The following is a 144,101-nucleotide window of genomic DNA, read 5'->3' on the forward strand; positions in this document are numbered from 1 at the left end:
CCTAATTTTAATGTTGGAAAGGCAAGGTGTGCCAGACAGATTACTGTGTATGTTTTTTTGTAACCTTTTGGCTCCCAGGTCAGTTCATGTAGGTCTCTAATTGGTTACTTAATGTTTCTCTCGGTGCCTGTTGCCAATCAGTGCTTTTTTGGCATTCTTCATCCAATCAGATTAATTAATTCAAAAACAGGAACAGAACTTGGACCGGACCGACCAGACTTAAAAATCCAGCAGCTGGCAAGTGAACGTGGGCGGACTTATGTTCAGGTAAAGTTTATTTTTGTATGGTGATCTATGACCTGTAGTGGTATACCCTGATGCCGGCCAATGCCTAGTTACAAATCTGTAAATGTTCTTCCTTTTGAAAGAACAAAATTGGCAGGGGTCTGTATTCTGAAAAGTTTACTCCTGCACGATCAAACTGAGCAGGCATTCCTCTCTTTGGTGCCAACCTCTGGAATATTTAAATGCCCTGATGAATTCATAGCCCCTGGGCCTGACTGCTCAAACTGAACACTGAGTGTGCGCTGACATGCACCGCATACACTAATGGGACTTCTGACAGTTCAGTGCATTCAGCCCTCAAAAAAGCAACATGCTGCGCTGTGACAGAGGGAACCAGACGGGTGTGAATGTTGTGTAAGCCGGCTGAAGATCTGGTGTGCAGGAGGCCAAAGGTCCGACTGCTGCAGCATCTAATGTGTCCATCAGCCAGACAGTTAAACTGTCAAACCGTCCCAGTGCAACGCAGGGAGCTGCATCCTGCTCATTTCCCTGCAAATTAAATAAGAGCAACAGCTGCAGTACGTTTCCCACACCTCACCCTGACTGGCCATCCATTTTCAGTGGTCTTACTGGCACGGTTCCTAAGAGCAGATAAATCTGCGACAGCTTTGAAAGCCCGGGCGCTGTCCGTGGTGCTGAATGGCAGGCAAAACACTTACCTAAAGCTCAACGTGAACTCACTCTAATATTTGAAGCTGAGGTCAGACACTGAGGCTCCCCAGAGGCCACAGCTGTCTTTGGCCCTGTGGGAGACTGCCCTGCTGTTGCATGAGGGATTGCGCGCTTTTCATTGATTATAGTTATTTGGGAAAATGTCAGCGGATTGGTGTAGCGCAATGATGTTGACCTTCGAAGCTATTCAACAGTATTACAGAACAATGCGATTCATAAGACAATATTGATCATCATTTGCTGCTGATATGGGAAAAGCGCTCCAGCACATTTCTCATGTCAGAATGCAACCCTTTCCAGGCGTGTGTTTCCAAAGTTTCTGGTTCCTTTTACCCAATTTTCATAGTACAAACCCAAAATGTTTCCCATTAATTTTAATTATCGATGGCTGGATGAATGGATGAACACCCTCCCCCCAAGCAGACTTCACTACCTATCATCTGTCCTTCAGGTGTCCTTTTATAAGGATGTGATTAGCTATCCCTCCTTTACTTCTCAGCTGATTGCAAGTGTTTACCCTTGGCCTAAAGTATTGACTCAAACTGCGTAATTTGATGCATTTTATGATTTCAAAAGGTATCATATTTTCAAAAGTCAAAACTATTTTCTTATTGCTAACATCAAAATCAGCCTAATGTGTTTAGATGTCTCCTTGTGACTGGGGATTATTTTCAAGATTGACAAGTTTTGAGTGCAACCCGAATAGGAATTTGAGTATTATAACCAAATATTTTGCTCACAAGCAAAAATGTAGTTGTAATGTTCTCACGACTTTATTTCTTAAAGATAGACTTGCTCACATTTTTGAAAAAGTCCAAATATGGTCAATATTCTGTTATCAGCTGCCTGATAACAGAGCACCACGTGCATCCAGACTTTCAGTTCTTAAGCAACTCACATATTTCTCACACTATCACATAACACGTCAAGTTTCTCAACAAGTGGCAAATAAATTCTCAGCAAGCAATAAAAACCTTGCAGAAACCACTTTTCATTTTTGTTGAATTATAAAAGTCTTAGCATCATTTCAAAAAATGTCAGTGCAGAATCATAACTATGACATCAGAGTGTTTTTCAGCAATTTTACTTTGAGCTTTTTCAAACAATTTGAAAAATTTGATTAGAATTGCTCTATGTTGTGTAAATTACTCCAGTGTGGCCTTAGGTCCCAACTCTGGTCTTTGGGGCTCCCTACATTAAATAAATAGGATCAACATCAACATGGCTTTTTTAAATATGAGGAAATCCTGTGGAGAAAATATGCAGGAAAACTTAAATCCCATCCCTGGACTTCATGATATCTCAGGTAAACTGCGGCCGCTGTTGATCCACGTTGCTGAAAACACTCCAAACACAAATGTTAGACGAGCTTCAGGAGATACCGCCTACTTAGACTACAGATACGCATTGAACAGCTCCCCATGCGCACGGTGAAGCAAGGCAAGCAGAGGAATTTCTGGGTGCAGAAAGGACCGCTCCCCCCTCCTCTCTCTCTCTCTCTCTCTCTCTCTCTCTCTCTCTCTCTCTCTCTCTCTCTCTCTCTCTCTCTCTCTCTCTCTCTCTCTCTCTCTCTCTCTCTGCATCCGATTTTCCTCTCAGCTCTCCACTGCTCGGTGATGAGAAAAGGGGGAGGTGAGGGGGGAGGAAGGTGGTCTTGCAGTCGACGAGAGAAAAGGAACATGAGTTTGCTGAGGAGTAGCTGCAACGAGAGGGGAAAACCTTTGGACAGGAGCCCTGCGGATTGGTAAAGAAGGGACGAATGACCCCTCTCCGCTTGGAGTCCGCCGCTTCAATTGTTTAACTTGTTGATGCAACGTTAGAGCACAGTTTTCCTTTTTTTTCCCTCCTCTCTTTTCCATCGTCTGGCTGCAGTGAGTAATAGATGGCTGGCGGGATTGCAAATATTCTCTTCCTAGGATTAGTATTTTATTGAACTCATCGCGGATGCAGATTGATGATGGAGCGTCTCTATGGTGGGTGTTTTACTTTTACTTGGATTTATTTCCAAAAAGAGAAGAAGAGAACAAAAAATCCTGGTTATTGTTGGAATGAAAATGTGGGGATCTAATTGATATTCTGCCGCAAAGAGTGGGAATTCTTAGCAGAACAGTTAGAAAAGACTGGCTAGGCTTAGTAGAACAGAATAAGTCATATTTGTCTATTTTTCATTTGTTACACTGAGGGTCTCTTGGTCTGCTCTTTCTCCTGCAGATGCAATCTGTCTCTGAGTCGTAGCCCAGTGACAAGCGGAGAAGGGTCGTTTCAAACACTACAGGTCAGCATGGCAGCAGGTGTAGCGGCATGGCTTCCCTTCGCCAGAGCGGCGGCCATCGGGTGGATGCCCGTGGCGAGCACCCCGATGCCCATCCCTCCCCAAGACAAGAGGAAAGCCCAGGACGGGCTCATCATCCTCAACGTGAGCGGCACCAAGTTCCAGACGTGGCGGACCACGCTGGAGAGGTACCCGGACACCTTGCTGGGGAGCACCGAGAGGGACTTCTTCTTTCACGAGGAGACCAGCGAGTACTTTTTCGACCGCGACCCCGACATCTTCAGGCACATCCTCAATTTTTACCGCACGGGCAAGCTGCACTACCCGCGCCAGGAGTGCATATCCGCGTACGACGAGGAGCTCGCCTTCTTCGGCATCATCCCCGAGATCATCGGGGACTGCTGCTACGAGGAGTACAAGGACCGGAGGCGCGAAAACGCGGAGCGTCTCCAGGATGACGAGGAGATGGACATGAGCAACGACGTCACGCCGGTGAATCTGACGTTCCGGGAGTACCTGTGGCGGGCTTTTGAAAACCCACACACCAGCACCCTGGCGCTGGTTTTCTACTATGTCACGGGGTTCTTCATCGCCATATCGGTGATGGCCAACGTGGTGGAGACGGTCCCGTGTGGGACTCTGCCCAACAGGTCCAAGGAGGTCTCCTGCGGGGAGCGCTACGCGCTGGCCTTCTTCTGCTTGGACACGGCGTGCGTCATGATATTCACGGTCGAGTATCTGCTCCGCCTGATCGCCGCACCCAGCCGCTGCAAGTTCATGAAAAGCGTGATGAGCGTCATCGACGTGGTGGCGATCATGCCGTACTACATCGGCCTGGTCATGACCGACAACGACCAGGTGAGCGGGGCGTTCGTCACGCTGAGGGTCTTCCGCGTCTTTCGGATTTTCAAGTTTTCGCGGCATTCTGCGGGGCTGCGCATCCTGGGCTACACCCTGAAGAGCTGCGCCTCCGAGCTGGGCTTCCTCCTCTTCTCCCTCACCATGGCCATCATTATATTCGCCACGGTCATGTTTTATGCAGAGAAAGGCTCCACGGCGACCAAGTTCACCAGCATCCCCGCAGCCTTTTGGTACACCATCGTCACCATGACAACACTGGGGTAGGTGGATGCACGAGTTCCTAAAAGCCCCACAGCTTTGCAGGATGCTTAAATGAAGCGTCCTTACATGCATTGGCAATTCTTGCAGGAATGCCACCTGTGGCCATGTCCTTCATTCTAATACCCAACACATAACTAAATGCAGGAGTGCTATCCTGTTCAGAATTGTTCATGCATATATCTATATATATAATTATGTATGGACAAATACATGCATTTTTAACATTATTTTGTTGAGAAAACACAGAATCCCTCAGTTTTCCACATAGAAATTTCACACATTAAAATATTTGTTTAATCAGTGTTTAATACATTTAGCCTAAGTTTTACCATCCTATAATTGCCGCTTGCAGTTCACCGGTACCAAGGTCTTAAATGTTTTGATTTTCAAAACTGCTAAAATATCCATACTCTTCCTGTAGCATAAAGTCCCTTTAAAAGGAGGCCAGAAAAAGTGCCAGAGTTACAGACCAGATTTCTTCTTAGCTCTAGGGAGCGTTGAGTAAATGCAAAACCCGCCCCTCCTCCAATTTTTGCTGCACACTGCCTGGTCAGCTGGCTGAGAGAATGCTACTACATTTGTACCTTGTTTAAAAGACAGAATAATCTGACAGGAAATGCTTTTTAAGTGAAAAACAGACACTAAAGGAGCACCAGCAATGTTACCAAGGTAACCCTCTCTTGTCTGTTCAGCAGCTTATTGCAGGATGGCTGCCTCTGCAGATACTGTTACTAATTAAACAGCTAAAACATTAGTTTGTTATATTTATTTTTCTATTAAGTGTAGAATTACCAAATTGGTATAATATTCTGCACAACAGAAAAAGTTTTTGCCTACATCAACATTAAAATAACAGTAAATGTTAATCTTAATAAATGTCATTGATAACATAATTAAAATCATACCTATTAATGTCTTATGTTATTTTCTGTAGCATTTGGAATAGTTGTTGCTTTCCTTTTTTAAATGAAAGCAATTAGATCATGTGATACTCTTTGGTTTGGATGTTTATGTAAAACCTCGGCATCATCAGCCAGCAGTGGTGAACAGACTTGCTTTATTACACCGTGCCCAACAGCTGAGGGTGCCAATTCAACAATGACAGGGAACGCAAATAACAGAAACAGAACACACAGGCAATGACTCCCTGGGCAAAAAGCCATATCACCCACGTTAAAACCCTTTCACTGCTTATGTATCGTTAAAATTTAATTAATTCTGCAAAAGGAATTTGTTTTTCAATGATGTCACAAAGTGATCATTGTGATTTTTTTTTTTGCTGTTTTTCATCTCATCGGTGGCGCAAGAGAAGGTTGGGGGGCTTGGGGAGGGCATTCTTCCCCTGGCCTTGGATGCATAAAAAAAGTTTATAAGCATGAATTTAATGGAGGAGAAAGGTTTCAATATCAACAAACTCCTAAAAGTCTAATATGACATTCTATTACATTTTTGTGTGGCAACCCAAGATTTTTAGTGCCCTCCCCCTATCAGCGTGCCAGTTTCAGCATTTTGGAGAGGCACCCCTGCTGATTTGAAATGCTGTCGCAGGTGTGCACTTATGGGGCATATTAAAAAGTCCTCGAGCGGTTCTCAGCCAATCAGAGTGCTGCTGACAAATCTGTCACACACCGCCAATGAGGCCGAACTCTTCATTGTGCTGAAGGTCAAGCATTGTCCCTGCCCATTTTCAAGGTTCTTCTGTGGATCGCTTGTAAAGTTTACAGCAATGAACGGTTCAGGGACTCGCTGAAAAAAAAAAAAAAAAAAGCGGCACTTGAAATAAAAAAAATGGACACCTCACAGCCTAAATGACAAATGAACAAAGCTGAATTTGCAGATCTAAGTGAGGATTAAACTCAATCCAAACTTCTTAGTTATAAAGCAAACTCAAAAACCCAACTCCTCTCCTCTCCTCTCCTCTCCTCTCCTCTCCTCTCCTCTCCTCTCCTCTCCTCTCCTCTCCTCTCCTCTCCTCTCCTCTCCTCTCCTCTCCTCTCCTCTCCTCTCCTCTCCTCTCCTCTCCTCTCCTCTCCTCTCCCTGCACCCTGCCTGTCATTCATCCTCCCTCTGCTCATTTTCCTTTCAGCGAGGTACAGTAAATATTTGAATGCTAATTTCATGCCCATGCACAACGTCAGCGGCTGCTTTGTGCTGATGTCGCATAAAATAATTAAACGCTGTTAAGACGATTACATCACATTAATTTGTATTGATGGGAGCACTCAAGTGCTCAGATTTTCGGTGCAGGAAATACATTAATACTACAGCTTTTGGCCTTTTACCACGATCATGCACCGCATGAGCGAGGTATGTTCTCTGAGATGCTAAAAACCTACACCAGTTGCTTTTTTTTCTTGTCTCTAAATCTACACGAAATCATGATCAGACCTTTGCAGATGTTGGAAATGTAGGCTATTGGTTGGCTTTTCACTCACTGCTGCAGAACTGCACCCCCTCCAATCCATCTCGCTCCTGCTGCTGCTGCTGCTGATGACACAGAAATGAGGTCCTGTTAAAATAATGTCTTCATCTTAAAGACCTCACACCACAAATCAAACATGCAAAACAAATCCCCAGCAGTTGTGTGCGTTAATCTTCACACGGTGCGCACGAGTGTTGTGAGATGTGAACAAACGCCTGAATGAGGACGCGTGCGGCAAAATTAGCTTTTATTTTTTTTTTGGTTTAATACAATTCCCTGCACCTTTTTCTTATTTTCTTGTCTTCACGCCTGCATTGATGCAGCTCCGCTCCTCTCAGTTCTGCAGGAAGCCTGTGTAGTTTTAATTAGTACTGCTATTATTCAAGGTGTTCTCTGTCTCACCACCTTCTTCCTATCTGCTCCTATTATGTGGGTGACACTGAGTTAGTGGATGTACCGTCCTTTTAATGGCACATACAAATCTTCCCCCTGCGCTCACTCAATACCAGTCGAACTACAACTCACCCTCCTAAATGACCAGTGAGCACATAATTAGTAATGAGCACGGTCTGCCATCTCCGGCTCAGTGTTGTGCCGGACATGCCCTCCATTTAGATTCAAAGCACAGATGAAAGATGAGTTGTGCGAGTGGGTACATTATTTATCTTATGGGGGAGCAGCGAAGATATTCACTGGGGTTCGGCTCTGAGTTCTCCTTTTGTGCTGCTCGAGATGGATTTGAAAAAGATGTTTTGTGTGCGAGAACAAAACTGAGATGTCCTTGGTAATGGGGACGTCTCTGTCACTCCATTGTGAGCCGTGACAGCTGGCTGACAGATCTGCAACATGAACTCGAGTCTTCCAGTGGTGCAGAATGCTGCATAGGGGACCACCGCTGGAGCAGGCTGTATAACCTTCGCTAAGAAATGAAGTAGGCCTTTTCTCTTGATCTATCGTTTCCTAAGGCATGCTTTTAGAAAACACATACAGCTGCATTCCAGCATATTTAAATATCATCAAATAGGTCTTTATTTCAGAAATTCAGTTATGAAAGTGAAACTCATATATAGATCCATGATGCACAGAGTGATGTGTAAGCATTAATTGCTGTATATTCAGACGAAAAGCCAAAATTCAGCTTCTCAGAAATGTACAATTAGAATACTTACAGAAGACCTGTAAAAATAACAAACTACTGAAAAGTAAATGCATGTGATATCAGTATTCATCCAGTACTTGGTCCTAGCTTCTTTTGCATTCATTACTGCATCAATGCAGTGTTGCATGGAGGCGATCAGCCTGTGGCTCTGCTGCGGTCTTAAGGAAACCCACGTTGCTTTAATAGCAGCTTCCAGCTCATCTTCATTGCTGGCCCCTGTCTCCTTTTCTCTTTCTTTTGACAGTGCGCCATATATTCTATTTGAGGTGTTCATCAGCAATAATCATACATTTAAAAGGCATTTGCACCTTTGGCATTGTGGCCATGTCCTGCTGAAAAATGAAAATAGTATCTCTGTAATGCTTGTCAGCAGAGTGGTGCAGGAAGATTGGGCAGCTCATCACCAGCAGATGACGTGACTCACTAGATCTTCACATACAATAGAAACTTTCAACTGGACCTCAAACCATTTCAATTTTATACTATTCCATTTGTCTGAAAAGGGCACTTTGAATGGGCTTTGCTTTATTGTTCTTTCTAGGCTGTGGTTATCAATGATGCTTGTGCTCATTTACCTTCCACTCAACTTTCTAATAATAATAATGATAATAATAATAATAATAATAATAATAATAATAATAATAATAATAATAATAATAATAATAATAATAATAATAATAATAATAATAATATTCAAGGCTATGCCCTTTTGTGTCTTACCCTTCTTCTGGAAGGTGATGCTGGACAACTATTCAATTCAATTACATTTTATTTATAAAGCACCAATTCATATTACACGTCATCTCAAGGCACTTTCCAAAGTCAAATTCAATCAAATCATACTGATTGGTCAAAAGGTTTCCAACATAAGGAAACCCGGCAGATTGCATCGAGTCTTGACAAGCAGCATTCACTCCTCCTGAAAGAGCGTAGAGTCACAGGGAGAGTCGTCTGCATTGGTGATGACTTTGCAGCAATCCCTCATACTGAGCATGCATGAAGCGACAGTGGAGAGGAAAACTCCCCTTTAACAAGGTGGAAAACCTCCAGCAGAACCAGGCTCAGTGTGAACGGTCATCTGCCTCGACTATCAAGTCTGCAGTCTTCCCAGTGTGTGTGTAGGTCGTAACGCAAAAGGATTTGGTTTAAATTGGTACCCAACTCACATTCTAATTTCCTAAGAAACTGAATTTTGTGTTTCCATTAGCTTTCTTTGATAATTATCAGCAACAGTATTTCACTGTGTGTCATGGATGTAAAATACAACCTTCCCTTTTTTAATTAAATTACAGAAATAAAGTAACTTTCTGGTGATGCGCTCGTTTATTGAGATGCACCTGCATCTAACAACCTGTAGAGCTGAATTGACTGTCTGTATATAAAAAAAAAATAGATTGAGAGAATGTGCTGCACCGTCCTCCAGGAAGCAAAGGAAATGAGGTGTTTTGGTGTTGTGTTTCAAAGTCCAGGATGCAGAAAAACATCTAACGAATAGCTATTTAGACTGATACGAATGACTTGGTCCTTTCATTTAGCTGCAAGTAAGCTTTCTAAAGACTATCAGAGGCGCCAGTGACTGAAACCTGCACTCGAAGGCAAAGCATCAGATTTTTTTCTGCCGACTCTTCATGCCAGCATGGTTATCATGATACATTTCCCACTATGTATATTTTCAATTTCCCTTTCCCCCCACCCCGTGGAAGCAGAGACAGTGGCGGGCATTCTCTCCCCCGCTGATGGCCCATTGATTGTGCTTAAGCAGACGTGCAGACATTGGGAGAAGAGAGCGGGGGGCTCCTGTTCTGAGGCGCTTGGCAGGCAGCCTGAATGAAAAGGGAAGGGTGCCTGGAGACCAGTGGAGAATCAATAGCTCTGTGCAGCTGCGTGTCATGCCTCTGTGTGTCTTCTGCTCTATGCCACCAAACACAGGACAAGACCCACTTATCCCACCCTATTTATCGAGCCTAATCTCTGCGGCCGCTTTTGGATACCCAACAAAGACGAATGTGCCTCTGTCGAAACGGATCTGCGCAGATTTTCAAGCAACGCTTGACTGGGTGCAGAATGGGAGATTTCTATCTGTGGTGTTTTGCTTTGCAGCTCCTTTGAAAAGCCGTGCTGAAGCATCATCATCGTGACGTGGTTCGATTCTGGCTGTTTGGATTCTAATCTAAAGATATCAGAGTTTATTAGGCTGGAATCAGATGTTGCGGTGTTTTCATGCTACTATTTTCTCTGGATAATCCACACGGTCAGGGTGAATTAGCTGCAGACGGAGTTTTCGGTGCTTCAGATCTTTTTAAGTGATTTAAGGTGTAATGGAGTGCACTGCTGAGAGCAGCTGTGAAAACGGTGGAAGTCAAGCGCAACCCACTAGGGAGGAGGACTGGGAGGACAGGGTTTATTCTGGAACATCGGCACACTCGTTCCTCTGGAACCACACAAACATCGCCGCTGATAGACACGAGAGGTCTCAGCTTCTGACAAGAACATGTTTGTTTCAAACACACACACACACACACACACACACACACACACACGCAGTTTATCTACTTCTCTCCTTTTCGCCTCTGCTTACTCTCGAAATCTGCTGTTATAGACATTGACAATTCCCAGATTTTTTTAAATGAAGTGTATTTTATAATTGTTAAAATCGCAGTTTACCTCATTTAAACAATGTGTGTTTCCGTTTATGTAAAAGCAGGGTATGGAATCTATCAATATTTCTGTAATTACTGTTGCTAAGCATTGCTGCTAAACTGCCACATCACCACTACTGGATCCACCATGTCTGTCAGAAGTTCACGTTTTCTCGCAATGGAAGTCAATATCATAATAATTTTGACCTTTTAATGATGAATTTGAACCGTTCTTTTGCCAATATAGGACAAAGATACAACAAAATGATTTAATGAATGTTAAAGATCTTGGTTTTCAGCTTTAAATTTCTTGTCGATTTTCTCTAACCCACTCATTTATATACATACATCAATACTGATATTTAGAAAAATGTCCCATTGAAAGTTGCAGAGACACCAATTTTTTTTTTTAGATATCAACACGTGTCTGGCATTATTCTGTCCGGATATTCGATGCTCTACTACTGACAATTTGTGGACCTTATTTGAATTGGTTAGTTTCCTGGCATGGACCCAAAAAAAGTAAATATATTCCATGGGGTTGACGTTGGGGTGATTACAGAAGCTTAAAACTGGCTTCCTTTATCTATACCAAAACTAGTTTTGATGTGTGTCTGGGCTATTGTCCTCTAGGAGCACCCAATTGTGCCTAGGCCTTTAACTACCTAGCTGTTGATTTGATACAAAGTTGATAGTTTTTTTTATTCCACCCATGTTGTGCAACGCAGCAAAACAGACCCTGAACATGACGAACCCACCATCATGCAACGCTGCCGGTACAGAGTTGTTAAGTGTGAATTCGTCACCCTGACTCCTTCAGATACTGTTTCTGTTATTGCGGCCAAATCTGTGTCTCCTCAAACAATAAAAACATTCTCCTGAAAGCATTTGACTCGTCCTAACAGTATTTGTTTTGGAGCAGTCACTTTTTTTATGTTGGCTGCCTTTCAACTGGCATCACTGTGGACAGGGACACTGATGCTCCAGCATCGTTCAGTGTATAACAAGCCTTATACACTTGAGCATTTGTGGTTTCTGGGCTGTTTTTTTTTTTTACCATCTGAGCCAATTCTCTTTCATCTGATGGTGGAGGATTGGGTTAGATGACTGCAACGTGGACACAGTTGGACCACAGCATGAGAAAGATCCCCAACACATATCCAAACTGGTTCTAGGGTCTGTTTTGCTGCCAGAGGTATTGGTGCATTGCAGAAAATGAAAGGAGCAATGAAGTAGCATTACCTCCCACTTCTTCAATTCCACCTCAAATCTGAGTTAGACGGTTGAAATTTAAACACCACTGGGTATTCCGACTTATGTAATGGCCTCATTCCCAGCCATATGGAGAACATTTGGAGTACTTTTAAAAGTCGAGTTTGTGCCAGCTGGCAAACCAAGCACTTTAATTGAGGCAGACCACTTGTGATAAGAAGTTAGGGTAAATATCTACCCAGAACCATGCGAGAAGCTTGCAGAAAATATGTTGTTTCTCTGCATCTTGCTCAAATATTCCTGGGGGTGGATGTATATATATATATATATATATATATATATATATATACCCTGTCTGGATTAGCGGAAACCCAAAGTAAACTCTCCACCTAAATGTCTTTAGATTCAATTAAAGGTGTTTATTTGGTAATCAACCCCGCCTCTCTCCCATTGGCAGCTGGAGATAGGCACCAGCACCTCTTGCGACCCCAACAGGGATAAGCACGTCTGAAAATGGATGGACGGATAGATGGATGTTTTGTAATCATTCCACCGTGGAAAAATAACAAATAGCAATTTGAGTAAATCATCAATTGGTATAAATTAATATGATTCTCATTTTGATGTTGAATGTATGTAAACTGCTAAGGGCAGCAGCATGATCCAGCTATGTTTGGATGATACACTGTCCACGTCACCAGATATCACACTACAACATGTAGAAAACAAGTTACTTATACGTACATTGTGGAAGTTAGCCAAAAATGAATTGTATTAGACCGTGGAAGAAGTCAGATTATTCACAGGGAAAACGTTCGAATTCCACTCAGACCTGACCATGAATCCCAATTTTCGGCTTGGCTTAGGGGCTACAGCGATAACCAGACACTAGCACACTGCCACAAAATGAGATTAGGCAGATGTCAGAATGAGATTATGATAGTATGACATCTTTGAAGGGACTTTTTTTTTTAGATATGGTTACATACAGTATTTTGCGGCAATCAGTATCTTATCTGCAGAACACAGCAAAGTGAACTGCCTCAGTTCACAAAATCAGTGTGAATTTCTTACAGGAGAGTTCAGATAACTGCTGGTCAGACTGGAGCCGTCTCCAAAGCAGATCTTTTTCATCTTATGAAACCGACATCTCTTTACATACATCGATTATCCGTTATTTCCTCACATGTTAGTAAGACAAATGTGTTACATATACTCTATCACAGTAAACTAAATGATAGAATATTAATGCGCTTTAAAAAAAAACAATAGTGTCACAGCAGTCAAATATTTTCTTAGTGAGTTTCTCACTGCTTTACTTTTCCATCTAATAGTTACTTTTCTATAGGATGCCTAGCAGGAACAAGCTAGAGCTTCAACCATTTGCCTTCACAAGTCACCTAAGTAGTAAGCACAGTCCAGCTGAGTCTAATGTCATCTCAGTATAAATCCAGCTGTTCCCATGAAGGCCACAGAGTTTTATTAGAGCAGCGGCCCTCAAACTGGGGTCCGGGAACCACGGGCTGGGGGTCTGTAAAATGCACAATGTGGGTCCTGAGTAGGCACTATTGAGGAGGCGTTGGGGTTAAGCTAAGTAACACAATGGACAAATATTTAACTCTGTCCACTTCTTCAAGTAAGGTAAAAGCCAAATCAGCTAAAATTAGGAAGCATGACAAGTTACATTGAGTTTGGCTTTAGCTAGAATGAGGATCAAGCACCAAATCTCAAATGCTAGGTGTAGTTATATATATTTTTAAAAACATACATAATTCCTAATGTATTTAACAGTACAAAAGAAAGAAAGTTTGAGAACCCCGGTGTTAGAGAACATTACTAAAGAAGTAGCATCATGAGGATCAAGTAGCACAGCAGAAAGGTCACGTTAAAAGTTTTTTTTTATTTTTATTTTTTTTTATTAGTTTATTTGTCAGGGACAATGCAGCGCACATTATTACATTCATAATTGTAATAGGCAGAGCCATAACAAAATGTGTAAATGTGTTGCATGAAAGGTTTCTAGCCTATAGGCTAATTTGCAACCCCAGTCCCCAGTCAGGCCTTTATAAAATACATTTTCCTAAAACGTAGCTCACATTGCACAATCATATATAAAATACATTATAAAAGACAACCATTAACATTTTACACAATCCTAACAACATTACACAAAACAACACCTCACATCAAACATAATCTTAATGACTCAATGTTCACATATTTGATTTTCTTTCAGCCAATGTTTCACCTTTCTATTAAATGTTTTCAGGTCAGTTTCTATTTTTATATTTTTATTTCCGTTGGTAAATCCTTCCAAAGACGGATCCCTATCACTGAGAAACTTGACTGTCCAAAAGTGGTTTTGCGCTCCTCTGCTATACAGTTGCCACCCGCTGCTCTCCTAGTGTTAACTCTCCGTGTATTTATTTTTGTCACAAAAGGACAGAGTACGGCTGGAGCTATATTATTTGTGCATTTAAAAATCATCTTAAGAAAAGAAAACTATCAAAATCTAAAACCTTATATTTCTGTACAATCAAACAGTGATGCCACCTATTTGGTTTCTGATCCATCATTTTCAATGCTTGTTTGTATAATGATAAAATAGGTTTAACTGTTGTCTGGGAGGCTTGACCCCATACAGTAACACAATAAGATAAATGAGAAAATATCATAGCATGCAAGAACAGCAAAGCTGCTTTAACAGGTATATGCTGCCTCATCATTCTAAAACAGTTTAGATTTATCCGGACAGTCTTACAGAGTTTATTAATGTGTTTATTAAATTTAAGTTGGGAATCCAGAATAATGCCTAAAAATCTAAATTCCTCAACTTCCTCTATCGCTTCTTGATCTAATTTAATGGTACATTTTGCTTTCCCTCTTATTGAGAAGCACATAGATACCGTCTTTTTGTGGAGAAGATTCAAGTAGGTTTAGGTATAAAACAATACACCCAGCTTTATACATCTCAAGAGGCTCTGTTTAAATCCTTCATCCAAAAATGGGAACAGGGTAACACAACTGCAACGCTACAGCTGTCCAGTCAAACTGACAGGAGGAGCTGGAGAGATTCACAGCTCAGGTGGAATCAGTTAAAAGAACAGCTTGTACTTGTGTACTCAACATATCGGACTGTTGTGCAAGAGTAAAAAGAACAAAGGCCTTATTAAAAGAACGCAATAAGTAATTCCCATTTAATTTTTACCACAAACTACGAGACTGAGAACACGTCAAGGAATTTGCTCTGGTAAGATAAGATACATTTTTTTGCCCTTCATACAAAACATCATGTTTGATGAAAAATCAACACACATTTCCACAAACGCATCAATACCATGGGGAAAATGGTGACAGTATAATGTTGTGGGGAGGCTAAAGCATGGACAGGGTAGCTGGTCAGAGCTAACGGAAAAATGGATAGAGCTAAAGAAAAACGTCAGTCCTGGAATAAAACCTGCTAGAGACTGCAAAAGATTGGTTAATTGGGTGGAGGATCACCTTCCTGCAGAACAACAAACCTAAACGGGTTAGTTGAAAGCTTATTCATGGGTCAGAATGGCCCAATCCAAGCCCAGAACTAAAGCCATTTGAGAATCTGTGGCTAGACTTAAATATTGCTGCTTATCTATCCAATCTGACTGAGTTGGAACTATTTTGCAAAGACAAATTGGGAAACCATTCATTATCTAGATTTGTAAATCAGGCAGAGACATGCCCTCAATGCCCTGCAGCTTTAATGCCAATGGAAGGTGGATCTGCAAGGTATTGACTCAGGGTTGCTGAATACAAATGTGCAACACATTTTCTTTTAAAAAAAATTAATTTGGAAAATGGTTTTCTTTGTATTTCACAAGTATGGGCCATTTTGTAGTGTTGAGTGACATGAAATCTGAATAAAATACATTCATGTTTTTTAAAAATGTGAAAAAGCTCAATGGACGCTGTAATGGCAGTGAAACAACTCACATGTGTTGAGTTGTGCTTCTACAAGGATACCCACAGAACAAATAAGATAACATTACTGTAAAAATATCAATTCTTACTCTAATTGTTTCACCATTAGGCACATTACCTCTTGGACATTCACCTGAAGGCAGTTTTACCTTAAAAAGCACACAAGTCTGCCTTTTTGCATGCCAAGCTATGGGCTTCTCTTTTTGACCTGTGGTATTCCTCCACTGTCTCTGACAAGTCATTAAAAACAGCTCAAACCTACAAGAATAGCATGAGAGAATTTCTTTTGTGGGTCCTTTAAAGCTGCATACGTTGAAATAGGATAGTTTGCCTTAGTCTTAGATGCTAAAATCACTAATAAGCAATGGAATCAAACCTTTGCAAGAAACAAGAGAGGTTCCTAATTGGGTTTTAATTCTGAACACCCCACATTTTTCTTCGACACCTTAAAAAACCCTCAGCTATTTATTTCCACTTCCATTTACTTTAAATTCAGAGACTTGGCACCAGATTTATCACACCTCCCACAGTGTATTACTGCTTGTAAAGGGAAAATAAAACAGTGCTGTTCCTACGCCACTTTTAATTAACATACAATTTTTACAGTGTAGAGACAACGTGAAAAGGAGCAATCAGTTTCTGTCGCACAGAGTAAGCGCATTGTCCCACGCTGCAACAAACATCCTTGCCCTGTTGTTCTCATCAGAAGCCGAATTTATCGGCAGGTCGTCAGCACTGCAGCCCCACCCACCGAATCCAGCTGGAAAGGCTTGACAAGTGGGGTCCCATAAACCTCTCAGGATAGGATTTATAAGGTAGAGGAAGCAAGGTTAACACACACAAGGGTCACTGTAGGGCCCATAAACCACCATGAGTATAACCATTATCATGCTTGCCAGTTTTGACACCTCAGCCTGGCGGCATTCAAAGCAAGCACACAATGCAAAGCCCTGACATGGTGGTTCGCCGCGGTGCAGAGCGTAGCTTTTTGAAGTCCCAACTCTTCACCACATGTCAAATCTAATTGAAACGTACAGGAACAATCTGGAGGGCCTTTCACTGTTTCTGGACCCAGGAGATAACAAATGCATTCTTGATTTAGTCCTCGTGCGACTGGATAAGTTAGCATGCCTCTGGCAGATGAAGCAGAGAATTTTCACTCTTTTTTTTTTTTTTTCCCCGTTCTTGCGCAGAGCACGACAGTCAGCGAGAACATTTGGTGCGTTTGATTATGGAGTGAGATGGGTGTTATTTTCATGTTCAGAGGAATACATTACACCAGTTGGCATTGTGTGTATTATGCACATTATGAAAATCAGCAAACCATTATGAGAGATGCGACAAACCGGCGTGGAAAAAAAAAAAACACAAGTGGTTAATGTGAGTTGTGTAGGCTGCCGTGCGCCTGTAGGCTCACACTCTCCAACCCAGCCCTCTTTCCCTTCGGAACCAGGTGCTTTATTGGGGAGGAGAGAGGGAATGCTAATGTGAGGCTGGTATAATGGTCCTGAAGTGACAGGTGACTTAATGAGAGGAACCAGGCACTGAAATGTGTTCTGTGCTCGCTCCTTTTCTGCCAATGCAAACGACTGCAAAATGGAGGAGTGAGAGCGAGGGGCGGAAAAAAGGAACCGTCCTCAGAGGAGATTAAGATCATTGTTAAAGACGGAATCAGGGAAAGACACGGATCTTATGTTTTTCTGCTAAATTGAAAAAAGAGAGCCCTGCCTTTCTTCTATCCACTTTGTTAGCAACAACAGTTTCACACTGGCAGCCGAGGAATCAAAAGGGTGTCATGGAGGTGTGAGCTGAATGATGATTGCATGTTACAGATCTCTTAAATACGTTTTATATGGGTTTTTTTTTTTTGCAGAATTTTTTAAAGATGCCAAACGACTGTCTTACTGAAAAATGAGAGCAAATGGGGGCATAGGGGTGGGTGATAGGGAATGGGTCTGAGGTAAATAAAAAGGGTAGTGATGTCATGTAACCCTTACATCTGACCCTTAAAATGTATTTAACCAACCCGAATCAAACATGCATTAAATGCTCGGCCTTTATTTAAAAAATCCATCATGGATTCTGTTTCCTGGCATTTGGACTACGTCAGCTCTGCTGTTTAGTCCTCCTGCATTCCCCCATTGTTAGGTTACGTAGACCAGATTTTAGATGGTAACGAAAAACACCAGCTACGAAACAGTTTCACAATTTTAACATGAAACATTTATAATATCTGAAAGTAATTGATGCAAGTGCAATTCAACGGCTACTTCTTGCCTTTCGTTCATGAAATTAGCTACAATTTCTTACCTCTTTTAACGCTTCAAACAGCTCAAACACGTCTCTGCGGGGTCTTAAATCTAAGTATTTCAATCCAAGGCCTTAAAGAGTCTTTGTTATCCAGATTCTTCATAGAACCTCTTACACCCCATTTGTAAAAGTTCTGTGACCTTGTTAATTTAGTTCTTTCATTGACTACTTAAAAAAAAGAAAATAAGCACACTGGTGTAGATGGACGCCTGATTAGGTGGATAGTGGAGAAACCTCCCTCCGTAAGCCAACAACAAAGCCCCTGATTAGATCACAAAAAAAGCAAGGTAGAAATAAGATTCTTTGCTTGATGTGCAAAGCTTTTAACCAACAGATCATGAAAGACAATCGGTCTTTGTAAGTATTAAACATATTTGGAAAGTGGCTATATGGTGATTTGAAAACATGTTTAGGAGTTTAAAGAACATGGTCACTGGGATGTGCAGTTTGATATTTGTGACAATCGACAAACTAAAAAATCGATAGAGGGACCGTAAAACTCACCATCCAACTCACTGTGGAGGTGTGAGAAGGAGACGATTTTATACCCCACAGTGGCAGAGTGGCCGATGTCAGATATTCTGGATGACTTCACAAAAAGGTCTGAGCCAATAGCAATACTGAGTCGAAATTCACTGCAAAACACTCGTTGAACCTAAGGAGGGCGCCAAAGAGCAGGTTTTGGACACAAAATCAGGATTTCAACAAAGGTGCAGCAAATTGTCAAAAATAATGACCAGGATTAAGAAACCCATGTATACAGTTTAGTAGCAAACAAAGTTGATTTAGATTTTGGGGTGAGCTACCCTTTAATAAAACTGCAAATGATCATGTTAAAAAAAAACCCAAAGGGTTAGGGTTAGCAGCTTAGCTAACTCTACGCAGGCGTACATGCAGAGAATATACAGGGATAGATCAGAACTGACACACTAATCAGGTGCTTATATTTCAACAGTTCAGAAAAGAGCCAGCCCTTAGTAGGATCTAAGCTTTAAGGCCTAAATCTGCTTCATAACGGCAGCAAATGCAATCAAAAGTATCGTCTGAAATGAGCTAAGCAGTGTAAACAATGTTTAACACACGTCTTGCATTATTAATGAAGTAGGTTTGACGGTTCAACAGAGCACATGCAGTTACACAGGCAGCAACCACAGAGGCTGCAGAAAGGAGAATAAAGGAGCTTTGAATCATAAAATCTATAATAACTTATAAAATATGCAATACCACACTAAATCGTGGCTCTGCGTTATATATATATATATATATATATATATATATATATATATATATATATATATATATATATATATATATATATATATATATATATATATATATATGTGTGTGTGTGTGTGTGTGTGTGTGATGGGCTGATATACAGATTGTCAGATAATGTCAGCTGGTATGTATTTTTGCAGTCAGTCAACTCTGAGCTGAAGAACAGATAATGGCCAGCTGGTAGGTTGATGTGAGGTTACTGTGTATGTGAACTGACTCTAAAAGCAGCCATGCATCACAGTGTACAGTCAGACTGATAAATAATCTATATATGGCAAGGACAAAATGGCTGTCCTGCTGTTTGATTCGATTTCTTTGACAAGCAGTCTTAAAGGCAGCCCAGGTAACACAGATATTTTACACACATGGGGGGATTTTCATTAATTGACTCTGTTATTATGCAAGGAAATGGTCTTGCGCGTTCTGCACACGGGCATCGTGGTGTGAGGATGTAAAATATGGCACCAGTGGTTTTTCCACCGCTCAGCATTTTTTTTTTTATCTTCTTCTTTGTGTTGCGAGCATTGCTGAAGATTAATGGAATTTTCCAGAACAAGATTAAAGTTACTCCAAATGAATGCAGCATCACTGCATTAGGGAATGAGGAGATATGTGAGAAAACACATCACCTCGATTTCATTGTTGTTAGAAAGCATTTGCTCTGCCTGGCTCCACTTTCATCCAATCTAGCAAGCTGGAAACCCTGACCCAGCTCTGAGTGAATGAATGAAAAGGGGAAATATTGCCTATTATGCGACTGTGTCCCGTCTTCAAAGCTGATGTGTTGTAAAAAGAAATCCGATGCAAAGTGTACGCCACAAGATCAGTGGATCAAACACTGTGTGAGTGATAAATCCAAGCCCAACAGCTATCGGCTCCTCCGGTGCGGCGTGCCCTTATTTACATACTCAGCATTAACATACAGATGAAAATGGCTCGTCTGGTCATGGAGATTGGTATGCAGACTCACATAATGCCTCATCATCACTTTGTTCAAATGCGCAAGAGTGTTTCTAAATGGATTCTCTTTATGTTTAGAGTCTGCTTAGCACTCAATCGAGTTATCGTGTCAGGATCAATAAATATGCGCTCTTCAAAGATATGTTTAAGTGACCAAGAGATGCACTCAGGGCATTCGGCATCATGAGTTTGGCTTTCCATCTGACACCCAATGAGAGCAGGGCTGTGATTCATCATTTCAAAGCTTTTATTACAAACGTGTTGATAGTTAAAGAGTAAACATAACACAGCAGGCTCTGTGAGCTGTGATTTATGAGCTAAATATCTTTCTGAATATATTTGCGGTATTTGGAAAATATTTTCCACTTCTCTGTGAAATGCATACATATTCATGTGCAATACATTTTTAAGGGTAGATTATCAAATATAATAAGGCGTATTGTGTGAATTCCACAACACACGCCCCACAGAAGTTGTTACAATTTATTTAAATACTAGGGCGAGATATAAACAGGGTTCCACCACATTTTTCAAGTTAGCAGAATTGTCAGGATGTTTTTGGGCTGTTTCAACTTATGAATACGAAGGTTTAGCATGAATCTAGCACCTGCTAAACACAGAGGTAGTAAGAAAGGAAATCAAGAAGCATGAAAGGAAGGAAGAACGGAAGTGAAAAAGGGGAAAAGGAGGAAAGATGGAAATAAAAGGAAGGAGAAAAAGAAGGAAAAGCAAAGAAAAAAGTAACACATGAAAAATTAACAAAAAAGGGAGGTAGGATGTAAAGGAACTAAAAGGAGAAGAGAGAAAAAAGCAACAAAGGGAGGACAGAAGACAGGACAAAGTGAGGCAATAGGGCTAGAGGGAGGAAGGAAGGAAGGAAGGAAGGAAGGAAGGAAGGAAGGAAGGAAGGAAGGAAGGAAGGAAGGAAGGAAGGAAGGAAGGAAGGAAGGAAGGAAGGAAGGAAGGAAGGAAGGAAGGAAGGAAGGTAAGAAAAACAAACCAGTTTTGAATGGACTAAAAGAAAAATAGATACATAGATAGATAGATAGATAGATAGATAGATAGATAGATAGATAGATAGATAGATAGATAGATAGATAGATAGATAGATAGATAGATAGATAGATAGATAGATAGATAGATAGATAGATAGATAGATAGATAGATAGATAGATAGATACAAGGTAATTATTAGAATATTTTCACATATGGTTGACAAACAGGTACACTTTTAAAATGAAAGATGCTGACAATCTGACAGAGACACAACCTTTTTTTCAGGACTGATTCTAAAATCATTCCACATCACTATTTTATTTGAACAGTTTCATACATAGACAAATCTGCATTTATTTGCCTCTAAACTATAATGTGTTACTTTGACTTGTGAGTTTAAAGAGAACATCACTCTTCCTATAAAAGGAACTGAAAACAACGATTTTCAAGCATATAATTGAATGTCTCTAACAGGAAAGTTACTTTATGAAAGAAGCTAAACAAAGCCATCATAGCACTAAGTGACTAAGTAGTACACAAAGTTGGTAAAAAGATAAGTAGAGCATCAGAGGCTTCCAGGGGTAAAAATAAAATATGTAAATAATTTAACACTTAAAGTATAATGTGTCTCAAAGTAAAACTACAATGAGTTTGGGGTATTCATAATTTAGAGTACACCATTTTCTTTAAATATTAAGAGAATATGGAGAAAATGAGAAACTTCACTACATACTGGAAAAAAGACAAGAAAAAAAATCAACAAACTTTGCTTTGGTATATACAAAGCCTTTTTTAGAGGAAGGTCATTTTTGGATCAGCAAACAATGCCCTGCCGTATTCAGTAACAGCACAATTCTTTAGGAATTTGACGTGCTAACCTAGCCTTACAACAGGCCAGACCTTCATGCCTCTGAAAATACGTATTTGCTGCTTTGTGACATGAAGAAAAGGATAAAGCTTCCACTGAACAAGTAAATGGAAGAAAATCTGTTGCCATGGCCATCAAGAGTCTCAACAAAGCAAATATTTATTTTTAAAAAATGCCTTGAAAACATCTTTTGTGGTTAATTTAAAAAAGAAGTGAGCTGAAGTCTTATTTCAAAGAAGAATGAAAATACACTCCCTTAGCCTCCTTGGTTCCTTAGAGACTGTGAAAGCTTATATTTGGCTAATATCCCAGTTTTTTTGAGGATTTATTTTGCCCGAAAATTAGTCTCAGTCTTCTGATAGGCCACTGATCAATAACACATCTTACATCACAGAAGGCTCTGTTAAACAAGAGGGTGGAGTGCTTTTTTCTAACAAATCCCGAAACTTTGACTTATCCAAACAAACCTTAACAAAATATAATTAACAAACCCCTTTGTTGCTTCAATTTAGTTGGACAAACAGTTTAGCTTTCTGATTATGTACTTTTTCTGTCTCTATAACCACAACCATGATCACATTTATTACCTCAGGAAGTGGAGGAACTCAACACCCCTTTTACAGAAGCAGCAGCATGGATGTGCTAAAAATACTGTGCTATCATTCAGAAAAAGAAAAAAAACAAAAACAAGTCAAAGTAAATCTGCAGAAACTAAACAGAGTGCTGGTCATACTGCTTTGAATTGATGGCAAATATAACCCCCCAGAAAATGACCTGTTAATCCAACATCTAGAAAAATATAGAATATAACAATTTCCATGTGAACAACAAGGTTTATTGGTGAAAAAAAGGCTTCCAGCTAGCATCTGCTGTATTTGGCAATAAAACAACTTTGTTGTAGTTTCTTGATCACCTTACCACGTCTTCACCTTGTAGCAATTTAATGGTGCATTAAAGGCTCTTTGTGTAACCAAAAAGAGACTGAATGTACGCCACTTTAATAGGTAGCTGGGACATGATTTCTTAAACATGACATTGAGTTTACTGTACTGCTTTGCCCTCCACAGTTACCAGATCCCAATCCAACCTTTGGTAGGTAGTGGAACAGGAAATTAGCATCATGACTGTGCATTCAAGAAATCTGCGGCAATCATATGATACTGTCATGCAAAATCTCTTATAATGACCAAAAAAAGGTTTTTCCAACGACTGATGTGCTGTCTCTGTTCAAAGGATAGTAAAATCTGCAAAAACCAAGGTTCCAACTCTAAGGAATCGTACGGATAGGAGGTATTTAATGCTGGGATTTGATGTGCTGAACTCTACACCAAACTTACCTGAACCCCCCATTTATGCTCTATCACATTTAAAGATAAATAGATTTCTAAGACTAAAGGTAGATGCTAGTTCTTTTCAGGTTAAGCTGGTGTGAGCACACCTACCATAGTCCTGCCATATTATTTTGAAAGACTCTGCAGTTTTTTTCTTATTAATATTCCATTGTGTAACTTTCACAACCCCTTTTTATTATAGCAGCAGCCTCTAAAGGTTTCCGTGGAGAAAAATAGGCCCTACCACTAACTTGTTGAAACTATTATGCTCCCAGTTTCACTGGACCATCAGCAACATAATTAGCAGCTCCGTATAGTTCCTGCGGTCAGTCACTTGTTGGTTTTGTTTCACGCTAATCAACACACAGGCCTCAAGCTGGGTCCGTTTTCATGTCGAGCCGTAACATTTATAATGCCTGCCATGCCCTAGTGAACATTACACTACCCCCACAATGGTACGTAATGAGTGCTGGATGATGGGGAAACAGTTCCTCTTTTATTTTTAGATGTCAGTTCATTACCCTGAACTGGCGATCATTAAACTGCTCTTTTCTGAGCTCCCTTGTCTGCCTTAGTACTTCAAAGGGCAGCTTTGCATCACAAATATACGTGCAAGAAGTTAATCTCGACCATGAGTTTAAGGTGCTTAAAAGGACTGTAATCAACATGAAGATTTTCTGTCACGTTTTTGGTTACATTTTAATCCACATATTTTTTTAAACATTTATTACACACAATTTAGTGATACGTCAAACCGACGGTTTGAGCTCTGTTTGTCTTAGTTTAATGTTAAGAAACTAGTTAAACTGCTGTTAATCTGCTCCTTATTACATAACTAATTTCTCTACATTAAAAACATTCATTTGAGAATGAATGGGCAAAGAATTAATAAATAATTAGAGCACCATTCACACTATTATACCCTTCCCGACTATGACTTTAATACAGTAAAAAGGTGATGTGTTATGTGTGATGTTTCCTAACGGAAATCAAGGAAACATTCTATAAGCTGCAGCTCAAACCTCCTTTTATAATGATCCAGCAATCATTATAACAGTAAAAATACAGAGATGTTCGTAAATCCATCTTCCTGTTACTGTGTCATAGCTTTGGTGATCTGTCCACACCAAATAAAGCAGCAAGCAAACTGTAAATATAATGTAACGACATACAGGGTTTCATTAGAATGTATAGATTGTTTAATTTCAGGTAAAGCTGCTTTGTAATCATTCTGAAATCTCCCTGACAGGCTCATTCAGGACGCTGCAATGTAAATGTGAATTAAGAGTGTTAAAGGGACAGTGTGTAACTAATTTGACTTTTAATTAGTAAAAATCAAGTGTTGCTTTTATTCTTTTATTCCTTTTATATTCTGGCAACGTCTAATAACATCATATCAAAAATGAAAGCCTTCTCATAACTTAGAATTAGTAGTTTATAAATACATAGGTGTCGGTGCACCCACTGGGAGGCGCCATGTTGCGTCGCTATTTCTGATTTCAGTAGTAGAAAGGGGCCAAGCTTAACAGCCATGCGCTTTTCCCCTATCTGTCTTCTATATGAGGATGTGTTGTCAGTGGAGGAGGAGTAGAAAATAGGCAAAGACGACCATAGATTATTTTATTTGCCATTTTCTGTTGAAATGCAGGACCATCCATACTCTTTGCCCAGCAAGAGGGAAGAGAAAGTAACCAAGAACAGAATAGAAGTAAGACGTAGAGAAATGAGAGTTTATATCGGCTATACCAGGAGGAGATAATTCATGAGGGAGTGGGGATTTAAAACGGATGCAGAGGTTGTAGGCTTTTTGTTGGACATGTAAGTTAATTCAGTGTAACAGTGAAGTGTATTTTGGTTTTATGTTTGAAACAGAGCAGTGTAGAGCAGCAACTACTCTGTCTTCCTGGCAGAGATGACTCGTTTGCTTGTCTCTCTCTCCTCTAGGGAGTATGGGTGTTCGAGGAGCGGCGGAGGGATATTTCAGCTGACGGTTCACTTTTCTGTAGCACAACAGCAGAAGCGGGTCTCTTTATAGTCGCTTATATCAGACCCCAAATAAGCGACTGCACCTTCAGAAACGAGCCAAAAAGAAAAAACCCTGCAATGCTTGAAATTTACAAGCGACTTTAGAAAAAAAAACAAGCGGACTTGGCAACAGTGCCAAAAACCATTTCACACAATGACCTAGCTGTTAGCTATTAGCAGTAACCTGGCACCAAATACATACAGGATACGTTAACATTGTCACATTTATGACTCTCCGCGGCTCCTGTAGTAATAACGCGCTTAACAGCGAGGTCATTTGTAATTCATTTAGCACACCACTAGATGATCCGCCAGTGTGAAAATGTTACATGCTGCGGCTTTATAACAAAAAAGAAATGGCTCAATAGTACTTACACTTTTTTGCTGAATTTAATAATTCACTTAGCATATTAATAGATTTGTTTGAGATTTTTATCATGTTGTCAACAACAGGAAAAATTCAATATGAGGAAAACATGATAAAACCATAAAAAGAAAAACAACCTCTAATTTGAGGACATTTATTCACTTAGAGGGTAAAAAAGAACAAAAGTAAAATGTTTTTGAAACATCTTATTAATTTCTAGTATAGACCTACATTTGGATATATTTTTAAATACCTTCAGATAATGCCTGCTTTCCTTGACACAGAGTACCAGCTCTCTTAGCCATTTTTCTAAATTAGAAACACAAGAGAACATGCTAAATGATTAAGATATGTATGTATGCCTGAACTTTACCATACCAACGTCTAACCACTAGTTACATGTTTAGGACTGGGGAAGGAGCTGGGTGCAGAGACGAGCATTATAAAGGACTCTGGATGACCTGGAAATATTGTATAAAGAGCCATTGTCAAAGATCCTGCTCTCTGTACGCTCCTGCTTGTGAAATGTTACAGGAGAAGACTAAATCCTGCCCTATTTAGGGTGAATGGAAATTGGTGTTATTATTTGCAGCATTGTTGATTTTGTTAAGCAATTTAACGTTTTTATTAATGTCAAAATAAGGATTGGACTGCAATAAACATGATATTTAGACGTTTTTGACAAATTTTTACAAGGGGTGCAATATGGGGTGGCGATACTATACAAACGTACAAAGAAGTGACTTCTTTACCATTTTCCCTGAAGTGGTGCCTGTGCCAGATTTGGAGAATGCTTTTTTGAGCTCAGCAGCAGAGCTGATTATGAAGGTTGCACCTCTGGAAAACCTCTTAGATTTTAAACATGTAAAATCGTCAATTTCACAATTTATTAATTTACAAACCAGTTGCCTCAGCAGGACCTGGTAGAACTGTACATAGACATAACGCACTGTGACTCTCTCCTCCCCGCAGTCACACACTGCTGCGGGATCCCATTCTTCAAGCAGCGTTTGTTGCAAGTCGGCCAACGTGTTTGTGTTTCTCACTCTGGGATGAACAGCGCAACAAACTTTATCCCACAAGTGTTCAGTGGGGTCAAGGTCAGGGCTGTGGGCAGGTTATCCCATTCTGGAATCCATCCAAATTCTGGAGGCAGTTTCAAAGAAACCACACTCTGTTGGGGACACTAATTAACATCTTGGAGGAAAGAGTGTAGCTCCTACATGTGAAAGGATGGGACTGCCACTGGCTGCAGAATCTCACCTTGATATCTTCTTTGCAATTTCCTTCAATGTTGGCAAGCCCTGTTTTTTTCCAGAGAGTGAGATGCCGCCCCACACCATTAAGGCTGATTTATACTTGACACATGCAAATTACATTCATCAACAACACATCCACACGGCGTCCGTGCTTCCCAAGTCTTCCGCACTGCGCACCTAGGAGATTTTCTAACTACTCAGAGAGTACTGTTTGGAGAAACATGGCGGATTGAGCAAACGCTTCTAATGGTAGAGATTCACCATTATGATTCGACCCATAAAGAGCACCATGATCAGCAGATTGTGAACAATTCTTGGAAAAAAAAATTGTTGTCACTCTTGAAAGTCACGATGAGACATTAAAAACATTAGAAACAACTGTGTTTTCTACCGCTACATCAGTGTAGGGTGGTATGCTCTTTAAAATTTCCTTAAATCGTTAAAAGGCACAGAAATAATTGGTGATGACAATAAAATGTTACGTGACTCACCAATAACGTCGATGAAATGAAGGAAGTCATTACGCGTCTTAAATTAAATAAATCCCCAGGCTCAGAATTTTATAAGATGTTGATAGGCGAACTCACTCCATTTTTACATTGTTTGTTTATTGAGTTTCAGTAATGAAAACTTCCTCCATCACCATGTCAGTTTAGATTACTTTAATTCCAAAACTGCAGACAGATGCTCTAACTTTAAATAATCGGTGCCCCATCTCTTTACTTAACAATGATTACAAAATTGTTGCTATATATCTGTCGAAAAAACTTAAAAAAGTTTTGAATTGTATTATAGTGGAATCTCTGAATGGCTTCTTGACTGGAAGGTATATTATTGATAATATAAGGTTGGTTATTGATATCTTAGACTATCCCTATTTAGTAGCAGATAACAGTTTTATTCTCTTCTTAGATTTTCAAAAGGCATTTGACTCCATTGAACATGAATTCATTTTCAAAGCCTTTAAGTTGTTTGGATTTGGAGGAAACTTTAAAAAATTAATCTGCACTGTTTATGCTCATTGGAATAGCTCAGTAAAATTACCTAATGAAACCACTAAAAGATTTCAAAATTAATGGTGAATTCGTCAGCGATGTCCTGCATCACCTTTTTTATTTCTTCTTCCTATGCAAGTTTTAGCTACCTTCATTAAGAATAGTGATCTCAAGGGCCTTTCAGCTGCAGGGAAAACCATTTTATTGAGTCAGCTAGCTGATGATACAACTTTGTTTTTACAAGACCAGTCTCAAATTGACGTTGCACTTAAACTTATAAATGCTTTCTCAGTAGCCTCCAGCCTAACACTGAACTTATCTAAGTGTGAACTTCTTCCAGTAAAATTTTTTTAATGAACACTCTTTGTAAGGTATTCCTGTGAAGTCTGTAGTGAAATATCTTGGGATTACTATAATTAAAGATCAAACTGCAAGAACACACAAACGTTTTCAACCTATTGTTGCAATTTTTCAACGAAGAATTAATTTATGGTTACAAAGAGATCTGACTATAAGTGGTCGAGTTGTGCTGGCCAAAACTTTCCAATCTTGTCTATGCAAGCTCAGCCCTCGATGTCCCAAACACCCTCTGCACAAAGGTTGATTGTTTGATGTTTGATTTTACTTGGAAAAAAGGTCCCCATATTAGAAAGAATGTAATGATTAATAAGCTCAATTGAGGTGGTTTCATTTTTCAAGATTTTTATACCTTACATTGTACCTTCAAAATGTGGCACTGTATCTCTAAACATTTATTTTAATCCTTGGGAGGCCTAGACTTTTTGTTAAGATGTAACTACAAAATTGAAAACCTCCTATAAACTTATCCAACTTCCATGAATAACTACTTTTATGCTGTGGGAAAAGCCGCATGGAGTAAAAATGCAGCACAAGTGTCGGTGCGTCTTATTTCTGCACTAAACGTACATGTGTCAAGCATAAACCAAGCATTACACTGCCTCCACCAAAAGCTGTTGTTATTAGCAGAGAGGAGTTGGCCTGTTTTTCATGAGCACAACCCACATACTTACCTCACAAATGTATTTTCCTTACAGATTGGACACCTTTTAAGGAGAAATAAACAGACTTTCCATCAGTACAATCGGTGTAATTTACTGTCATAAAGCACCATTACAACAAAGCAAAGAAAACAAATATACATTTTCTTCCTTTTTTTTTTTTTTAGAAAAAAAAATGTTTAATGTATTTAAATAGCTAGAATTTACGCCCCTCTATCTCTCTGTTTTATTTTTTTACTGCTGTGTGCACCGATTATGTCTCTCTGGCGCATGGGGCAGCATGGCAAACACAATCTCTTGAAACACTGCCAGCTTTTGTACTGTGAATATCACTTCCCTTGACATTTGTCTCTTTATCAAAAACAGCCCTCAGCCAACGCAGCAACATCTGTGATCAGCTGAGATTTGGAGATTACAGCGAACAGCAATCATCAGTCTGCTGTGTGAACAAAGCAGACATACAAAAAATAAAGAAATAAATTCAAGAGACTCTTGTAACGTTTCTCTCCAACGCTTCACCCAGGCAGTAATAGATCATCGCTGCAAATGAAGTTCCCTCTGTAACGGTCATTTAATTGCCATCTTGCAACTTCAGAGTGTTGAAATCAATACAAACTTTTACGTCGCAGAGGCAAACACAGCACATGGCTTGTCATCAATTTCATGGGGAACGATAATGTCAGCTTCATTAACTAAAACTTTGTTTACAGCAATTCATTTTACCTGAACACAAGCAGACTCATAAATATTGATTCAGCCCTTTTGTAAACTTAAACACTAAATTAAGTTTTCTAATATTTATTTATTTGTTGTTATTGTGCCAGTTTATACAACTAAGAGGCCTCTCTGGATTATTACAGGACCCTTTTGACCCTATTTTTAACACAATTCATTGTGTTAAAAGTAATAGACAGGCTTCCAAAACTGTAAAAGTTTGGACTCTGAATTTAGCCACCCATACACGCCCCTGTTAACCCACTTACATTGTTGAGTCTTTGCCACAGGCTCCATATATCATTAGTTTTCTGTATGTGGTGTGAGTGATAAGAGGCCGTGTCCCATTTCAGTTTAGGTATAAAGAGCTTCCTCATGTCTGCCTTGCAGGGAGGTCCTGCTGAGATGAGGGATGTCAGCCTGTCACCCTGACGCATGGCAGCTGTTTCCTGCCTGGTCCAACTTCTATAAATAGGAAAATATATCACCTAATGTAGGCCATTTGGTCAAACTGAAACTAAACAGGACATCTGCTCTGGGCTTTATCTCTCTCTTTTACCCCAAACTGAATCCTTGTCTACTGATGTCATAAGGAGTCTTAACTTATTCCTTTACCCCCTCTCAATGCCTTCTAATACAGATTGATTGACACTTTAATTGATGCTATATAGATCATTATAGTGACTGATCATATGTAGAGTCATTGTTTTATTTCAAGCAAACTTTAAGATTGGATGGCATTAAATTGGCCTCTGGTAATAAGGTAAAAAATCTTGGTGTTATTTTTGACCAAGACGTGTCATTTAAATCCCATATCAAACAGGTTTCCATGGTTTCCTCTTTTCACCTCTGGAATATCGCCAAAATTGGAAATATTCTGTCCAGGAGTGACACTGAAAAACTAGTCCATGCATTTGTTACTTCAAGGCTGGACTATTGTAATTCTTTACCATCAGGAAGTCCACAAAATGCAGTTCAAAGCCTTCAGCTGATCCAAAATGCTGCAGCAAGAGTTCTGATGAAAATCAGCAAGAGGGATCATATTTCTCCAATTTCACCTTCCCTTCATTTGCTTCCTGTTAAATCAAGAATATAATTTTAAACTATTCTTCTCACATATAAAGCTATTAATAACCAAACTCCATCATATATCAGAGCTCTGATTACCCCGTATGTTCCTAACAGAGCACTTCACTCTCAGACTGCAGGTCTGCTGGTGGTTCCTAGAGTCTCTAAAAGTAGAATGGGAGGCAGATCCTTTAGCTATCAGGCTCCTCTCCTGTGGAACCAACTCCCAGTTTTGGTCTGTGAGGCAGACACCCTGTCTACTTTTAAGACTAATCTTAAAACTTTCCTTTTTGCCCTGAACTATCTCTGTGGTTTTGCTGCTATAGGCTTAGGCTGCTGGAGGAAATCAGGGTCAATTTACTCACTCTGCTTAGTTCTCCTACTGTTCTTGGATTTGCATTTGAATTTCCAACTTTTACCTTTTTGTTCTCTATAATTTTTTTCTCCATATTAGGTACACCTGGTCTGGTGTTCTGTTTGCTGTGACACCATCATGGAGGGCAGATAATCTGACATTACCATATAACATGGAAATGATTCCTGGATCAATGTGTGCTTCTGTTCTTTTTGTGTCTCTGCTCAGTCTTCTCTAACCCCCAGTCGATCGAGGCAGATGGCCGTACACAGTGAAATTTGGTTCTGCTGGAGGTTTTCCTCCCTGTTAAAGGGAAGTTTTCCTCTCCACTGTCGCTTCATGCATGCTCAGTATGAGGGATTGCTGCAAAGCCATCGACAATGCAGACGACTGTCCACTGTGGCTCTACGCTCTTTCAGGAGGAGTGAATGCTGCTTGTCAAGACGCAATGCAATCTGCTGGGATTCCTTATGTAGGAAACTTTTTGACCAATCTGTATGATTTGATTGAATTTGACATTGTAAAGTACCTTTAGATGACATGTATTGTGAATTGGCGCTATATAAGTAAAATTTAATTAAAAAGTAGCAATACCGAAATAAAGTTGGGTATCTTTAAAAATCTCATTCAATCCAGTGACTCAATCTAACAAATATATGTAATGGATAATGCTGATGAACCAGATATTCAGCCAAACACAGAGTTACAATTTAAAAGGTTTATTGAAGGGGATGGGTAATGACAGCTGAGGCAGGCAAGCAGAACCAGACTTGACAGATGAGTAATGGCTGAAGGTGCAGGCAGGCAGGGATGAGCAGGAGACCAGAAGATGCAGGTAGTGACAGACCAGAACAGGTGATGTGGACCGGGGAACCACCAGAACGGGCAGAGCGAGTTGCTGGAACTCACGGGGAAACAGGCAGACTTGTACAGCACGCAGACACAGGCAACCTTTATCAGAAGAGTCAAGCTGGCTGAGCACATAGGAACTGGTAGAGGCAGAACACAGAAGATGAGAAGAGACGTTCTAGCAGGGACAAGTTGGCTGAGACAGGTATATATGGACAGGGAAACAGGTGAGCATAGTTGGAAGAAATCACTGGTAGCAGGTGGAGCTGATCTGAAAATTATTTTTCCTCTTTTTAAAAGCCACATTTAAATGCACTCAAAAAAAACCTCTTTGGATGAACATTAAAAAAAAAGCATTCCTCCGTGTTGAACACTTAATGTGTGGTTCCAACAAATAATTATGTAGATAACAGCCTCGCGAGAAAAACCATATCTCTCTACAATTACACTGTCGCGCTGCGCTAAAGGATCCTGTCTGTCTCGCAATGCGCGATTAATTCGAAAAGCACTGCGAATTATTCTCGCACCTTCCGCAACAGGTTGCTGTCGTAAAAATGGACAAGACATGGCTACGACAGACTTCCCTATCTCCTCCCCTTATAAAGCCGCGATCTAATCCTGTTTACATGAAATTAAGTTTGCGCACATGTTGCTATGACAGAAAGTCCAGGATGAGTTTCGAAGAACCAAACGATCCAAGATCAGGACAAATCGTTAACAATCAAATCCAGCTAACCGAGTTAGCGACGTACGAAGAACGGGCCCCAGAATAGTCCAAAACAAAACAAACAAAAACCTAAATCATGACAATATAACTCATAACATAGAGATTAATTAGGTACAGATAGTTATATTTCAAGTGTTATTTAATTTGGTAGTTATGGCTTGATGAAACGACAACAAAAACTCTAAAACAGCATTAATCACACACACACACACCAGCTTCTCTCTTTCAAACTTAAAATGTGTTATGTTAAAGTCTTTAAATATATATATTTTTTATCCTGGAACATAAATGCTGTAAAAACATTCTAATTTTAACCAAATTAAATCCCTAAAAAACAGTGCTGACTGGAGTGTTACTCCCACACCCTCCACAAACAAATGAAATTGAAAGTCTGTGCTTCATTTAGATAATGTTGCAGGGTTTACTCATTTTATTCATGTACTGGAATGTAAGCACTCTACAACCATTTTATACTGATCAGGTGCAACAGGGTTAAATGTGTTTGCAAACCCAAATGCAGACGGATTCTCTCATATAATTTAAATTTAAGTGATCTCGTGAATTGCAGAGGAGTTTAAACTTGGAAATGACTGAAACAAGCAAGCTCCCACCACAAAGCAGCACCATTGGTTCACCTGAACTTAAAGAAGTATTACGTCTCTAACAGGAGTTATTTCAGGGGTAGATTTCTGCCCATCTGATTTGATGGGTTTCTGGTTTCTGCAGGACACACAAGGGGGGATAAAAGTACTAGAAAAGTACCCTGGTTCTGGGAAAAGGTTCCTGCAAACTTTTATTCATGGGATAAATGTTCTGTTTTTATGTGATTACAGTAGGGTCTTTGTGATAAAACTCATGCTAGATGTTTTTTTATATAAATAATAGAAGAATATACAGCTAGAAGAAGACACACTTTAGCCCCCTTCATTGCATCTGTGCAAAATAAACCCCAACCCCTCTTGGCACCTCTGAGGCTCAGCTCCTCATCAGTACACATCACTTCTCAAGTTATGCACCATTGTTGTGCATCAACGTCCGGTGTGAAGATACACCGGTGGAGTTGGGATTGAAGTTGATTGCCTGCTGGGTTGTTTCAGCGGCAGATCAATTTCAGCTTTCAAATTCTATATTTGTATGCATTGCAACACATGACGCTGATGTGAAATAGAGACACACAAGGTCCAGCCGGATGACATGTGTTCTTCTTTTAACATGAGGCATTAGCTATCGCCAAAGAAGGGACCTAGTGAAGGAAATACCAAAAGCAAACAAATAAATATATAAAAGGAGAAAAAGCCAAAACAAACAAAATATTTATTGTGGGTTATTTTTTTTGATAACATTGATATGGAGTTTTAAAATCTTTGCAGACAGCTGCAGCTTATAAATAATGCATGCTAGCATCCAAAAGGACAAGGAACTGGGTGACAGTGGTGTTAATAGTGTTGCTGTGAATTACATCACATTATGGTATACCAACTCCAACTCCCAGTTTGTCATGATGATGAACACATTTCAAAATTCCAGTTACACAGTTAAAGTGACCTTTACGTAACGCAGGAAAGTAGCTCCTACATGCATTATTCAGTTACATTTACATTTTTAATCTCTGAGTGTGATGTACGTTTCTTCCGATTAAGTAGATGCCAAAGGTTCAAAAGTTTAAATGTGCCTTTTAAATGTTTTTGAGTCCCCAAGCAAACATTAATAACTGAATAAAAACGTATTACTAAAACATTAGTAAAACTAATGCAATGCAAACTTTAACACACACTAATTGGAGATTAAAAACTGATATTGGTGCCTTGCCTTGTAAAGTTTCTTGTAAAATATCAATAGAAATGCAGCTATATGCTGCTCTCAAAATTTTTTGCATTATGCTGTTGCTTAAAATGTGATTTCCTTGATAAGGACTGGCAATAAAAAAACAGCTATGTTTCAGTTTTGATGCATTATAAACACTGAAATTTACCCAATTTATTTATGACAGTTAAACAATGATTCGATATCTCTACTGAATTAATAAACAACCTTTATTATTGGTTAAAAGTAGTCTTCTGTTTTAACACATTAAAGAGACAAAATGTTCTGCTGGTTCTTTGGGGTAGTAGATTTAAGTGCAAGGGAAAATAAAAATAATTGCTCATGTCTAACCTGAAACAAAGACCTGTCAATTTTTTTTTAAAAATTGGGTAATTTGATAAAATATTTCACTACAGCAACATGGAGAACTACGGGATAATTTGTTGTATTTTATTTTTTAATTTCTTTAATAAAAAAATATGTATGGGTTTTCAATTTGATGCATTTAACAAATAGGGGAAAATATAAATTTTTGTTTGTGAGTTTTATCTGCCAAATATAGAGCTGACCAAGGGGAAATTGGCTGATTATAACTTCTGGTGCATTTCGACTTAAAATTATTACCACCACCACCACTACTACTACTACTACTAATAATAATAATAATGAAAAGCTCTAACGAACATAAATATTCTATTATTTTTTATTGTTTATATTTATAATTTTATCGTGGGTGTTCTCAGTTCCACACATGGCCATCTATATAATTTCAATCTATAAAAAAGGAAAATCAAAATTATTTTTAAAATTCTTAATAAACCTTATCAAGTTTATCAGAGCATTTAGGGACTTTAATTGCTAAATCAAGACTTCCTATTCCTAACATGACACAACAACTCTTTTCTCTCAGGAACTATTAAAAATGGAAAATACAAGAAACCATGGGATTCGATTTAACTAGCTGTATGTAGAGCATAGTCTTGACGATAGTGCTCTTGCCTTTTATAGAGTACATTTTCACTTTGCTTCATATTTTTCATAGACATATTTTGAGTTCACACTCTACCTGTCAAAGCATCTTAAATTTTGAAGTAGAAATGATCGAACATTCTTGATTCCTTACAAACCAGCGAAATTGCCATTTAATTTAGCAAAGTGTTGGAAGCTGCAAATCAGATACCACAACTCATCAGCCAGCAATACTTTTCATAAGGTGCTTAAACTTTGCAAAGGAGGGCACCCTATGAGGATGGCCTGGGCATGCAAATAAAGCAAAAGAAACTTGTTTGAAACTGACAGATGACTTCCTGTTTGCCTGAGTGCTCGTGCATCCCTTAGGCTGGTCAGGGAGCCGTATCAAAAACTGCCACTGAGCCATTGGCAATTAATTTGAAGCTTTTTTCCAGATTTCTGCCATCAGTTCAAGTAATAGTAGATGGAGCTGTATAGCACATTTTTCAAATTTTATTTTAACCCTAATACATTTTCCTGGGTGTATTAGGTGACCAAAAACCAAGGCGGGTCTAAGTAAGGTTTAAAAGTTGAAAGACAAAAGACATAAAATAAATATTCCTCTCTTCCGACTTTGTGTTCCGGATTGAATTATTATTTAATATAATGTAAAACAGAATGGATCATTGACACCAAATCATTTTGAGGATTTCTTTGTGGCATGGCTCGTTCCAGGTGTCCCACACACCGAGTGTCCCACACACTCGACTGCTTAAGACTCACATTTCTGCCAGAGGATTTTCCCTTCTTTCTCAGGAATCATTGGGAAAACCATAAACAGTAGATGATTTTTTGTATTTTATCCCCCTCAGCCAATTGTCTGTAATCCTAGTGAAGAAGCTTAAGAGTTGGCCTAATCTTTACACGGTGGACAATGAAAAATGGAATTCGCCTCACACTGACTTCGACCAACAGGCAAAGAAACACAAGTGAGTTTGGTGGATAAAAAGCTATCCAGACAAGTGGCATTAATAAACTAGACACCGCAATCAATTTCAGTCGAAGCTTGGTCCCACATTCTTTTCGGATGTAGACTCAGTTTTAAATCCAGGGAAGTACTCAGACACCCCTGATTCATCTGCTTGTTTCCCTGCTGCCTTATCAGGCAGAGATGTTTTCTGTCCTCTGGAACAGGGCCACGGGATCATCTTTGGGTATTTAATGTAAGATCTGCCCGCTCTCTAATGTGACATTCAATTACCTCAAAGCATCAGACCGGTGGAGCACTGAAAAAAAAACAACAACAGCCTTGCGTGAAATTTACTAAAGTAAATTTCTCCATAATTCTGTATACACATGTTGGTGGCAGAGAACAAGGTACGCCGCCGTTGTTCCAACTCCCATCGTCTTCTGCAAGAAACGGCATCCATCAAAGTTAATGGGCTGTAATCATCACCACAAATACTGTGTCATACGTTCCACTGCTCACTCTGGAGTATTCAACTCCTAGTCAATGAGATGTAAAGAGTGACAAGCCTGAGGAACACAGTTTCCCATCTCATTAACAGCAAGGAGGGAGAATTTGAAGAGAATCCAAAAAGTTGAGGATTTTTTTTTTGGAGGGGGTCACCAATTATCTTTGGGGACCACAGGGAGGAAACATATTAGATGCACATGTGACGTCCAGTGTATATTTGCTTCACCGTGTTTCGGGCCAGCCTTTATTGTTGTCACCCTGTGAAATAATTCTTATTAAAGCATAGCACTGTCTAACGACAGATCTGCTGTGTGGAGGATGGATTCATTCCACAAGCAGCCAATTCTGCCAGCTTCAAATCACATCTCACAGCATCCTGTGTGTCTGCTTATCTCCAGGCTGTACACTGCTGCTGCTGCTGCTGCTGCCGGACTTCTGATTAGACATTACACAGGTGGAAACACACACGCGCGCACCCACATAGTCCAGTATCTATGGTGTCAGAGGACATTACACTGGCTTTTTCCTACGGCTTTGAGCTAACCGGTAGTTATAAATGATAGGGCCTTGCAAAGGTATTCATAACCCTTGATTTTCTTTTACGCGTTTTGACACGTTACTACCACTAACGTTGATCTATTTAATTTGGGTTTGTTTTTTTGTGACCAACACAAATGAAGAATTTAAGTCAATACTTTGCAGATCAACCTTTTGCTGCAGTGTATAGCTACACATGACTGAATGAAGACTATGTGTGAACCTCAATTTCTAAGTCAAAAGCCAAACATTCTCAAACTGATTCAGGTCTTGACTTTGGCTGCACCGTTTTAATAAATTTGTTTTCTTTGCTCTCTCTTTAGTTATAGCTCTGGGGGTATGTTCAGGGGTCGTAACCGTATTTCACCACATTATTGGTCAGTTTAAGGCAATGTGCCATACTAGTTTTCTGTCACACGGTGCATTGTGAACGTATTTCAGAAAGATCCAAATGTATCTTGTCTGACCAGAGGACCTTCTTCCACATGTTTGCTATGCCGCTTACATGACTTGTGGCAAGCTACAAGCAGGACTTCTTTTGTCTTTCTTCTCTTTTGACACTCCTCCCTACTGGCCGATTTGTAGAGCGCACCTCTGACAGTTGTTCTGTCAACAGATTCTCCCTCCTGAGCTGTAAACTCATCAGCACTTCCAGAGTTACCACGCACCTCTGGGCCTCTCCTTGCTCGGCCTGTCAGTTTACATGGATGGCCATATCTTGGTAGGTTTCAGTTGTGCCGAGCTCTGTCCATTTTTGGAGGATGGATTGATTAGTGCTCCCTCACATTTTCAAAACTTGGGATATAGTTCTATTATAACCTAACAATGCCTTAAGCTTCTGCACGACTTTGTGCCTGACCTCTGTGATGTGTTCCTAGGTATGGAGGATGTTAGTTTCCAAACAATTTCTAACAAGCCTCTTAGGCCTTCATAGAACATCTGTAATAATGCTGATAACATATGACACACCGGGGGACTTTTTACTTATCAAGTTGCTTATTAGGGCAATGAATGGCGCCAGATTTATTTAGGTGTATCAGATTAAAAGCAGCTAACATCATATGCACGTTAGATTTTACAGATTATTTGTAAAACTGTAAAATGTTTCAGTTTCCCTTCCTTTTCCATTTATAAGAAAGAAAGAAATCTTTATTTGTTATTGCAATTGTACATTCTAGTGAAATGTGTCTACTGTATTTCATCTATCCCTAAGGGAGCAATGGGCCGTTTACAGCTGCTCGGGGAGCAGTCTAGTGTTGAAAGTCTTGCTCAGGGACTCATAGCGGCAGTCTTGGAGATCGAATCAGGTACTTGCAGCCTTCTTAGAATGCAAGTCTGCTGCTCTAACGACTAGACCACCACTCCCTCCTATGTGGTATATAAGGATAGCTTTTCAATTAAAATCCTAATGTAATACATTAAAGTTTCTGTGTACAAAGTGGCAAAATAGGGAAAACGGTAAAAGAATCATTTGAATACTTTTACAATGCCTTTAACCTTAATGATACCCAACCTTAATTGACAGTCATGTCCCCATATAGACTATGCATCCTGCACCTGTCATAACACTGCTGCTGCTTAATTTGGTTTTGGAGAAAAATAATCCAATTAGGATCTTTGCCTAAAAGACAATGCCAAAGACTCAATTTTTCTACAGAGAACTTAAATGCTACAAAAAGTCTTGCAAAGGACAAAAAATTAGATTTTTTTCAGCTTCACCACCACAGTAAATGACAATATTGATATAGATCTACGTCTCACTTTGTATTTTATTTAGCACTTTTTAACCTTTATCTTTGTTGAACAAAGAGCTTTACAGTGTCTCTTATCGACCCATTCAAGCAAAGAATCTTCCAACTGCATGACGGCCACTCTAGCTCTGAGCCAGAGCTATTCCTAAGTAGTGCAGCTGTGCAGAAGCTAGCTGGCTAGCAATTAATTTGTCATGAATGGAGATTAAAGGTAATTACGCAGCCTACGTGATGGGTACTGAGCTAAATGTGGAGCTAAATTATGTCTTGATCACATAAATATCATGGTGGGCCGAAGGTGCTTTGTTTAATCGCACTGATTCCCACACGCCTGCTATATTAACTTAGCTGCACATGTTTCCTCAGGTTTCATCTCAAGCATCTCTTTGTTAGTGGTGATATTTTTTCCGTGACGTTAGAGCCTTTTTTTGAGTTCTAGAGGGAAATTGTATCGAGTTTTCATCAAATGTATTCTTGTCTACCTGTCTTGCTAGTAACAAGCATGGCAGATTGGGGTTGTATGGATCAATATGCATTGATTTCATTACAGTGCAGATGAGAGATTTAAACAAAAGAACCAAAACACTACACTTGAAACTTAGATCCACACCACCCACAAGAAATCTAGTGTTTATGTAGGCGGGTTTTTTTTGCGTGTGTTAACGATCCCTCATAGTGTTGCACTCAGATTTGTTTGTCTTTATCATCTAGAAATATGCCTAAAGAAAGCCTTTCTGCATGTAGGTTAAGGAAAAGAACACTCTAAAGTCTCAGATGTTTACTGAAAGTTATGGATACTTGAGATGGGATCAGATCCAGAGCAAGAAATGAATAAATGATTGCCGTAAAGGAAATGGATTTTTATGTCACTGTGCTGAGCTTGCCATGAGTGGAAAAAGACCTGTATTTTATTGTACTCCTATGCTATGGCCATGTCAAACTCAAATGTTGCCATTTCCACCTACCTCTTGCTTTTACACGTCTTTGGATATATATATATATATATATATATATATATATATATATATATATATATATATATATATATATATATATATATATATATATATATATATATATAAACAAAGCTGCTTAACGCTCATATCACATTTTTTAACTGTTTATTGTCAAAAGTAGCCTCAATTTGGGAATTTATTGAAGTACTGTCAGTGGTTTAAGTGGGAGTGGAAAAGTTTTGTTTGCTAAAAAGTAAAGTGCATAATGTCCAAAACTATGAAGGTAAAACTTTGCAAAGGCAAAACATGACGAGCATCAGTGTCAGAGAGGCCATATTTAATATTACAAGTTCTCATGTTTGGGCTTAGTTTCTACTTCACGGTTATATGGACTCTATGGCAACATTTATAACAAAACATAACAAAGCAAGTTTCTTAAAACAAAGATGGATGGTAGCTTGATGCAAATAGTTATGACATTGCCAAAGCATACATTAGTTTATTGATCTAACACCCTTTTTTACCCTTTAGCATGACATCAACAGTGAAAGTGACTTTCTATCTAATGAGACCTTCTCTGTTTGCCATGCTCAGACCACTCCAAACAACTTTCTGTGACTACTCATTGAATATTATTACTTTCAAAGAAAAGCATACGATTAACTGGACCCACACTGAATTATGTTACAAACGGACTAGTGTCAGCCTAGCACTTCACCAAACTGTAAAGCATAAAAACATCTCTATCAGAAGCGAGACGTGGCTGTAGACTGTATGTATTGAGACATCTTTAGAAGCAAATTATACATTTTTGTCTAGATGTTGTGTTGATCAAACATTTTAGTAGCTTTCTGAACTTAGCTAAACCTTTTGTTGGAGCAGTGTATTAGGACTGTCCAACAGAAACTGAACTTGGACTTGGTATCAGCAAAAACACTTATCTTATGGAACTGACTGCAGTCATCAGAGTAGCCCGATATTAAATGAAAACAAACTCACAGTTCACTTTATCAATGCAGATGCACCTCACTTTTTCCAGATTGGACCAACCTTTTGCCTTCAGAAGTGCCTTAATTCTGCGTAGCCCAGATTCAACAAGGTGCCATTAATCAGATAGTTTAGTCCACTGACGTGATATCGTCACACAGTTCCTCCATATTTGTTAGCTGCAAATCTCCCTCTCGACCAAATCCCAAAAGTGCTTTATCGGATTGGGATATGGCGTCTGTGGAGGCCAGTGGAGTTCAGTGAACTTCCTGTCATCTTTCATAAACCAGTTTGAAATGATTTGGTCTTCTTTACTTGATGGAAGTAGCTATTAGAAGTTGTGTTCGGTGTGGTCATAAACGGGTGGACATGGTAAACAACTCTCAGGTAGGGTGTAGAATTTCAATGATTATCAATTGGTACTAAGGGGCCCATTGCTCCACATGATTACCCCCACACCATTACACTACCACCCCGATTCAATTAAAATTTAGCATCCTCAGACAAGATTCAACAGTCTTTGGGTTTGGAAGCGGCTTTCTGCATACCTTGGTTTTATGAGCTGCTTTTGCCCTTCTATCAGCTTAGTCCATTCAGCCCATTTTCCTCTGACCTTTCAGCATTGAAAATGCAGTTTTGTCCTCACATCCTCATTCTTGATATTTTCTCTTTATCCAAACATTCTCTGTAGACCCAAGCGATGGTTGCAAGTGATAATCTCTGCAGATCAGCAGTTTCTGGGACATTCAGGCCAGCCAACAACTGCCAAGTCACATTCAAAGTCTCCTAAATCTCCCTTTTCCCCATTTTGATGTTTATTTTGCACATCAGTTAGTTGGCTTCACCACATCTAGATGGCTTGATGCGTCTAGTGGCTGCCATGTGATTGACTGATTAGCTATTTATTTTAAGCAATTTAACACATGTACCTAGAAAAGTAGCTGTTGCATGTAAAATCCCTCAAAACGATTTGTACCTCAGTGTTAAATAACAATTTGTGACAATTCTACTTGTAACTAGTACACCAAATATAAATCCTTATAATACTACAGTGCAAACAATCCCAACAGCACTGAAATTACCCGAGTCCACACGAGCAGACATGTGCAGGGATTATTCTGGTACGGATCCAGTACGGCTGTCCCTGAAGTATTTCTGTGTGTGATTGGATATTTAGCTCTATCATCCCCACAAGACAATTTGTGGACCTCAACAGATGGAGAAGTCCAATTAGAAATTGCAAAGATGGGAGACGAATGTTCCAACTCCGTGTTCCTCCTTAAGGACACACAGCAGATCTTAGAGTACATGTTCAAAATAAAAGGAAAATTGAAGTCATTTCTTAATGTAGTGTACTCAAAAAAATGCGGCACCAAATTCGATAAATTCCGCTCACTCCTCATCTACATTATGTATAAATATTTTCCTTCTGTTGTCTGAGTCTTCAAGGGCAAGACATCCTACGAAGCAAATGCCTTGCCATCAGCCAGGGCAAAAAAAAAAGGGAGAAGAAATGGAAAAAGTGCTTAAATATAGCAACCCCGTGGGATAGTGGAAGGAGGGCTGCACTGTGGTGTCATTAAAATGAATAACCTTCATTCAGTCACTATTGTTGATGGCACATTCAAATGTGCAGCCAGTTATGGGGATAGGTAGTGGGCCCTAAACGTGCCTGTCCTCAAACCTTTAACATTGCTATTCATCAGCAGTGGCAAAGATGTGGGAGTATTAAACAATGGCAGTTGTGTCATATGCATGTCGACCCTAGTTCAGTTTAATCCAGGCTTCAGCGTCTCCTGGTGTGAAAGAAAACAGTAATAATACCTCCGATGGCTGATAGATTGTGGTCATGTAAGACCAATTTTCACAGGGAAAATGACCTTTAGGTTGCTTTGATGCAGTTGTTCTGGCCTTAAGTTATTATTTTTCATGTCGCTTTTCTCGTTGTTTGTTATCGGAAGCCTTGGGGAGTAAGAGCGGGGAAATAACGACGTCTCCATACTCGAGAAGTGACGCGTTGCAGGTGGGGTGGCTGCGGCGGCGGGCGGACGTGGCTGCAGCTCTGCCCCTGGGGCCAGTCAACAGCTGTTAAAGGAGATACAGCTCTCTCCCATTACCTCTTCTCAGATTTTCCCTGGCTCTCGATACTGGCTGTCATCTGGGATCGCTTCTGTTGCCTCTCTGGCTGCTGTCCACGCTGTCTGCATGAGCGCCGAGTACATTTTTACACGTTGCCATTCCTTCTGTCCCATTCCAAGCACAGATACTCTCCCCCAGTTTTACTCTGACGTTCTAATATGTGTAATCTGATATTTTAATGCCGGCTTCGCACGCTCCATGTTGCAGTTGAAAAAAGGGAATTTATAGGTGTGAATACATTTTTGAGTTGAATTCTGTTTCTCGTTATTAAGTGCTTTGCAATTTTATTCACTCAACTTGCCTGCTTTTACATTTTGCCACATTATAACCACAAAATTAAATTTATTTTAATTTTACTCAGTAAAACCTTGCCCCTGTCTGAAGTCTTTTACTCCCTTAAATCAACTCCAATGTTCCTGCCACTGAAAAAATTCCCATCGCAATAGCATGACGCTATTATGTTTTCTAGTAGGGTTGTTATGTTTAGAGTGTGTGTGGGGGGGATTTTCCTCCACATACAGCTGGCCATAAAGGCCAGTTTATAATAATAATAATAATAATGATAATAATAATAATAAATACAGGACAAGGAAATAACAATAAGAACAACAAATAAACTCAGTGAAATGTTCAAAAACAGATGTCAGGTTATGATGAAAGCCAAGGAGTAGAAATGTTGTTGTTTTTTTTGCTCGTATAATGTGAAATAAACAATAAAACATTATAAGAGCAAAAAATAAACACACATTTCTACTCCTTGGCTTTAAGCACCACCTGAAACTTTCTGTTTTCATTTTTTCTTAAATTTGACTCTGTTTTTAATGTTTTACTGAGTTTATTTGCTGTTCTCATTGTTGTTTCCTTGTCCTTTGTTTGTGATGCTCTTAATTTTACATGTGCAGCACTTTGTTGCAGCTGCGGTTGTTTTAAAGTGCTCTATAAATAATAAATTAGTTGTAGAAATAGTAAGAATTGGTGTAGTGAATAATATGATTAGACAGAATATGATAGATTAAAGATGTGAGTTTTGAGATGAGATTAATTGAGGACAGAGAATCACAGTCCCGAATGTATTGTGGTATTCCAAAGACGAGGGGCCGTACAGGAGAATGCTATGGACACCATGGCTGACGAGTGGACAGAGGGTATAACCAGAAGGAGGGGGAGTGAGGAAGAGCAAAGGGTTATGGAGGGTGTGTAACAGTAAAAAAGATGAGTGAGGTCATGACATGCCAAGTTACTGGGGCTTTAGAAGTGAAGAGAATCTTGTAATCGACGCAATATTTGACGGGTAACCAGTGAAGCTTTTTAGGGTTAGGAGTGATCAGTTTGGTGGAGGGGGTTCTACTTCTGGTGATGATCCGAGCGACTGTGTTTTGGACAAGCGGACGTTTATGAGTCATTTTGGGAGGAAGACCTGAAAGAAAGAAGGAATCTAATCGAGAAGTGACAAGTGCATTGACGAAGATGGCTGTGCTGGTGGTTTGATGTTTCAAAGGTGGAAATATGCAGAATGAGTAATGCTGCTGACATGAGATTCAATAGGATAAAGAGCTGTCAGGTCTAGCCTCAAGCTAACCTGTAGCATATAATCTTAAGAAGAAAAAGTTTGGAGTTTATATTGAGTGTGGAGCCATTTCCTTCTCCTTTAATAATAGAAATTTTTGGGTAGATGGAAAAAGAAATCCCACTTTCAACAAAGTGCAAATTGCTTAGATCAGGATAGGATAATAGTTTGGGCATTTCATCTCACCAGAAAATTGTCAAGTTGGTAAATGCAACAATAACGAACAGTTGTTGCTCTTGCATAACATCGATATCGTGCATCTTTTTCTTGTCTGGAACATATTCACAGCATTCAGGATTTCTTTTTGTATTCAAGCACTGGCAGTTTTGCCTTTTGTGCTTGGAATCCAAGAACCTGATTTTGTACATGACAAAAAGCAAAAGCAAAAGTGGTAGGTAGGAAGGGAGGGGGGCAATCATGATGGGGGAAAAAACAACAACTGCTAAGAAAAGCTGAATGGGCTTGTAGGCTTCGTTCTGATGGGTCACCGCTTTGATGAAACTATAACTGTTGCAGAGATGGATCACAAAAACTCCTTTAGATTTCTCACTGGCCTCCGGCTTCTCCTTGTCTGGGTAAATGCAGTGAAAATATCACATCATTACCCACGTTGGTCATTTTAGTCCACTGAAGTGAAAATATGCTTTTGTCTCTTTGTGAATCGTGGCTCACAATGACCTTTCCTCAGATTTATCAGTATGCGCCCCAGTTTGAAATGGTGTATAAAAATAACTCCGCTTTGAATGTTAAGGAAGCAAAGAAGAGTCAGGTCTCATTCCCATCCTGTTTCATAAAGGAAGATCCCACGTTTTCTGTTCTGAAGGATTTAAAGGAAATAAGGACTGAAGTTCCTTCTATAAACATTTAGGATCAACACAAACCTTTCTACAGCATAAACTGTAATATGTTAACATCAACATAGGCAAGGCAAGGCAAATTTATTTGTATAGCACATTTCAGTACAAAGACAATGCAAAGTGCTTTACATGATTAAAATATAGGAAAATAAAAACAGAATAAAAGAAAGTTGGAATAAAATGTAGAAACAAATTAAATCTACTCATGAGGAAACCTGTCCAAACAAAGAAAAAGCTTAAAAACTCTTTTTAATCGGTTCATTTGCAATAGAACAAAAATGATTATATTACATATTACAAAAAAAGCGAAAAAACAGAATAACACAATCCTGAGTGATAAAAATATGGACCTATTTTGAAAATACACATAGAAAATGATCAGAAAGTGGTCTTTCTGTGCAGTAACGTATCTATTCAAATACATTTCGTTTATATAGCGCCAATTAATAACACCTGCTATCTCTTAAAAGACAATTAAATGAAATCATACAGACTGACTGGGTAAAACGTTTTCTATCCTAAGAAACCGAGCAGATTGAGTCGAGTCATTAAATTGCAGCATTCACTGATCCTGAAAGAGCGCCAAAAAAAAAAAAAATCCAGTATTCAGACTGACTCTTTATTTGTTTTGGTGAGCTGGTATATTTGAGCTCAAAATGGTTAGGTTTGTCTCTATTCATATTTAAATTCTGGTATGCCTTTGTACGAAACTTACTAAAATATTATGGTACTTCCATCTGCCTACAGCTTTGTGATGTATGATCACAGCATCCAGGGCATTGCAATGCTTTCTAGTGGAAAGCATTCCATAATGTTTGTTTCCACTAAATCTGCACAATGGAAAAAGCTATCTAAACTATACATAAATAGATAAGTACTTGATCAAATAACTCCCAGTGTTGCAGTAACCCTACCAAATCATGTAACGACCAAAGTATTCAGTTTTAGCTTTATCAGACCAGAAGACATTTCTACAAAAAGTAAGGTGTTTCTGCCTACGGATATTGGCTTTTTGTGGTGCTTTTGGAGCAATGGCTTCTTCCTTTCTGAGTGACCTTTGAGCTCATGTCAGTACAGGACTATTTATATCGGACAACGACGTTCTCTTACCAGCGTTGGCTAGCGTCTTCATAAGGTCTTTTGCTTTTGCTCTAGAGTTGATTTGAACATTTTGTACAGAAACACATTAGTCTCGTAGTTACACTGTGTCCCCAGTTCACTTCCTTATACCTTATCTATTTCTTTTCATTTTCAGATTATCTCACATGAGGAATACATTGTACTAAAATGTCTTTATTGAAAGCAAAGTGGAATCGAAGTCAAATTCTTTGTTGTATGAAATAACTTGCAGATAATGCCATATTGTGATTCTGAAGCAGTGTGTTGGAAGTGTTACCTTGAAATACATCCGCTTAAATGTTAAGGATTAAAAACCTTATCATGACACCGACATCTGGCCTTTCTCAAATTCTTTTAGAGTACTCTTACAGTATGTAAACTTCTGAATTTGAAGTAAGTAATAAAAGAGCTTTGTGGGTAATCCTAACAGACCTGAAAGAAAAAAAGTTTAGTCTGACGTAATGTCAGACATTGAGGAAAAATAGCTATGCATCTTTTTTATACAGTTTGTATTGAAAGCGTGTAAACATCTGTTTTTCACTGTAAAAAAAGACATTGAAACACATGTCAAATGTGTAGCAGTTTTTAATCATGGTATTCAAAGCAATACTAGATATGTTTACATGCATAAAATTTCACGATCGGATTAAAATGTATTCGGATTAAATAATCGGATTGTACCGTTATAATGTGCGTGCATATGCACCTGGCTGTATTCAGAATAGAACCATTCTGACATGCACAGTTATCTAATTCCCCTAAGAAAACACAGAAGAAGTACTTCTGTCTTTGCTAAACGTCAAAAAATAGCAAACAAAATAGTATTATACGAGTTCGTTTGTCTTCCGAGCACCCAGGATGGACTTGCTTGATGTTCTAATTACGGTTGAAAGGCTACTGAGTAAGCAACAATTTTGAGCTCTTTCATTTTTTTGAATAGAAAGGTTTATCAGGAACCCCGACAGTTTTGCTTCTCGTCGTATTTCTGCCGCTCACCAATGCGCACATGCCCACTCGGGTCAGTTTGCCACATTCGGAATAACTTGAGCCTGACAAGCATCTGTACATACGTTGATCGGATTATCAATCGGCATAAACCACCCCTCTCATTCAAATTTCAATTTCATTCCGATTGAGCTTAATCTGATCATCATAGTCCGACTGGCTTGTTTACATGACACTTTTTTATTCCAATGGCTTTTGTCCATGTAAACGTAGCTAGTGTTGCTATTTTAAGGGGCCAGGGATATACCTTATTACCAAACTATTGCTGTATTAGAGCCCAACAGGGCTGAGTGATTTAGTATCTAAGACCAAATCAGAAAACAGGCGGAAACAAAACAAACGAAAACACCAATGTGACGTGTTGTCCTGTGCTCCACATGACAGCTCTAATTGAGAGAAATGTCTGCATCTCAGACTCAACAGACTTTTCTCTTGTGAATACAGTTTCATCAAAATACTGTGAGGCTGTCTCTGGAATATAATAAGTCACATAGAAAAAAAAAAAAATGCTTGAAAGTTTCGCAAACTGGCTCCACTGTTTTATGTCCTTCTTTTCTTTTTTTTTCTTTTTTTTTTACAGTTTCTATATAAAACTGTAGACTTTTTGTCTTTGTCTTCTGCAGTAGGAAATTAAGGCATCATATAGCTGTGAAGGTCAAGACATCATCTTCAGAACAGCTAAATGGTGATGGGCATTTTCAATTATTTTCTGACATTTGGGTTTAATTGTTTGAACAGTTGATGAATGAAGGGGTTATTGCGCTTTGTGTTTGATCGTCCTTTTTTTTTTCAGGTTCGGCTGAAGAAAAATAAATGATCACATTTTTCTGATTTACAAGCGTATAAATAAATAAATAAATAAATTTAAAAAACTTGAAAGCCTCTTTCCTTAATCCCTCACTGACTGGAAAATTCCTGCTGCTTTCAAAACTCTTATGCCCAGTCTTTATCTGGAAAGTTTGAAGTCTCCGAGCCTGAGCGTAGATAACCCGGATGACAACACGGTGACATAATCTGGAATTGTACTTTCTAAAAGCTCCTCAAGAGCCACCGCAGACATTGTGTAACTGTCTTTGTGAGTTACTTGTAAGGAAGTGCTTCGCTTCATGAGGAAACTTCTCTTCATCCATAAAGCCAGTGGAGTGAGAACAATAATTAAACTCAGGCCTAAATGACTAACAGCCATATGAAAAATAGTGGCATGTTTTAAAACCTTGTAAATTTGTTTTTATGGTACGTGAAATATTGCACAAACTGCGACCTGTAAATCTGGTCAGGCTGTAACCCGCTGTAAAAAAAGGGCTGATTTCTAGATATTGCACATCGTGAATGCACACACTGCAAACTCTGAGTTAAGGGGCCATTTGGTTGAGGAAGCTGATATCCAGCGGCTGCTCCGTGTGGAATCGCACATCAAAGTTAATCTTGCACCGTCTGCTCTGGCGCTGCAGAGCACTAATCTGCTGTCAGTATGATGAGGCTCCTGGACCAGTTCCCCTTTCCAGCACAGAGCCACTAATCCCAAAGACCTTTCCTACTTTTTTTCCCTCTTTTTCCAGACAACAGCAGTCGCAGGTCTGACCTTGAACGCTCGTTTGGTCAAGAATAGCTAACAACAAGCTTAGCTTTTTTCATTTTATGTTGCTTCTTTTTGATTTAGCTGAAACCCCTAGAACCACTTCCATAATGTTTGAATCTGTTCAATGTTCACTCCTGCGGTTTAAAACAAGGATTGTCAGTAGATAGATATACAGATGAAGCATGATCTTTGTACACTGATCAGACATAACATTATGACAGTGAATATCTTTTCATCATGCTCCCTAGAAGTTATTGGCATATAATAGGAAGCAATCAAAAACTTTGTCCTCAAACTTGATCTGTTAGAAGCAGGAAAAATAGGCAAGTGTAAGGACTTGAGTTGGTGTGGTAAGGACCAGGCTGTGCTTCTTCAGATAACTGAGTCAAATCAGCTCCAAAACAACAGCCTTTTGTTGAATGTACCCAGTCTGCAATGGTCAGTAACTATTAAAAGTGGTCCCAGGAAGAACCAGTGGTAATGGACTCATGGGAGGCCATGCTCACGGACGCACATGCGAAGAGAAGGATGCCCAGTGTTGTCCGATCCAATACTCTAGCTACTGTAGCTCAGAACTGCATGCTGGATCTGACAGAAAGATGTCTTAATACAAAGTTATTTGTGCCAGGGGTTGCACAGATGCATCAAAATCAAGGAACCTTTATTGATCGCTGTCCACTGCCAGCAATCGTGGCCTGAGATTGAGAACTGGACCACAGAGCAATGGAAGAGGCTGCGTGGTTCTAATAAATTCTGTTTTATTAACAAAACATGGATGGGTGAGTGCATGATGTTGCTTTTGTGGGGAAAACATAGCATCAAGATGCGCTAAGGAAAGAAAGCAAGCTCGAAGAGGCAGCGCAGCATTTTTGACAAAGTTCTGCTGGAGAACCTTAAATTATGTTCTTCATGGAGATGTAACCTTAACATCTTCCAAGTATGTAAGCATTGTAGCCTACCATTTATGGAAGCAGTATACCCTGACGGCAATGGCGTTCAGCAGGAGAATATGCCCGAATGCGCAACCCCCACTCTGGAGAAGTGGCTCCAAAAAACACCTGGAGATACATTAGATATCTCAGTCCAGCGAAGCGCAATCTTTGGAACAGCTATATATATATATATATATATATATATATATATATATATATATATATATATATATATATATATATATATATATATATATATATATATATATATATATATATATATATATATATAGATGGATGGATAGATAGTCAGTCAATATCTTTACTTCAGACTTTGTTCGTTCGATCAACCAATGTCTGAAGTATATATCGTGGGAAAATAAATGGTGAGAGTACATCCCCCTGTGGTATTCCTTTGGTTCAACCTCAGACATAAAAGTCTTCTGTATCATTAACTGTGGTTTAAATTCTAACTCAACATGTAATGACTACTTAACTGTGACTTTAGCTGTAATGCTTATTACATATTTTCTTGTAGTTAATAAATTCTATAAATTTTAGCTTTCACCTTTAACCATGCTGCAGGCTTTAAGGCAGAAAAAGTACTGCAAGTGATGTAACATCAAAGCTTACTGTGTTCAAGTAAATGCCACCGCTCTTTCATCTGCATACCGATTAACCTACAGTGAATACATAATGAGCTCATTTGCATAATCGCTTGAGCGTTCTGATGATTTTAATTTATTCTCATTTTATGTTTTCTTAATCCATAGCTGTGGCAACCTCGCCGTACCTCCAGCCACTGTTTAATGTGGCTTTACCCTCCCCCTTCAACCACAAACAAGAGTAATTTTACTATCATCAGGTCTGAAATGTATTTTTAGACCTGAGTTGATGTGCGAAACAATAGCCAACACCTATATGGTTAAGTCCACTCATCCTGGTTTCAAATACTTCTGCTTGACAACTCATTTCAAACTAATTACTCTCACATTAGCGTGTTCTCAAGGTAACATGTTGTTTAATGGGTGCATACAGGGGCTTGTAAAACTTCCAACAATACAGAACAGCAATTCATCCTGTAATTAAAATAAAGCACCACAAGGAATTGCTTGCAATTATGCAGACAAGGAGCTGAAGTAAAGGTGACTTGGCATATAATAGCAAGGTAATAGGTTTGGTTTTTTTTTTTATTATTTTTGCATAGGACAGCAGTTGTTTCCCAAGTGTCAGCGGGTGTAGCCTGAGAGACTGGAGAGCAGCAGAAGAGAAGAAAAATGTCAAAGCAGGGCTGTGCTAGCGCTGCATGATAATAGAAAAAGAGATGTAGGGGAAAAAAAGGTGGTGGTGGTGGTGGTGTGGTGTTGTGGGGGTGCAAAGCGTTTCATCTCCAGCTCATAGTTAGAGGCAGGCAGGTCCGGGCAGACGAAGGGTGAGTCAAAGTCAAGAATGGAAGTGCGCCGGAGAGGAAAGGCTTTTTATCAATCCTGACTCTTAAGAAGATCTCTCAAATGAGGGAGGGTGCGCATGCTAATGTCAAAGCCGTGTTGATAACTAGCCGCCTAGTTTTTTTTTTTTTTTTTCGGAGGTTAGGGTTAAGCTGGGATTTGAAAGGGTTGAGGGAATACATGTTTGATACGTAAGCGAGAGCTGAGGTGCCTTTGCCAAAACTATACGTGAAGGATTACTCTGTGGGGTTTATCTGTGTCTGTGTGGCTAAAGGAGAATAATTTCACTGGTCTTTATTGGGTCTGTTAGGATAATAAGACTCCACAGTGAACATTAAGCTTGAAGATCAAAGCCTCATTGGCAGCACTGCGCAATAAAGTCGTCATTTACGTCTCATTTCTTATGCACTACCATTGGAAGGCGCGTGCTTCGTAGCTGTTTCTTTGAAGCTCTCATGGGCCTACCTTCAACCCTGGAGACTGACTGGATTGCTAAAGGTGAATATGAACAAACATAAAAGAAAATTCAGCATGAAAAATAAGTACTGAACATATTTTTTTCTCAATAAATATATTTATAATAAAGCTATGCACAGGTTATTTCTTTACCAAATTTTGGTTACCAAACTACTATACAGATAAATTGACACAATCTACTTGTTAAATTAAATGATGTGTAATAAAGTGGGATAACAGAGAAAGTAAATATTTGATAATACATTTATTATAAAAATACATTATTTCCTTTAAAATAAGTATTTTGGCAAGACATCTCTTGTATGGAAAAACACACGCATTGGTCCTGTGTGATTTAACCCCAAACAAACTTCCAAACCAACTTTCTTGAAATTCTGAAGGTCCCCAGTGTCTCTTCTATGCGCTCTGATCCTTAGTTATTTCCAGATCTTTTCATTTAGATTCAAGTCAGATGATTCTATAAGGTTTATTTAATTTCTATGAGAAAATTGTAAACTTCCTTGGGTGTGTGTTTGGAAAACCTAGTGTGGTTGTGAAGTCAACCTTGTTGCACCTTTATGTCATTGCACACATAGTGTGTACAATGACATCTAATGAGTGAGGTTTCTGTCTTTTCTGACCGGTGTACACTCTCCTAGTATTTCATTGGTGCCAGACTCCTAGTATTTAATGTTCTGCCAGACATTTTAAACAAGTTTCAACATGCCTTTTCTTCATTAGTGGAGTATTGTGCAATGTGCATAGAAGCCATTGCTGTTACTCATCATGACAGTATTCCTTAGCAATACCTAGGTCATAAGCAACTTTTTTTTATAGGTCATTTATTATAATTAGACCTTCTGAGCAGCAATAAAGACCATGATTGTTTTTGAAATGCTGACAGATTTGATTGCTTTTGGCTTTTCTAGAATTGTGCCACTCGGTTGCAGCATGTTGGAGTAGTTCTGTTACTGTTATTTCAATCTATTCTTTTAAAACCTTTAATTCCACCTTTTGTGGACAAAATAAAAATGTTTTTTTTTTGGGTGATTATTCGCTCTGGTATTGGATGCTGTACAACTGGATGAATAAAATAAATATAATAACAACAACAAAAAGAAGCAATATAAATTCCACCTAGTGGTGGAATTTATATTCGTTGAGCAGTGAGCACTGTCTGTAGACCTTAACAAGATGTGTGACAAGCCACGACTCTCTGCCTGATGACTGATAATTTCTGTACAAATATTGTCCCCTCCCATCCACCCCTAGACTCCCTTTGTGAATGTAACATTGTGGCAATACACATTTTGCAGATCTTGTTAACTTATGGTAAATTTAATAATGGCTAAACACAAGTGTGTCATGTACTACACAGATACTTGTTATATTAAATAAAGAAGGATTGTGAAGAACATTACAGACGACACCCAAGCATCCTCTTCATCAGACTGCCACACAAAGCAGTTTCTTCAGTCAGAGGCTTCTTCAGGCCCGTTGTAAGACAGTCCACTAGAGAAGATCCTTCCCGCCTGCTGCCATTACCATCTACAACATATTTAAAGAAACCTGCATAATATGAGCAACAGCAACATTTAATAAAGTATTTTTGAGTTTGAACTTTTTATGCCATTTGGTGTCTTCCTTTCTTCATATGTTCAACTTTATTTGCTCCTTTTCTGATTTTTTTGATAGATTTCTTTGCATCTATGGATTGAAGAGGCTATTAGGGAAGTCACATGTAAATATACTTCTAGTTTGAGTAAAAAAAAAATCAATTGAAGAAAAACGTGTTCGGTACTTGTTTTTTTAATAAGCCTGCAGCATATTTATTTTTATGCAGTTCAAAATCCAGTCAGAGCAAAACTGACACTGATCTGTCTCAGGTTTGTCTATCTCTGCAGCTATTGTTAACACTTGAACAATCAGGTTTTTCCTGCTGCATTCTGTACAACAGGCAGTGTGGCTCTTTGGCTCCCATCTATCTTTTGTCTCCCATCTCCCCATTATGATTTGTTGGTCTGCCTGCCTCTCCTCCTCCCTCTTATCACCTGCAGTGAAAATGTAGCGGGCTAATCCCAGTGCCGGTGGGATTCCCCTCTCTATAATGATGTATATCTGAGGGATAGCATCAGAGCATCCTATCAGCCCACACACTCTTAATCCCATCAGTCTTTGGTGTCCAGACCCGAGAGAGCCAGAGTCTCGGATGTTGTTCACCCGGCCTGCAGCTAGAGATGCAGCGCGGAGCAACGGGAGTGATGCATTGTGCTTCAGGATCATGCTGGAGATCATGATCGTTTATTGTGCTTTAGATTCTGGCAACCTTGTGGTATATCTCCCAGCCTAACCGCAGTGCAACATGCTGTAGCTCTGCTGCTGCACTCAAACATTCTTGCAGGGTATTTTTCTCCTAGTGATGCTGCCAGTCTGTTCAGCATTACTTATATCCATGTGCACTCTTTGACAGTCAGCTCACAGTGGAGATGGTAAATACAGAATGTGTTTAATATTTCAATACGCTGCTGATATTACAACACAGATTTATCACATTCGTTATGAAAGAATATCATACAATGCAGATATTTTACACAACAGACCACTTTATCTGTGTTGGTTTCTGTAACAATAGTCGATTTGTGTAAAGTACTTGGCAACCCTCTTCCATGTTAGTTCATCCATGATATGCCAGAGAAGCAGCTAAAGGTAGTGAATATTTGTAAAGTTGAACGACATGATGTACGGTTTTCAAACGTTTTTACAACGTAAAAATCTAAAAACAAAAAATGTGACAGGCATTTTCACCTCTGACTCATTGCTTTGTGGAACAACTATTGCCCCAGATAATGCTGCAAGTCAGACAACAAGACATGAAGATAGACCGAAAAGTAAAATTTTGACCACAGCACCTTCTTCCACATGTTTACATGTGTCCTCTATATAGCTTGTAGCAAACCTTAAATGAGACTTCTCAAAGATTTGTGTCTGCCAACAAATTCCTCTAGCTGAAATGTGGATCTCTGCAGCTTCTCCAGAGTAACCGTGGCGCTCTTGGCTACTTCACAGATTAATGCCTTGCATGCTTGTCAGTTTAGGTAGATGGCTATGAGGCGTCCAGTGGGCATTCTGGACTAATGCCAGAGTCACCTCTGCTGACTCCCTACTACGTGAAGAGGCAGCGGCTCTACTGTTACAACATGACAAAATAAAAAGAATACTTTTTCAAGGCTCTGTACATTTGTCTTTTTTACTCAATGGTCAGATTCACCACATCTTGACATAAAGTGTGTTGTTGTTTTTTTTTTGGGGGGGGGGGGGGGTGGCATGGGGGGTGTTTTTCTCAAACTAAATATTTTACGAATGCTCTTAATATGACAAAACCAGCATCACAACCTCTCCGGTAGCACTCCATAAATCTTGCAGTCCTCACAAATACATCTGAAGAAAAACATTTATATCATCTTGTCACTCATGTTTGTATGCCTCTGTGGCACACCGCCAGTATAATCTATTTCCCTCAAACTCTGAATTCATTCTTCATAGCATGATGGAGTTCAAAGGGAAAATTACATTTTTCTACATCTATTATTTAACTGTCAGCAAGGATGTATATTGTGCTCTTTCAGCTTTGTGGAGTAGGTACAGAGAATCGGATTGTTGCGCAGCAATGCACCATTTGCTCCTTGTCATGACACGTAGAGCCTGTCCTTTTTTGTCAGGGTAATGTCTAGAGGAGTCTGTAGCAAAAAAAATGTTAAGAGCATGTCCACTCTGGCACCTTTTGATCTTGTGCAGTAGCTAGACATGGCGTCACCGTGGGGCTACAGTATGTAATACTTCCCGGACTTTCAGCTATCTTGTTATCCGTGCACACTTTTAACGCCTGTCTCTGCCATTATCAACTTTGGGCACGGTCAGCGACACTTTTTAGAGTTTCAGAATAATTGACAGGTTTTGGTCTCGCAGGTTTGGAGTTCTCGTCTGTGCTGCTGAAGCCACTGAGCTGTGAAACTGGGCTAGAGAATTACCTCAGGAAGCACGATAGGGAGGCTTGTGCAATCAGATGGCAAGTGAAGGTCAGACAAAAAATTATGCATTCATGGAAATATCAATGACGGACGGAGGACACTTGATACAGATAGCATTTACCCGCTCTCAACTTTCTGAATTTAAAAAGCCACCCTGAGTGTTAAAGTCCCAGAGATTCATTAAATATTTTTTAACAAAAAATATGTTGTTGTAGTTTGGATATACATTTGATCTAACCAGTGGAACAAATAGTCTGAATTATTGGTGTAAAGCTGAACACAAACCATGGATCCTATTTTCACACAAAAAACAGCCCTAAAAAAGAGAAACAGGAGTAATAAAAACTTTGTCTATTGTATCAAGTTAAGCATGGTGCCTTGAAAAATGATTCATACATTTTGAATAATTTTTCACGTGGCAAGCAGGAACTTCAATGCATTTTTTTTTAGGATTTTACTAACATCAATTAGCACATAATTTCAAAGTGGAAGAAAAATGCTATATGATTTTCATATATTTGTTCCAAATGAAAATCGGAAAAGTGTGGCATTCAGCGATGTCCAATTCCCTTTAATCTGATATTCCTACATGAAATCTAGTGCTACTGATTACATATAGAATTGACCTCATCAGTAAAGAGAGTCCACCAAGCTGTATGAATATAGCTGTTCTGTGATGGCCTCATAGTTTTGTTAGAGACATTAGTGACCAAACAGTCCCCTAAAGACCGAGAAACACAGCAAATAGGTCTGGGATAAAGTTGCATTGCCATTTAAAGCATGTCTATGCTATGAAACAATTTATCAATCTCAGAAAATCTAACTTGAAAAGTTCAGTCCCCCCTCTTTGAATGTTTCAAAAGAGTATCTTACAACTGCACACCTACCAAGACATGGCCATTCACTAAAACTGACAGGGCGAGCAAGGAAAGCTATAGAGAAGCAGCCAAAGGGCCCATTGAAACTGTGGAAGAGCTGCAGAGATCCATAGTCCTCTGTGGAAGAACGACAAGAAGAACGCCATTGTTAAAAGAAAGCCTTGAGAAATTCCATTTTGAGTTCCCCACAAGCCGAGACACATCAAACGTGGAAGAAGATGGTCAAAGCCAAAGCAATTTGTTGGCAGGCCTCTCTGGTTTCATCGCCAAAATATCTAGCATCAGCTTTCCCTCTGATGTACTCTTCCCTGATCCTATCCATCCTCATCACTCCAAAAGAGAATCTCATCATCTTCATCTTTGTTACCTCCAGCTCTGCCTCCTGTCTCTTCCTCAGAGCCACTGTCTTTAAACCATACAGCATTGCTGGTCTCATCACCGTCTTGTATACCTTTCCTTTCACTCTCCCTGATATCTCTTATCATACAACAAGTCTAACATTTTTCACACTTGTTGCACCTGTCAGTACATTTCCATCTCGATCATTAATCGCCCAAACCTGCTGAACATCCTTCACATCTCTCTGTCTTTCAGTCACACCAACCTGTGTAAATTCTTCTCCCCCTCCTTACTGTCCAACCCATCATACAAGTCACTCTGAGTCCTTTGTTTGGCCTTAGCCAACTCTACCTTCCTTTTACACCGCATCTCCCTGTACTCCTAGTGACCCTCTTCAGTCCTCACAGTGTCCTAGTCTTTTTCCAAACACATTCCTTTACGTTCTCATTTCACCACCAAGTCTCCTTGTCAATTTTCCTTTGCAAAAGACATACCAATTACTCTCCTACCTGTCTCCCTGATAGCATTAGCTGTAGTTGTCCAGTTATCTGGAAGAACCTCCTGGCCACCCAGAGCCTGTCTCAACCCCTCCCTGAAAGACTCACAAGTTTCTTCCTTTTTCAGCTTCCTCTATTTTGTACTCTCCGTTACCTTTCTTCTCTTGATCTTTCTCACCATCATAGTCATTCTACACACCAGCATCATGTGCTGTCTCGCGAAACTCACCAATCATTACCTTTCAGTCATTGAGTTCCTTCATGTCTACACGAGATGTCATCCACAAGTTACCATGTGTTCCTGCCTCTTCTGGAAGAAAGTATTTACCACAGCCATTTCTATCCTCTTTGCAAAGTCTATCACCACCTTTACCTATGTATTCATGCGCCGGACACCAAACTTGCCTATTACTTCCTAATCACCTCTGTTCCCAGCTCCAACGTCTCCATTGAAATCTGCATCAGTCATCACTCTCTCACCTCTGAGCATATTCTGCATCACTGCATCTAACTCCCTCCATAATTTCTCCTCCTCTAACACACACCTTACATGTGGGGCATAACCACTAAACGGCATTGAACATCACACCTTCAATTTCTAGCTTCAGGCTCATCCCCCTATCTGACACTGTTTTCCTCATATTCTCTTCCCATCCACATCATAGTAGAACACCTTGAATCATGCTCCTGAATTTCTAGCTTTGCTGCCTTTCTACCTGACCTCCTGAAAACACTTTTACATCAAATCAACCAACTCTCCAGCTTTTCCTATCTTGTTCCCAACATTCAAAGTCCCTACTCTCAGTCTTAGACTCTCACCTGTCCTCTTCTCTGCCTGCCTGTGGACATGTCTTCCACCTCTTCTTCTTTGCTGACCAATAGGAGCCCAGTTCTGGCACCCTGTTGGTCACCAGCTCCAGTGGTGGTCTTTGTTAACGCAGGCCACAACTGTTCCAATATGGAGATCATGTTATTGATCAGTGCTGTGAATTTGGCAAAAGTTTTATGACAGATGCCTTTCCTGACACAACCTTTTGCATTTATTTGGGCTTGGAACTTGGTATTACAAAGTCAAAGACAGGACCTAAGTCTACTTGACAATCTGTGGCAAAAGTCTTTGCAACTGTTGTACCCAAGGACGCTCTATCCAACCTGACTTTGAGTTATTTTACAGAGTAAAATAAGGAAAAATGGTTCTACAGAGCATTGACCAATGGGGGCTGAATGCAAATGCATGCCTCATTTTACATTTTTGTATATTTTTTTGTTTAGTTCCATTTCAAAATTTGGCACTGCTCTGTGTCTTTCATACAGATATGAATAAAATACACTGAAGTGCGTATTGGGACATGTGGAAATGAATAGGAGAATCTTAATAGAATTTTCCTTGCAGGGCGCTGTACACCATACCTGGACTGGAGTCTTGGTAACTTTTGCTATTTACATGCAAGCAAATGCAGAACTGAATAAAGTCTATCAGTGTAAAAATAAAAAAAATAGATCAATATTAAACACACACCATATTTGCCAATACTTTTAATGCTGGTGTTGATCTGTTAACACTGGAACTGCCAAGAAATCAATTTGCCTCGCTGGACATTTTGAACCCCATAGAAGTGCTTGAAATCAAACCTAATATGGCTTATCCCACTTCACATTATTCCTGATTCTGGAATAATTAGCAAATGAAGAAGTACCACTATTTTTCATTCAGGTATGCAAAGCGAATGAGGTCAGCAATCAATAGCATAACAATACGGTTTAAGCAGTTTTCAAAAATGATTGAAAAGCATCCTTGTAATAATGTTTAGGTCTGGGTTTTCTTGTTTCCTATCCATTTCATTCACGTGGATTGGTTCTCTCCTTCTTTTTCTCAAGCTCTGTGTAATCTAGCTCATTCAGTTCACCTGTAGCAGTTATTTATATATGTTTGCCACTCACCAGTGTTCCCTGTTACTACTGTCAGTGTTGCTTCCTGGTACACCTCTGTTGTTTAGTTGCTCTGCCTTACAACCTGTTGCTCCTCAGGCCTTGTAAATTCCTGCTTTCATAACTAAACTCATCAGCATCACACCATGGCTCAGTCTCGTCGCTGCTGCACTTCGGGTCCACAACCTCAGCAGTTTATGACAATTCCAGCACAGCAGAGACCAGAAGTGACCTGTTTGCTGGTTGCAGTATTATATATCACTGCCCTGCAGATAGCTGCACAATGACTAAATCCTCAGCTCAACACAAAGTAGTCCTGAAATGTGATAAGCAAATAAAAGAGTACGGCATTCGTTCAGAATATAAACCCACAAATGTAGCACATGGTCTGATGTGCACACTCCCCATAAATCCAACTCTGTATTGAACTGGAGGAGTGTGCCACTGCATGTCTTAGCTTTTATGAAAAGGCTTTTTCAGGAGATAGAAAACTTATAAAAAGTCACGACTCTTCAGTTTTATCTGTTTACAATTTGTGTTTTTTGGCTTCAGCTGAATCGCTAGAAATGTGGCGCAGAGGCGTAAGCCATGGTATTACCACCTAAATGCAGTAATAAAATATTAACTGAAAATACTTTTTTTTATTTTTTTGTCTTGTTAAAGCAACGCTCTGTAGTTTCTTCTTGGTATTTCTGCATTTAGCTATTTTAAAGTAAAATTAATTTACCGCAAAGATTTTTTACTGATTTTTTTTCACTTCTGCTTTTTCCTGGTCAACTATTGTTCTGCTTATAAAACGTCTCCCTCTGGACGCTCTGAGGGGTAGTGGAATCGCAGCACTTCTTGTGATGTATTTACTTTTGCCTATAATATGGCTCTAGGTCTTCTTTGGTGCATAAATTGATCCTTTTGGCTTTCCATTGATCCACCACCGGCTATCCACTGCTTACCAGCAAATCAAATCTTCTTCACACAACCTAGCAGACTTCACACGTGTCATCACTGCTTGTGAATTCTGCATTGCTTTGGTGTGGAGTGCTTTACTTATTTTTTTAACGTATTTTATGTCATGGCTCCTCAAGATAAGGTAACAAAAACAAGTGTGCACATCCTCTTCTGAACAAAACCAACGATTGCCTGTGACTAGTGTACTTTTTGTCTGATTACACACTCATGATGACGGTTCAGTATGAGTACATTCTAAAGACACATTTTCTACTTCCAGTGAACTAGAACAGATGGTAAATCAGCTTGACTGAGGCGGTGAGTAAAATTAATTTGAGATTCAGATGATTGCAGTCCCCTGCATAATATTTTACCATGAAACAACATGCTTAGAAAGTACATTAGATATGCCAGTGGGCTTCGTTCATCTTTATTGTAATCGGCTGATTAATCGATATAGTTCATGTAATAATTAAACTAGTTTCATCCCATTGCTTCTCATTAAAATGTCAAAGTGGTGTAGATCAAAATGTGCGTTGATGAGCAGGAGATTCAATGTCTTTAGCATGAGGGGTTTAATAAAACAGTCCAGCAGCTTCAGTCTCTTCATCACATAATTTTAATAGATTCATATGCTTTTTTTATTTTTGATGTCTTTGACCTTCAGCAAAGTATTGTGAAGACTTTTCTACAGGAAGCTTGAGGTGTTAAAAAGTTGCTTTTAGGAATAAAGTGTAAAGTACAGGAGGCTGGAAAATCATGTGCCTCTACCGGCCCCTGCCCTCACAGTCGCTGTGGGGAGGGAGGGTGGGTGTATCGGGTGGAGGTGTTCGTTGGGGTACCAGAGCAAGGGCTCCAGCATTCATTGGACAAGACGCTCTCCAGACTGATCCCAAGTCCATCAAAATACCAGTTAAAAAATCCCTCATTTGTCGTCAAATGAGCCATGATGTATTTGAACATGCATTCAAATGCCATGGTCATGGTTTAGTGAAACTAAGAGAAAAGTAATTGAGAATAACCAGCAGTAACAGCATGTACAGAACTGGAAAAATAAATTCTAACATTAGAATTTCCAAAGTGCTTAAATTGAAGGCAGATGGACTTAATCTCTTGTTTCTCGAAGATGTTTCGCCTCTCATAAAAATGGCTTCTTCAGTTCTGAACATGGGGTAGAAGTCTCAGGATTCTAGTTTGTAGTCAGAACAATCATACTAATAGGGCCATAAAGTTAATAAATGGAGCTGTTAAGGTCAGAAAGTGGCTCTACCCTTCATTCAGCTCAAAGTTTGTCACTTGGCAATCCAAACACGCATAACCTGTGAGCTATTTCTGGCCACATCTCAAGGTTGACCAAAACAAGTCATTGTAATGACTGAGCATCCACACCAAAGCATTAGAATGCATTAGAATTAATTTGCCACTTTTGTGATCTGTAATAGAAACACAGTTTTAAGTCTGGGCAGCCCTCATGCTAGAGTTAACCAGAGTTAACCGGATATTTTCAAAAAAGGAAAACACGAACAACACATTGTGTGACTGATAGAGGAGAACACGTTCACAGTAATTATACAATGGTGCTCTCCTACCTGCATTGTATGCTGTTGTAAAAGACTAATTACATACTTGGTTTTTAATTCCTTTATAGATGTTTTTCTTAGGTGGATCGAAACATCTAATTGCACCCATGGCTCAAAAATAATTCTGATTTTCCTTTGATAAACAAAATCTAAATTCCCTCCAACTAAACAGGTTTTTAAACTTAGCCTTTAGTACCTGAAACACCATAGTGGTATTGATAATTAGAATCTTTACATGAGAGGCTATCTGATGTTACTATACAGTTTAATTATTTTCACACATATTCCACATTCATTTTAGTACACAAACACATTGGTGAAAGGAAAACAAACACAAACAAGTGTGACTGTGTGTTACCAAGATGTGGTTTAGTAGTTCCAAAAGAATGTATAGAGATTTTAATTTGTGTATTATATTTTTGATATTGTTGTTATTGTGTATTGCGGTATTCTTCCACTGTTTAAAGGATGAATCATAACTTTATTGAGTCATGGATGTAATGAGGTGCTGCAGTTGTTCCAGCCATTAACTGAAAGTCCACAACATAAAAACAAAGTATGGCATGAAATCACAAAAGTATAAGAATTATGTTTTATTGTATAATTTGTCTTTTACAACAGTGTACAGTTGTATAATATTTGCACAAGTGTTGCACCAATATTTGTCCTCATCCGACAAGATATGGGCCATGGAAGTTTTTAGCCAGGTTCGAATGTTATTTGGAAAAAAAGGTTTCTGTTTTACTGCACCACTATTTAACATTTGTCTCAGCCGTATTAGTGCTCGTGTTTGCTCATTGGCAGTGTCGCCGACCACCCTATATATTTCAGGAGAAACCTTCAATTTCTGTAATGTCACTGTTGCCCCATATTTTCTCACTCAAATTACTCTCTTACAAACATCACTGCTGATAGACACCAGATCTCAGCTTCTGACAAGAACATGTTTGTTTCAAACACACACATCCTTGTTTGAAATACTTACTCTATGTAAGTATGTATGCTCACTGTATTGCTTTATGATGGACTTCCTTTCTATGGCCTAACCCTGGCCATCATCATAATAATCAGCATCTTTATTGTCATTGCAACACATATACATTCCAATTAAATTTGTTCTCTGCATTTAACCCATCCCCTTGGAGAGCAGTGGGCTGCCACTCTGCAACGTCCAGGGTGCAATCTGGGGTTAAGGGTGTTGCTCAGGGACCCAGAGTGGCAGTGGGTGGGAGTTGAACCCAGAACCTCTGCCATGCTATTCTTATCTTAGTTGAATAAACAAAATGTACAATGTTGCCTTTTGCTAATTTATTAAGTAATTGTTTCCTTTGAACAATGAAGTTACTTGTATGTTTCAAATTACTGAAACTAAAGAAAAGTGCACCTAGCGAGAGATCTATACTCAATTAACTAAAATGTGCATAAATACATTACTTTCACAATTTAGATAAAGTATCTCAATGGTTGAAAAACTAAAAAAAGTTGGATATGATACAAGCATAATGAAGCTGAAGCGCAAGTTCAATTGAAGAAACTCATCGCCTGCCTCCATTCAGAGTCCGATCCGCCTCTGATGTGAGCCAATCAGCTACGAACCGCACCTCCATGAAGCCAATCAGCATCCCGCGCTCATCTTAAAAGCAACTTCAAATCCACGTCTCAGCCTGCTAACCAGCAAGCGCAAACGGATTGCATGTCGGATTTCGAATCAGATGTTTGATTCAACCCACCCCCAACCCCTTCTCCACCATCGTAGCTGAGTTTATCTAGCTTCCAAGACATTCCTCCATCCTCAAACCATCAGAGTGTTTTCTCCCTTCAGTCTTCAGCACTCCCTATCACCCCGTTATTGGTCCGGCAGAAGACCACCATGTTGGGCCCGGTTCTGCCAGAGGTTTCTTCCCAAAGGGGAGTTTTTCCTCTCCACAGTCGCTTCAAGCTTGCTCATCATGGACAGTTCATGCAAACCTGTGTTTATCAAGTTGGACATCTATCTTAAACAGATCATCATATGGACTGAACAAACTTCTTCTATCTCCACTCCACCACCAGTTTCAGACCTGGGGGGGAACATCCCTGTTCTCATACATCTACTTATGCATATTAAAGTATAATTCAGCATTAATGTTCCTGCCGAGGTCTGAGCGCCAAAGACTTAAAATATTGTGTCAATAAAATCCTTCTAATTGCCATTTCTTTCTCTGTGAGTTTTTCAGATTGAATTAGTATTTGTCCATTTGTAAGAAAATATCCACAAACTAATTAAGGTTTACTACCAGAGCCAATATATTCATCGAACATTAAACACATTCTTGGATAATGAGTCCAGGAACCTTATATATTGCTATGTAGGAACAAGAGTGCATATATGTTCTCTGGATTGAGGGTGTTAACCAGGGCTTTGAACCGATTTTTTTTTCCCAATCGGTTCGTTCCGAACAGAAACGGAATTATAACGTTTCCGGTTATGAGTTCCACCAATAAATTGACGTTCCCGAACCCGTTAGAACAAAAAAATACTGTCCCCTGAACGGTTAATTTCGTTCCTTTCGTTTGACAAATATAGCTATTGATATTGTGTTTGGAATGAGCGTTTTACTTAACGATGGATCGTAATTTACCTCTTATTTAAGATGTGTAGCTCTAGTGGAGACACCGCTCTCTCTCCATTCAGTCAGCAAATGTGTGATGTGATGTCACACAAGAAGTGAACCTCAGCCGTCATGGTAACATGCGCTAACCTGACTCCGCCAGCTGTACGTCGCTCCGCCTAGCTTCACTCACATACATCTGGGACACCTCCATAGCCTTTATTGAAGGCTGGGCCTTATCAAAAATCCTTGCATATGATTGGATAAGCCACTTGTCTGTCATCTTTATCGACGTGCTATTTCAACCAATCACACCGAAGCCAACCCGTGATACGGGGAAAAGCGACGCGGTTTTATTGACAGTGAGCAGGTCGGAGTCGATCCCGGGCCGACCGCGTTGAGGACTAAAGGCCTCCTAACATGGTTCGCGCTAACCGACAAGATGTCCGCTGCGAACGCGCCCTGGAAAACAAAACTTGCAAACTCCGGTTGGGAGAAGGGCGAAAGAAGGGCGAAGTAGATTGGACAACACGGAAGAAATGGCAGCATCAATGTTAACGCTTGCTTCCTCGACGAGCCGCCATTGCTATCAAAACAGTCTCATGTCATGGTCGCTTCTCCACTACGTCACATCTATGAAACTCCAGCCCTGCGTCCTGATTGGCCAGACAATAAAATTGGTTGGAGAAATCACTTTCTATGGCCGATGTCCCAGATGTATGTGAGTGAAGCTAGGTGGGGCGACATACAGCTGGCGGAGTCATGTTAAACGTGCGCAGGAAAATAATTACTTTATTTTTTTTAGTTAATTAGGCAACGAAAACTTTGAGGAATGAAATAAAACCAGTATTAACCAGTTACCATTATTTTTAAATAAGTGTTCCAGTTCCAGAACATAAAAAATAATAACGTTTCCGGTTTCGTTTCTGTTCCCTGTAAAATACAAAAAGTTCCCGGTTTTCGTTTTCGTTCCTTGAACCGGTTCAAAGCCCTGGTGTTAACACCGTAGCATTCAACTGTCATGGTGTTTGGTAATATTTGCGACTTTCCAGACAGCTCTGTGAGTTTAATACATACGTTCCATGCTTCTGACTTTGCATTGCAAATCCAACTTTTCCAGGTTGAGTTCGCCACTAGCGGTTGCTCCCTCCATTGCTGTTTTTTGAACACGGACAGAAAACATAGAGCGGAAGCGCACCCAATGGCGGCGGCGGTCCTATATTTTTTATTTTCTATTTTATTTTATTTTTTGGCATCGATCCTGGTTTATCTTACCTCCTATTGGTTAGCTCCCGCTCACGTCTGCTCCCCTTGATGTGTAATCCTGTACCGTCAGAGAGAGAGAGAGAGAGAGAGAGAGAGATAGATCTGTATAATGTGTGTATATATATATATATATATATATATATATATATATATATATATATATATATATATATATATATATAATGTATATAATGTATATATATACATATATATATATATATATATATATAATGTATATATATACATATATATATATATATATATATATATATCTATATATCTATACTATCTATCTATCTATCTATCTATCTATCTATCTATCTATCTATCTATATAGTTGATTATTAAGTAAACAATTCTTTTAATGATGTTGTCATAAAGACACAAATACCTTATTGTAAACTGTGGCTTAGTCTAAAGGATGAAAATTAGCAAATGTAAAGACATTTTTTTTTACATTTCTTCACCTTAAAAACATTTTTCTTTACTTGAAGTCATAAGACTGTGTACACGTTTGAGTGTGACTGTAAATGCCACTGCGTACGTACATATTTAAAATAAAGCTGCATTCGTGCTGAACTGTAAGACCCATTCTGAATATTTTTTACTCTAAATGCGTGTAACATCACAGCTCTATTGCACAAATATCTCAATTTCACCACTTCACTTCCCGTTTTATGAACTTCAGCTGAAATACATTTTCTTCCACAGACTGGTGTTCCTGTCCAATTACAATGTGAAATTTCCTCCCAGCCTTTGGAAATGTTGCACTTAGAGTTTTACGGTTATGTTACTCGAAATGTTTTTTCATCTCACCTCCTGCACCTGTGAACGTTAGCCATTCCTTTCCTACTGCACTAATGCACTTTGCAGTCTCCTCTGCTGAAGGTGAGTGGGTTACACAGGAAAATCCAGGAGGTGGAAGCTGGAAGTATGACAGAGGTGCCACAGGATGATTGGATTTTAATGCTCCTGACAAAACCCTCTCAGCTGAAAGATCAGCCACAATCCTTTTGTCAGCATTGCTAAGCTGCCGCAATGATCACAACTGGAATGTGAGTTGGTGGGATGGCAGGACTTACTTTAACCCTCAGTGCTTTAATCGGCAACAGGAGTCAGTAGGACTTAGTATTTTCTTTGCAATCACCAACAGCTTGTGTGCAGCAGACTCAGCCTGCTGCACAAAAAATCAGAGAAGGATAAAAGTTAAAATTACCTTATTTTTTTTTTTTTAGTTTAATTTTAGAAAGGGGGCACCTACAGTGACTTGAAGCAAATGAATAAACAAATAGCACAAGTGTAAAACCATCCAGATTTTTCTTCCTGCACTGCCCACAAACCAGATGGCAGTCAGATTTCAGACGCAGGGTTCTGGAAGACAATCAAGGAACAAGATTGCTTTTTTAGGAAGGGGGATTGGTTTAAGTAGATGTCAAATTACCGGCCCTTACACACACAACAGACACACACACACACACACACACACACACACACACGCTCTCACACACACACACAAAGAAACAGGTGCATGTTCTCGTGACTGCCTGTGTGTGTGTGTTCCTGGGCGTGTCTGTGTTTTTAGGTGGCAGCAGCGCTCGCTGTGAGGCGATGAGGTCATGTGAGGAAATCTGTCTCAGGGCCTCTCTGATGGAGGTCAGCCGCACAAATGCTGCCACCCAGGTTGATACAGGGACTCATGAATGTTTGATTGGTCTATTACCCCGCCTAGGAGGGGTACATTCATCCGTCCGCTTATAGACTTCAAATATTCCTTTTAGTCTGATATTTCTCCCTCAAAGCCCCACAGTTTTTTCCCGTTCACATGGTGCCTGGTCTCCATCCGCAGTGTTGTCATCTCGCTGCAGGACCATTGTTGAGAGAAACCGCTGTTTTTTTCCCCCACAACGGCAGGAGTACACCACCGTTTCAGGTGGGTGGAAGTGGGGAATTGATACTCAGTCATTCCGACATTCCTCTTCCTCCGCTGCAGTAAGGATAAAAATCTGGCCATCCATCTCTGCGTCTCAGCCATGTCAGCTCGCGGTGGTGAACGTGGCTACCTGGCAGTCAGAGAAAACAAGAACAAAGCAGGAACATCACTTTAATCTGTCGCCACTGTTAATTCCTGCCTCTGCCTTCCAAGAAGCAGCTTGGTGTGTCTCAGCCTCCCCCTCGTGAACAATCCATCACGGTTAGTGCTTCTCTCCTGAGTGCACTTGCTCCCCACCCCACCCACCCCCTGCTCATAGCTATGCTTTGCCATCACAAGTTGACGCAGGAACACATTGCATTCATTCCTTGGCATAGTTTGATCTTCTATGATTAAATAAAGCATATACAAGCCATAAGCATGGGCATATATGAGATCCAGTGTGATAACCAGCGAAAATGCAACTTCTTGATATCCAAATTTTTTACATAGATTTACAACATGATCATATTTATTTTACATTAAAGGAAAAGCAAAACATTGTTGCTGCTAAAACAATATAACTAGGGGTGTCCCGATACCACTTTTTTCCAGGAGGAGTATGAGTACTTCCGTTTAGATACTTACCGATTCCAAGTACCAATACTAAGTATTCAATAAATCGGTACTTACTCTTGGTGTATTAGCACCAATAGGCCACCTGGTACAGAGTGCCGTCTACCCTTTGAGTTGCAATGTATCTCAGCCCAGGAGGAAAATTAAGCACGAAATTGGTATTGGTTCATAGTATTGGGGTGCTTTTACAAGCATGAGTACTTGATGCTGGTATCAGGCCTGATACAAGTATCGGTAACGGGACACCACTAAATATGACTGAAATATTATTAGGGGTACTTTAATGTTAACCTGGAGAATACATACAAATAAATATTGTGTATTTGTCTCCATACATATCGCTGTTTTTCCTTTTTTCACACCTAAATGTTTGAGATAAAAATGTTATCAAACAAAAAATGTATGAATCAACAAAAATCCTGCGTAAATACAACATCTAGTTCTCATGTTGATTTCATGAGAAAATCAAAAAAGTGCTACAGAGGCCTGATGATTGTGAGTCGTCTAAAGCAGCACCATACAAATTTTGATCCAAGTATAAGCTTAATTTGAGATATAGTAAATTACTTTTCTGGTCAATAAACAGCTCCACGTGTATGGATGCTCAGTGCTAATCTGGAAAGCCGCCAGTAGAGCCCTATTTCAAAGGCAGGACTAACAGGGTCAGTGGAAACAGGTTATAACCAATCTGATAATTACTGTTCAAGCAACATACTCCATTTTAGCTTTTAGAGCAACCAGTTGTTGAGTTTTTAAAGATCTATCCAGCTCCATCAAGACATAATAAAGGGCATCATTAAAACATTGCTCCATTGTGGCCACCATCTTGACGGTTATGGTTACAGAAAAGCGCTGCTGCATTATGGGTTAAGAGTGACGCATCCCGCCACCTGCGCACTGATTGGTCCGGTAAGTTTCAGACCGGAGAGTCTGAACCTGTCCAGACTGACAAGCTGTGTATCGAATACACACAGCCTACGTCAGTCTGTCTGGTCAGGCTAGCGCGGTGCAGGCTGCTCTTCTCAAAATCTCGCCTATGTAACACGAGAGGTGCGAAACCAGCTCTGAATGGATCATGTGACCAAGAGGTCATGTGACCCAGAGCTCTGCTTCACAGCAGTGTGACCTCTCCTTAAACACAAGTGCTAACCTTACATGCTTCTCCTTTTCTCATCCTCGAGTCGTGGCCATGGTTATTATTACAAAAAATAAATAAATATGGTTCACAAACCTGCATGTCAGCTCTTCTCCTCTGTTGAAGTTCCTGCAGCCTTTCATAATCAGATGATTGAGCCTGCTGTATGCCCCACCCTTCTCTTCCGCAGCTCCTGGAGCTCCCTCTCCCCCTGGCTCTGCCTCATCCTCTCCATCCCCGTTTCAGTGAGAGACTCTGAGCATAATCTAGAGGGGCGAATGTGACCTTGTCTTTACAAGTAAATCGTAAATGGCTTGTACTAGTGTAGCGCTTTAACTAGTCCAACGACCCCAATCGAACGAATGACTACAATCAGTCAGTCACCCATTCACACACACATTCACACCCTGACGGTGGTGAGCTATGTTAGCAGCCACAGCTGCCCTGGGGCAGACTGACAGAAGCAAGGCTGCCATACATCGCCGCCACCGGGCCCTACGACCACCATCAGAAGGCAATTTGTGTTTAGTGTCTTGCCCAAGACTTAATGCTACACTGCCAGAAAGAACACATAAATATTGAAGTTAGCCCGCATTCTTCTGTTTTTTAATAACCTGCTTACTTCAGAAGACATTATGCCTCTAAACAAAAAAGACCTGTGCAGTCACAGCGGCAGATGCTTTTCTTCTTCTCTCATGCACGTGCACAACACTGGTGTAATTTCAACTTAACGCCATAGGGGGAAGACGGCTGCAGAAATCCTGGAACTGTGCTCCTTTAAGTCTTTAACGTCCCTTTTTTCAACAAGATAGAGAAATATGTGTCCCTTCAGCATAAATTGCAGCACCGACTACCAACCAAAGTGCATTTTTTGATATATTGCTATTGCTGTTGGATTTCTATTTTGTTTTAATTTCCCTAGAGTTGAAATCATTTCAAATTTTATCTACTGTAAATCCACCATTCTGAACTGATCTGAAGGGGGTAAAAAATCAGTTATCAAGTTTTTATGAGGAAATAAACATGTATCTGAAACAGTATTTCTCCCATTTTTTACACTACCAGGTCTGGGATATAGTCGCACACCCCAAATAAATCCAACTCGCTTGTACTCGACGAGGGGAAGGGGGGGGGGGGGGGGGGGGAGGGGGTTGAGAATTACTTTTTGTGCTTTTTCTAAAAACAAAACCAAGAAAACATCCCCATACTCGTTTTAGTATTGAGGAATAGAATAACACAGAATAGAACAAAATAAAACAGAATAGATGCTAACAACGGCATCCATAAAAAGGAAGGTAACAACAAACATGTTTTCTAACAGTATTTTTTAGGCAGTTTTCTTTGAAAACATATTTTTTTTTGTTTCTAAGGGACCCAGCACGCAGTGTAGAGGCCATGAAAGGTTATCAGCTTGACATAACTTGATACCGATAACTGGCCCATACCAGCAAGCGGTTACGGTTCATGTAGCAGAAGGCCAACCTTCAAAACAAAATCCAGAATCAGTAATTTGACACCTGCTATCAGGCTGCATCTGTGATTGCATAAGAAAACTATTCCCCTTGTAATGGTCTGTAAAACTAATGACATCTGTGTAAAATTAGTCAACTTAAAGCCAAACCGTAGTGCACGAAGCCTCGTCAAGCATGATATTAAAATGTCCACTTTTACATCTTTCTTCTTTTTTTTTTTCGCTGAAGTCCAGGCGGCTGGGTCCAACGTGATGGAAACCCAAAAGCCTAATGACTCAGGCAGACGGCTGTGGGCATTAGACAACTTCATTTATGAAATAGTCAACCTCCCGTGTAGCGATACATTCACATTACGCCGCCTCAGTTGAGAGACGCGCCACTGTCACAGACACTGAGCAGTGCTGATGTCCTTTCCTACCTGCATTTATCTTCCTCTCGGGAGGTAATGGTCTTCTCAGGTCATTTGCACATTAAGGTCTCGATCATTCATCTCACCCACCTGCAATCGTGCAAACTGCTGGTTGTCTGGAGGATGGCTTTGGAAACAAGGAAAGCATACACCGCCTGAATCATTCATGTGCATTGGATGCGAATCTCAGTGTTGCCTGTGGCCTAGCATGTCAGCAGAGGGCTATTGGTAGAAAAAGCAATACATGTCTGAATGCTTTCTGCACAGGATTTCTTGCTTTGGGTCTGATTTGCTCATTTTCTAAAAACAACTATGTTAACCAGTGTGGTAAGAACATGTTCTTAGGCGGAATCCTATTTCTTCTTGTTATGCCTACACCTATTCCCAAGTTTTAAGTATTCTCGTGGCCCTTCATTTTACCTGAATTCAAGACAAATGTTAGAGTTAGAGGTGTCAGCAATTGGTTTTGTGATGGGAGAGGAGTGTGAAGTTTGCAGAGTGGTCTAGCTAGCGCTTCAATTGTTTGTTTTTTTACCACATTTCAAGCAAACCTGTATGAGCTTTAACAACAAATGCACTTACAAAAACAAATACTTTCACCCTTAAAAGTAATTTTCTGTTGTAAAAATCAATGTGAATTCTTGTTACAGGTATACACTGTTCTATGCTGAATGATCCATCAATCACTGTTGATCAAAACAGACAAATGTAGCTTCTGTTGGTTCTTATTTGTTTTAAAGATCAAATACTGAAAAATCTTCTTTAATGTGATCTTTAATTGCACCAAAACTTAAAATGCAACTTTTTTTGGTCAAAAGACTCATACGCACATGCTTTTTGACACACTTAGCTTCTAATATGTTTTTTCAATCAGATGAAGGTTACAGACATATGACAAAAACAAAAAAACAATCAGAAAAGATTAGAAGCAGCAGGTCAGACTTAAAGATAATTGGCAATTGTTATTGGCTTATAAAAGCATTAGTGGTGCATTTAGAATTAAGTTTGCCATCATTGCTGATTTTGTTTAACAAGCAGAAGAAAAATAATGTATGCAAGGTTCAGAACAAGTTACATCACATTTTTGGGCATATTGTTTGTTTTGGTAAAAGGAAATCTATGTTTAACCCTACAATGAATTCAGCGCTATGGGATAAGGGAAACAGTAAGATTATCTTTAAAGGCATTGATGGATGGCAATTTTTTTTTCATATTTTCCTTTCAAACTCACCAATAGGCTTGTATATTGTCAGATGTTGATCCATTGCTTTTAGTCGCACAGATGCAACATGGTTTGTTGGAGTACATGCTCTATAATTATCTAGCTTTCTATCGTGGAGTAGGTTATTTTCTTACATCTACTCATAGTCGACTGCCAAGAGAATGGGTTATGCGACCCAAATGAATAATATCTACTCAGAGTCACTGAGTCACTCAGAGTCATTTCGGTTTTATTATGGATCATAATCTGGCAATTTCTATGGAGTTACTAGCCTCGAACAAATATCAGAACCACAAAAAGTTTAAATATTGTGCTGTGAAAGTATTTACCTCCTTATCAAACAAATTTTATAATCAAACCAAATTATCCTGACTAAATATTTAAAGCCTATTTAAAAAAAATATTTAGTTTATTTAGACAAACCAACCTGGCCTCATGTGAAACATCAAGTAAATCTGATTAACATGTTTTTGGATAGCAGAGTTTAATCACATAAATAGAACCTGTCTGACGACATGAAGTAGGTTGAGAATTAAAACTAGATGAGAAACAAATCCATTAACACTTATCAGTCTGGAAAGGGTTAAAAAGCAATTATTAGGGCACATTATGGCAAACCACAGTGAGAGTCACTATCCACAAATGGGAAAAAAAAATGGATCCTTCCCTGCTGTGGCCGACCTACCAAATTTACTCCAAGAACAGATACACAACAGATCCAGGAGGTCATAGAAGAACCCAGAACAACGTCTAAGGACCTGCCATCCTCACTTGCCTCAGCTATGGTCCGAGTTCATGTTTCAACAATAGGAATTATAACAATTTGTGTTCTAACATAGAAACCATTGTTGAAACCAAAAGGAACACAAAGGCCAATCTCATGTTTGCCAGAAAAAATCTTGATAATCCCAACGATTTTGGAAGAATATGTGGTGGACTGATGAAACACATTTTCAAAAGTCCTGATGCATCTCCATAATCTAGGTAACAAAAAACAGTTGAGTAGGTCCTTTACTTCAGTTTGAGGAGTTACAGGTACACTCAGCCTTAAAAGCAGTACCTTCGCAAAGTGGCTCATCAACATATTCGCAGAAACAGACACAGATACACTTATGTTCTAAACATGAGATCTCAGTGGCCTTTAAACCTCAAAACACATTAGGGCAAAGACTGGTTTATCCCAAAGATCCGGTCCCCTGGCACAATCAATGCAATGTAATGTAGTGTATGCTGTTAAGTACCAGGAGGACTGTGACCAGTTATACATCGGGGAAACAAAGCACCCACTGCCCAAAAGGATGGCTCAGCACAGAAGAGCAACATCGTCAAGCCAAGATTGTGCAGTTTATACTCATCTGCAGGCCAGCAGTCACTCTTACCGGAATAAAGATGCTCTCATCTCGGATAGGGAAGGAACGTTGTTTTGAGAGAGGTGTAGAGACAGGCATTTTCGTGAAGATCGTTAAACATGGGTGGCGCCCTCTGGCTCCAGTTGTCCCCCGCTTACAACGCTGTTATTACAAGCATGACTCAGCCCTCTGGGAACAATAAGTGACCATCAGAGTACGTACGATTGGTCGGTAGCCTAATGGTCCTCTTTTGCATGTCAGCAACCAGTGTTGATTGTCACACTTGAACTTGTTGATCCACTGTGCAACGAGACTGCATATAAGGCTGAGTTTACCTACAACTCTATAGACTGACAAAGTCTCTGGAAGAAGAGACGAAACGTTTCAACAAAGAAGTACCCGTCCGGACTTACTCAATTTTGAAAGGTGTACTGCATGTTGCTCATATATATATATATATATATATATATATATATATATATATATATATATATATATATATATATATATATATATATATTTTTTTTTTTTTTTTTTTTTTTTTTTTTTTTTTTCATAAAATATAATGTAGTGTTGGTATAGATGGGCTGCCTTGGATTAGGGTTAGCTTCAGGAATTGATAAACTTGCTGTAATTGATGGAACCATAATTCTGTACACTGTCTGAAAATCCTGAAGGAAAGCATGTGGTCATCGTTTCATGACATTAAACTCGAGCACACTTAGATTATGCAGCAGGGCAATAAACCAAAAGCACCCTGGAAAATCCACTTCTGAATGGCTCCAGAAAGGAGAAAAAAAAAAGAAAACTAACTAAAGGTTTTGGAGCTGCCTAGTTAAAGTCCTGGGCTTAAATCCAATTGAGATGCTGTGGTATGACCCTAAACAGGCCATTCATTCTCAAGTACCCTCCAATATGGCTGAATTAAAGCAATTCTGAAAAGAAAAGTGGTCCAAAATTCCTCCACAGCACTGACAAAATGTATTCCCCTTTTATTACAAATGCATCATGGCGCTTGTTGGTGACATGATGGGTAGCACAGCTAGTTATTAGGTTTAGGTGGGCAATTACTCTTTCACTTAGGGTCAGATTGGTTTGGAAAGCTTTCTTTTCATTGTATGTCAAAGAAGTAGAAGAAAAATGGAGAAATCTGTGAAGGGGGGAAAAGTGCAGCACTATAAGCAAAGAGGTGGGATTGAACCTAGGTATACTGATGTTAAAGAAGGAAGGTCAGATTGAGCATGAGTTTGATGATAAGCATAAACACATCAGATTTTTCAACAGGACAGAACCATTAATTCGATGAGATGACTCAATCTGTCTCATTACATAAAGCCTGTTTGTGCAGATTATCAGATCAAGGTTTTAGAAATATTCCAAAGACCTTTTTTTTGTCTCTATGCTTGCTTTCACTGCATATCTACATTCCATGATTCACAACCCGTTTTACTACGGAATAAAGAGCAAAACACTACAGTAGCTGCTGCTGAGGAGCACAATCTTAACCCGATCTCCCCAGGACTCAGCATTATCCCCGTCTGCTTTCCTATTTGCTTGGGTTCGATGTGAAACTGCTCCCCGTATTTCTCACAAGCTGTTTTGCCAGCAGAGGTCACGGAGGATGTGTAGTGCATTTAGTCACGACGTGAACGCATTAGCCGCTCCCACCAGGTGTGTAATTACATATGAAACTGGGTTTTCAAAGCAAGGTGGCATGGAAAGAAAGTAGGGCAAGACGAGTAGTCTTAAGAGAAGTCCTATTTATTCCTCACCTTCTTCAAATGTGTGACTTCTTATTTGAAGTTGTAAAATAATCCAAGGTCAGTGTACCTATTTCAGGACTCTTAAAAACAACAAACATGTGACAGCTACAGGGTTGTGAATCCCAAAGTATTCACATTCCCCGAATTTAACAACATTTTGAGAGGTTACAACAACAAACCTCAAAGTATTTCACTGGGATTTAAACCAGATCAGCAGAGATTAGTTATGAGTTACACATAGTTTTTAAAATCATTTGCAAACAAAAGTCTAAAAAGTGGTTTGCACCTGTGTTCATCCCCTTTTACACTAAAACTGCTACATAATATCCACTAAAAAACTAACATTACACATCGGCACTGTGAAACGTGGTGGCGGCAGTACCATGCTAAGGGGATACTTTTCTTCAGCAGAGTCAGGAAAACTGGTAAGAGTTGATGTGATTATATGGAAAGCTAAGTAGAAGCCGTTAGAAGCTGCAAGTAACTTGAGACTGAGATGGCGTTTATCTTTCAACAGGACAGCCAGAGCTACAAGGGAATGGTTTAGATCACCGTCAAGCTCAAAGTGGTCATGGGCCACAAAAATTTTACTTTTTAAGATAAAAAAAAAACATTGCTTTGTTGTGGACTGTTTTGTATTTTTAGCTCCTCAGCAATACATATTTAATAATTTAATGAAAGTCACAAATCAATCAAATTTTTGTTGATCATTATTGATCAAAAGCTTAAAGAGGGCGTTGTGTTTTAGCATTATTAAGACAGACACATCTTTTCCCTACACACACACACACACACACACACACACACACACACACACACACACACACACACACATATATATATATATATATATATATATATATATATATATATATATATATATATATATATTTATTTATAGATAGATAGATAGATAGATAGATAGATAGATAGATAGATAGATAGATAGATAGATAGATAGATATATATGTGTGTGTGTGTGTGTGTGTGTGTGTGTGTGTGTGTGTGTGTGTGTGTGTGTGTGTGTGTGTGTGTGTGTGTGTGTGTGTGTGTGTGTGTGTGTGTGTGTGTGTGTGTGTGTGTAGCTGCAGGGTGCATTTTAATATCATCCTAACAAATAACAGGTGTCCATCTGCAAACACCACCTGTGCTGGCGGTCCACATTTGGCCCATTCTTGAGTTACGGTCGGGTGCATCACACAATTTAATTTAAAGGGCAACAACAAATGGCCCCTCAGTTACACTTTGGACATCCCTGGTTTAGATCAAGGTTTAGATGTGTTAGAAAGCCTACCCCCCCCCCCCCCCCGTCAAAGTCTAGACCAAAATCAAATTGAAGATTAGTGACAAGACTTGAAAAGTGATGTTCATAGATGCTCTCCGTCTAATCTGACCAGCTGGAGCTTTTTGTCAAGAAGAATGGGTAAAATTATGGCCGTGCAGAAATACCATCATATAACATTGAAGTTTGTGTTTTTAAATTCAGTGTTCAAAAACATCAGGAGGCATAGTACGTCTTTGAAGCACCATACGTGGTTTTGATTAGTAAAATATCATAGTATAGATAACAATATCTCTTTGCTGTTTTTCTGTTGAGTCTGTTTACAGCAATCTGTGCTTTTTCTGCCTTTCAGGTACGGTGACATGGTGCCAAAGACGATCGTGGGGAAGGTGTTTGGGTCCATATGCTCTCTGAGTGGGGTGCTGGTCATCGCCTTGCCTGTCCCTGTCATAGTGTCAAACTTCAGCCGCATCTACCACCAAAGCCAGCGGGCGGAGAAGCGACGAGCCCAGAGGGTACTGACCAACCCCAACCCCCCACCGCTCTCCTTCCTCTACCGTCTTTTTTTTAGTGTTTATTTTGCTTCTCTCTGCCCCTTTTCCTCTGTCCCTGTCTTATCCACCGGCAACAGAATGACAGGGCAAACACTATCTTCCAAAAATATTAATCTTTTATTGTGCTTGTGTGGATGTGCGTATCGGGATGGGCTGAACTCGCTTGAGTGTATTTCAGCTGGAGTCAGAAACACAGAAGGGAGTGACAAAGACTGAACAAATAATCTATCTGCAGATTATCGTGTCAGCAGTTTTTTGAAAGGAAAAAAAAAAAAAACAGATCTGTATGTTATTCTTTTTTTTTTTCACCAAAAGTGTTTGCCAAAGCAGAGTTTTTCCTAATAGTAGATTTAAGCACAACTTCTTCCTGCCCAATACTGTTGCTGTCAGCCAGAGACAGAGCCAATTAGTGTGACAGACAGACAAACCGTCAGGGGGCTAAAACAGAGGTCTGTTTGTTCAAACAGAAAACTCGCCTCGCTAGAATCCGTGCTGCCAAGCTTCGGGGCACTAACGCCTATATGCGCTACAAACAAAACGGGCTCCTGATCGACGCGCTGGAGGAGGTAACGGCGCCAAGCAGCAGCAGCATGGGGGCTGACCGACCTGGGTCCTCGCTGACGCTTGCATGCCTCTTTTGCTCGAGGAGGGAGTCGGGTGTGGGGCGGGTGGGGCATGCCACCAAACACACACGCAACTTGGAGGTTGGGGGAGCTTCTCATGCAGTAATGTAGGGGCCGGTGTCATCCCAGTGCTTCCGTGTGATCGTCCTCTCTCTTGCATCACACCTTTGGGCTGCAGCATTGACATGCTTCGTGAACGCTATCTCTCTCTGTCCCATACAGCAAGGGGGGTTTGGGTGGGGGGGGGGTGGCCGACTCTTCTGGTGGATCGCAGCCATTACAGTCGCACTGACTCATAAACAAGCTCTGCATGTTTTGTCCAACAGGGTTTGGAGGGGAAGGAGGGAACCCCAAAAAAGGTTGCTTATCGGAGAATGTGTCGGGCCTCGGAAGCTGTATGCTCAGCCTGCATCTCCTCTAAACTCTGTGTTTGATCTGTGTGTCTGATTTCTTGAGCATCCAGGTTTTAGCGCAGACTAATGCAACACGCCGTCCATCCCAGAGCCGCGCAAAGCTTCATCAACTGCGTGTGTGTGTGTGTGTTTTATAAGTGTGTGGTGTTGTTGTAGTGTGAAATTTGCTTTGGTTTTTTTTTTCGTTTTTCTGGTGTAGTCTGTTTGATCTGTGTCGAGGTGCGTCACTGCTGTTGCTCTAAAAGGATTTTACCTAAAAATTCGATAGTCCTTTTGTACCAGATAAATTATCTTACATGTCAGCTGCAGATGCACCGACCTGAGATGTTTGGCCATTTTTTTTGGATTTGAATCTGTCAATCCTGACTTTTGCCAATTCTGCTTTCTTTTAAGGACTACAATTAAGCTTCATATTATTTATACCCCTGAAAGATTTCAATTTAGAATTATTGTCAACCTGTCAACTTTGTGTCCGAAAATGAGAAAGCTATCTTTCAAAGATAATGAAGCAATGTAACAATAGTGTCAATTTTGTAAAACAAAATTATCTGCTGTTTTGTGTTTACATTTTATTAAAAATGAAATGTGAAAATTTACTGATAGCCCTCAACTAATTAATGAAAAAAATCCAAACACTTCTGATAATTGCTGTACTGGTAATTAGATCATTTATCTATTTAGGCCTCATTGTCATCCTCCTAATCTTCAGCTCCCTCCACAGATTCTCAATCACATTCAAGCCGGGACTCTTGCTGGGCCATTTCAAAACATTAATACTTCTTAAATTAATTACATTATTACTTTAAATCAAAATCTGGCAGGGGTGTAAATAATGTCCAGGTTAGCATTATTAATAGAGCCCTTAAAAAATATGTTTCTAGTCTTCCTGCCATGGGCAATCGTTAATTAGTTCTATTACAAGCAAATGCAACAGTGCACTGTGTGTGTTAGAAAGCAGTCAATGTAGAAAAAAAAGGTTTTATTATTCAAAAATAAAGACAAGGTGATAACAGTGTTGACATTTCAAACTGTCTTTAGTATCTTATGTTAGCAATTAGACTAATAAGTGCTGTCAACACTAGTTACTGTGAGGCTTTGGTTGGCGTTAGATCATCACAGTATGAAAACCTTAAGTAAAAATAACATGGTATGTATGGTGTCGCTTGAAACAGAACATTAATAACAATCTTATTGCTTTCACAGTCACACTTATCTATTTCCAAATAGAAAAGTAACCGCCACTTCAGCTTGCACAGCATTGCCTTCATAACACTGAAAGGTGCCTTTCTTTTTTTTTGTGGTGCTGGTGGGGGTGGGGGGGGCATCACCGCTACCATACAGCTGGAGAAAACTCAGTTAACTCAGCTCCTTTTTGCTTGCATCTCAATAAGAGGGCTTTGAACTGCAGGAATTGTATGACGCAAAATGCTTGCGGTTTTGAAACTTATTCAAAACTTTGGTCTGCTTTGGTGCTGGTAGTCGGCCCATAACTGATAATCGATAATGATAATCACTGGAATTTCAAACTTACAAATGGAAAGGAAGCAAAATGACAAGACCCGCGGCAGTACAGCTCCCATTTGTAGCAGCCTGACCGAACAGCCAACGTATCTGCTTAAAAATATATAGCTTCCTTTAAAGAAAAGATATCTAAGTCAGAGGACGCACAAAAGCATTCATCTTGTCAAGTTGCATATTTGTGCTTCCCATGACTTAACACTTCACTTATACTGGAAATAGCTACCTGTGTGTCATCTACACTCCTTACACAACAAACAGCGTTTTAGGCACAACCAAGCAAAACGTATTATCAGTGATTAGAAAGCAAGTTTCTAACTCCCAGGTATCTGGTCAGTGATAAAAAGGCCGGAAATCATCCGGTTTCAGTTACTAGCCGATCTCTCCGTGCATCTCTGCAGTCAGCTTCAGTTTCCATGCATCTAATGCAGCAGATTGTCTGCCAAGCTACAGATCAGCATTTTAACTTCCTTTTTTTTTTATCACCGCGTCACTTCAACTGGTTGTTTATTTTAGAGTCTGAGCCTGCTCATCTACACTCCAGCTTCTTTTTCTTCTTCTTCTTGTTTTTGTCTGTTTTAACTTTGTGTTTTCCAAGGCCTCGAAGGAAGCAGGAAAGGCCCTGGTTGCAAAGGCCGCCAGCCCTCCATTTGAGAGCCAGCATCATCATTTGCTGCACTGCTTGGAAAAGACCACGGTAAAAGTTATTTTCTTAATTTAAGATATTAATAGTCCATGTTTGCATTTTCTGTTTTTTGCACAAGAAATGTACAGTGGCAGGACAGGTAAATACACAGCTGAACTGTCCTCTGCAGGATGTCACAAAATAAAGTTTTTTTTTAATTTACAGAGAAGGAAAAAAATCTGCTAATTGTGTTGGGTCTATTTGGGTTGATGACATCATTAGCGGCACAAAATTGGTCAACATGGCAGACGTGAAGATTTTGATTGTTCCAGTTGCATTTGTGTTTGGCTGATGAAGCCGTGGTGGATAGTGTCGTGGATGATGGAGCTCAAGCAAAAAATGGCCTGGATTTTAACGTTAATAAATCAATGTTCGTGATCAGCTCTTAACGTTCCCTAAAATCTTTTGTCTGTTGTTTATCTTCAGAGGCATTTGTAGGAGGTTCTGGGCAATCTAAGCTCACTTTACTTTAACGCATTCAAAAAACATGTCTCTTACTTTCTCAGTTCCTCCATGTGGTGTTAACGGGAATGATGGCGATGGTTCAGGAACAAACATGGTGGGGCCAGCTGGTCAGATCGGACTCATTTGAAGTCTGTATTTTCCTGGCAATCAATTTCAGTACGAGTCCCAGACAATAAAGCAGATCTGCGGGATCTGCAGGATGTGGATTTATTAACATCTTGGCTTGAAGTGACTCCTAAAGACGTTCAAAATTAAATCTGGCCACCCCAGTCTACCCCAGTCCAAATCTACAGCGTTCTCACATATGCCTGAAATGTTTTCCAGCAGTCATAAAGAATACAAGTCAACACCTCGGAAGAAAGGCATTTGATCAAACATGTGAAAAGCACAAATAAATGTTCAGAAAAGAACCCTCATCAGCTGCCATTCGCCTTATGTGATGCCATCGGAGGCGTGTGAGCACGGAAACTTGTTTGTGAGGACAGATTTTTATCTTGATTAAATAACGATTTACAGTAAAACAGCAAAACAAACTCGCTATGCCACATTAATCTTTTGGGGAAGCATTATATCCAAAAGGGGCTTGGACAATTTTATAGAAAAGTCTTGTGAGTAGCTTTAAAACCTTTAAAAGCGTCCATCTTACTTATCAGACTAACAGACTTGTCACGTTTCCCTCTGTAAAATAATAATAATAATAAAAATCCTTTCATGGAAAATTTCAGTACTCCTGCAGTCAGGGCTGCATCTTCAGTAGTGCCAACCTGTTACAGTAAGATAAAAATAGAAACAAAGTGAGTTTTCCGTCCATGTTCGGAACTGTAGAATCTATTTTATATGCAGCACTAGTTATAAATAGTCTGAAACGGGGTGGGGGAATGTGACGCCGCTTTTTTTAGAAACGTGTTCAAGATTACGCGACTGCTCCTGCCAGTTACCTCATTTTTCTCCCAAAACAAAGCAGCCTGCTTTGTTTTATGTTATCTATAATTTAGAGATGAAAGAGCCTCTTTAATGCTTGTGACATACTGTGGCACGGTTCTTTTCAACTGGAGCTTTAAAGCCGGCGCAGAGACATGCAGAAGCAGTGAATTACTGGAGGATTTTCCTGTTGGTTAAAGACCCGCAGCTTGTTTGGGAGACGCTACATAAAGGTTACATATAGCATTGAGATGGCTGCGCAAATGTTTACATTGAGCCTCATTTGATGTGTGTTATAGATAATGGAGAGATGAGCAGGGAGGTGGGAGGGAGGGGGGGGGCAGAGGCGTGATTCAGGGTACAGCATCCGATCCTTCACGGTGTCTCCCTGCCACCTGCTGGTGGGAGCTGCAACACGTCTCCACGCTGACCTTCAAGTTCTGCTCATTTGTCACAGGGATAACAGTTGTGTTCACACAGATGGCACTTAATATGGACATCTGGCCCAATACAGAGCTACTCCCTTGACAATTCATTTTCCAACTATCAAAACGCTTTTCACTTCAGTCGGCTTGGAAACATCTTTCCTCGTTATCTAGCACATCCAAACACTGATGTAAAAAAAGTAACCAATTAACGCTGAATTTAAGCGCCTGTTTTTTTTTTTTTTTTACCCATCCACCAGAATCACGAGTTTGTGGATGAGCAGACGTTCCAGGCCAACTGCATGGAGATTGCGGTGGTGAACAAGTCGGGCTCCCGCACCTCCTCGCTGTCCTCCTCGCCGCACGGCCTCAGCTCCTGCTGCTCTCGGCGCCACAGGAAGAAGAGCAGCTTCAGCCTGCCGAGCACCAACAACCAGGAGCTCAGCACCATACAGATCAGAGAGAGGCCCGTGACCAACAGGTAGGAGACGTTGACCAAAATCTACCAAAAATGTGGATTTAATACAGGGTGGAAGGATTTGCCAGTTGAGTTAATCTTAAACATTGTTGCACACGTCAGGTGTGAAGCTGCACGATGCAGAAATGACAGGATCTAAAAGCTGTGCCTTGCAAAAGTATTCATACCACCTGAACCTTTCCCATCGTGTCACCTCAAGATGACAAACCACTTTTATATGATAAGGAAAAAGACAAAGTTTTCCAATATTTTCATAAACATTTGTTTTGAGTCCCCTTTACTGTGATCCTTCTGCACAAAATCTGGTTCACCCGTTCACTGCAAAAAGTAAGTGAAACTTTCTCGAAATGAGTGTGTTTGTCCTTGATTTGAGCAGGCAAGTTTAAATGATCTGTCCAGCTGTTTTTAAAATCATTAATTTGGGCTTTTAGTTTCAATTTCCCTATGTTTTATTTTGCTTCAATTTTCTTAAATTATTATTTTTTTACTTGCTTTTATTCTTTTTATATTTTCCTGTGTTTCAATCATGTAAAGCACTTTGCATATTCCTTGTACTGAAATGTGCTGTACAAATAAATTTTTCCTTTGCCCTTAAAATAGGAACAGCTTATCTCCATCCTCTTATTCCAAGTGCAGTATATATAATTATCTTATTTTAGGGGACAAAAAACTCATTGCATTGGCAGGTAATCGTATTTAATTCTTTAAATCAGGGACAATTGCACTCATTCCAAGAAAGTTTTAGTTACTTTTAGTTCCCGTTTTGCAGTGTCTGTCTTCTGAAGCCATATAATAAGTGGAGCCCAGGTGGAGAAGCAGCAGCTTCGGCGACATCAGAGAGAGCGAAAGGCTGGGAACCCAGAGGAACAGCCTGCTCTTGTGGAGAAAGAGTGTTAAGGTGGAAGATTCTTCAGCGCTTCTCTTCAGTCTGTGTGATGTTTAGCCAGGGGAGACAGTAAAACTCCCCAAATAAAGCTTTAGCCCAAAATCCAAAGATGGGGTCTACTAACAGGCAACTGTGTTTCACAAGAAGGCAGGTGTAGATATACTCAGCATAGGGTTTAGGCGAGAATCGATTGGCAGCAGTCGGCGCGGGGGTTGGTGTCCAGATATCAGATAGGCACTACAGACCCTTCATAGGCGGGGCAAAGAAGGAAAAATTTAAGGACAGGAACTTGGTCGATATTGATGAGAGCAGAAAATAAATGCCGGACGGCTACTGGCACAAGGTGGTCGATAATCTGGAAGAGGGGAAGCCACTGGGGGGATCTTGAGCAGTGCTGCGCACAGGTGAACCAGAGAGGCAATTGGCTCAAGTGGACTGAATGAGGCTGATGAGAGCAGAGAGACTTGGCAGAAACAATCTTTGAAGAAAATAAATGGCAAAAAAAAAAAATTTATTCTCAACATGTGCAAAGCTAGAGGGGCATATCCCAAAAGACTACTGCAGCATAAAGTGCTTCTGCAAAGTATCGACTGATGGGAGCTGAATACAAATCAAAGACAAACTATTCTGATTTTCAGTTTGTTTGAAAACAGTGTGTTCTTCTTTTCACTTCACAATTATGCACTTCTTTGTGTTTGTCTGCCACATAAAATCCTAATAAAATGCTCTGAGGATTTCTGGTGGGAACATAAAACACGGGGAAACACATTTGTATGAAACTGCAGGACAAACTCGCTGTTTAGATCGATGTTCTTTCAGCAATAAACACTTGGATGTTGTGAAATTTGATGTCACCGTCATTGTGTGACTAATATTTTTGATAAACATTTCTCCATATAAATACAGGAAATTACTAAAGATCTTACAATGTGTTACATATATTACCTGAAACTCTGAGGACTTAGGCAGAAAGATGGTGCTTTATATGGAAAACCTTCAGGCCCTCAGACATTGGTTTTGTAGTGGAAATCAGTGCATGGTCTGTCACACTTAAAAGCTTTTCTTTGAGAAATCTAAGTCACATTCTTAAACGAAAAACCATAAAAAATGTATTAACATGTTTCAGGAACTGAAGCCACATGTGGCGCCATCATCATAATCGTCATCCTTTTCAGCCTTTCTACTGCGTAACAGTGTGGCCGTGAACTAAGAAATGTTTTCAACTGGTTTTGCTGCAAATTGGGCTTTTTATGCGATGAAAAGATTTTACAAGTAAAAGAAAAAGTTAAATAATAAAAAAGTGAAAAAATGTCATTTTATGTTAAACAGCTCAAATCCTCTGTCATGCAAGAATAAGAAACACCCCAGCGTCTGATCCCTTCAGTTCCCATTACAGAGACTTAAAAGAGCTGATGAAATACAGGGGTAAACATCTTCCTGTCCCGCTTAGAAAACTGTTGATGTAGTCAAAGTCAAACCACACATGAATTAAAAATGAAATTCTCAGTGATGACTTTTGACACGTTGCCCTTTTTGACGGGAGTGGCAACGCAGTAACCCCTAAGCACTGACTCAAAACAATCTGCAAAAACAATTGATTGTAGTATATGAGTTTCATGTACACATATCAGGCAACTGCTGTCGGAAAGTAATCACCACCCTTGAACTTTTCACATGTTGTCACATTACGGTCGCACACTTAAACAGACTTTATTGGGATTTTATGCGGTAGACCAACTGAAAGTAGTGCATCAGCTCCCTTTGCTCTGATCCTACGTAACAAAATCCAATACAGTCACTTGTAATGAGGAAGAGTCCCAGTGAAGACGAAGAAGTCAATTACTTAATCCACGGCCCATGGTGACTGTGTAGGAGCTGCTGAGAGCCACAGCTCAGGTGGGAGCATGTGTCAACGAGACAGCCTTTCCTCAGACTTGTGGGGAAACACGTAGAAAGAGTTCCTCTGGTCAGACAGACCAAAATGGAACATTTTTGGCCTGCATACAACATATTATGTGTGGTAAAAACACGAATATGGTATATCATCATGAATACACCATCTCCACGTAGCAGTAAGTAAGTAAACTTTATTTATACGGCACCTTTTACAGGACAAAAACCACATAGTGCTTCACAACAATGCATGTATGCAACATCTTACAGAATAAAAGCATTTGGTGGTGGCAGCATAATACGGTGGGAGGTTTTTATTTTGCTAAATATAAGGAACCAATGAAAAAAACTAAATTGTTGTTTGAAATGTGACCAAAATCGATATGTTTAGTGGGTATTAATTCTTTTGTGGGCAACTATCAAAGATCTCAGATTTTTTTTGGATCGGTGGACACTGTATCACCAGCCCTCTGTCACAGAGACACAATCTGTTCCCATTTAATTAGATTAATCTATGGAAAAAATGAACAACAACCACATCACAGACAAAAATAAACAAGATGATTCCCATAAATTTGAAAACTTAGTATCCAAAAGATAATCAGCTGAAGGAAGATGCATCTTTCGAGCAACAGTCTACTCCTTTGGTGGATTTCTATATAACATGTGATGTGAACTGAATTTCAGACACTGTTCATCTGCTGTTCATCCTTGTTTTTAAATCACACCTCACACAATATGCCATTATGGTCAGGTACAAAGGCTGGACCAAAAATGTGTAAAAAAAAAAACAAGCTCTAAAACACCTTCAGAAACCTTGAAAAAATATTGATCCACTTTAAAATACGGCTGGCTCATTGGAATCAAAGTACAAGAAAATACTGATGGTTTAATACTTTGGCACAGCAATTTCAGTTTATAAACACGGTTAAAAAATCTTTAATATTAGTGTTTTTCGTAGGTTCCGTCAAGCAGAGCACAAAAAAAAACACACATTTCTTTGAACATTCTTTCACTAAAGCTTTTGTGCTTTTATATAAAAAGAAGACTCTTATACCTGGACAGTATTCTATAAAAGAAGTTTGTGCACTAGTATATTTTCAAGGTCAGCTGTCTCACCCTCCTGATTTTCCTCCTCAGCCGCTCCAGCCTCAACGCCAAACTCGATGAGACCGTGCCCTTGAAGTGCGACGAAGCTTACATCTCCCCGTCCATGGTCCGGCTGTCCGCCCCCTTGGCGACCTCGTCAGACGATGCTTCCCCCACCACCACGTACTCACAGAGCAACATTGTCCGAGTATCTGCCTTGTAGATGTCACGCCTATCTGACCTGATCAGCTAACTGGTCTCGTGAAGCACCAGATGCTGAGGAGAGGGACCACTGAGCATCAACCTGCCATAACCGAGAAGAATTATAAGCTTAACAGCCGTTGGGATTTTTGTTTGGAGTTGTGATTTCATCTGATGTCAAACTCTGCATGGTGTTCAAAAAAAAAAAAAAAAAATGGCGTGGACAGCAGCCCGGGGAGTTTGATATTGAACCAGCAGATCTTGCTTCATTAAGCACATCAAAGCGAGGAGGCGTTAGGAATGATCGCCATCGTTGCCTAAACACACTGAGAAAAAAAACAACAACTTATTTTTCAATATGTGACGTAGATGTATTTGTTGTCCTTAATTCCAAGGTGGAAAAGACTCGAGATCATTTTTGGATGGCCTCTGGTGATAAAGCACACATGTTCATTGCCTAAACGGGCCATCTTTGTGAATATGAAATCACTCTCCACCCTGTTCCATTTAAAACCCTCTTCGATTAAATGCTTTCTTTTCTCCCCCCCCCCCCCCCTTTCACTGTTGTAAAGCCTGGAAAAACGTACATCTACTGGAGCGGATCGCTGTTGTGAATATTCATGAACTGACTCAATAACTGGTGGATGTCATTGCCTGACAAATAAAATCACACGACCCATCCTGACATGTTTGTGAAATGTGCAAGTGAAAGTTAAATGACCAAATCTGTGTTAGCTTCCATATTTGTTACACTGGATCAGTGTGAAAGCCGCTGTCGGTAGTTAACAGTTGTTGTTGATAACTATACAGGGTACATATTAGTTAGGGCACAAGTGAATAAGTGAATGTTCTCAGCAACATTTAGCCAACCTTAATAGGGAGACGTACAAGATGGTAGCATCAGCCTGCAAAACCTTATGAAAGAACATTGACTGATTTCCTCACGACGACTTGGTTGACTCCATCGCATCAAAGCACCATTTTGTATATTTTTCATACTGTAAATATTTCTCGGTTAGGACTTTATCAAATGCATCTGAAGGTGGCTCCTCTCATTTCTAGGTTTAGTTTGAACAGTTGTTTCTGTCTGTTACCTGGTTGAATTTAATGATTTGCATGCTGTCATTGCAGAATTATGTTTTAATTAATGTGTGTCTCTGCTTCTTGTTGGGAAGTTTGTCGGTGACGGGCAAGATTAATGGGGATGGAGCACAATAAAGCGCCGTGTGTGTCCGGATTTTAAAGTCTGCTTTTGATGAAATGCAAATCTTGTCAGCGACTTCGTTTGTAAGGGTTAAAGAAAAGGGCCCAAATTTATCACACATTGTGCATTTGGTGCAGTGGAAAGAATAAAATAATGCAGCTTTGTTAAAGCATCTATCTTCAAATCCACAGGGCTGTGTGCGGGTCTGTGTGCGTACGTGTGCCTTCACCTCTTTTTATTGCAGGGTGTGACAGGTGGCTCCTCAAAGCTGTTCCTCATCAAGTCCAATCAGGAGGAGCTTAAAGAGGAGCGGGTTCCTTGAAGTAGATGCCAAATCGTTCTCACTCACAGAGTGGTAATCAGGCCTTTCGGCATTAAAGCTGGATGTCTCTCTGTTCCTTCCCTGACCTCCTTGTTGTCTTCCCTGCAGTTACCTTTGCCTCTAGTCCCTGCTTTCATCCTGGATCGCACTCTTCTGCCTCCTAGTCATGAATGCCCATTGGTGAACTTATTCCGGGAATCCCTCCATTAATCTCCTCACTGCCCCTTCAGCTGCCCTCCTGGATTCACTGACTGGACTCCTCGGCATCTCTGCCACCATCACCCACCTGCCTGTCCTTCCGCCACCACGCCACCACCATTTCCACCCTCATCCGGAACAAAGAACAAAGGGTCATAACGACCTGTACAGCTCACCCCATCCTGCCAACGTCAGTCCCCATGGAAAGGCTCACAACCCCTGGGACATCACCATCTTCTGAAACAGTAAGAAACTACATCTCACCATCGTCATCATCTGAGTATCATTTCTATCACCAATTGTTACCTCTCCTTCCCATTGATGTCCTGGAGCTGTACCCAAATCCTACAGAAAACCCTTACTTGTTGGTGTCAATAAACAATGCTTTGCTGTTCCCAATAGTTGCCTGCACGAGGGTTGGGAAAAACGCATAAATGAGAGAATGATCTGGCCCATGCGAGTTAGATCTTTTAAAGTGGATATATCACACAAAATCCACTTTTTAAGCCCTTAGCAATGCAACATGAATTTAGTCTGTCTGTGCTGTGTAGATATCATTATATTCTTTTTGGTCATATTTTTCACGGCCATCAATTTTCTCTGTTTTCTATTATTATTTGTATTTTTATATATATATAATTACATCGCAGTAGGTTCTGTACCGCTGCTAAACAAAGTCATGGACTTCCAGCTTACCAATTTCACAAGTCCGCCCTTTTTATTTGTCTGATAAATTTATGGTCCAAGCTAAGGCACGCCGAAGCTACAAGTGTATACGTCAAAATGTTAGGTCGTTCAATACACAGTCCTCCAGCATCCTATTGGAGTGGATGTGAACGCTCTGCAACCTGGAGGGGGGCGGGGTGTAAAGTTCCTCCTTTAGATTTAAAGGACCACACCAAAACGAGTTGCTCTAAGACGCACCTCAGAATAGGGGTAGAAAGGGTCAGCCGAGAATTCATGGTATTTAGAACAGGAAGACAAATCCGTGGCAGAACTGGCGTTAGATCTTCCCACCATAGCAGCATAATGAAGTATTCATCCAGCCATTAACAAAGCTTTTCTAAACGCTCTAATAAATTTGCTAAACTTAAAGTTGAGCTCAGCTGCAGAGATGACACCAAGACATTACATGATCAAATTAATTTCTCGAGCCGTAAAGACAATTGCATTAAAGCAGTGATTCCCAACCCTGGTCCTCAGTACCACTGTCCTGTATGTTTGAGACGTGTCTCTGTTCCAGCTCACCTGATTCAAATAATTGCATGACCTGCAAATGGCTGCAGCAGCCTCATTATTATCCATTCTTCTAAGTTAGATGTGTAGCAGCAAGGAGACACCTAAAACATGCAAGAATGGAGTACATGAGGACCAGGATTAGGAACCACTGCCTTAGAGAGTGAGCAAAAGAAAAAGAAGCGATCTCCCTCCTAGTGCCAGAGCAACAGCCCCAGAGCCCTTCGTGACCTCCCAAAGAAGAACAGTTATTTCATCCTCTCCACTGCCTGAACCATAACCCATGCAGGCTGGAATGACATGTCCATCTCTTGAAGAAAGAAGTTGCAGTATTCTGGGCAATGCCTGTATTGTTGCACACCTGATCACTTAATTTCTTACTGCCCAATCAACCCGACAGCCGTGGCCCATCAGTAGGAAAGGGATTACAAGTGGACAAAGTAAGAGAAAACAATAGTCCCTGATTACAGATCTGCTCATCCATTTGCTTAATTCAAGATCAGTTTCCAGTCCAAGTGCTTAATGATGCCAGAAGGCAGGCATGTGGATGTGTTCCTCCTCATGCCTGCTTTCTGGTGTTCTATCTCTTCTCTCTGACTTCTCCCATCACCACCTCTCCTCCAGATCTCTCAGGTGTTTCTCACAAGTACAAGAACTTCTAGTTTTTTTGTTGTTGTTTTTTTTTTAGTAAAGACTTGGTTGTATCTCTTTACCCTCTTCATCCTTATGACTGTGTTATTGACCTCCTTCCTGGTGCTCCTATTCAGTCTGGGTGCCTTTATCATTTTTTCCCACCCAGAACATGAAGCTATATGGAGAAGTATATTTTTGAGTCTCTGAATGGAAGGATGTTTCGACCTCTCCAGTTGGTGCTGAATTATTCGTAGGAAAGAAAGATAAGACACCTTGAGTCTGCATTGATTCATGATGTTTAATTCAAATCCCAGTAATGAAGAAATACTCCCTGCCTCTCATCACATCCACTTTTGAACAGGTTCTGGAAGCTACCATTTTCACCAAATTTTATCTTCATACCATTATGTCCTCATCCAAGAAGGGGGTGAATGGAAGACTGCTTTTTCAAAACTCATATTGATCACTGCAAAAATGTATTATGCCGTTCGGTCTCGCTGTCTTCCAAACCTTTCTTAATGATGTTCATAGAAACTTTCTCAAAATCTTTGTATTTGTTAATTTTGACAACATTCTGATCTTCTCTAAGAACCTCGAAGACCATAAACCCCATCTCAGACGGGTCTTCCATTGATTCTTCGAAAATCATCTTTTCCAAGCTCAAAGGTTCGAGAATCCATCACTTTTCCTGGCTATGTTTTGAGGGTGGAAGGGTGAAGACCAGCCCGTACAAATGAAGGTAGTTCAGGTTGGCCCACACACAGGAACTATAAACAGCTACAACATTTCTTAGGTGTTGCTAACTTCTACAGACTGTTCATCTGGGCTCTTCATCTGGTTACAACTCCCCTCACTGCTCTTACTTCTACTAAAAACCCTTTTGTTTGCTCTCAAGAAGATGAAATAAATCTTCTGGGCCCTCAAGGAAAGGTTTCTCGACATTCCCATTATGGTCCATTTTGATTGTTCTGCTTAATTTATCCTAGAGGTGGACGCACAGGATTGCGATGTTGTAGCTTTTTTGATCCAGAGAACCTCATCTGATAAGCTCAAACCATTTGCATTATTTTCCAAATGCTTTTGTCCTGCTGAGAGGAAACATTGGAGACTGTGAGCTTCTGGTGATCAAGCTGTCGCTTGATAAGTGGAGGCGCTGACATTAAGGAATAGAACAAACAATCATTATCTGGATGGACCATAAGAACCTTTCTCACCTGCAGTCAGCCATACATCACAACCCGAGGCACATTCTCACATTTCAGTTACCACCCTGGTTCCTGTAACATCAAACCAGATGCTCTCTCCAGACAGTTCTCTTCAGATGAAGACACCAGTGAAACAAATTCTCTTTGTATTTGGAGAACTTGATCCAAGGAACCCTCGAGGATGTACAAGATCCCGGAGAGGGACTGCATCAAACGTCCATTCCAAAGCCATCCATTGGGTGCACACGCTTCCTGCATTTCCTGCCACACAGGAATAAGCCTTATCATTGGTCTCTCCCATCACTTCTTCTTGTGGCAATCCTTTAATAAAAATTCTAAAAATTATATTTCTCTGCCTGTACAATGCTTTCGTGTGTGTATGTGGGCCTTGACCTTTTCTTGTTACAGGGTTTAACTGGCATGTGATTCCTAACAGCTGTTCTCATCAAGTCCATTCATGTGGTGTATAAACAGGAGTGGGTTCCCTGAGGCAGATGCCAGATTGTTCTCTCTTACTGAGTGATAAGTAGGACTTTTAGCATTATAGATCAAGTCATCTATATTCCTTACCTCCTTGTTGTCTTCTCCGCAGTTACCTTTGCTTCTAGTCCATGGTCAATTCTCTGGACTACTCCGCATCTTGGTACTTGAGTGTTCTTGAAAACATTTGCCAGTAGTAACTGTGTTTGCAGTAAATAAAAATTTCTTGATCATTAAGCAAACCATAACCTACTGTTATGGTTTGTTTAATTTGTGTAATCTTTTGCTAAAAGTTAAAGCTAGTCTACCGTATTTGTCGGACTATAAGGCGCACCGGACTGTAGTCGCACCGTGAATTTACATGTCTATGTGTGTCTTTGTCCACATGTAAGACCCACCGGATTACAAGGCACATTACATAGTCTTCCCATGTGTGTAATATCACTACGCTAACAAAATTAACAAAATCTGAGACATCCCCAGTTTTCATTAGAAAAATCAAATCTGGTCACCATAAGGAGGGAATACACTGGCAGCATAATGTAAGCGCCATGGCTTACGGGCGTATTTTTAAAAGCATAAATTTACACCAGACGGTGCAAAGTACGCTACACAGCTGCATGATTCTGCGGAGAGAAATTTCTTCATGGGTAAGTAATTAAAGAAAGGCATTTTTACAGTAATATATGGGTAAGGTATTAAATTATCAGTATTATATCCTATGTTTTGATCTCCTAAAAGTAGCATAGAAATAATATATTTTAGTTTGTTAGCTTGTCACAGCTACATCATCCATGGCACTTTATTTTTGACAACTCTTAATTTGTGATACTTCTGGAAGGGAACAGGATGTTTTCCCGTTTATTCTCTGCCAAACAGGAGCATATACGCTCCTGAAATTAGAACTCCAATCTAATTTAGCCGTCGCAAAGTGTAATGCTTCTTTTTGGTGTACATTTATTGAATGATTAAATTGAAAAGCTAACCTAAGCTCTGCAGCGCATCCGGTGTGTTTCCTCCTTAACACCGCTCTCTCCTGAGAGGGAGAGCTATCCATCTCTGTTGGGAGGACAGAGTAGTTGGATGACACTGCCCTGGTTCTAACATGAGGCCAAAATGAACAGAACTTTCATATTGAATTAACTTTCTAGGTTTATTGTTGCTAGCACGTACTCTGGGTGCGGGCTGCCTTACATGAATGCACGTCTAGTTTCGACATTACTGTCAGGCAGTCTTGTAGAATGCTCAGGGGTCCTGTTACAGGACCGATCAGGCAGTGACAAAGTGTACCGTAATGCTCCAAATGCCCATTGAGCGGAGTGGCTTCATTGCTTACCAAAGTCGTACTTACACATTTTAACGGATTTTTGAGCGCATTGTACCACACAAAATCAGTCAGTAAGCACAACTTTAATCATATATAAGGTGCACCGGATTACAAGGCGCATCATACATTTTTAAGAAAATGTAAGGATTTTAAGTGTGCCTTATAGTCTGAAAAATATGGTAATTAGATCAAGGGTGTGTGGAGTTTTTAATGGAACAGCTCTTCCTGTGATTTAGATGCATGCTTTCACTTAGCCAGCTCAAGACACCCACAGAGTAACTCATGTCATAAAACAGTTAACGCCTCCGTGACGACACGTTCTTCTTCAGATAACATGTGAGGAGACCCCCTAATAAGGGGTGTGTCTAAGTTTAGAAAAAGACATGTTGCTATGAGAATTGGGGCTCCTTATCTTCGGAACATCACCCGCGTTGTTTTGTTAGAGTCCAGTGCTGTAACTTGTGATTATTTCTCTGCCGTATTTAGAATAAATGGTTAAGTTAAGCTCTGAAGTTGAGTCATCCTTGGAGGGTGTTTGTAGCAGTAAGCTGCTTGGAGGAGTTAAACAGACCAGTGGGGAGCAACCATGTTCAAGTGCTACTGGGTGTACAGAGAAATGTGAACACTACTGTTTTTGAAATCAAAACAATATTTTTGCTCGTGAAATCATGTGAGTTAGATTTATTGTCCATTCATGCTATATAGTTGAAGTGTAGCACATAACAGAATGACTAATGTGGGCTAATTAAGCTAATTTATGAGTTAAACGTTAATGCTAGTGACAGAATTCAGGTCACAAATAGCTTATTTTAGTGTGAGAGGGTTGTTTTTTGGTACTTAATTGTACTGACAGATTGTTAAAATGATGTTAACAATTCTCATTTCTTTTATGTTTAGTGCCAAGCTTGATCATTTTGTGATACATTTTTTAAAAATGTATTTATTTTATTTATTTCACACAAATGTTTTGTTGTTACAAGACACAATTCAATTGGGGGCAATAGAAAAAGGTCTGAAGGTTCATGAGCCAAGAGCTGAATGAGTGAGGGATAAAGAGGAACATCTATAGAGAAGATCAATCATTTAACAGAATTTTTTTCATTACATTGAACAATATTGGAATTTTGTGAAATTTTTTGCCACTTTTCAACTTTTGTCCACATATAAGACACATTTGGCCTTAAAGTTTTTACACAATATTAATTTAACTAATAATAATAACTAACAAAATAACTTATTTGTTTGTGGAAATGTATGCTTTAATGTCTAAATGCATGTTGCATGTATATTTAAAAGAACATGTTTTAAAATATGTTTTGCCATGCCTAAATATTTTCAAAAAACACTGGGTGAGTCAGGATAGCTTGTCAATGAGAGGGCTACAACTATAATATAATCATGGTTTTATAATTTCCGTCACCACCAAGTGTGTCTGTTTTTGAAAGACTGTATAATAAGGAGGAGCTGCTATGGAACATGTGAGGACCTGACTGGCCCAGCGGTGGGTCCTGGCAGCGGGGTCTCTGGAGACAGATAAGCTGACCTCAGTGATTGTTTGATGCAGGGCTCTACAGCGTCCCCCTGCTGAGCTGAATGTTGGTCTAAGCAGCACTTCACAGCATGCGATGTCTCTGCTCTGCGGTGTTTAGCAACTGCTGAGAAGCCAGCAGGTGGAAAACGGAAGAAAGCGTGGCAGTGTATAAAACAAAAGGCCTCCTAAAACTATATTAGAAAATCTCTTCAAAAGAGGGATTCAGACTCGACTTTTTTTTTTTAATTTTTCATCAGGCTGTATTTACTACTATATTACATCAGATGCATAACATTGTGCATTTAAAAAAAAACAAAAAAAAAACTGTGCATACACTTTGAACATTTTCACGTTCTGTCATGTAATGTATAGAAAGGCTGCTTTTTCAGTTTGAAATATTTTCTCCTAAGAAACATAAAAAAGGTATGCAAAACAAAAAAAATTAAAATATGATGCAGGTTCTTTGATATAGGTTCAAAGGTTTTCGAGAGAAAATGGAGGAATTACAAGATTCTCCGGATTTATGCATCAAAGGGTATCTCTCCAAACCAATATCTAATTTTTCATTTCTGTCGCATGATGCATTTTCTGTAAATGATGTGAATGCTTCATTTTGATGCAGTTATTGAACACAAAAAAATTAGGATTTTTCTGCAGCTGATCCAGAACGCTGCTTCCCGCGTCCTCACTAAGACTAAGAAAGTAGAACACATAACCCCAGTTCTAAAGTCCTTACACTGGCTCCCTGTATCTCAGAGAATAGACTTTAAAATACTTCTGTTAGTCTATAAATCCCTGAATGGCTTAGCACCTAAATACATCACAGACTTGTTATCAGTGTATCAACCATCCAGACCACTAAGGTCTTCTGGCTCCAGCCTACTCTGCATACCTAGAACCAAACACAGATAAGCGATGTTTAGTTCTTATGCTCCATTTATCTGGAACAAATTTCCAGAAAACTATAAAAGTGCTGAAAGCCTGAGTTCCTTTAGATGAAGACTAAATACATTTGTTTAGGATTGCCTTTGACTTTAAACTGTTTGCGGAAACATCATTAGTTCAAGTTTGTAGTCCAGCTGTTTTTAAAATAATATTTGCTTATACTTTTCATTTCCCAATTGTTTTATTTTGTTTCAATTTTCCTACATTTTATTCCAACTGTTATTTTTTTTACTTGCTTTTATTCTGTTATTCTTTTCCAAAGTTTTAATCATGTAAAGCACTTTTGCATTGTCCTTGTACTGAAATGTGCTATACAATCAAATTAGCCTTACCAGTCACAGATAAAACCAGTATTAGCTGGTAATAGTAATTCTGATCACAGGCTGATGGGTATGGGTATATCTGTACTTACAATTACAAGCTTCAATGTATCATACTTATATTTTACGTGACACACAAACACAAAGTGATGTGTATTTGTAGAAAAATAATTCTCGAAATGTAGAAAGTGCCGATGTGCGTTTTTATTCAGCCCCTAAATAAAGTCTAATACGGCCTGAATATGCATCCATGACGGTAAACAGAATCCACTGTACTTTTATCTCAATATCATATTCATATCCAAATTCTATCACTTCATTATCTAATCGATCATTTAAAAGTCCCTATGAAACACTTTGAAGTTTGTGGCTGTATTGTTACAAAATGTGAAAAAGTTCACAAGGCAATATAAACCCAAATGTCTCCATCCAGTACTGTCAGTGTGTAAATGTCAGAGGAGATGTTCTCATTTCTTGTCAAATCTGGATTTAACCCAGCTTTTCAGCTTATAAAACTCTGAGCGAAATTGCGGGTTCACTACAGCGTATATTATCGGGTCGCTCAGTGATGTGATGCAGGAGACAGACACCGTAAGGATCTCTATCTCTTGAATGACTGGCATCTGAAAAAAAAGCACACAGGTAACAACATCTTAGAGCTCAGCTGGGTTTCACGCGTACATACATTCATTTTGATGCACCAACAGAATGAACCAAAACGCGCCTCTCACGCTCAAACTTGCGTGTTAATGTCTTCCGTTCATGCACTAAAACCTGCCGCAGATACTCACCTGGGTATCCCTGTCTTTGTGGACGAGAAAATTCACCAGGATGGTTGTGATCAGAGGCAGCCAGAATAAGAGGAAGGTTATGATGATGTAGCCGGCCCGTTTGGCCATTTTACTCTCTTTCCTTTTTCTCGCTCTCTCCTTGCTGGCCTTCGAAGGCATGACGCAGACAGCACCCTCCAATTGTGCGAGTTGTTTTACGGCTTCATTACTTTGGACAGAAGGCAGCGTGGACTCTTGATCTAGCGTAGGCGCTGCCTGTGTTTCTCCTCTGGTGCTTTTGTCCTCTGGTTTCAGATCAGTCAATAAAACAGAGGTAGATTCAGGATGCTCCGATTGTGTCGATGATGCATTAGGGAGGCTGTTCTCTGTGACTGGACTGTCAGGTTTCAGGCTTCCTCTGGACTGACTCTGTGAATTCAGACTGCTTGATTTTTTCTGCATTTCGGCATCTTGATTTGAGGCTTTTGCTTCTGTTTTCTGAGCACTGCATTGCTCCGTTTTTAACGTTTTCTCCACAGTCTGCAGTGCGTCCTGTGCTGCAAGAGGGCGGGGTTCTACCATCTCTAAATGACTCATCTGTACTGTATTTTGAGAACTGATGGAGACCTGTTGTGGGGCTCCCTCTAAGGTCACCAGGGGACTTTGTTGAGCCACACTTATGCTCAGGGTTTGCTCGCTCTCACACTTGTTTTGCCCATTTTCCACTGCAAGGGTTTGCTTATCTTCCTTAAATTCCTTCGTAGGAACAGAAGTGCCTTCATCGAATATTTTGCGATTGTGTGACCTCAGGAGAGCAAATATGCGGGTGTAGAAGCCAGTGATTACCCCGAAACAAGATACCCACAGAGGGAGCAGCACATAGAGACCAATGGTGTCATGCGAGATGACCCTTCCTCTTTGGCCTTCTTGGCATCTTACGTACACCGCTGAGTCTTTCAGGAACATCTGACAAACAGCAGCCACTGCAATTCCCAGGATCCACGTAAGAGGAATCAGCATCATGATCCGCCTTTTCCGTTGGCTTGTTTTAAAGGGATTGGCTATCGCCTGGTACCTCTCTGCGCTTATGCACCCCAGGGTCGACAGCTGGATGCAGCAGCTGAAGGAGAAGCAGACAGTCTGCGTGTCACAGACCCGGTGGTCCACGTGCCCGCCGCGGTGCAGGGTCACGATAACGTGTAGCAGAACGGGGCAGTCGATCGTGCAGCGCAAGAAGTCCACGACGGCCAGATTCACCACCAGCGCGTTGACGGATGTTTGAAGCGACTTTTGGTGACACACTGCCAGGATGACAAAAACGTTCGCCGCTGTTCCCACGGTGGAGGTGATTACCAGAACAAAGCTGTGTGCCATCACGAGGGCAAAGTCGATGTACGCCTCCCGAACGGTGATGTTCCCAGAGACCCCTGCAGGTGCGGGTGCCCCTCTCATCTCCGGGTTCAGAAAGTCAACATGCTCGGCTGGCTGTGCAAACATTAAGTATGCTTTTCCAGTCGCGCACCATCTCTGATGAATGAATAATGGGTGAAGCTGTGGCCTGGGCGAGTTTCTCCAAGGTACCCGCCCTTTTCATTATCACTCTGCGGCACCAGAGGGTCACCTGGGAGTCCTCGCTGTTCACATTCATTAAAAACTCTGGAGTGTATTCACAGCTGAGGCAACTGGGGGGGATAAAAGATGGCTGCTAATTGAAAAGCAGTCATGTCACTATTGTCTCATCTGTGAAATATGACTTCATAAAATCAGTCAGGCGTTCGGGTTTGACAGAACGAGGGGAAGCATCGCCGTGCAAGTGTTCACAGCCTTTGACGATTTTGTCACATTACAATCTTACGCTTCACTGTATTTGCTTGGGAATGTGTGTCAAAGACCAACAGAAAAGCGATGCAGCATTGCGAAGTAGAAATGAACTCAAATATGTTTTTTCTATTTTTTTGTTGCTGTTGTTTACAAACATACATATATATACACATATATACATACATACATATATATATATATATATATATATATATATATATATATATATACACATATATACATACATATATATATATATATATATATATATATATACATATATATATGTGTGTGTGTGTGTGTGTATGTATGTCTATATATATATATATAATATATATATATATATATATATATATATATATATATATATATATATATATATATATATATATATATATATAATGTGCCTATACAGCATACCTGAGTCAATACCTTCTAAACATATATATATATATATACACATACATATATATATATATATATATATATATATATATATATATATATATATATATATATATATATATATATATATATATAAAATGTGCCTATACAGCATACATGAGGAACTTTCAAGTAATGCAACAAGTTTTTGATTTCTTTTATGCCTGGATTTTGGGTTATTCTATGCTCAATTTCTAAAGCATGTTGTAGTAATCCTGGCTATATGTTGTTGCTCTTTTACAAAGTGAAATTCTGCCCCAATCTTATGCCTTTTTCAGCCTAAGACAAGTTTGTTTTCCAGGACTATACCCTGTTCAGCTCCATTCATCATCCAATCACCTTTGACCAGCTTACCTGTCCCTGGTGAAGAACAACGTCCCTGTCACCACCATTTTTCATGTTCAAGGTGATGAAGAGAGTTAGTTTTTTGCCACTCAAAGCATTTTGTATGTCATCCGTTTTGTCTTTCACTTTGTTTTCCCCTCCGAGAGATGATAAAGGATATTTCTATTCTTTTCTATTAACTGATAAAGTGACCTCCAAAGGAAATTGGTTGGGTTGGATTTTATTTTGGGGTTTCAGAATAAGGGGGACTAAAAATAAATGTTACATTAATTTGTATTAGTTAAAGATGAAATCCATTTATGTGTTATTTTTCTTTCACTTCACAAAATGTGGTTTTGCTTTGTGTTAGTCTATCACATAAAATCCCAGTAAAGTAGCCCACTATAAAGTTTGTGGTAGTAATGTGAAAAAATGTGAAAAGGTTCAAGGGGCATAAGCACCTTTGCTTGGTGTTAAAGAACTGTGATGAGGATATGAACAGCTGTCCATTTAATTTGATGCTGCGTCTTAAAAAAGGCTGAACTCCTGGCTTTGGCGATGCCAGATGGATGAGACAGGAGGTCCTGAATTAGCTCCCGAAATGATGGGAGCAACGCTGTAGGATTATGGTTGCACATTGTGTAATCCTGTTTTCGAGATAAAGTGTGAAATGCTCTTTGCTTCAAATTCACAAGCTTATGTGCAATGATACATCTGGGATTAGATTAGCACAATGAGATACAGTCTGGATCAGCCAGAATGCTACACTAAGGGAAAATCTCTGGGAAATGTATGGATAAAAAATAAAACTCTTGGACACTAAACTGCTTTTCATTTTTCTGTCTCCCTTCCTGTAATAACAGGAGAAAATGAACTGAGACAAGATATACAACCCAAAGTAAAAAAAAAAAAAAAAGAGCAATTCACTTCCACACAGTCTGCAGTAAGTGGTGGAGGGAACAACTCTGAACAGCACTAAACCATCACCAACATGTCATAAACAAGCAAAAAAAAAAAAAAAAAAACTGAAAACAACCATAAATTAACTATTAAGAAGAATTAATAATTTGAATCGTTCAACGTTCAACAAACTATTGCAATGGGAGGTTACTAGGGGTACTAGCTGCTTTTCGGAGTCACTTCAACTATCTGGAGATTGGAATATCAAACCCAGCTCCGTTTCTTTTCCTGAAAGAGGTTGTCAGATCGTTTGACCTAAATTGCTTTACACAAAATCAATAAAATAAAGCATGCTCCATGATTATTGGCAGATTTCCCAGTTCCATTAAATAAATTTGATTAAGTGTCTGGTCCTATGTTAATTTGGCCATGTGCTTTGATTGCCAGATTTTCTTTTCTTTTTTTTTTTTTTATCTGCTATGTAGACAGATGAATGATGGCACTCTAAAAAGATCTACCATGGTAACCCACGGTATCACACATCCTCCGCCCTGCTATACAGTTTGTATGAGGACGCCTTCCTCATATAATCATGCTTTGTTTTCATAGTATAAACAATTGATACTGTTCTTTAGTCTCACCTGACCAAAGCATACAGTTTCAGTTAAATAAAGGCCATGTGGTGTGGAAGATGCTTTTTTCCTGGCCTCATTCCCAAACTACCATTTGGCATAGAGATAGCATCCCCTGACTGTTAGGGGATTTGGCTACCCCAGGATGCCAATTTTTATAGCAATTATCTGACAGTGAGCTTTGGAGATTGTTTTTCACAATCCTGCTTACTGTGTCTGATGACAAGACAATTGTGGCTCCTCATTCAGCCTCCTTTATCACAGCTCCAGCTGTTTTAAGCTTTTATAATATCACCCTGATAGCAGAAAAATAAGCTAATTTAGAAGAGTAGCCATTCCCTTGTTTAAGAAAATAAACATGCATCTGCCTTTATATAGACAATCGGCAAATAATGTTATAGAAAACATGTCAGCTAGTATTGATGACATATTGGAGTGTATTACTGTGGAGATTCACATGGGAAAAGAGACAAATGTTATTCTCAGCTGTTTAAACAGAGCTCCAGGATCAAATATTAAAATCTTGACAGACGTTATGAAAAAGGTGTTTCTCAACATTAATCTGAAGGTCACTTATGTCTGTTGATATTTTAAGACATATTTGTGGATTCCTAATTAATCTAAACTAACAGATACATTTATAAATACAATGTACTGTTTATGTTTACCACCTCTGTTTAGCAAAACATTAACTGGATATCAATAAACTGTTGCATATATTTACTAAATATTTGGAATATGTTTTAAGGTGTGGCAGTTTTTAAATGACATGTGTTTTTGTGATTCATGAACGCGTATATATAAAGGTAAAGAAGTATTCCACCACAAAAGTCAGAAGGAAGAAAACTATTGATTCAACCAGTGCTTTTAGAACTGATTTACTTTCACAGAACTAGAAAACTTTGTGAGAACAATATTGACAAGGCTTACAAAATATTTCTCAATATATTTGTCATTATGTCACAAACTTTGTCTGAATGTGAAGTCCACTATGAAGCTAAATCATACAGACAGACCTAGGCTACTTGAGGATTAAAGAATGCAGGTAAAAAAAGAACACTTTATGCAGAAAATTCTTAAAATAGAGAACATATGAAGCAGAACACAGAAATAAGAAATACAAAAACAGAATAACAAGTATTATGCAGAGTGGATATGCAAGAAGGATTATTATCCCAAACAAGTAAAGATCGATAAACAAAGTATCAAAGAAGTTTGGAAAATATTCAACAGTTCAGTTAGGAAAAACAGGGAAAACTAGTCATACTGAACTCCTTACTGGAAATAATGCAGGGTTAAATAAAAGACATAACATGGTCAATGAATTTAATGAATCCTTTGTTAACATGCTACCAAAATTAGCTAAACAAATAAATAATCCAATTAAAAAATGGGCAAAACTATTGGGAATAATTAAATAAGGAATCTCTCTTTAATTTAATTAAAACCTGTAGAAATAAAAGACATTGTAGGTAATGCAAGAAATAAAACATCTACTGACTGGAATATAAATAGCATGTCTGGGGTTAAAAAAGGTGGCATAGCAAATCCATGGACCTATCGGTAATTTATTGTTTACAACTCAATCATTTCCCCAAAAAATAAGTGTTGCAAAGGTTATCCCACTACATAAAGATGAGGATAAACAGCAATCTACAAACTACAGGCCTGTCAGCAAACAAAGGCTAGAAACCTTTCTTAGAAAGCATAACACTGACAGACTGTCAGTCGGGTTTCAGAAATGACAGAGCTGCACTCATGCACCCTCAACAATTATGCAGTTAACAGAATAAATCATCAAGAACATTGACAATAAACAGTTTTCAGTCGGTGTATTCAGTGACTCAAAGAAACCATCTGACAATGTCAGCCATGAAATATTGCTTAAGAAAAATAGAGAACTGTGGAATAAGGGGAATGGCATTAAACTGGCTGAGAAACTACAGGGAAAGAATTTGTTCTTATAGGTAATCATAAAGTTGGACATTACCTGTGATGTGCTGCAAAGATCAGTGTTAGGCCCTAAACTGTTTATCTTAATACATAAGTGATATATATTTTTTTGCAGATGACTCCAGCATTTTCTGCACTGGTAAGAGTTTGCAGCATCTTTTAGAGGTGGTCAAAACAGAAATGCCAAAACTAAAAGAATGATTTAACATATTCAAACAGTCTTTACACTTAGATAAAGCTACATTTCAGGACATTTGGAAATCGTAAAACAGATAGAGAAACAGAAATAAAAATTACTATTGACGACTATGATCTGCCAGCAGCGTAGGAAGTAGAATTGATTTACTATCACAGAACTGAAAAACTGGGGGGAAAATATCTGCTGGACACCACAAATCAGCCAAGTGAAAATAAATAATCAAAGAGTTTTGCAGTTCTGAGGAAAACTGGATATATGCTGGATCATAAGTCTGTCTCTTTTTTTGTATTCATCGCTGGTGTTACCATATCTCAGTCTTTGCATGAATGTCTGGGGAAACACCTACAAAAGCTATTTACAACCATTGCACTAACAGTAAAAGAAAGCCAAAAGTACTGGGACTTAGTCAAACTCAGACCTGCATCGTATTCAGGGAAAGAAATAACTTACTTCCAAATAATATTCAACAGAAGAATCAGTGATAGAGAAGGGGGTTGCAGTTTACATGGAGAAGGACTTTTTTTAAATCAATGTTTTCAGACAACTGCAAAGTTATTCGCTATATTGTGAAACAAAGTAATCAATAAGTCGTTTAAAAATATAAACAATACAAGTGAAAAAATGTATTGAGACATAATAGGTGCTAGAAGTGGGGTTACGTTAGTTATGGATTTTGAGCAGTGCTGTTGATAAACTGAAATGGTGTTGTATAGCCAAATTTGCTTTCTTTAATTTTTTGATCCAATGTATAAATAGTTGTACAGTATGAACTTGAATATGGAAAGAGTGAAAGGGGCAGAAATCCATGAGTTTTCTTCCTTTTTGAGCTAAACATTTGTTTAACTCTTCTATTATTTTCTGATCGTCATCGTTGTTGTTGTATATATTGAACTGTATATAGAATTGTTCATACTTTTCTTTGTTTTAAGTTTTTCTTTTAATGTTTGAAATACTCAAAATAAATAAATTAATTTGTTCATTACTCAAACAAATGTGCTTTAGTATTTTCCTTTTTGAAGAGCGGTTAAGAGAAATGAACTTCTGTGTCATATTTATGCCCCAGGGTTGTGGGTCACTGACGACAGCAGCAGACCACTGTCCCAGACTCTTTGATCATTTTAAGAGTAAAGTAGAAATTATTACAAGGTCTTGGTTACATTTATTTTGATAGGAACCAATTAAGGTACAAATGAGTGTGAGATTAAATATTTCACAATTGTCTCCCCATTGAATAAATAAATTGTAATTAAAGGTTTGGTTTTTCAAACATTTTAGGATTAGGATTATCCTACTACAATAAAAAAGGATTTATTTTAAGACTTCTTTACCAAAGTTGGCTGTGAGTTTCAGGCGTGTTGAGTGTCCTTCCCAAGCATCCACGTTTCCTTTTACTCAGCCATGCGTTTATCTTCACAACTCGCAGAAGGTTCTGATATGTGAGGCATTTTAGGTGTTTTGGCCTATTAAACAAATGTGTCTTTCTGCTGGTTTCTGAACTGTCTGAAAACACAGAAAATGCAAAACTGTATAAATATTAAAAGATCAAGAGAGACTTATTGAAAACCTCTGATGTCTTTGGAACTTGACTCAAAGGGAAATGTGTATTGGATCTTTTTTTTTTTTCTTTTGCAGACACAGTTCTAATGTCTTTACAGTTCTGTTCATATGATATGCAGTAATGAGGGGAGTTGCTGTTTTTTCTGCACCTAAGACTGTAGTTACACTGACCGCAGATGAATGAAATTTAAACAGCAGATACTGTATAGCAGCAAGTTGCTGCTTCTGTCTGGCTAGACTTTTTATGTAATTCCCTATAAATGCAATGCTGGACCTTACTGTAAGTATTGATCAGAGGATGACCTCTGCTGACTTTAATCCATTTTGTTTTGTTAGTTTTAATAACAATTAAAACTAACATTATCTATTATAAGATTTTTACATGAATGCACTGGGATGATGGTATTTGTAATAAACATAGGTTTGAACGCATTTCTCAATGTGTTTATATGATATTTCAATAAAAGACAACCTGAAAACGAGAAACTTTCTTAAATGAGATACCTTCACACAGCGAATGAAACCAGGTACATTGCATTTTAGGAACAAAGGAGGTTTCACTTCTCTCCAGCTTGTCTGCACTGTATGGCTGTGATTGCTTTGTCTGGTCTCGTTAAATATGCATACAAATGGAAAATTACAGACGACGGCTACAGTCCTCACCAAACATTCTTTTGATTCAGCGATATTTTTTTTCGTCTTATTTTAACACAGCATGGCTCTAAACAAATCTGAAACAAATCTGAGAAATTAAATTGTCTCACCGAGTCTTACTGGCATTGAATGGGATAGACAAAAACAACAAGGCCGGAATAATGATATTTATACAACTGCCAAAGGAAAACCAATTTAACAAAGAAAGTCTTAACAAAAACAGTTTCCAGTTACATGTTGGCCTACAGCTGGATAAATGGGCAGATCATAAGTGTTATTTAATTAGAAAAAGTGAAATTGGTATAATAGTTTCAGCTGATTACATACCGAGGGACATATCTCAAGCATTTATTTTTCTTAATTATTGAACCTTACAGCTAATGGAAAACTATGAAAAGAAATTTTGGTTATTACATAAGACTGATAAAAAGAATTTTATATAAGAAATACGCCATTAATACCAATTAATCGTTCTTTCCTGCATGAATTAAGTTCTGATGTGGAGCGGCATTTCAAGGGGGATCAGTTCTACTGAGGTGTTAAGGTCCCACGCTGATTTACTAGCAGCCTTCATCTCATCCTCCTCTTGACAATAGATGTCTAGTTGTTTTTTACCCAGAAGAGTTTGCCAACCATTTAAGAACAGTGAAACCATTGACATTATAGATGGTACTGATATTTTTGGTAATGAGGGCAGGGGACATCCTGCTGGAAAACTAAATCAGCACTCTAGCGCTCTATGGAGCGTGTCAGTTCTCCATAGAGTTTTAAAGCAAGAAGTGCTTTAAAGTTACCTTTATAGATGCCTGTACTGACTTTGGTCTTGATAAAACTTGGTGGACCAACACCAGCAGATAACATGGTTCCCCAAATCATCACCGGTCTTGATTCCCAATTGAAAAAAAAAATACTTTGAGTCTAAAGTCCTGTATTTTTTCTCCTTAACCCAAGTTCAGGAATGGGTTAACACACCGAATGCAACAGTTGTAGCCGATATGCTGAATATATCTGTGTGATGACTCTTACATGGACTTTACGTCATCTTTCTACAGCGCCCCTTTGCCTTCCGTTCAACCTTTCACTAATTTACTTGAATAGCTTTCTGGACAGCTTTTAAGCAATGAGGCTTTGTGGCTTAACGAACTTGGGGACGGTAAGCAACAGAACATCTGTTAAAGCCAGCAACCCACACAGACCAAGAACTGAGCGCATAAACGGTAAAGTACACAACATCCAGCATATGCAAACAACTCTGTTTTAAAAATCCTTTTATCCCAGTTTGCTGGGGATGTAACAGAATTTGGACAATTCATTATCTGTGAGCCATGTTCACCACAATGAACAGAAATAGACCCTTGATTTCTATCGCTGTGAATCCATGTAATGTAAGAGTTTCACTTTCCAAACGGAACTGCTGCAGTAAACAAACTTTTTGGATTATATTATTTCTCCGTGAGCTGCAGCCGTAAAGCATTAGCACATTTTGGAATGCTTCCGTGCAATTTTCCCCCTGCGTTCTCAGCTCTGTGTCCTTGACAAGGCACCAACTAAGGCTGTCAACAACGGCACCTTGTTTGTTTTGGCTGGGGAAAAGTCACAGAGGCAACACCTTGCTGTGCGTGCTGGCGCTCCTGCTTATGGAAGACAGACAGCTCCCCCTGTTCAAGGAGCACAGAGGGATGCTGACGCTGGCGGGCCCTCTGGGGACGTACCGCCCGCACGACAGCAGCTCCAGAGCACAGTCACGAAACTGGTGAATGTAAACACACGCAGACAGGCTGTCAGGAAATGCATAGACAATTTTTAATTTTTTTTTTTTTATTATTTTCTCCGATGCACACTGTGCCTCTTTACCTGTTTGTTGGAAAAAAAGTAGATGATGGGGTTGTAGACTGGGCTGGTCTTTGCAAAGTACATGGGCAGAGTTGCAACAAGCGGCGGGATGTACAGCTCCGGATCTACCACTACCACCACCGACAAGGCCGTGTAGGGCAGCCAGCAAACGAAGAAAGCTATGATCATTCCCAGGACCATGTTGATGGCGTGATCATTCTCACTCTTCCTGGAACGGCCACCTTGCAGCTCAATGCTCCTGTTCAACTGAAAGCAAATGTGAGCACCCGTTAAAATCTAAAACCTTATTCTGAAACAGTTCAAACAAGCAGTAATTTAAGAATGGATTCTAAGAGGTGTGAAAGGTGTGCAAAAACCTCCATAAGTCCACCTTTCTCAGGGATTTCAGCACATGGTAGTAGCAGTAGATGATGATTGCCACAGGAATGATGAAACAGAGCAGTGTGTACAGAAATAGATAGCTGTAGTTGCTCCACGACCTCTCCTCCCATGCCAGAGAGCAGGACGTCTGGACCCCTTCGGGACTGTAGGAGCTCCAGCCAAACAACGGAGGGACGGCCCAAAACAAACAGAAGACCCAGACAAACAGCAGCCCCTTCAGGCTTCTCCGCATGCTCAGCATAAAAGTGCCTTTTTGGCCGCAAACGACATTGTAGCGCTCATAGGCGAGCAGGGTCAGAGTGCAGAGAGACACTAGACCTAAGAAAGACAAACAACAACAAAAGTGAGTTAAAGTTGGGTAAGATTTGGAAAGAGTTGCTTGAGCGGGACCTACATGGTGAGAAATATGGATGCAGACGTATTTACATGTGTCTTTTTCACAATTCTAACAGCATAGCCAGAGATGCAATGAGAAATTTTTTAAATTAAATGAAGACTCGGTGGAAGGAGTAAAACTGATGCTCTGAGAAGATCTCCATCAAATCTGATTCAGCTTGAGATATTCTGCAAAGAAAACAATCTCTTTTTCTTCCTAGTTCAATAACACACTACTTTGTCTTGGTTTATCACATAAAATCCATGACACGTTCATGTTGATGCATAATATTAAAATGCATAAGGGAAATGAATAGTTTTGCAAGGCACTGCATACTTATTCCTGAACACCACCCTAAGTTTATCATTCATATAGAAATGTATTTGCGATAAAGTGGGAGACAGGTTTTTCTAATCTACTCAGACATGTTAGGTTTTCTCACAGAGCTCCCCAACCTTTTACAGCCTCACTTACCAAAGTAATTCACAGAAAATCCCTGGAAAACACACGCCGCGTGACCAATGAAGTAGGAACCCTGGTAGTTTGTGATGGTGGCCACCAGTGAGCCGCAAAGGCCGATCATTATGTCAGAAACCGCCAGGCTGAAGATGAAAACATTCATGGGCTGGAGAAGATGCGTGTTCCTCAGCATCACGGCTATCACCACCCCGTTGTTAAAAACTGAGAACACCGTGTTGATGAACATCAGGAAGGAGAGAATATTGTAGCCCACTCTGGGGAAAATGGTAGGCACCGCAGTCACCATCATCTCTGAGGGGACGGATGGAAGGGAAGAGTTGTTTCTGTCCATGCTTCTCAAATGTTCCTGTGAGGCCCTAAAGTGATCCTGCAGACTATGTTCAGCTCAGGCTTTATCAACTCTGATTCCCACTGGCTTTTGCTTTTATCAGAGATCTCAGCCTGTGCACCTGTCTGATTGAGAAAGCCAAAAAAAACGCAATATGGGAAATTGGCTCTAAACACGATTTGCATGGATGAAACCTGCTTAACCCAAGGCTGTAATTGTAATTGGGAAGTTGTCTGATAAACAGCAGTCAGCCCTCACCATTCATTTTCCTGAAAACTTAAAAGCTTGTAATGTGTACGCACCAATAAGCAAATTAAAAATATCTGAGTGCAGCTGAACAAATATTTACCGAACGCAATTAAGGCTGAATGCAATTAAATCAGTAAAGATTCTTAAAGAATACCATCTAATCCTGGAGAGGACATATTTTATAAACTAATACAACCAGACTATGTGAAGGCTGTTGCCACCATAACTTTATTTAATGAACCCCTTGTACATGATGTATTAGTGCTTTACATGGTCTCAAGTCACGATGTGTAAAGAAAACAACTTCCCCTATTTACTTAAAATCATTATAACCTTGGATTTTTTTTTTTTTTGTTCAATGATGAAACAGCAACATCCACAACGACATTCAGGCTGAGTTTGGTGTAAAATGGCTAAACCAGTAATAAAAAAAATATATCCTACAACGTCATTGTGCAACTGGTTTCAGTCTTGCACAAATCAAATGAACCAAAAATAATGCAGCCTAATATAAAAACACCTGCAGTAATGAGAACAACAGATTAAGGCAATGGAGAATATAATGTCAATGTAAAAAAAAAAAAAAAAAAAAAAAAAAAAAAAAAAAACATTTCACCAGGGAAGGCAAGAGACAATAAGGCGAAAACACAAACGCACGTTAAACCTGGTGTGTGACTGCCCCCTACTGTTTAAGCTACGTAATAAGCATCTATTCTAAAAAATAAATCCAACCCACCCAACGTTACATTTGCGCAAAAAAGCACAAAGGCTTTTTGCTTAAAAAGTAATACATCCAGTGCTCCTTAAGACATAAATATCTGAAATAAAATAAATAACATGTTTGAATAATCAAAACATGGTTTTCATCTTTGACATTTGCTAAGGGTGAATATACAGTATTTTGGAGCCAAAATAAAAATAAAAAAATTCTTTAAAATGTGAAACTTAAATAAATAATTAACTTTTTCCTAATTTTCTAAACCAGATAAGTAGTATTAAAATCATTTTCTGAAACAAAAAAAGAGCCTTTAGAGTCAAACTCACTAAAACAGGAAAGCGCTTCCATTCATAGCCGATAACCACAGTGTTTGGAGATCTCTCAAGAAAAATCAGAGAATGGACAGTATTCTTCACACACACACACACACACACACACACACACACACACACACACACACACACACACACACACACACACACACACACACACACACACACACACACACACACACACACACAAATGGATTTGATTAAATATGGCAGGCGGATGAGAGTTTGCCTTTTAGCAACACAGAAAAACAATGGAGTGAGCAAACATAGATGAAGTTGAGAATTTTCTCCTCAACCAAAGTGTACCCCCAGAGTAATGAAGCCACGTGAATTTTAGATTTAAGGGATGGAAGAACCCAAAGGGACCTGGAAACAACACAATTTATGCCACAGTTAAAACCACTAGCATGAGCAGGGAGTGAACAGCCAGACCACCAAAGTCACTCCAGTTTCTGTTAACAAGCATAAAGTTAGCAAGGTCAGAAAATGTTCACTTTTAGAAATAATTAGCTGGAACAGCAAAGTTTCTTCCTCTGTGTCTGAGACAAATGGAGAGGATGTTCGGCTGCATTAGCTTGAAGTGACTTTTTAGTACCAGACAACATGCTCTTCTAAGAAAATCTACAGTAGATGACAAGAGTTTGGGTATGGTGAAAGCCGATGTCCTAAGAATAATGTTCTAGACAGGACTGTCGTCCACTCTGAGTAAACGGAGAGATTATGTGTGTAAAAGTGTGACTTGCACTATTCCTGCTAAGCTTGCTGATAGAAAGCATTCTGGTTACTGGGAGAAATGGGACTGCTGGTGTCCCTGGGCAGCAGGACAATAAAGGTGGTCAGGAGTTGAAATTGCAGCATCCAACTTGAACGCAGTGAGAATTTTTGACGTTTCAATTTACAGTTTTTGTCACAAGCGTTCATTCAAGTTACTGCTCTCAGATAGCATCCCCCTTCTCATTGCATAACATAAATCTTCCTTTTATGGACTAAACTGTGAGCTGGAAACTGGAAACATTATGGAAACTACCATAATGATAACGTTCTAGGCTCAGCATCATTGCTCCTAAGCAACTTTCGACTGAGTATGCAGCTGGCTTCTACTTGATTCGTTTGTTTTTGCGTTATTTTGCATGATTCTGTGCTTGGGACATTGAAATGAACTCATGGTCTACAAGCCTGAGCAAAGTTGAGAAGGAAACATTTTTAAAATTACACCCTTTAAAATACAACCTAACACTATTAAAATACACTTCTTAAAGCATAAAGTTAAGTAACTGAGCTGTAGAGATTGTCCCATCTTTATCTCCTGCATATCCCCTGTCTGATCAGACTGTGCTTCGGTCCTGTGGAGCCAGAGGAGAAGAAGGAGCAGACAAGCCCAACCCAGAGGAACTTTGTTCTGGCCAGAAGGGAGCCTCATGCTGCAGAGGGGTGCGTCGAGGAAAAAAGGTGTGCTGGAGGTCGTAGTTGAGCATACAACTGATGGAGGCCATGTAGATGTCAGCAAAGCGTGAGAGTCGGCGCGAGAAGTAGGTGGGATTGTGGTAGGTGCGGAAGAGGCTGCCGAACTGGGCGTTGAAGATGTCCTTCGTCTGCGGCCTGCCGAGAAAACCAATTTAATAAAGACGTTTAGCATTTGTGCTGCTCAGTAAATTATACGTTTGTTTATAGCTCAAGATTTTCAGATCAAATCCATCTTAAATTACTTCATGGCTTCTCTTTCTTTGATCCACTCCTCGACAACAGCTTGGGTTGCTGGATCCCGGTGCGCCTGGTTTAAAGAAAACCCACGCATGTTAAGCATGGAGATGTCAAGTTGGAGGGATATAAGAAGATTAAATCAAGTGTCTGCAATGGTCCTCTGACCTGCATCTGTTCAATCAGTACTGTCAAAGCCTGTAACCAGGTCATCATGTGGACATACTCCGGCGTGTTCATGATCTTTATCTCCTTTCTCAGCTCGGGGATGATGGCGCCTGTCCTCCAGCCGTGTTTCAGAGTCAAATCCTGATGGTCAAGAGAGAAGAAATTCAAGGTTGAGTTAAACGTATGCGCGCTAAACCATTTTACAATGACCCACGACAAAAACCTTTGTTGATTTGCAGGAAAATAATAAACCATTAAAGTGAGAATTTCTGGCCTAGGTAAACATCTCGGTCTATAAGAGATGATTATCAGATAAAATCAGACTATTTTGAGCTTAAAGGGCTCTGATGTGTGACTGCCTGGCAAGAAGCTAAAAAAACAACAACAAAAAAAACAGATTTTTTTTCCCAGTGAGTGAATGTTCCACACTAAGAACTAAAAGATCACTCTGACAAACCACACTCTTTGGTATGGATGCTGACAGTAAGTCTCAATTTTAGATAATTTTAATATCAGTGAGGTATTTATAATGAGGTCAGAGGGACCACAAAGATTAAAGAGCCAAAATTATAAATAAATATTCAAAAGGAAATGTTATTTTCTAGGACGTGTCTGAACATGTCGTTCATTCAGGCAATGAGAAAAAGAGCAAGACTTTCAGCAGATAACAGGAAGACTAAACAGAGAACAGCAACGAGACTTTGATTATTTTGCACGGTCAACCTCTGAATGATATGGAACATACTGGATTTGGAAATGTTGGCAGCCTCAGAGTAAAGGTAATGATCTGCATTCACAAGGGACTGTACACAGAGCCTGCTGTTTTTGGAATGTCAGCCACGTTTATTGCGCTAATCAATGATATAAGCTTCTCGGGAGAGTTTAAAATGCCAACACTGTAATCCTTTTGTCTTTGCTTTAAGATAATAGTAAAACTGTGTAACAAGAGGTGGACTGATGTCACCTCCGCTCCTCATATAAACAACTAATCAGCGGTCATAAACTGTCTTAATTCATAAATGTTGACTGGCAAAAATGGGAACAGAACCACAATTAATGAGAATATGTCTTGACATATATAATATTCAAAAATTAATAAATAATAAATTCAACATGAAATGTTGGCAAGTTTATTTCCATGGTTTAAAAATACTTAACTAAGAAGAGAACTAATAAACAATGCACTGTAAATAAACAATGGATTTGGTGGAGAGGAAGGAGGATAGGACGAGGTCGGAGCATGAATAGGAGGTATGAATTGTTGAAAGAGGGGGTTTAAAAAGAGTTGTTTATGAACAGCTAGGTTGGTTTATTTACTTCTCTTTTGTATTGTTTTAAGAAAAACTGATGTCATTTTTTGGTCATTTTCCTCTTTGTAATATTTAGTATCTTCTACAACAGCCGCACCAAAAGTGCTTTATGGGCAAAGATGGTCAGGTGGAAAGTAGATAAATCTTTTAAAGCTAAAAGCACAACAACAATTTCAATGTGAACTTTTCCATCATTTTACCAACAACAAACATTTAATATTCTAACAAAAACAAATTGGTGTATTTATCTTTTTCGAAAAGGGATCTGTAAATTATTATAGATCCAAAACTTGAAAAGGCTTTTGCGTATTGCTCCAGTTAAAACAACGCATATGATGTCCTAATCTCCTTCATTGGGAACAAGATCCAACAAACTCCTGTCATTTCACCTTTCTTCTAAAATCCTTCTTTTATTTAGCCAAGTTTAAGAAATGATGCACAGAATCAATTATTGGAGCCACCATTGGCCCTTGGACCACACTTTTGACACCCCTGGTCTAGTATTTTATAATCAATATCAATTTTGCAATGATTTGTTGCTTGATGAAAAGTTTTTGTGTTTCACTTTTTTTATTTTTGTTGTTTTTATTTTAAAACTGCCCTGATTTTTGTATCCGCGTAGTTTTGTCTTTTCTACAAGATATAGTATATTGTCATGTGTTTTCTGTTAAGTTGTATTCTGTTTGTTTTGATTTCAGATTCAGAACTGCTCAATCAGCTTTATAGAGCTAACACATTATAGAAGAGTAAAATGTCTACCACAAACCCATCCAGAGGTGGGGAACATATTCCCAGGCTTTGCGTAATTGAATCAACTTCCCAGTAACCTACAGACATTTCTCCTCTGTGCCTATTCACAGCCTTAATCTCATTCACCAACTAGGGGTTCTGACTGTAGGTTGTGGTCAGTAGGAACCACAAATGTCAAGTTTCATCGCGCTGAACAGGCTCGACAACGTAACTGCCTTAGGGCTGCTGGCCACTGAGCCGGCTTCATGCCAGAGATGCAAATTGTATCTTTCAGTATGGCTCTTCACAGCTGATCATGCATATTTATAAACACATCTCTGAAGCACTTAAACTCTGCCATTGAAAATAATATATTGGCAGAAGGTAGTCTGGCAGCGACAAATGAGGTGCTTTTAGAGATACAAATGTGGAGTGATAGAGATAAACTGACATTAAACAATCTGCACAGATAAAGTGAATAGGAGATAATACATTTTAGTGCCCATTAATCCATTTCAAACATTGAGCTAGCATCTAATAAGAGCAGAAAGAATCCGGACCAGAATTACTTAAGCGTTGCAGTTATATTAAAAGAATAAAAAACCCTTTACTTAGCCAGGGTGGTTACATTGAGATAAAGAATCTCTTTTTCAAAAGCGTTCTGGTCAGAGCTGATATTAGTTGTCCAAATGCACAGATGAACGTTAGGGTAGGGGTGAACATGGTTATCTTTGTACATGGTTCTGTTGCACATGTTTTTATTTCAGCTTCTAATCCAGAGTGCAAAAACGACACTTTTAAACGAGCAATGCATATCGTAAACTCCTGAAGCACAATTAACTCTGCGATTCTTTCGAAGCTGAAAAACAGAAGGTCTTAACATGATTGCAATTTGGGACGTGACTGTGATGTGCTGCAAGCTGCTGTGAGGAAGACACGAGGGCTAACAACAGGAGGTAAAAGGCTTATACAGGATCAGATTCTCAATTTGCGGAGAAACCCTGGGGCAAAAAATAAGGATGTCAACCCTCTTGGTGAAAAATAGAATTTTTTTTTTTTAGTAGTGAAGTTGTGTTGTTTGCATTTCATGTCAATATATTTTCTACAAGCTTAAGTGATGCCAAATGTTTTTCATCAGAAAAGGATGCGACATTAACTACAGCAAAGCCACATCAGTTTCTTGAGGAAAGTTTTACATAAACCACCAGGTTCAACTCTTAAACAAAAATCTAGTTCTATCACATTTACACTTTTTTTCTGTAAATAAACAACTAAAACGCCTTCAAGAGTAGAGAATCCATTCTTATTTTCTTTTCCCAAGATTGTACAAATGTTTGGAAACCAAAGATCAGAAGTTAACTGCTTCGACATTCTTCTTTTGAGGAAAAACAGAAACAAGCCACACTTTCTATCTCTGTTGAAGTAAAAACTTCAAGTTTGCTCAGAATTAATGTTCTGGAGAGATTTCACCATCTTCACTATTATTTAACAGTAGTATTCATCAAAATTCTTAGCAGCCGAGAGGAAAGCCTTGACAAACGGAGGATTTCTTTGTGTGTTTGCTTGTTTCTTTCTTGTCCCATCATACACACAGTGATCTGTTATTGTTAATCCAATCGTAGTCCTTTCCACCGACAATATAAGACCTTCCTGGGGAAATGTGGCATGATGGACACACTGTGGCGTAGCATTTTTGGATTTTGGTATGGCTTCTGGAATTCAAGGGGATTTCAAATCAAAATCAAACATCTTAAGCTCTCCAGTTCTCCATAACAATCACTATCTAAATGCCAATCAGTTGTTTTGGGTTGATTCCAGAGATAACCCAAGGCAAAAGATGTGCAGTTTGCTAAACTCTACTGGAACTTTAGCTGAAACTATGTAATTATGTCAGATGAGACCAAGACTGAACTGTTCAGCAACAAAGTCACCAGGTGGGTTAGGCATGAACTGAAAGGTGTGCAGAAAAAACACTTGATGCCCACTCTTAAGCACAGCAAAGGAGCCGTAATGCTATGGTACTGTTCTTGTCTTCCAAAGGCCATGGGAACTTTGGACACTGAATATAAAAATTTGGTGCAGTACACTAGCAAATTGAAAACTGGTCATCATTGGTAGGGCTGCACAATTAATCAAGTTGCAATATAATCGCAATTTTAAAAGACGCAATTTCCAAATCGCAGAGGTGTGCAATTTTTGGTAATGTGACAATTAATGGATCAGACGGGTCCTTTAGGGGTCGATAATATGTTTAAAGTGGGTTTGTCTCCACATGGAAGGAAAGAGAGTTGCAGCAGTGACATAATATAATTTTATTACTTATTTTAGAGTTTGTATAATCATACTTTTTAACCAGAAACTTTCAGGAATCTCACCACAGCATTAATACATAGACTTGTTTGTTGGTTGCACTTTATGTTCAACATGGATTGATGTACAACGCACAAAGCTATTTTCTTGAATAACAATATTCTGATTAATAAAAATAGTAATATGTATTGTTTTAAATAGTCCTTGTTTACAAAAATCTTTATCTACAGGGCATTTTTGTTGGTTATGGTTCATGCAGAGAAAAGTCAAAATTAATTCGCAATTATGGCTGAAATTTAGATTTTTGGCAAAATCGTACAGCCCTAATCATTTGGTCTTTAAACAGAATCAGGATCCAAAAATATGGTCAGATGAAAACAGAAATGGTTTACAAAATACAAATCTAAACCTTCTTCCATGGCCACCACAATCCCCAGAATCAACCGAGAACAAAAAAAACAAAAACAATAAATAACGACTATGAATTAAACTAGAGTGAAATGTGCATGTAGTTGTTCAATCACCAGCTCGTGGTTAAATAAGTCCCCATGGTTGATACAATGTTGTTTTGTGTTGCTCCAAATAAACTGCTTTGGACTTCACCGATAATGAGCTGATTACTCCTGTATTTGTGTCGGCAAAGTTTCTGAGTCTTATCTGATAAACCGAGAATCCCATTGAGGGGTTATTGTGAATTGTGAAAAATGGTCTGGAATGATAAATATGGGCCATTACCGTGAAGATAAAACAGCCAGGAACTGAGAGGAATACACACTTTTCTGTGGTAAAACTAGACTCCCCCTCTTTGTTCAAACTCTAAACAACAACACTTTTAATTAAAATTGCAATTTTTTTTAAATATGTGTGGATGCTCCTTACTGCCAAGTCACTGTAAATGTGATCTCCAAAGTAAAGTACTTTGGATCCCCTCCAGCCGGTAAGTCTGAGGAACTCATAGAGGTTTCCCTGTGGGGAAAAAAAGGAATCAGGTAAACAATAAAACTATGATATATCAATACATGTGATGACAGTAGATAATACACACAGAAAACTGCTGGGTTATTTATTAAGCCAAAAGTTAGGTTTATGCTTTTGGGACTAATGTTGGGTCATTGGGTTATTTTGTGAGAATAAAAATAAGACTGGGCTGAACCTCTTCCACTATATGAAATAAGAAATGCAAAGGTGGAAAAATGATGCTGTATAGTAGCACTAATGTGAGTAGGTTGTGTTAATAGCTTCTTCTCACATGATTTTGTTCACTCAAGGTAACATGTAACCGGATTCTCGCCAGATGGATGTTGTTCCGCAGAGCTCCACACATCCACCTGAAATCGCTGCCATTGAGATTTTAATACCACTTAGAATGGACGAGCCAATCAGGATCACCGGGCAGATTTTCATAGATGTGACGTATCAGAGAAGCAAGTGTTTGGATTCAGACGACATTGGCGGCTCGCAGCGAGGAAGCAAGCGGTAACATTGATGCTGCTATTTCATCAGTGTTGTCCAATCTATCGGATATTAATTCTTTAAAAGAACACCAGAGAACAGCTTCGAAGGCTTTTGTTAGTGAAAACTATGTTTCCTGACTGGGTTTGCCAAGAGCTTGATCTTCCAAATGGCTCAGCTGGCTTCACTTGTCCGTCAGTAAAGATGGCGGACAAGTGGTTTATCCAATCATATCAGAGGATTTTTGATAAGGCCCCTCCGTCTGAACTACATCTCCCATGAAGCAATCCCAGATGGATGTGTGGAGCTCTGTGGAACGACATCCATCTGCTGAGTGTCAGGTTAGGTAACATTAGCCTTTTAGCCAAATTGAACAAAGAGTTGCTCATAGAGTCAACATAGACACTGTAGTTGACTGGTACACTACGTTAAATTGTTTTAATGAGCATAAATAATTAATGTAGTAATTTATTGTAAATTCAACTAAAATTCTCTCTGAATGATAAATTCTTTACCAATCCCAGGGAAATTATCCCAGATTTAACTTTTCTTATTTTATTGGTTGCTGCCAAGAGTTTAATGAAGTGGTTTCATCAAATTAGACACGATTTTGATTTCTTCCTATTAGCATGTTTAATGCAACATTAAACTGAAAAAAAAAAAATCAAATAGGATTAAAGTAATCAGGTTATGAGTCTTTTTCACCTATAATTTGGCAGCCTTAACATTAAATATTATGCATGTAACCCTATAAATCCAAATGTATCAGGTTTGATGTAAATACTTCTGAGACCCCTGCCTCTTCAACAAAGTCATTTTTTTTCTGAACATACAATTTACAACATACAAATAAATATATTCTACACACCCTATATAAAAATGCAGAAAGCATGAGGAATGTGTATTTTTTGGTCTAACATATCAATTACAATGCAAACAAAATTTGAAAGCGTGCCGTTTTATTTTTTTAAAGCAACCAAAAAGATTTTCTTTATTAAAATTGTGACGTTTGTTCACAATTACCTGTATCAGGCTTTAAAGGGTTAAACCCATCTATTGTTTTTTTTTTTTTTTGGGAGTGTTTGTGAGGTCCCACTGTTAGATTAACCCAGCCATACATCAGTCCATAATTGACAAAGGACTGTCAGATTAAATCAAATATGTGTTTATTTTTCTTACAGTTTTTTGGATTATGAAATATCAATGTCGTGACACAGTACCTGCTTGTAGATCTGCCCTTTGTCTAGCCTGTGAATTCTGTCCCACAGTAAGACACCTTTGTCTGTCACTCGCCTGAAAGGTCTATGAGAAGACGGAAAGTGCAACCAGTTAATAGCTTAAACACCGACGTTCTAAAGGTACAGTCATATTCAGGAGAGCGCAGTTGAGGTTACTCACGGAGAATACTTACTTTCTTCTGTCGTTAAAGAAACTAGGTTTATCAGCCTGGACAATGACAACGTCAAACAAGTCTCTCCAGTCTTTTCCTACAATGTACCTCATTCCATGGTCCCTGATGAAAACAAGGACATCATTCATTACTAGGGATCAGAGCCAAAGGACACATCAAGATGTGATATGGGGTACATGGCCACAGTGCTGATAATGTTGTTACACTGACCTTTTCTACAAAATACTGGGACATTTTAAATATAATACATCACAGTGTGTGTCGACCTATGAAAACAAAACACCAGGAAATAGTTACATTGCTTGTACGAACTGGAATCTAGAAGCAGATACTTTCGTTTCACTGCCATCAGCTGCCACCCTGTTATTTACTTTTCTATTTGGACCTTTTTTTTAGTGAACTTCAAGGTACCATGAAGAAGAGACACTGGAAGAGGAGAGGAGACTGTTTCAATCCATCCCTTTGAAAGCCACGAACGGAGCCATATGCTCGCTGATAATCAGCGATAGCTAAAAAGATGAGCAATTAAAGTACACAGTTATCCCAACTCCAAATGTAATCTATTATACAGAGGTGTGAAGTGGAAAATATGTCAATTTAGTTCAGTTCAGGTTGTACCTTTGTTGTTTTTCAAGGGGAAATTTGGTTTTCAGCCGCAGTTACCGAAGTTTAAAATAGAACACATAGATAGAACATAGAACATCTGACAAATCAAACTGATCTGTAAAATAAAACCAGCACTTTGTCGACATTAAAAGCTCTAAGTCTTCACAGAGGGAAGCTTTCTACCAGCCATTTGCCAGTTTGTACCATGATTTTGATGAATCGCCATCTGGCTCTTTCCTACTTCCGTTCCTCGTCGGTTTATTTTTGTTTCAGTAAAGTATTTTCATTTTATGGAAACAAAAATGCTCAAGTCTCACGGATAATTTAATTTAACTGCATATTGGTTTAAAGTATGAAAAGCCTACAGATCAGGAAGACAATATTGGTACCTCATCTATGCCCCGCTTCAAAGCCGGGCTGGCACCAAATACTGATATTTGAATTAATAAAATGCGTTCCTGTAAAACCTGTGACACAGACGTTAAGCCATAAAAATAATAAGCTCTGCACTCTAATACCACTCAATAAAATCTATGTTTTGTCTTTGACATTCTACCACAGCCAAGGCAAGCCAACTACATTAGGGTAGAAGAGAAACATCCTATATTTTCCCTCAGTAGGAAAAGTCAGGTGTGCTAGCAGCAAAGTGAATAGAAAATGGAAGCCTGGAGATAAATACTGAGGTTAGACTATAAAAACAAAAAATCAGAATAAGAAAATATACAGAAAGGGCAAATTTACAACATAGACAAACACAATGCAGTGTTTTATCAATTTAAACGTCAATAATTCAGACCAGTCCAGTTTTAATGCACGGCATAGAGGGGTAACAATATTTTCTCCCTGATTTATTGGCTTTTCCTTCTCTACATCTGCAACTGGACGTCTGCACTGCAAACTTGTTGCTCAGTGCTAGAGTTTTAAGGGTTTGTACAAAACCTGGAGAGCATGCCACAGTTAAAACTACATAAATGAAAAACAATATCGTATTTATATAGCACTTTCCTGGTATTTCCATCTAAATGGAGAACTTTAGAGTCCCATTCATCCACTGTTGCAGCAGTTATTCTGTTACTAACACTGTAAAAACGGATCTAAAAATAAGCAAACTATTCTTAAACATAGTCTTTTTGTCCTTGATATGAGCAGGTAAATAAGATCACCTGCCAATGGAATGAGTATTTTGACCCCTAAATTAAGATAATTAGACATCCTGCACTTGAAATAAGATGAATTGATTCTATTTTAAGTGCAGAAATCTTATTCAATCGGCAGATCATATTATTTACCTGCTCAAATCAAGGACAGATACACTAATTTTAAGAAAATGTTACTTATTTTTAGTTCCGTGTTTGCAGTGCATATTCTTTACTTTGTTGATGAGTTGAAGGCAAATTACAATTACAGCTCGTTTTCCAGAGACACTTCGGAGATGTATGTTGAAAAAGAGGAGCTTGAAACACCGACTCAAACTTCTGAGGCGCCTCAGACTCAGCTGGCATTAAATCTGCTACATTCAAATGTTTTCAGCATCAATTCTTAACTTGAGTAATTAAAATCTGTATTGACATAGCAGCTTAAAATACTCCATTAATAATAGTGAAGGATCAACAGACTTCAGTATGTGTAGACATCTCCATCCTTATGGCTTTGATGACTGAATACTGAAGACTATTAAAACGAGGACGCGGCTTCATTGCTTTTGGGCTCTGGGTAGTCATTTGAAGCTCAAATTCCCAACTGCTCAATTTGTGCAAACAGCTCTGACTTCAAAGGACTTCATGGCCGATGCAAAAGTGTACAGAATGGTAAATATTAGCGCTCTGATCTGTGAGGTCTTTAATATAAACCTAAAGGATTCAAAAACATTGAACCTCTCCTCATTTTGTCAAGTTACAAACACAAACCTCAATGTATGTTTTTTTGGCTTTTAAGTGACAGATCAACCCGAAGCAGTACTTAACAGTGAAGTGGGGGAAAAATTACGCAGAACGTTCTACACACTAGATAGCTACATATTTCTACTTACCATTAACTAAAAGAAAAATATCTAATAAATGTGGCTTGTTTCTATATTCAAACCCCATCTCTGTCAGACAATACTATTTATAATTAGCTTTCACTGTTATTACAGCTGCATGCCTTTTCATGTATGTTCCAAGTAGTGTTGCACGTCCAGAGACCGAACTTTTTGTGCACTGTTCTTTGGAAATAAAAGCTCAAGTTCAATCAGGTTGGGCTGGAGATAATCTAAGAAGATTTAGGTCTGGACTTTGACTGGACCATTCTAACACATGATCTAAATTTGTTATTGATCTAAATTTTTCTATTATAGCTTTGGCTGTATGTTTAGAGCCATTTTCCGCTCCAGTCCAGACTGACCTGTATTTAGCTCCAGCCATCTTTTTGGTGAACTCTGACCAGCTTCCCTGTACCTGCTGAAGGAGAGCATCTCTATCATGCTGTCACCTCTATGTTTCAGCATGGGTATGTTTTTTATGGTAATGTGCAATGGTAGTTTTCTGTCAAACATGAAATTGAGCATGTGAGCAAAAAAATAATAATTACATTTTGGTCTCATCTGACCTGAGCACCTTCTTCAAAATGACTATGTCCACTACATGGCTAGCAGCCTAGTGCACAGGGAAACACCTGTGGCTTTTATTCAACAATGGCCTTCTTCCTGCCAGATTTGTGTGATGGACTAATATTTGTCCTTTTGACACAGAACAGCTGCATTTATACTGGAATGACATTACACACATCTATTTTAATAAAGAGATCACTTCTGAAGATAACTGAATTTTCTTCAGGAGAGTCAGATTTAAGGGGGAATGCTGAATACAAATGATTGCAACAGTTTCCAGCATTTTTGTGTAAAAATTTAACGTCATGCATGTTTTAACACTTTCACAGTAACACACTGCCTTGGGGGGGTTCTATCATGAAAAGTTTGGGGTCTGAAAATGTAAGGAAATCTTGAGGGGATGTGAACACTTTCGCTAGGCACAGTAATACAGTTTCATAAATTCAATAATAGAACAGAAAATAATACAAATCATTCCTGTGAACCAACAACGTTGCAGCTTACTCACACAAAATCGAAGGGGCTGTTGGTGATGAGGAACATCTTCTTCCCGTGCGCTGAGAGCTTCTTTAACACAGCGTGGCTCTGCTCACCATAGCAAATGTATTTCTCTTGAAGGAGGAAAAAAAAAAACAGGGGTCAACAGTACCAATCTATTGTGCTCTCTATTTAAATATCATGACCTCTCAATGCGGAAACTGTGTGTTTCCACCTTCTAAGATAAGGCCGTATCGTTTTTTTGGTTGGGTTTTTTTTTCCTCAAACAAAGAGATACGTTTCAAAGAATGTTACCAATGTCTGCCTCCACAGCTCGGTACATAATGCCCTTGACATGGACATCTCTGATAGCTTCCTGCAAGGAAGTAAAGCAAACAGCACTCAGCCGGAAAGTCAGTGACACACAGTTAGTATTCAGCTCTGACAGCAACTTTACTCTGCAAATAAACAGTTGGCTTGAAGCGCAAGCAAGCTCATTCTTGAATACGAATGCAATGGGAAGAAAGCAGGAGTTAAGAGGCTTTGTTGTCACAGTGAGAAAACCTTTGAACCAATGAATCTGTAAAAAAAAAAAAAACACTTAAGGGGAAACCTAAAACCTTCTTTCTATTCAAAGACTAGCTGATGCAAGAAAAATTCAAGAGAGGGCAAAAAAAGTTTCAAAATCATAAAGGTCAAAACTGAATCATAAATTGGGGGAATTAAGGAGGGCGTCCTTGAAAAGATGAGACGGATTCTTCAAACACAGCACGTGTGGTGGGCTTTTAATGACAGCTATCTGTCAGAGAAAATGCTTTAGTGTCACAGAGAAGAGACAGGAGCAGCACGACAGCAGGCCTCAGAGGGAGAACACGGCGCTGATTTCTCACCGCTCTTCCTGTGAAGTCGCAGAGCCACATGGCTGGTGGCAAAATTACTCGACTAAATTTAGACACGGCTTTTTTTAGTGCTAAAATTAAGATGGCACTGAATGGCTAGAGTGTCGCTGTGCTCTGCGAGGTGTAATAACAGCCACGCTCTTGCACTATCAACCTTGGGAAGTTTTTTAAACTCCTTAAATGTTTTTCCCCCTTTTATTACAGTCACCAACATTAAAAGTAATGTCAAGATTCATCGTTTACAAATTTCAGGTTGTTGCAGGTCATGTAAGAGATCAGAGTAAGCCAAAGCTGAGCAACTCGCAAACAGTATCTGTGGCGGAAAACTGACACCGTACATAATCCTGAACGCCTCTAACCTGACTCTCGCCAGATGGCTGTCGCTCCACCTAGCTCCACTCACATCCATCTGGGACATCTCCCATTGAGAGCGATTTCTCCAGCCAATTTTATTGTCCAGCCAATCAGGAAGCAGGGCTGGAGTTTCATAGATGTGACGTAGTGGAGAAGCGACCGTGACATGAGACTGTTTTGATAGCAATGGCGGCTCGCATCGAGGAAGCAAGCGTTAACATTGATGCTGCTATTTCTTCGTGTTCTCCGATCTACCTAATATTGTTTCATTAAAAGAACATCAGAGAACGGCTCTGAAGGCTTTTGTTGGTGGAAACGATGTTTTCGCCCTTCTACCGACCGGATTTGGCAAGTTTTGTTTGCCGGGGCACGTCCGTGGCGGACGCGGACGTGCCCCGGAGCGGTTAGCGCGAGCCATATTAGGAGGCCTTTAGTCCTCAACGCGATCGGTCCGGGATGTGTCTTCCCCGCTCTTCCTGTCAGCTCACTGTCAATAAAACGTGTGCCACTAGAGCCGCAAACACATAAAAAAAATAAAAATAAAAAAAGTTTTGTTTTTTCCTGCATCGCTCTCACAGCGTCACGTTGGCTTCGGGGTGAGTGGTTGAAATAGCACGTCAATAAAGATGACAGACAAATGGCTTATCCAATCATATGCAAGGATTTTTGATAAGGCCCAGCCTACAAAAAAGGCCATTCCTATGGAGAGGTCCCAGATGGATGTGATTGAAGCTAGACGGAGCGAAATACATCTGGCGAGAGTCAGGTTAGAACGCATCCTCCCCACCGTGAAAACGGCAGTGGCAGCATTATACTGCGGGGTGGTCAGAGATGATGGAAAGATAAATGAAAGAAAGTAAAAAAGTTAATATTTCCCTTTTTATAGTCCCACAGAGGGGAAATTTGTCCCTGCGTTTACACCCTTCCCTTCGGGAGCAGCGTGCTGCCACGCTGGGTGGCTCACGGGGAGCAATCTGTGGTCAAAGGTCTTGCTCAAGAACCCAGTGACATCTCCCCGATGCAAACGCCCGGCTCTCTAACCACTAGGCCACCACACTCAAATACAGGGCAGCCCTAGAAGAATACCTGTTAGAGGCAGCAAGAGATGCAGACGCAGCGTTTTACCTTCAAGCAGAGCAGCAATCCCGAACAAGCCGCCAGGGCTACGATGAGATGGTTTGGATAAAAACTTAATCACATTTTTGAATGTCCTAGACATCCAAGGATTTCACAAATGCAATACATCCAATCTGAGTGAGTTTAGGAGTTTTGCAAAAACAAAAGATGTGTAAGGCTGGCAGAGAGATAACGCTTATCATTTGCAGCCGATATCGCTGGAAAAGGTAGGTTCTACAAAGAGCTTACTCATGAAGGCTGAATACAAACGTACCCAACGTGGACAGGTGAACAATGTCGAAAACAATGTTCATCATTATTTACATTTCATTTCATAATTATGCACCCCTTTGTGTTGGTCTGTCACACAAAGTCCCCCAGAAAATACATAAAAAATGCGGAATCGTTTAAATGCGTTTGAACAGCGCTGCATGGTAGGACGTCATGTGCTGACAGGCACACGGGCACTGGCAGATGGAAAAAAAACGATGCAATGAAGACATGGCAACCTTACCTTCACGTCTTTGTAGAGATGGACGGGTTCATAATCGATGTTGTGCCTCATGAAGAAGTCGTTGACACAAGAGAGGAGGGTCATCTCCGGCAGGGAGAATATGTCCATGAACTGTTTCATGGTGTGGCCATGTGTACTCTGCAGGACAGTGGTCATCATTACTGTGAACATTTGGATCCTCAGCATCTAAGTCAGATCTACAAAGCGTGTAAATGAGGTTCACCTTGCCATAAAAGTCACTCATTATCTCTAGAGGAACGTGGGAACCTTCATACATGGCAATGACTTCCTCGTCGGGCACTGGATGAAGACCTCTGCATAAAAATAAGGAAATATTCAACATTTTTCGCTAATAACTTCGTTTGGAATGATTTAGTTATTTAAAGCAGGGTCGATCAAGAATTCGCTTTCACACATGCAAATTAGTCCCTGTAAATTACCGGGTCAGCTCTTTTCACATTTAACCCGGCAACGGTGAAATGGATGTACCTAATATCACCTGCAGGTGGCAGTAATGCAAGGGATGTAGCTTAAACTGATCAAGCTGATCAAGGCTGCAACGATTAGTCGAGATTATCGACAATGTCAATAATGAAAAATTGGCAACACAAAAATTCATCTGTCGACTTGTGGTTTAGAAATATATAAACATTGCTGCGGTTCTCAATATTTCCAGCGGTAGTTTAAATTATGTGCAGTTCACTAAGGCTGCAGCAGAGGGCAGTGTAGTGTCAGTTACCTGGTGAGTAAAGGGCGCTCCGATCATATGACCTTCGCACATGACTGCAGCTCCAAGAAACTAAAGTTAGTAAAGTTTTGTAAATTACATTTTCTTTAATACAAAATGAACTTTTATATTGATTTTAGGTGATAATGTGGCTACGTAAAGCCTAAATATCTGCTTGGTTTATTAGGTTTATTTTAGTGTTCATATATCACTAAGATTAATGGTTGAAAATAAAGGGAAGCTACAAGACGGGATAGTTTTATTTAACTTCAATATCTGACTTTCTAGATCATACAAAAAAATCATCATGATTAGAAATCAGGGGAAGTGCTAAACGAAGACTAGCACTTCCCCTGCTAGTCTTACGTTAACACCGGGTTTGATACTAGGTCTTGACCCGGTAAAGTCCCAGGTCAGATTTACCTGGTAAATTAGTTCTGGCTTTATTCACGCCTGACCTTGACCCGGTATATTACCAATAAATTACTAAGGTTGTAAGTGTGAACGGATACATCTAAGTTAAAATTCAGAACAGAAATATTTGTTACATCAGAAAAACTTGCTATTCTGAAAGTGATAAGGGATTAATTTTTAGAATTTCCTTCTACACAGATGAGGAGAGGGAAATACCTGTAAACCGTTCCCAGCTGGATATAGTGAAAGGCATCTATCTTCATCAGAAGTCCCTGTCGCAAAACGGAGAAATTATTTTACAAGGCAACACTTGCAACATTTGTATTTACAGCTTTGTTGAGGAGAAATTTCACTCACCTTCTGGACGTCATAGTGAAGCCCTCTTACAGCAAAATTTGGGATATATTCATATTTCCGCAAACCCTCTGGATACTAAAGACAAACACCAAATTTGAAATGAAAATCATTGATGATAAACAGAACACCAAAAAGGTTAGATAATATAAAATCTGCTGAACATAAGGCTAAAACAGTTAAAAGGTGGCGTCACAACCCGGTATAAGTCAGAGCTGCAGAATATTTCAAATCGAGTAGCAAATTGTGCAATCTCACCGCCACAAAGAACTCCTTGCATGCAATATTTGGTAGAATATTATATTTCAAGTGTCATGCATGACACTTTCTGCATGCCAATAATATATCTGCCCTGTAGGATGGGCTTTCACCCCCCCCCCCCCCCCCATTACCACCACCACCACCACCACACTTGATTTGTACTTTTGGTGGCTGAGATTCAATGGGTGGTGAAAAACAATGTGGGGTATTGTTAATCAATATTGACATCACATTATTACGCAGTTGCCTTAAACTTAGATATATACCCAATATTGTGGAGCCCTTTAAAATAGGATCCATTTACAGAACCAGCAGTGCAGGGTTCCAAAACATCTTGTATTTAGGAATTCAATACATTTTACAATAAAAATTTCTGAGATCTCCTTACCACATTTAAGGCCATTTTCAATGTGTAAACACAAAACCTCCCTGTAAACACGCTTCTATACACAAAATAGGAAACTCTGATATTTATCATCCAAACAATGGGTTCATGTTTCCAGTGTTTATTTTCTTTTTTCCCTTCCACACTTATCCAGATCCGGGGGGAAAAAATCACTTAATCATCAAATCCCATACTTTTCTAAGCTGTGGTGGAACCTTAATAAAGGCGAACAATGACAACGCATTAATGGATGCACTCTTTAAAGTTTTGTTTTATGTCACTAGATTAAAAATTCTGCGGTGCTGTTTTAAAAAGAGCCGCACGTGGCACCTCACCCGGTGGTTGTTGATGAGGATGTCTCGCGCTATGTCAAAGATGAGTGTGTGGAGTTGGCTGGAGTAGAACGCCAGGGTGTAGTCATAGTCGAAACCGTAGATCTCGATGTCTCGTAGACTCATCTCATTGTTTGCAAAAATGATGTCCGGGTCAACAGAGCTGGTAGATATTACTGAATGGGGAGTGGGGGGGGGGGGGGGGGGGATCAAGAGGAAAAACATCTGAGGCTTAATTTTATTTGATTGCCACTACAAAGCAACTAAAGGCTGGATAACCTTTGACGAACAAGTTTCTTGAATGCAACAATTTAATATACTTGGATTAGGCCCCACATAGTGCCATAAATCACCTCCTGCCAATACAGGATTGCAGTAAAAAAAAGAAGGAAAAAAAAACACAAAAGCACAAAGTTGCTTTTTTGTGTCTGTTCAAGAAAGGCGTTTTAATAGTTTATTACACATCTATGTTCAGACCACGTGCGGATAAGACATTAAGTTTGAGAAAATCTAATTTTCAATGAATATTTCTAGGTTAAATAAGGACAGTGACTTACAAGTCGACTTGACATGGTTAATAAAAATATTTCCACATTATTAGTGTTTAAAATAAGCACTATGGATAATTTGATAGGATCCAGCTAGAACGCATTACTTAGATTATTATTTTTTTTTTGAATTTGTGAATTATTCCTTAATATCAGAAATTGTGGCATCTGCAGCTTGGTTTATCACTTTGCTTTTTTAACTCAACAATGAACGTTTGTCTTACATGCACAGAAACAGAATGTCACACCGCCCACAACAGATGAGGGACATATACAGGAGGAGTGAACACATTACATGTAACTGGTCTGCTTCTTACTATTTAACAGTGGTATTTAATAACATTAGAGCATTTTCTACCAGCTGGTGCTGATCACTACTGGGCTGGATATGTCAAAATGACATCCTCCCTTTAACACATGTTAAATGTTGTAGTTTTATCAATATTACACAATATTATACTTTTTGCTGTTCTGATCTTTATAGAGCAACAGTGGGAACGAGCTGCTGAGTTGGTTGGGCTATCTGCTCCAGCAGTGAGCCTGTCGTTGGCTGCCAGACGTTAACAGACATTAATAATGTAAAAATGGGTCGCCCTCCTCCAGTTTCGACATCCAGAAATACTTCCGAACATCATTTTGGGATCGAGGGAAAAGTGTAGCAGCCGTCTTTCAGCCAGCTGACCTGCTCAACAACTGTAGGAGGAATGGCAGCTCTGTGTTGTCATAAGGAATATATATTCCAATATTAACAGAAACTGTATGGCGGTCCTTGGTGTAGCATGATGGCGATAAATGGGCCAGTGCCTACAATGAATAGCATTTGCTGATTTATTTTATTATTATTATTTAAATACTGGACAATGTATTATGCCAATTAGATATCAACTCAATTAAAAAGTGTCTCAGTGCAAAACCTACAGACAATAAACAGATCTGGATCAACAAAACGGCCAAAAAGTTTGCCTTTCCCTCAAATACGTAGGATGAGTGATATTTTATCCAAAATAATAGCTATAATGTAGCTGCTCCTCTGTAAGCCATGTGGTATACAGGGACTTTTAAAGCAAAGCTGTACAATAACAGAGTATTATAGCTCAGCAGCATTATAAAGCCATGGTGTTTTTGCATTTAGTGCTGCACATACAGCCTTTATTCCAAACGAAAAAAAAAATGCAGCCATATCATCAGGGGAAAATTAAATAAATAAAACAACAACATACCTTCAGTCTGTTTTTTGGTCTCATTGTAGACGGACCAGAGCCTCTCTGCAGTGTCCCGACCCTCTGAGGAGCTGCTGCTCACAGATGCGGCGCAGGTCTTGGCTCCGGGCTGCTGTAGCAGCGGCTGGAACGCGGCTCCTCCGCAGGAGACCGCCCGGAAATTCCTCTTCCACCAGCCAGACCTGATCGGGTGTTCGGGTAGGTCCTGCTGAAAGCTGCTGAAAACACCCACTCTCCGCAGACACTCCGTGCGTTTCACCAGAGACGAGAGGGACCGGCACAGGGGCGCCATTGCAGTGTTCTCCGCGGGACGAGCGGTGCAGAGGTCGCTGTGGACTCCCAGCAGTTGGCCGCATGCGGGACAGGCTCCTCTGTAAACACCGAAACTGTTCCTGCGCGGCAGCTCTGACGTCACTTCCGCGTTTCTAAAGGTCACAGCCAATGAGAGGCCGATGCGTCTGGCTTTATGCCAGTTCTGGTATAACCTGCAGAAGAAAATATTTATGATCCGAAGAATCGCATATATCTTATAGATTGTGTTCTCAGTTATCGAGATACGAAAGTAAAAATAGGCATAGCAAATCGATAGTGGAAAACCTTTCAAGTTTTAATTTTGACATCTGAAGTTATGATTGAAGAAAACTGTTAGAATAAATCCTGCTTTGGCGTGATAAAAAGGTATGATAATTTAAAATTAAGATCCTGAATACCTCCATTTAATACTTGGCTCTGCGATTTTAGGTGGAAGGTGTTCTGTAAAATAGAATAGAATAATTATTTATTTGTCCATTAGGTTGAAAATCCACAGTCTAGCAGCATTAAATAAAAATAACATCTCAAGATACAAACACCACAAGATCAGTGACAGAATAAACTAAATAAGAAAAGAAGCAAGACATATTCTAAATTATGCAGATAAAGAAAATTGTGCCCGTTGTGTTTGAAGCCAATTGTGTATGGTAACGTTCTGTGTTCATGTAAAGAACACATGAACACAGAAACCAGAAACAGCAAGATGTTAAAGTTATCTTGTTTAATAATGCCAGTGGGTGGTGTAATGAAGTTAACAACAGAGTTTGTCCACTGTTGACAACATTAGCTTTTTATTTGCTAAGCTGCTTGTCAAGCTAATGCTAGCTGAGTTCAACATTCTAACTTTAACCAAAGAATAAAGTCACAAAGGCAATATAGATAGGCTATAATTAACATAGCGTTGTGTGTCAGCAATGACTTTTGCCTTATTTAAGTATTTGTCAGTATCAACCGGTGTGTGGCTGTCATGCTCTCCCTGGACTATATGTGGGTTCTCTTGGGTACTTAGGCCTCCTCCCATCACCTAAAACATGCATGCAAGGCCAATCTAAGTGACCCCTTCACTGTCAATGTGTATGTCACTGTTGGTATTTTTCAATTTTAATTTTTTTAGCCCATTCTGTCTCCAAGATATCCTGGATTGGCCGCCTATTAAGGGTATACCCCATCTCTTGTCTGTGGATCAGCGGAAAAACTGAATTATGCCTTTAATTCTATTAGATGAGACTAGCGTGATGCACCCTTTGCTGGAACATCAAAAACGTCCCTCAATAAACTTCAGTTAATCAAAAATGCCATACCCCAGCATTTAATTAAAACCAAAAGGACAGAGCACGTCACTCCTATCCTTAAATCTCTTCCCTGGCTTCCAGTTAAATAGATAATTAATTTTAAAAACTGCGTTAGACTGGTGACCTGTCCAGTGTGTATTCCGCCTCTCGCCCATTGACAGCTGGAGATAGGCACCAGCACCCCCTCACGGATGGATGGATGGATGGATGGATGGATGGATGGATGGATGGATGGATGGATGGATGGATGGATGGATGGATGGATGGATGGATGGATGATTTTAAAAATACTTCAGATTGTTTTTCATAGCTTCACATTGCCTGTCGCCTTCCTCTGCTTATAAGATGCTCATGGATTATGTTTGACAGACCTTAAAGATGTTCCAGTAATTTAGGATTAACTCTAAATCAGCTCTTGGTTATTTTAGTCATCAAAAGGTAATTATTATTTTTTTCTTTATTTGTCCCATGTTGGAGAAATTATTATGGTCCTATTATCTGGAATTTCCTACCACAGAAATCAGAATCAAGAACCAAGAAACTTTATTGTCATTATGAGACTGTAATGAAATTTAGCATAGAATCCCAGTTTAGAAAGCACACAAACATGACACAGAGAACACCCCAGATCAGTTTCTACAGTGCCTACCTTTAAATGTAAATTCAAAATACTTGTTATTTCAAGCTTTTAGTTAGGCTCATGCTTTTGGTTTTGGAAATTTCTATTGTTTTTACTTCTTTTATTTCCTTGTTTTATGGGATCTTACTTGTATGTGCTGCCCAAATCTCTAAGTATTTGTTTTTAGTTTGCTTGAATTACTGTTTTAAATAGGTCTTATCTGTGTTTTCTATTTCTTTGTTTTATATGTTGTTCCTATAACACTGAGACTGCAATTAGCATATGCACTTTGACTTGACTTTACAAGACTTAGGCAGCAGCTGCTGCAGGCATGTTAAATGGATTAATGGACAAACATCATTCATCTTCGCTCAAACATTACTTGTTTAGAAATCAGGGTCTGGCATAGTATTTTCAAACCTCTATCTGAGAGCCTAATCGTTTGATATATATCCCATTAATACATTTTTCAACCCAATATATTAGATCTAATCCATATCCCAAATCCTGCCGCGTTAAATCAACAGAGGGCTGGATTGGTCCAGGTCTTATCCAAGACTGTGTTGGCAAATATGACTCTAATTTGGTTATTTTTAACCCTGCAGTTTTTAGTTTATTTTTGCAAGCAATGGTTACTCTGGAAACATGGTTGTTAATCATGTCACATTGAGTTCTACATTTTTTGAACACACTTCAAACTGGGAAATAATTATAGATAGTGGCTTTAATACAGTGTGCTATGTGCTCTTGAAAATCAGTATTTGGTTAAATCAGAAATGCTGAGTTAAATATAAAATTGATCTATTGAATATTTTTAATAACATCCATTTTGGAGCCACACACAAACAAATACGTGTATTATTTTACAAGTACAAGTGAGGTGCATACAATCAGATACACCCTTGAGTCTTAAAACACAGCAATCGTATCTGGCATATCTGTATATTACAAACATTTTAAATTTAAAGTAAAAAACGGAACGATTTACTAACTAACTGAACACGGCCATCTGGTGGAATAAGGTAAATATTGCACTTAAAATAAAATGAATCCCGATTCAATCATGCTCCAATTTGTTGCCAAGAATGAATGTAGAGCCCAGAACTTGTAAATAATATTTTTTGATATGTCCTAAGTAAAACTGTGAGCTTTATCAGACCTCATAGAAAACATAATGCACTTATCGGAGTGCAGAATCCCATTTAGTGCACGCCCTAAAAGCTTCCATTTTCTAAATATATATAAAAAGGCACGAAGCATATTTTATATTGGCATATACAGCTGCTATCACCTGACTGCATTATGCTTCAAAAATACATATTAACGCAATGACATATACTGGGAGCAAAGTATGGCGGTTGGGCGATAAACGAAAAAGGTCGTCGTTCTTTTAAGTGTCATCAAGTCTCATTTTGTCACTATGACATTACACAAGAAATCAATATTTAACTAACGCGAATTTCCAGCTATAATAGAAGCGTAATTTTAGGAAGTGATGAGCTGAATATTCACTTTTGGCCAATGGTGTCTAGCCACGATTTTCGGTCATCGACTTATGTTGAAGTATCTGATTGGAGGCCGTGTGCCATATGCTCGGCGGTGATTGGTCCAGCCTTGTGCGTGGTGCGCAGCCATTGGTCGACGGTGGTGGGTTTAACGGTGTGGGCACGCTCGACGAGAGAAGTAGCCGCACGACCCCTGCTGTAAAGACAGAGCTATCTGCGTTGTTTCCCCTGCCTTTTGTCTCTGGAACTGAAGACTCAGCGTCAGGCGAGCTGTATCTCAAAATGAAACGAGTCTGGGTGGTAGGGCTTCTTTTCGCACTTCTAGCCTTCGGTGAGTAGCGTGAAGATAATTTAGTCATGTGGCTCGCTTGGTTATCCATCATTTTTAGCTACTTTAGCTCCAGCAAGGCTAATGAGAACTTGTCTTTGTGGGGTTTTTTTCCCCCCTCCTCTCCTGCTCATTCATTATGAATACTGGTATTTATTTTTGGTATAAGTTCGATAATTACTCTTTGCATGTTTTACTATATCGGTTAGAGCAACTTGAATTTGCATTATTCCTCCCTGGCTTTCCAGAAGTTTCTGGTTGAAGGGAGGGGGAAAAAGCACATTGGAGACATGCTAGCGCAAGAAAATGCGTTCATTTTCATTCATTTGTGCTTGAAAGTAACATCTTTCCAGAACTTTCCATCGGCGACACAGTTCATTTTCCATTTGATAGCGCTTCTATAGGACTTATGCATGTTCCTATTTGGATCACAACTCAACTGACCCTAAAGCTATCTCTTAAAATCTTTTTTTTTTTTTTTAATGATCCGTATCAAACATTGCTATAAACTTTGGGATATGCTCCGATTTACGATCTGAATACGTGACCATACACTGTTTTTTATGGCAGCTGCTGTGAAGGCTGAGGATGAAGTGGACGTGGAAGGCACAGTTGAGGAAGACCTGGGAAAGAGCAGAGATGGCTCCAGGACAGATGATGAGGTGCTGCAGAGGTAGGTGCAGCCGATTTGCCAAAGGGGATTTATAAAATAGAAATGGGGGTTTGCACAAGAGGGTTAAAATGACGGCCGTTGATGCTTTGCATACCAATATTCATGTTTGGCACACGTTTAAAGTTACATGGCCAATAAGAAGCCGTATTTCATGGTCAGGAAGTTGTCTCTGTCGACACAGCTGCTGTGACCAGATGAAAGCTCTTTAGTAAAATTAGGTTTAAATGAAAAAGATGGAAAGTATATGGTTAGGCTACTCCCAAAGCTGGGGTTAATGTGTGCTGTCAAGCTTAAGCATCAAGACATTAATGCCATATACTCTTTATTTTTTTATTGCAGGATGTCATTGTAACTCGATATTTTTGTACACTTTCCTAATATCTTGCAGCACTAAGATAAAACTACTTTTTTTTTGTGACACAAGTTATCAAGGTCAGTGTCACCCAGCTTATGTACACAGGTCACCAGGGCAGGCATGTCTCAGTTGTCAGGGCACAGCTCTGATAGATCAGTGACATTATCCTGGTGCTCGACACCACTGTGTATTAGGTTAGCAACCGAAAACAAGGAGACCGGTTGCTTTCTGTTTCAAGTGCCCATTACTGATGCTTGAAACTTGTGCGCTCTGTTTGTTTCACTTGTGTTCTTGTTTTTGCCCGCCTTCAGGGAGGAGGAGGCCATCCAGCTGGATGGTTTGAACGCTGCTCAGATTAAGGAACTAAGGGAAAAGTCTGAAAAACACGCATTTCAGGCAGAAGTCAATCGTATGATGAAGCTCATTATCAACTCTCTCTACAAGAACAAGGAGGTTTGTTTGGGAAGGGGGAGAAATCTACCACTTAAAGATGGCTGGGCTGCTGGGTGATTGTCTGGGGGAAAGCTCACCTGTTTGATCTTGTCTTCCAGATCTTCCTCAGGGAGTTGATCTCTAACGCCTCAGATGCTCTGGATAAGATCCGGCTGTTGTCGCTTACAGACGAGGCAGCGTTGGCGGCCAACGAAGAGCTGACCATCAAAATAAAAGTAAGCAGATAAAATGCCTTGGTGTGCAAACAGGTATTTAAAAATGTATGTTTAAACCCATTATTATTTTTTTTTTTTCAAAGCTGTGCTTAACCCCCACCTGTTTAAAAAAAAAAAAAAAAAAACGTTCTTTGACAGGAAATACAAATTGGCTTAAAATGAAAAGGTGTGGTGCTTCTGCTTTAAGTCCATGAATCAAAGCAACAAAAGTTTAACAGTATTAAACCTTCTAATTTTACAGTGGCTGTAGAGAGAATTTCTTTTAAATGAAAGTAATTAGCTTATAAAGTTTTGATTTGAACATTGTGTAAATGTCTCAAAATCTGAGCTTGTGCTGGATTGTCGTCTCTGGGATGTAAACCTTCGTCGTAACTGTCTCCGTTCTCGCTTTGCAGTCTGATAAAGAAAAGAACATGCTCCACATCACTGACACCGGCGTCGGAATGACCAAAGAGGAGCTGGTGAAGAACCTGGGAACCATCGCCAAGTCGGGCACCAGCGAGTTCCTCAACAAGATGACGGAGATGCAGTCCGAGGGCCAGTCTACGTCAGAGCTGATTGGCCAGTTCGGCGTGGGTTTCTACTCCGCCTTCCTCGTTGCCGACAAGGTCATTGTGACGTCCAAGCACAACAACGACACTCAGCACATCTGGGAGTCGGACTCAAACCAGTTCTCCGTCATCGAGGACCCCCGTGGAGACACGCTGGGCAGGGGCACAACCATCACGTAGGTTTAATAAGACATTTTATAGTTATTTGAGGAGTTGTCCAGTTGTTACTACTCCGGCTCCAGCATTGCGTTGGCTTTGACCGTGACCGTTCTCCCTCCTCTTTCTCCAAACTCAGACTGGTCCTGAAGGAGGAGGCCTCAGACTTCCTTGAGCTGGAGACCATCAAGAATCTCATCAAGAAGTATTCCCAGTTCATCAACTTCCCCATCTACCTCTGGGCTAGCAAGGTGATCATTTGGTTCTAACGTGGCTACGTGCCATTGTGTCAGAAAAGGAACACGTAATTGACCAAATGGTGTGTTTTGTTAATGTCAGACCGAGACGGTTGAGGAGCCCATCGAGGACGACGCTGAGGCAGAGGAACCAGAGAAGGAGACTCCTGAAGATGATGTTGAAGTAGAGGAAGAGGAGGAGGATAAAGACAAGCCAAAGACGAAGAAGGTAACTTGTTAACATGGAATCAGAATGGTTTAGTTACAACTGCTTATTTTTAAAGATGCACTGATATATCTTCAACCTTTCCCGGCTGATGCCATTTGTTCACTTTCTAGATAGATTTGAACTGAGTAAAAACATTTTCTAAAACCACCTAAAGTTTCTCCATCACTTAGAATGTACAACTGCATAGAAGTTTTCCAGGTAAAATAAGCTTTTATTATAACCTTTAGGGGTTACTATTTGCTCCCCTGAAACTAATTGATTGCCTTAGTTTTTATTTAATATTTTTCCTGAAATTTCCATTCACAGTAAATTCTTGTCCAGATTCCTAACAGGGGAAGCTCCAATTTACTCTTGTTCTTTAATATAAAGGTGCTTTACACAACCTTTAGGTCTGTCAGTGTTGTGCTGCTTTGCTTATTTACAGGTTTCTACAACTTTTGCTCTACATAATGGGTTTGATTAGAGTTGACATTTTTAAACTGTATTTTACATCTTCTATCAGAGAATGGCATTACCAACAGCAGCCCTCTGTTTGCCTGTTGTTCAATGGAGCCTTTGTCTTTAAATGCAGACTCCAAAGGACTGACAACATTTCCATATCCCTCCTTCCTTGACCGGCAAGAACTGAACTTGTCAAAAGATGATAAAATGTCAACTTTGCTCCAAGTTTCAGCTCCTGTTATCTGCTGATGTCTAATGCTCTTATAGCAGCATAAATAAACAAAATGCATTGCTCTCTATTATTATAAAGCTTTATAAACCTTTAATACCTCAATCAGGTGATTATCACCGTATAATGTTCACCTTCAACATTAAGAAGTATTTTATAAGCAAAGGTAGCCCTTTATATGGTTGCAGTGAGACTGTCCACTTTATCCCAGTGCATCTCTGATATTTCTGCTCTTTCATGGCTAAGTTGAGCAGCATTATGATAGCAAAACTGGTGAATCAGTGTAGTTTTTTGTTAAACCATCATTCGCTTTGCAGGTTGAGAAGACGGTTTGGGACTGGGAACTGATGAACGACATCAAGCCAATCTGGCAGAGACCAGCCAAGGAGGTGGAGGAGGATGAATACAAGGCCTTCTACAAGACCTTCTCAAAGGTATGAAAAGTCTCTGTTCGCCAGATAGCCTTTAAGCTTTTTATTGTACAGACTTGGTAAGTTTCAATAACGTTTTCCTCTCCACCAGGACAGCGACGACCCCCTGGCTCACATCCACTTCACGGCTGAGGGAGAGGTGACCTTCAAGTCCATCCTGTTCGTCCCCACGTCGGCTCCCCGAGGCCTCTTTGACGAGTATGGCTCCAAGAAGAACGACTACATCAAGGTTTGTGGCCGACGCGATGCTCGGCGTCGACAAACGAAATAAAACCCACACAGCGGCCTGGGACTCATGTTGAAACTTTCTGCCGCAGCTGTTTGTCAGGAGAGTTTTCATCACAGACGACTTCAACGACATGATGCCCAAGTACCTAAACTTCATCAAGGGAGTGGTAAGTGGTCAATGGCTGGTTTCTACCATCTGCTGGTTTTCTACTTTCGTCTCACTTTGTCTGAGGGTAAAGTGTGATTTTTACTTTTACCAGGTTGACTCTGATGATCTTCCTCTGAATGTGTCCAGAGAAACTCTACAGCAGCACAAACTGCTCAAGGTAAAGGCCCACATTACCTCACTGCCAATGTTTTCTTCTGGGTTGTTGAGCTCTTTGTGGCCCATATTTCATTTATATTGAAATCGAACAGAATTTATTATATCAAAAGTGAAACATCTGGTTTGTCCTGACTCCAGGTCATCCGCAAGAAGCTGGTCCGTAAGACTTTGGACATGATCAAGAAGATTGCGGACGACCAGTACAACGAGAAGTTCTGGAAGGAGTTTGGCACCAACATCAAACTGGGCGTCATCGAGGATCACTCCAACAGGACCCGCCTGGCCAAGCTGCTCCGCTTCCAGACCTCCAACAGCGAGACCGTCTTGGCCAGCCTGGAGCAGTACGTGGAGCGCATGAAGGAGAAGCAGGACAAGATCTACTTCATGGCTGGTACCACCAGGAAGGAGGTGAGCCGAGAGGGCGGTTTGAGGGTGTTGAAGGGAAAGTTGGAAAACGCCTTGAAATAACCTGGGACTCTTGTGCACAGGCGGAGTCTTCTCCCTTCGTGGAGAGGCTGCTGAAGAAGGGCTACGAGGTTATTTACCTGACCGAGCCTGTGGACGAGTACTGCATTCAGGCGCTGCCCGAGTTTGATGGGAAACGCTTCCAGAACGTGGCCAAAGAGGGTGTCAAGTTTGAGGAAAGTGAGAAGGCCAAAGAGAAGAGGGAGGCCCTGGAGAAGGAGTTTGAGCCACTCACTACTTGGCTGAAGGACAAGGCCCTGAAGGACAAGGTAGAGAACTTGTTGTGTTGTTGTCATTTTACTTGAGATTATTGGAAATGAATTTGGCTCCTGGATTTAATGTTCTAATCACCATATTTGTCTTCTCCCAATAGATTGAAAAGGCGGTCCTCTCTCAGAGGTTGACCAACTCGCCCTGTGCGCTGGTCGCCAGTCAGTACGGCTGGTCAGGAAACATGGAGAGGATCATGAAGGCACAGGCTTATCAGACGGGAAAAGACATTTCCACAAAGTGAGTGTTAGTACAGCTGCAAATTTAAAGATCACAGGACACCACTTTCAGACAGGATTTTTGATGCGCAAATGTATCGCTGACTTGATAGTTTCTGGAGTTAAAACCGGAAGGTATTTCCTAAAGAAACTGTCTGTATGCAAAGATATTAAGGGAAAGTTGAGTGGAAGGAAAAAATGTGGTAGGAACATTAAACGGCTACTAGGAATTCTCCATCCTTGTGAGCATTGCATACTCAAAGATGTACATGTCAGCTGGAGTTAATAAAGAGACAGTTTTAGGACATAATTACAGATGAATAAAGAAACTCTTTGTTTTTCAAATCTTGTTGTTTTGACAACTAGTCCCTTTGAGTGTCTAAAGGAGTGCATTTCTTTTTGGATTATTTAAACCATTAGTTTCACTTGCAATGCTGTCATTTGTTTAGGACCATTACTTCAAACTCACATGCATTCTCTTCTGTTCCTCAGTTATTATGCCAGCCAGAAGAAAACACTAGAAATCAACCCCAAACATCCCCTCGTCAAACAGATGCTCAGCAGAGTCACCGTAAGCTTCTATACTGTTTTAACGATGCTTTGCTGTAGCTATCGTCGTACGATCTTCACTGTTCAAAACAAATGCATTTCTGACTCCCGTTTCTTTCATCTTTTAGTCTGACGCTGAGGACCAGACTGCATCGGATCTCGCAGTGGTTCTGTTCGAGACGGCAACACTGCGTTCAGGATACCAGCTGGCCGACACCAAAGCTTACGGAGACAGAATAGAGCGCATGCTCCGACTCAGCATGAACGTTCCCCTGGACGAACAGGCAAGTTCGCGTTGGCTGTTTCACACAAGTACTAGTTTATTGACTTAATTGTTAAGGTACCCATTAAAACGAATGTATCTTCTGTAGGTTGAAGAAGAACCTGAGGAAGAACCAGAGGAGCCAGCAGAGGAAGATCCTGAAGATAAAGAAGAAGTTGTAGATGATGACGACGATGAGACGGTGAGTCCGCTTTGCATCGTTACACGTCCTACTTGTGTCGTAAGGAAACTGAATGCCAAAGATTTCACGTTTGAGGCTAACTTACGATTTTTCCTTCTTTTCACAGATAAAGGATGAACTGTGAAGCACTGAATGTGAGGATGTGTGACGGTGGAACTGGAAATCGGACTTGTTTGTTGTTCCAGTGCCACTGTGGTTAATGTTATCCTGGGTGGGGTCCTGGGGACTGGGTTTTTTTTAAGGAGACCATTGTTTGTGTTTTTGTTTTTTACATTCCTCATGACTGTAAATTTGTTAATATTTAACTGAACTGTTTATGGAAAGATGCAATTCCGTCTATTGATCAAATAAATGTTACCACAAAAAAAAAAACAAATGGTGTTTTTGTTTCTTCAAATGCAGAAGTGAAACTAACCTGCAGGTGGCAGAGTGCTACCAAACCACTACTTTGCATAAATGGTTGTTGGCCATCATCAAAAGTGTCTCAGGATGGTGTTTCCATGACCACATTGTACTTCCAATTGAGCAATTGTTCTTTTACACATGGCACAGAACATTAATTTTTGCACTTAAAATATAAATTTTGTTCAATTTTATTTAAATAAACCCATTCAGAAGTCTGTTTTCACATTAAAGGTATTCATTTTGTTAAAAGCCTGCAAATGTTTGGAGGTGTAAAACTCATTTTGCCACAATGGGCTAATTTGGGCATGACGGTGGCAAAACAGTTGCACCGCTAAATCAGTAATGGAGGGTAGTACTGTTAATCAGGTTAAAATAAAAGTAAAGCACAAGCAGTAAATGCTTCACAATTATTGATGTCATATTCAGGTAAACATGGAAAAATGGCTGCTTTACAGAACAATGTGAGCAAATGTGTTTTTTTTTTTTTTTTTTTTTTTTTTTTTTTTTTTTTTTTTTTTGATACCATGTGACTGCTTTACTGCAATCATAGTTGAAATATTGTGAACCAGTTGGTCAGGTCTTGATGTTTGGGAAAATGTTCGGTATTTCTCCCATTTGCCACCGTGAGACAAATCACCTTCAAATCTAGAGGAGACGTAATTATGCTTATCTCCTGTAGGTGGCACTTTTGCTCAGATGGGACTGTCAAACTTAATGTAAATAAGCAGGACTTTACATGGAGACATGCACAGTTCTGTGCTGTTGAAGTATTCTGCCAAAGCTTACATTATTTAGATTTTCCTACTGTTTACAGATTTTTTTTTTTTTAATTGAGATGCCATCTAAATAGAATTAATTCACTATTTATTTTGTAAGTAGCAGCAGGGGCTTGGATACACTCAGTAAAGTGTCTGAAATATAAGTGGACGGGGCCAAAGGCTCCCATTTTGGAGCTTATATCGGCTATAGATGAAAGGTAGCCTTGATGCACCGATAAAGCAGTTTGTAATAGTGGCTGTATCTTCACTGCTTCATCTTATTGTTACTTCTGGTACCAATAATTCTTACTTTAAGCTTTCTGCAATGAAAAATATGCACCTGCTCACCCTGTATATGGAGGACCAAGTCCTGTACAATAATCTAAAGAAAAAAAATCTGTCAACATTTAAATTGAACAGTCTAAAAACATTTCTTTTAAATGTTGGTCCTTGAGTAGGTTCTGCTGTGTTATGTTCATGTTCAGGACAGAATTTGTGTTGCGTATGATTTGTGCACACCGAGATTTTAATGAACTGTAATAAAGCCTAAAGACATCAGGTTTCTTCTTTTGATATTTTGAATAGTTTTTCAGCACTCCTGGCAAGTCTCTTTTCAGGCTTTTTGTTAGCCTATATGATATAACACAATGTGCCATGCAGGATCTGTCAGAGTCAGAACGCTCTGAAACCTTCCAGTGTGCAGTAGATTCATCTATTTTCTCCCCATATGGCACCACAAATGGGCCCCATATTCTGTTATCAAGCAATTAAAGGCACTATGGCTTCATAATGAGACTTGCCTCTGTACCTTTTTTCTACATAATTAGTCACACTAATGTAACCAGGGGCGACAGGTCAGCTCATGATTGTTTTGTTAATCCTCCCACACACTAGTTGTTTTATTGTCTACTTGTTTGATCCTGTACACAATACATAAGCGATATAACTGCTGTAATATTTTCAGCACTGGTCAGAAATAATTTTTGGTTTTTGAGGATTTTTATTTTCTTTTTTTCGTCCTCAAGGCAGAACCCAACAGGCACATTCCATCATGTTGAATTTATGTTTTCTGATATTCTTTAAGTTAGATACAAACTCAAAATACTTCAAGCAAAAATATAAACATGCGCCCCACCAATAGGATAAATCCATTTAGGACCAGTTGCCCCCTGACCACAGAGCTAACATAGCCATCAACAGGCTTCTGGGATAATTCCAGCTAGACATTTCTTCTAAGTAGAGGTCATTTCCAGTAAAGAAGACTACTTCCACTTTATGGAAAGCAGAAACCAACTGTTTTCTCACCATTTCTGATGGGAAAACAGATCTTATGTCCATCATCC

The 144,101-nt window shown here is 39.6% G+C and overlaps 5 protein-coding genes across 6 annotated transcripts; 2 read left to right on the forward strand and 3 right to left on the reverse strand.

The window, feature by feature from the left end:
* The first annotated feature begins 2,540 nt into the window (after nt 1-2,540).
* LOC105938611 (potassium voltage-gated channel subfamily D member 2) lies at nt 2,541-89,198 on the forward strand. Of its 2 annotated transcripts, XM_012880424.3 has the most exons (7): nt 2,541-2,930; nt 3,169-4,350; nt 78,008-78,170; nt 78,677-78,775; nt 81,362-81,460; nt 83,520-83,740; nt 87,657-89,198. In XM_012880424.3, the coding sequence occupies exons 2-7, from the start codon at nt 3,239-3,241 to the stop codon at nt 87,826-87,828; spliced, it is 1,866 nt and encodes a 621-aa protein (XP_012735878.2). In that variant the 5' UTR covers nt 2,541-2,930; nt 3,169-3,238; the 3' UTR covers nt 87,829-89,198. The 2 variants fall into 2 exon arrangements, with proteins under 2 accessions (XP_012735878.2, XP_012735879.2); XM_012880425.3 differs by lacking the exon at nt 78,677-78,775.
* A 7,946-nt stretch (nt 89,199-97,144) lies between these two features.
* LOC105938493 (dopamine D2-like receptor) lies at nt 97,145-99,949 on the reverse strand. Its single transcript, XM_036147860.1, has one exon. It carries the CDS (start codon nt 99,472-99,474, stop codon nt 97,975-97,977), a length of 1,500 nt encoding a protein of 499 aa, XP_036003753.1. The 5' UTR covers nt 99,475-99,949; the 3' UTR covers nt 97,145-97,974.
* Nucleotides 99,950-104,919: 4,970 nt separating this feature from the next.
* LOC105938492 (parapinopsin-like) lies at nt 104,920-110,268 on the reverse strand. The gene is made up of 5 exons (XM_036147866.1): nt 109,547-110,268; nt 108,686-109,014; nt 108,316-108,561; nt 108,071-108,211; nt 104,920-105,750 (listed from the first exon to the last, which is right to left on the reverse strand). Exons 1-5 carry the CDS (start codon nt 109,881-109,883, stop codon nt 105,697-105,699), a joined length of 1,107 nt encoding a protein of 368 aa, XP_036003759.1. The 5' UTR covers nt 109,884-110,268; the 3' UTR covers nt 104,920-105,696.
* Nucleotides 110,269-110,338: 70 nt separating this feature from the next.
* On the reverse strand, nt 110,339-131,343 carry nt5dc3 (5'-nucleotidase domain containing 3). Its single transcript, XM_012880398.3, has 14 exons — nt 131,052-131,343; nt 129,287-129,459; nt 128,309-128,383; nt 128,168-128,223; nt 127,034-127,124; nt 126,811-126,948; nt 124,243-124,303; nt 123,959-124,061; nt 120,258-120,359; nt 120,067-120,148; nt 118,274-118,360; nt 113,046-113,186; nt 112,886-112,950; nt 110,339-112,778 (listed from the first exon to the last, which is right to left on the reverse strand). The coding sequence occupies exons 1-14, from the start codon at nt 131,341-131,343 to the stop codon at nt 112,505-112,507; spliced, it is 1,740 nt and encodes a 579-aa protein (XP_012735852.2). The 3' UTR covers nt 110,339-112,504.
* A 3,602-nt stretch (nt 131,344-134,945) lies between these two features.
* Nucleotides 134,946-141,967, forward strand: hsp90b1 (heat shock protein 90, beta (grp94), member 1). Its single transcript, XM_012880356.3, has 18 exons — nt 134,946-135,110; nt 135,678-135,780; nt 136,447-136,588; nt 136,687-136,803; nt 137,199-137,530; nt 137,650-137,761; nt 137,850-137,975; nt 138,963-139,079; nt 139,168-139,305; nt 139,394-139,471; nt 139,565-139,630; nt 139,768-140,037; nt 140,118-140,363; nt 140,468-140,604; nt 141,075-141,153; nt 141,260-141,415; nt 141,503-141,595; nt 141,702-141,967. The coding sequence occupies exons 1-18, from the start codon at nt 135,062-135,064 to the stop codon at nt 141,717-141,719; spliced, it is 2,379 nt and encodes a 792-aa protein (XP_012735810.2). The 5' UTR covers nt 134,946-135,061; the 3' UTR covers nt 141,720-141,967.
* The last annotated feature ends 2,134 nt before the right edge of the window (nt 141,968-144,101 follow it).

This window comes from Fundulus heteroclitus, chromosome 2 (genome assembly GCF_011125445.2).
Source record: "Fundulus heteroclitus isolate FHET01 chromosome 2, MU-UCD_Fhet_4.1, whole genome shotgun sequence".
Taxonomy (NCBI): domain Eukaryota; kingdom Metazoa; phylum Chordata; class Actinopteri; order Cyprinodontiformes; family Fundulidae; genus Fundulus; species Fundulus heteroclitus.

Coding starts and splice junctions, on each gene's coding strand:
- hsp90b1 (XM_012880356.3), top strand. CDS start 135,062: ATGAAACGAGTCTGGGTGGTAGGGCTTCTTTTCGCACTTCTAGCCTTC. Junction 135,111..135,677: donor TTTCGCACTTCTAGCCTTCG/GTGAGTAGCGTG, acceptor TTTTTATGGCAG/CTGCTGTGAAGGCTGAGGAT. Junction 140,038..140,117: donor CTGGTACCACCAGGAAGGAG/GTGAGCCGAGAG, acceptor TCTTGTGCACAG/GCGGAGTCTTCTCCCTTCGT.
- nt5dc3 (XM_012880398.3), bottom strand. CDS start 131,343: ATGGCGCCCCTGTGCCGGTCCCTCTCGTCTCTGGTGAAACGCACGGAG. Junction 124,304..126,810: donor ATCTCTACAAAGACGTGAAG/GTAAGGTTGCCA, acceptor ACTTCCTTGCAG/GAAGCTATCAGAGATGTCCA. Junction 112,951..113,045: donor TACTGATTGAACAGATGCAG/GTCAGAGGACCA, acceptor TCTTTAAACCAG/GCGCACCGGGATCCAGCAAC.
- LOC105938493 (XM_036147860.1), bottom strand. CDS start 99,474: ATGTTTGCACAGCCAGCCGAGCATGTTGACTTTCTGAACCCGGAGATG.
- LOC105938611 (XM_012880424.3), top strand. CDS start 3,239: ATGGCAGCAGGTGTAGCGGCATGGCTTCCCTTCGCCAGAGCGGCGGCC. Junction 4,351..78,007: donor GTCACCATGACAACACTGGG/GTAGGTGGATGC, acceptor TCTGCCTTTCAG/GTACGGTGACATGGTGCCAA. Junction 83,741..87,656: donor GAGAGGCCCGTGACCAACAG/GTAGGAGACGTT, acceptor TTTCCTCCTCAG/CCGCTCCAGCCTCAACGCCA.
- LOC105938492 (XM_036147866.1), bottom strand. CDS start 109,883: ATGGACAGAAACAACTCTTCCCTTCCATCCGTCCCCTCAGAGATGATG. Junction 108,562..108,685: donor TGCTGAAATCCCTGAGAAAG/GTGGACTTATGG, acceptor ATTTGCTTTCAG/TTGAACAGGAGCATTGAGCT. Junction 108,212..108,315: donor ACTTTTTTTCCAACAAACAG/GTAAAGAGGCAC, acceptor TACATTCACCAG/TTTCGTGACTGTGCTCTGGA.